General features: G+C 38.1%; 1 protein-coding gene across 1 annotated transcript; it reads right to left on the bottom strand.

Moving 5' to 3' along the window:
- Positions 1–7364: 7364 nt before the first annotated feature.
- On the bottom strand, positions 7365–109850 carry LOC134531891 (uncharacterized). The gene is made up of 10 exons (XM_063367907.1): positions 109694–109850; positions 45265–45445; positions 39054–39180; positions 27021–27164; positions 23558–23833; positions 20358–20503; positions 16346–16654; positions 14502–14898; positions 13105–13296; positions 7365–9563 (listed from the first exon to the last, which is right to left on the bottom strand). Exons 2-10 carry the CDS (start codon positions 45397–45399, stop codon positions 9403–9405), a joined length of 1887 nt encoding a protein of 628 aa, XP_063223977.1. The 5' UTR covers positions 45400–45445; positions 109694–109850; the 3' UTR covers positions 7365–9402.
- Between the last annotated feature and the right edge of the window lie 4238 nt (positions 109851–114088).

Below are 114088 nucleotides of genomic sequence, written 5' to 3'. Positions count from 1 at the left end.
AATTATCCTTGTAATCAACAAAAGGAAAGCACTTGAAAAGAAATAGCAGACAAAGAGGTTGTCTCATTCCCCAGAAGAAATTCTACGTACCCTCCTGGTAGAATAGGAGAAGTGTTGGGCACACAAAACATTCTAACTAGATTGAGTAGATTCAGCATGCAGATTTAAAAACCACTCATATTACCTACATCCCTCACCTTTAAAATAACCCCACATTCCTGTTCCATTATTTATGCTGTTTTTCCTTCCTCGTCATGCGTTGCAGTAAATTGACGTGAATTTTCAAATTTGCATTGATAAATTTATTAAGAGTTTAAGATATGTTTACTTTAAGAGTCTCTTTAAGAAAATGGCAGTTCTTACAGTAAAATCTTCTGACAATAATTATTTCAGAACTACAGAGAAAATTCTGTAGGAGCCAACTGTTATTAAGAAGAATAAAATTTCTGGCAGCTTCAATAGCTCAATAATGCATTTTAGGACAAAGTTTAACATGAACAATATGCGCCAGTTAGCGCATTACGTAACAAGTATGGACACTATGTGACTATCCGTTCGTCTGGCCGAAGCTAAACTTTCACACGTTCCCTACGTGTGTCGCGGGTTGCAAACCATCTGGGAAAACATTACAAAATATTGCTGGTACATACATCAGGCGGACGTCCCGTACTTGGTGAGGCGGAATGATAAGTGCGATGCTCGCTGTTGCTTCTAGCGCGGTATCGCCTCTAAGCGCAAGTCTCCGAACTGATGCGCAGTCTTTACGTCGTGCGTAGGACAACTTTGGAATTTGAACGGTAACCATAACATTTGTAGCGGGAAAAAATGGTGATAAATGTGTAATGTAAGTACCTTGAGTGCTTTGAAGAATCCGTACTGGATGTGTCATGCCTAATTTCTTTCTTAAAACACTCGTTTTTGGGCATTTTCAATCTTCTAAATATACACTTTCAAAATGAAATCCAGAAACGGAACTACTTATTTGCCCTTAGTGTATTCTAAAGTTAATTTCGTATGCAGAAACCACTCAGATATCTGAAACAGTTTTCAAAACGTGTGGTTTTATTCTGAAGCTCTGCTTACCGTATGTGTGGTCCAAGTAGATAAAGTCCTTAAGGGGCCCGCCTCGTCAGGGGTGTGTGTGTGTTAGTAAGGCGGGATGGTATTTATAGCGCGCTATAGCATCTAAGGGCAAGGCTCTGAACTGGCGTGCAGTCTTCTCGTAGTCACAGGATAACTGTGAAATTTGAGCTGTGACCGAAACGTTATATGGCGGAGAAATGAAGATAAAGGTGTAATGCAAGTCCCTTAAGTGCTTTCAAGAATCTGTACTGGTTATTTTACGCCAAAAAAATACTCTGAAAACATGCGTTTTAGCCATTTTAACTCTTCTAAAAATATGGTTTAAAAACTTAATCCGAAATGGAAAATAATTTTCGGCCATAGACGAACTTTTAAATGATTTTCGTAAACAGACCCCTCTAGGATATCTAGAGTAGTTTTTAAATCGCTTTGTTTTTCTGAAGCTCTGCGCACCGTGTGTGTGCCTGGGTAGGCGGAGCCCTTAAAGATTAGAGCTGATTTTATAGACAGCCGACCAAATAAAAGTTTGAGAAAAAATCGGAAGCTGAAAAAATTCAGCTTGTTGATGGAAAGAGAGTTCAAAAGCCATGTCACGCTGCAAACTTATCGTCTCCAGTTTTCTTTGACAGCAAAAGTTTAAAGAGCAAAAAAAAAAAAAAAAAAAAAAAAAAAAAAAAAAAAAAAAAAAAAAAACTTTCCTCCAATTTCTCCATTAAATAAATCTTGACAGATAAACTTAAAAATGGGTTAAATGCTGTTATACTAAAAAAAAAAAATAATTTTTTTGGATTAAAATGGTTTAAACGTTTCAATTATTGCTTTATTAAAAATGATAAATTATTCCTCAGAGAGCTTGATGGAAAGTATGTACATCTTTATGCATCTCTTAAAATATAAACATTTGTGATTTTTAATCTCATAAGCTATGTTTGTGAATTCAAAAAAAAATTTTATGCAATCTTTAAAAATGTTTACAAACAAACTACTTGCTTTTTTCTGCGATTTTTCTTTACAAAAATACATAAACACGTCATCATTTTACCTTCTTTAGCTGTTTGGATGCCCATTTGTATTTTGTTAATCTGAAGGAGTGGTTGAAAACATTTACCTTTTCGTTGGGCAATGTTATATTGGATGATTACTTAAAAAATTGCAACCTATTTCCAGAATATTTACCATATAAAACACATAAGAGTGGAACTTATCTGTGAACATGGCTGCCCTGGTGATATTTTCGGTGTGTTTCGTCATAAACCACCCCCTCCCCCCAATTATCGAACTCTGTAGGAAAGTGTTAAAAGCGACAGTTTGACATGACAGTGTTTACAGACAGAGAAGTCGAAAGAAACCTTTGTGGTTTGAATGAGGGGGGGGGGGGGGGGGGGGGTGTTTGGAAATAATTGTCGAGCACCCTCACAGTTACTTAAGAGGCCACTCCAGTGTTTCAGGGGCACTACGCAACCCGCGTTAACCTCATAAGATTAAATGCTATTTTCATTTTGCTTATAACTAATTAACTAATATAGATTTCGAAATGATGCTTGCTTGATATGTAAGACAACGATGCTCTTATCAGAGCCCCTTTCTTCAAAATCGTGCATAAATTATGGTTCAAACCTAGACAATACACTTATGCATATTAGTAAAGATTAGTAGAAAACCATAATTTACGCACGTTTTTGAAGAAAGGGGCTTTGATAAGAGCATCGTTGTCTTACATATAAAGCAAGCATCATTTCGAAATCTATATTAGTTAATTAGTCATAAGCAGAATGAAAATAGCATTGAATCTTATGAGGTTAACGCGGGTTGCGTAGTGCCCCTGAAACACTGGAGTGGCCTCTTAACGTACAACAATTCAAAACCCATTATAAAAAATGGAGTGTGGCTGTGTCATGGACACGGCCGTGTGTTGTACGTGAATACGTGTACGTAACAGGTAAGTGTTTTTCTTTTGTTGGCTTCAATGAGCGCAGAAACCATAGACGATCACACACATCATGTCCGAATGGATTGTTGACAAACGTCGTAGTGAAACGTACACTAGCTGTTGCTCAATGTGTCTTCATAATCGACGATCGTACACAATCGATGCCTACACAGTCCGGCATCGATATAGAAGCGATTTTATCATTCACTTGCATTATTTCAACCGTCCCAGCTGCAGATGTACTGGCACCGTCGTTGATCCGCTCGGCTGCATTCATTCTTTTACGTTCCCGGTTCTGCTTCACTCGGTCATACGGTGTTTTATTGGTATCATTAAATTGCTTTTGGGAAGCCCTTTCCAATCGTATACGGTCTCTATATTTGTATTTGGCTTTTTGACGCGTATAGGCTGACATTATCTATTTTTGTTTATATATATTTTTAACTGAAACTATTTTACACATAATTTTTATGTATGCAATCGATAGATTTTGACAAGAGCTGACGATTGAAACTCAAACGTACGTCATAGCTTCTTCGAGTCAAAAGTTGCACTAAATGGAAATCTCTAAACGCAGAAAAATGACCTCAAAATGGCGGCGCTTCCCCCTCCACCGCACGCGATGCGTCACAGTCCTCACTTAGCGTAACGAATTCGTTGATCCTTTAGCTATCCACTGGTATAATTAAATTTTTGATAGATATGATAGTTATTAGTGGCAACACCAAACTCTAGCCCCCGATTTTGTTATCATACGTTTTTTGAATTGCCTCCCACTATGGAAGCAATTTTAAAGACGTATTCACGTGAAAAAAATTTCTGAAGAATCTAAATGTGGATGTGGCCGTACGTGTAAATGTGATAATTCCGATTATTAAATAACTTTTATGGTTTCCAAAGAATCCTATAAGCAAATAGACTGTGTTTTTTTTATTATCAAGGTAAACTCAGGCAGCAAAAAATTTCGAAACTCAACCAGGCACACGCTTGTGCCCCGTTCCGAGGGATTCCCCCCACCCTTTTCCATCCCAAGCATCCTCGACGTTTCTTTAGAGTTTTGAGTTGCACTAAAATCTTCTGGGTGGCTGGATGCAAGGTATCAATATAAAAACACTCTTTCAAGTGACATGCTCTACCCACAGACCGAAATATAGATAGATATGTAGCGAGAGATAGAGAGGTAGAGGAGAAATCGTCTTCACAGGATGTTGCTAGCATATCTTCTCATATAGAAGTCACGCTGTTTGCGTACTTCCAGGGGGCGAAAACAACAGCTACTGATGAGAGACTTCAACCTGAACCAGATCGTGACAAACTTTGGTCTAGGTAAAAAGCTCTTTCAAATTGGGAAGTTTGGCAACCCTGCGACTTCACTGTTGCAGCATTAAATGAGACATTTCTGGCGGGTTTAGAGGTTTCTTTATTCGCTACTAGCTGATGTACCCATGCTTGGCTACATTAAGTCTTCAGGCAGAACATTTTTGCACTAATCATTATACATGAATGGTACGAAAAATCATTTCTTAATGTTGCTCTATGATTTAAGGTAAGTGTACTTAAAAAATTTCAGCTCTGTACAACTTTTGGATCCGGAAATAAAGGAAAAAAAGGTGTGTGTTTTTTTAGACTATTTCTCGTGAAGGAAAAAAAAGCGATTATCGAAAGAAAACCGAACTCAATCTTTTATTCAACAAACTTAAAGAAAAAATGTCTAATAAATACTTTTTGACCATTGTTTTTTTAAACGAAAGCCAGATGTAATTTCAATATTTTGAGAAAGTTTCAAGATCTCTTGATTGTAAGATTTCACGATGCTCTTTAATAAAGAAGAAAACAGCGAGGAGGTTTTCAACACAGTTTTAAAAATACACCAAAAATCGGCGAATTAACTTAGAAATACGAAACAAACAAATATATTTTTCTTTCGCCGCGCCTTTCAGGTCATTTCTAAGCGATAAGAAGCGGAGACGGTTAAAAATTTCGTTGAAATTGCTTAAACTTTAAATAAAATATAATTTATTAAATCAAATTACCATATTTTTTTTACTTTTTAGTCCATACAACAATGAAATAAAAGCGTGGGATGTTCTATTATTATATTTTAATAATGGCAGTGACCTAAAGAATTGTCATTAGTGGTAGAAAATTTAAGACAACTGATATCAAGCGTGCGTTGCTCTTTTCTTTTATTTTCGTAATGATTATATCCTAACCAGTATACATTAATGATAAAAAATTTATGACAGCAGATATCAAGCACACCACGCTTTTTTTTCTCTCATTAAATTGGATTGTTTTGTTTATTGCTTGATTCTAAGATTATTTTTACTTTTTGGTTCATATAACAATGAAAGATTTTTTTAGTTTTTAAAAATATTATCATAATATATAAAAATATTAAATGAATTATATTATATATTAATTAAATATGTAATAATATTAAAATCTTACTATAGTCTGCCGACAGACTTTTGATGGTGGAACAGGGGAAAAGAATTCTGCATATATTTTCACCATAAACATCTTACGGTGATCTCAATGATCATTTAAGATTTTTTAAGATCATTAAATGTTTGCTGAGTTATTTTAAAGGATAATATTTTAAAATAAAACAAAGTCATGATACTGAAGTTTCATATAATAATAAAAATGTGTGTCTTATAAACAAATTATTTTGTCTCTTATTTACAACTGCCAATAATAGGGCAAACATTTGGCAACTAAAGGAAAGGACTAAATTGCAGCATGTATAGGTACATCACAAAACATAGTAAAACTCATTTTATAATTTTTATAAAAATAATTAATATTCATTTTAAGACCTTATAAGATGTTATAACATAAGAATTTTATGAAAAATATACTTAATGCATATTACTGCACAATTTTTATTTTAATGCCTTTGTTTGTGTCATTTGGTGTCGATTGCAGTTTAATTACGCATTCATGCACAAAAGTTTTGTAAAAACAAAAAAAAAACAAATATTTTCACAACCATTCACGCTGGTGAGAAATGTCCAAACTTTGCTTGTGTTATGATTATTCATAGCAGATTATTATTTTTTATTTTATCGCCAACTTGCAGTTGACAATTTTTTACCTCAAATTTAAATAATATTAAATATTAATAACATAAGAATAAAACAAACTTGGGTCTACATTAGTTAGGTACTAGCTATCAAAGAAAAAAAATTACCCAAAGAATTTGTTTAGTTGAAGAACTTATGTAGAATGCATAAGAAAACCAAGGTATAACTGAAGCAAGCATCGAATTTTGTCAGTGACGAAAATAAGTAAACTTTACTTAGAAATCGTTAGAAAAAATTTAATAGTAAAAATATAACAGAGAAAAAAAACTTTCTTGATTTCAAATATGCCTATTCTATATTTGAGTAAAAATAAAGTTATTTATTTTTATTTTTTCAAGATATTTAGAAATTAAAAATAACTATATTCGCTAGCAACAATTAAAGAAAACAGTCATTTTGTTTAAAGGTAATATAGGCAGAGCTGGATATCCCATAGAACGCAAATTTTTTATTCCTATCTTAAGATAAAAATATTAAGAGTTTTTACTAAATATTTATTCTACAGAAATTATTCTTTTGTTATTTTTATTTGGGAACAAAATACCACTTGCACATGTTTTTTTTATGGATATAGGGGGCATCCATAAATTAAGTGAGGCGTTTATGGGGAGGGTTACGGGGGGGGGGGGGGTAGACCCGATTCTCAACCAATCTCACGTGAGGGAGAGGGGGGATCTTGGAAAATATCACGTAATTTTTTTTCTCCGCAAGAAATACTGTAAAAGTGCGAAAAACTGTGTTGAATTAAGTAAAAAATGTTAAAATGTTTCTCCACTAAAATATGGCTAAATGATAAACAATAATATTTATCGCGGCTATGTGAACGCCATAAAGTCACTTTTGAGACCACACATGAGTCCCCGTGGAATGAATTAGACTGCATATTCTTTAATGAATTTTAGTAGTTCCTATTTAAGTATTTTATAGTTAGATTTTCTCACTGTAATTCTGGACTATGTTCTGTCTTAAAAACTATACTTAACTAGTCTTAAATAAAAATAATGAAGCATATTTTTAAAAATAAATCCAAACAATCAAGCACAAATTAATGTATTTACACTAAAAATACGCATGTTAAAAAATCTCAAGTTTGTTGAGGGGGGGGGGGGGGAGAAGTGGGTTGAGTCAAATATCACGACATATATCACCTCACGTAATTAATGGACGCCCCCTTAAGAAAATACTTATCGCTTATCATTTTTTTCACTCACCCTATTAATTTTTTTTTGTGATGCAAGATGGGTGAGCTAAATTAACAAATATTTTAACGTGTCCTTCAAAAGATTTTATTTCAACCACACAGATTATAATACAATAATTTTTAACACATTTTTTGTTTAGCTATAAAAATATATTTACAATGAAATTTTCTTGTATACAATAATATTTGGAGAAACACGAACATAAAAGTGTTTCAAAAGGCCGGGTGTATTTTATTATTTGTTGTTCAAGGGAAGTATACAATAAGTGAGCCCATATTGAAAGAAAAAGTCATTAATTACCACTATATATGTATCTGCTCAGCATGGAGAATGCTAAACAAAATGGAGAAGTTGATATTAACATCGCTACAAAGCCGAAGTGACAAAAGTACTATCAAATTTATGGCTGAAATTGAATCGCCTTCAACTCAGTACGTTTAAGGGGGTAGTGTCCTTAATCATTATGATTATATAAATTCCTCTTTCTGATTTGAAATAAATTCATGTTATATCACTGGATAGTTATTTTTAAATGATACTATCAATTAAAACATTAGGGCTAATTTATATTTCAGTAGCAGCATTTACATGAAGCATGTAAGATTGTGGTAAACAGTTTTGAAACAAAGGTTTTTTACATGCACTTTGTAGTACAAATTATTATTTTAAAATAAAATTCGTAAATCAACAAAAGCCTGGGATTCTTGAAATCCCAGCAACCTGGCATTTCCAGGGTTTTAGGAAAATCATATTTTTAGTTATATGTAATATAATGCTATTTGCATGGCGATATTAGTCAATTCATGAATAGGAAAATAACTATAACTTAACTCTCATTCTGGAAAACGAATAACTATTAAAGACTTATGGCTTCCGTACTATCTTTCGATGTAGAGTCTACGTTCTTAAATTATTCTTGCAAATGTGAAGATTAATTTGACAACATATGACACTGCTTGTTATAGATGGTCAAAAAGGCTTACTGTGTTCTTTCATGCTGTCTTAGTTATATCGTCCAGTTTTTATATGTAATTTCATCGCTCGCTTCGTTTGCGCAATGGTGTGTCGTTTGAATGTGTCTTTTTTTGTATGTAAACTGTTGTCGCAATTGACTTGTCGGTATCAGACTATAGTGTAAGTTTGCGCGGTGAATATTTTTTCTAACAAAATTTATTCCACAGAATTATTTGTGTTGACTAAGAATGTCACATGTATTCATTTTTGCTGTCCATTCCTGAGGTTTTTTATATGACAACCAGCCTAAACAAAAATAGCATATATCCAAGGTATTATGTCAGTTTAATCTGTGTCAGTTATAATATGTTTACCAATTAAAATGTCCAAAGGAAATTTCCCAGTAGTTGCTTATTGTGTGTCTGTATGTATGAAGGCATGTTAAGAAATAATATTTAAATTGCAAAAATATATATTTATTTATTACACGTCGAGACACGAATACCATTCATTTTTAGTTAACTTAAAACTTGAATTGGAACACATTATATTTAGTATATGTGGACTTCAGAATAACTGAAGAGGACAGACACGTTTTTTTCGTATATTGTGCCGCATTGAAATTGTCACAACAAAAATATGACGTAAACAACTATGAGAGTACTTATTAAATTACGTATTTCATCACATCCAAGTTGTGGTTGCAATAATAAACTGTTAATTTTTATTTTTAACGCAGTGCATTTTTAATGTACTGTTTACAATAAGAACTATTAAACAAATTATGCACTGAAACTCGGCGTGTCGTGAGATTTTTAACGACAAAAATGCACTAAGTTCTGTAGGCAAAATAATCGTCATTGGGATCACTTCCGCAGCTTGTGTGCGCACTCTACCCGGACATTAAGCTCTAATGCCACGGCACAGTTTTTTTTCTTGCGACAGTCCTGTAGGAAAACTAGCAATTCATCGTTGGGACCACCGTGAAACTTGCTTGTCCACTCTTAACGGATGTTAAACACATGTTTTTTTTTGTGACAGCCCTGTAGGCAAACTAGCCATTCATCGTTGGGACCACCGCGCAGCTTGCGGTGCGCGCTCTGCCCGGACGTCCACTCCATGGTTGTCGCAGTGTTCGCGGGCTTCAGAACAGGCGGCTCTTGATGGCGTGCGCGAGGTTGTGGCTGTGGCGGCGGTACCACGTGACGAAGTACTCAAGCAGCCAGCCGAACACGCACAGCAGCATCAGCAGCGAGAGCGCGTGGATGCAGAGCGGGAAGCTGCCGCTGCGGTCCCGCACCACGCCTGCGGGAGTGAAAAAAAAAATAAAATAAAAACAAGGATAAGGTCTGGGAGAAAACCGGGCTCTTACAAGTCACTCGGATTACATGCAAGGTGCTACGTCACTCTGGGAAGCCTACGATTCACTCGTCCTTCTGGACATACCCGAATACTCACGTTTGCAAGCCTTCTTTTCACAGACGAGAGAGCCAAACCCGAAGTTCCCCGAAGTTCCCCGAAGTTCATTCTCGCTTTTTTTTTTCCGTACCACAACATGTGTATTTATTTGGGGAAAACAGTTTGCATGATTTCACAGTATCTTTAATGTAGCTATCCTAACCTAATCAACTGTCCACAATGTTTTAAAGTATTTATAATGTAGCTAACCTAACCTAATTGACCATTCATTATCATGAGTTGTATATTTATTTAAAATGAACAAAAAAAAAAAAACAACCGAAGATGCACGATCGGGAGTTTGACTCTCTCGTCTGTTGAAAGAAGGCTTGCCAACGTGAGTATTCTGGTATGTCCAGAAGGACGAGTGAATCGTAGGCTTCCCACGTAACTCTTGCTGTTGGAAGTGGCGGTAACGATTAGGTCATTTTGTAAGGTCTACGTCATGTAATTTGTCACAAATTTGATCTCTAAGGTAGTATCACAACTGTCTCTTGCAAACCTTGACAACTACTTGGAGTTGTTTACAAACACCTTTGACGGGGAAAAAAGGTGGCAAAATTATACGTATACCATTAGTAATACTTTTGAGCACAGTAAAATTTTTATACAAGTTACGAAACTGATACAGTAAAAGCTGAGCTTTGGCTACCTCATGTAGCGTCACAGTATTTGGTCCATTAAATCTTAATTTAAGTGCAGTTAAAAAAAAAAAAAAAAAACATAAAAAGTTACACTGCTCATGGAAAAAAAGTAATTAAAATTTAGCATAAATATTAAAAAAACTATTTCTTAATTAAAATTTTAAAAATATGTATAACAAATAATTGAACTTCATCTGTTGCACAAAATTTTATGAATGCGACAATTTGATTTTTTAAATAACAATATTTGGATGTTACTACCAATACATGAAATTTTTTTGTACATTTATATTGTTAAAAAAATTTTATTTTAGTCATAGTACACTTACAATCAGTAACAGTTCGCTCTACGAATGTTTAATAACTCAATTAAATAAAAATATATATTTTTTGGTTTTAAACATAAATATTTAAATTATGTGGTATGTGTAAGCTGATAAGTACGAACAAAAAATAATTATATATATAAATATAAATGAGGAAATACATATTTTAATTAAAAAAATATTGGGACCAATTTGTAACTAAAAATAACTTTGTTGAGATATTTTATGTATTTTTTTTTATTTCTCCAATGCCTTTCGATTAGAGACTTTCATTCGCAAGCTTGCAGAAAGCCCTACACAGGCCAGTCAAGAGTTAATTAGTCATTGAAAAAATATTTAATTATTGATGCATGATTGATTAAAGCTTGAGTCGGCTCGATTCAAGCTTGTCGTGGCAAGCTTGCAGCAAGATAGAAAGCGCGAAGACCAGAGTCTCTCCCAGTTTTTTTTTTTTTGCGAGGGGCGCACTAATTGCTGCTTCATATCACCTGGTAGTACTTTAACAAAATTAAAATAAGAGTTGGGCTTTGCTTATGTATATTTATAGTACGTAGGTACTAACAGTAAAGAATGTACATCAGGGCAAACACAGCTCCAAAAGAGAGAAAGGGAAGGGCGAGTTTAGGGGCGATAAACCTTCCCGAACAGCAATTATGTTGGAGGGTGCATTTATGTTTACTTAAAATACTTAAATTCAAATTTAATCTAATCGAAAGTTGCGTGAAAAGAGTAAAGTTCAGAATTTGCGAACATAAATAGTGTAAATATTTCAAGGCCAATCTCTGACATATTTACTATCGTGTTTTCTTTGCACGACCGTCAGTCCCCAAAAAGTCAACCTGGAGCCGCCCCTGTGTGAAAAAAAGGGGTTGGGGAGGGGGGGGGGAGAGTGTTTATAAGAGCCCGGTTGTGCGAAGCAATCTTGGAGGCGGCCTGGAAGAGACAGATCATAGGCTGTCAAGTTCATTCAACGGAAATTCTGTGCCATTTTGACCCGTGTATTTAACAATTGTTTCAGTGTTATCTATTGTCACTTTTCACACAGTACAAAATGCCCTCTTGTCAATTTAATGTATGCAAGTGTCAAATGTTTAATCACGCATTTAAATCTTTAAACCCGTCTGTGGGGTTTTCAAAACTAATTTCCCCCGAGTTTCTGAATTCCCGGTAATGAACTTACGGTGGTGTACACCCGTTGGACTCAAAAACAATATTTACAATCACAGGGAAAGAAATTTCGGTTTTGGCGCTCTGTATAGTGTACATGTCTTGTACCCGATGGTTACTAAGATGTAATATTTATTTTTAATTTTATTGAATAAACAGATTAATAAAACATAACCAAACTTATGGCGTATCTTGTCCTTAGTTGGCCACTTGAATTCAAATTGGCCTTTACTATATCTTTCCAATACACCGTTTCTGCAACTAGAGTTGGCCCTTTTTTGATGTGCTATGTTTCCAGATATATACGTACATTATAGAGCAAAAAAAGACATAACTTTGTAGTACAATGAATGTTTTTATTAATTGTATCTGAATCATCGTGTTTTGCTAAAGTTATAATTGGAATGTGAATTTTGGAACTAAATTTTTTATGTTGTATTCCATCAAGAGCAGGATACCAAGAATATTTATTTCTCATATCAAAAGAGAGGTAATTGAAAGATGCCATCATGATTTAAAATGTTTTTATCAAAAATCTTATATATAAAAATCAGTGTTTGTTTGTTCGTATTCTATGTGCTCACGAATCGTTCATCCGATTGAGTTGAAACGTTACACACTTGACTTTGAAACCCAGGGGAATATCACCGTTTACGTGAGATTTCAAAGAAATCAAACCTTAAAGCGGAATTTAATTAATTTGTTGAAATTTGTCATTTTATATGTGACGCTTTATTCCTCTGCACTGGAAACGGGGTTTTTCATTGTTGATGCCTTCTGCCAGGGGCGCAACAACAAGGGGGGGGGGGCAAGGGTATTTTGCCCCCTCTCTGAAACCTTGAAGTGGGGGCAACGGGGGCAAATAAAGTGCTGTGTAATCAATTTTTAGATAATAAAACTGCTTAAATAGCACCATTTTACACCTTGAAATACAATTTTTTCCCGGGGGAGGACCCCCGGATCCCCAGCTTCAATAGGGGGATCGATGATTCTTTATAAAAAAGTTTATTGCCCCCCCCCCTTTGGAAATGTAGTAGTTGCGCCCCTGACTTCTGCGTATCCATGGCAATTTAATATGACGCGTGAGTAGTATCGGATAGTTGCCAGAAAGTATTTTGACAGATAATCTTTTCTATGGTAGGAATACTAATGGTAGCACACGAGTCGAGAGAGAGAGAGGTAAAGACAGATACAGAAATAAGAGAGATATAGTGACATATAGTGAGACGGGGAGGCGGGGCAGCCACGCACCGACCAGCGGACCGAGGGTGACAGTGATGACGCCGTTGATGACCATGTACAGGCTGTAGGCGGCGGCGAAGCGGTCCAGGCTGCAGTGCTCGGCGATGGTGAGCGACTGGTTCACCACCATGGAGCCCTTCAGCAGCCCCACCACGCACGACATGGCCGCCACGCCGAAGAAGCCGTCCACGCACGCGAAAACTGCGGGCAGCGAGACACCCCGGTCAAAGACCTCTCCGGTCCCGAGGGTCCAGTCCGTCGGCAGTGACGTCACAGATAGCCAATGAGAAAAAAAAACTGTAGTTCAAGGTTGCTGTCAAGGTCACAGAAATACAAGACGGCCGTTGGTCAATGACCAGCACCACACACCACACACCCAGAAACTATTTTTCTTTGGCACAAACAGTTAACAGTTGAGCATTTAAGATAGGTATCCATTAAAAGTTGTACCAGATATAAATTATAAAAAAAGATTAATATATTCTTGTAAAACTTTAAAAACAAATTTTTTTTTTTTACTGAACAACAACTGCAGCACTTACTATAGAAGCAAGCAGCATATGTATTTGCCTCTAAACGTCCATTTGGAGATTTTACCTCGCTGTTAACCTGAAATGATTTGGAAGAGAACGCAGTGAATGTAAGTGGCTCCAAACACCAATTTAGAAATTCTGTCCTGCTGTGAAGCTGCAATGAATGGAAGGGAACGACGTCGCCAAGCCTAGATGAAATGGAAGGGAACGACGTCACCAAGCCTAGATGAAATGGAAGGGAACGACGTCGCCAGGCCTAGATGAAATGGAAGGGAACGACGTCACCAAGCCTAGATGAAATGGAAGGGAACGACGTCGCCAAGACTAAATTAAATGGAAGGGAACGACGTCGCCAAGCTTAGATGAAATGGAAGGAAACGACGTCACCAAGCCTAGATAAAATGGAAGGGAACGACGTCACCAAGCCTAGATGAAATGGAAGGGAACGACGTCGCCAGGCCTAGATAAAATGGAAGGGAACGACGTCGCCAGGCCTAGATGAAATAGAAGGGAACGACGTCGCCAAGACTAAATGAAATGGAAGGGAACGACGTCGCCAAGCTTAGATGAAATGGAAGGGAACGACGTCGCCAGGCCTAGATGAACTGGAAGGGAACGACGTCGCCAGGCCTAGATAAAATGGAAGGGAACGACGTCGCCAGGCCTAGATGAAATAGAAGGGAACGACGTCGCCAAGACTAAATGAAATGGAAGGGAACGACGTCGCCAAGCTTAGATGAAATGGAAGGGAACGACGTCGCCAGGCCTAGATGAAATGGAAGGGAACGACGTCGCCAGGCCTAGATGAACTGGAAGGGAACGACGTCTCCGGGCCTAGCTGGAATGGAAGGGCAGGGAAGGAGGCGGGCGCACCTGAGCGCGCGACGGCGGACGCGAAGCAGCCCAGCAGGTAGGTGTCTCGCGCGCGCAGCCCCAGCCAGCCGGCGAGCCAGGGCAGCGCGAGGCGCGACGCCACGTCGGCGCCCGCCGCGATGGACATGCAGACGGCGGTGTCGGCGGCCGAGAAGCCCAGCTCGGCCGACTGCAGGAAGAACGGGAACACCGTGAAGAAGTTGGCGTCGCTGAGGAACGACACGGAAAGCCCCAGCACGATGTTGACGTAGACGGGGTCGCCCAGCAGCCCCAGGTCGAGGAAGTCCGTGACGGCGCGCAGCCAGCGGCGGGAATGGGTCCCGCCATCCTGCCTCGCCGCCAGGTCGCCGCTCAGCAGGGACTGCCTCTGGAGGTCGTCGTCACACTGCTGCGAGAACTGCGGGCGACAACACGCTCCATCAAGGCCTGTTCGTGTCTCAACCGGCACCACTTCTACCAACCTCGCACTGCACGTGGCTGGGTTCACAAGAAAAAAAAAACATAAGCGACTGTGCACACGTCTTGCGCGAAATCGGTCCACAATTGAAATCTTATTGTTTATTTCAGCCAATGAAATTTCGGGATGTATTCGACATCTCTTGGCAGTGTAAGTAAGTAACTTAATTAACTACCAAATTATTATCCCGTGATATCTGACCAGTAATTTGTTAGCACAGTTTTTCAATATATAAATATTTACAATACAGACCAATGATAATTTCACATTGTAAAAAATCTAACAGTCCGTTATATTATCATTCTTTATCAGCACATGTTCTTGGTCTTCATCACTAGTCCATGGTCTGTATCGTCACTTTTATGTGGTTTATGTCGTCACTGGTCTGTGGTCTGTATCAGCACGTGTCCTTGGTCCTCATCACTAGTCCATGGTCTGTATCGTCACCTGTCTGTGGTCTGTGTCGTCACTGGTATGTGTTCTGTATCAGCACGTGTCCTTGGTCTTCATCACTAGTCCATGGTCTGTATCGTCACCTGTCAGTGGTCTGAGTCGTCACTGGTCTGTGGTCTGTATCAGCACGTGTCCTTGGTCTTCATCACTAGTTCATGTTCTGTATCGTCACTTATCTGTGGTCTGCGTCGTCACTGGTCTGTGGTCTGTTTCAGCACGTGTCCTTGGTCTTCATCACTAGTCCATAGTCTGTAGCGTAACCTGTCAGTGGTCTGAGTCGTCACTGGTCTGTGGTCTGTATCAGCACGTGTCCTTGGTCCTCATCACTAGTCCATGTTCTGTATCATCACTTATCTGTGGTCGGTGTCGTCACTGGTCTGTGGTCTATATCAGCACGTGTCCTTGGTATTCATCACTAGTCCATGGTCTGTATCGTCTTTTATCTGTGGTCTGTTTCATCACTGGTCTGTGTTCTGTATCACCACAGGTCCTTGGTCCTCATCACTAGTCCATAGTCTGTATCGTCATTTTTCTGTGGTCTGTTTCGTCACTGGTCTGTGTTCTGTATCACCACAGGTCCTTGGTCCTCATCACTAGTCCATAGTCTGTATCGTCACTTATCTGTGATCTGTGTCGTCACTGGTCTGTGGTCTGTATCAGCACTGGTCATTAGTCTTCATCACTGGTTCATAGTCTATATCGTCACCTGTCAGTGGTCTGTGTCGTCACTGCTATGTATTCTGTATCAGCACGTTTCCTTGGTCCTCATCACTAGTCCATGGTCTGTATCGTCATTTATCTGTGGTCTGTGTCGTCACTGATCTGTGGTCTGTATCAGCACGTGTCCTTGGTCTTCATCACTAGTTAATGGTTTGTATCGTCACCTGTCTGTGTCGTCACCGGTCTGTGTTCTGTATCACCACAGGTCACTCACCTGCCGCTTCCTGCGGATGACCACGACGCCTCCCTCCTCGGGCTCGGCGTCCGCCGACGCGATGGCGTTGTCGAACATGAGCACGTTGCTCGCGAAGTTGGCGACGAAGGCGGAGGGCGGTCGCGTGGCGGCTCCGGGCAGCTGCACGGCGGGGGGAGGAGCCGCGGGGGAGGACGCGGAGGGGTCGCAGTCCTCGTCGACGGGGCGCAGCAGGAGGTGCGCGCGGCAGTCCAGCATGGCGGACATGACGAGGCTGCCCCGCCGCGAGATGACCGTGTGGTCGTCGCACTCCGTGTCGCGCGAGCTGAGCTTCGGAGAACACAGGCCGAGCACATAGTACCACGGCGCCGACTACCGCACAGCACACACACACACACACACACACACACACATACACGGCGCGCGCAGAGCTTCAGGAAGAAAAAAAAATCGGTTTTCTGTGAAGTCGGTTTACGGACGATAGTTTAACGTGACAACGTCATAACAAAACATTGATGAAACGATTGCATACTTTTATGAATAAAATTGAATCTTTTTTATTGAATCATCACTATTTTGTATGGATACAAAGAAGGAGTGAAATGAAATCTACAGTTTAATTTGATAAATTTACTTTAAGTTGCACTCATTAATTCAAATATGTTTGTTACTTTAACGAAGATATTATTTTAACTATAACTTTTATACATGTTTGCTATTTAACTTCTTCCAATCTGTGTTATTCTGTTAAGGATAGGACGATGATAGGAAAAGTAGGAAACTAATGGGAGTGTTTCAAGTTTAATGTGCCTCGAAAAAGTCAAATCGATGGTTGTTCCAATCGAGCGGAAGAGAGATAGATGCGGCGCAAGCTACAATGAGCGTAACGGGACACAGCCTAACGGAACAATGTGCGTAACGGGACAATGAGTCATCCTTTTTCGTGCGTGCAGCCCCGGCGTTCATCGATTTATTAGACGTTGTCACGTCAAAAAAAAAAAACGCGATTTGAAAACGGCTCAAGATGTCCGAGAAGGGTCGCAATTAAAGTGAAATAAAAGCTTAAAAATATATCGTACTAACAACATTGGTACAGCGCAAGGTACAGCTCATGCCACCAGGATAGCGGAGCATCACTTGTCTCGCGGATTTCCCGACGTCTTCCCTGTATTAAACTGCTATGATATTTGCCAACACTACTCACTTCATACGTAACAACTAAAGCGATCGGCGCGTGTGCGTATGTATGCATGTGACTTTGTCCGAAGATAACTTTCAAACCGTTTATTGAATTGTCATAATATATAGTAGGTAGGCAGTATGGATAATGTTTGTGTATGAGAAACTGCTTTAGAGGGTTTTTACTATATATATTTACCAAATACACATGTAGCTATTAAAATCAAACTCATTGCTTTAATTTCTGGCTTAGAATATAAAGAGGATAGAGAGCATAGAAATCACAATACTGCATGCCCTAAGGCACACTTAGGAAAATAACAATCAATTAAATGTAAATGAATTAAATGTCAGGTTTGGAATCCAAACATGATAGTAGTGTCCATAGAGATCATTATACTACATGCCTTAAAGTAAACTAAAGTAAATAACAAACAATTACGAAGGGTTGTCTGAAAAGTTTCCGACCTCAACATGAAGATGGCAGCACTCGTCAATGAAAATTGGGGAATGTGTTTAGTCATGTTTTGGAATATACTGTCTGAGATTTCAGCCATTTTGGACGTGAATTGATTTTTTAACCATCGTTTTCGTGAGTCAATGCGCATATTTTTGTGAAAATGAAAAAAAGGATAATAAAGTGTCATTAAATATTTGTTTTTGAAAGGCAATACGCCTACGCTAATTGAAGACAAGTTGGACGGTGTGCACGGTGACTCTGCGCCATCATTTACCACAGGGATATTTTGGGCGGCTCAATTCAAACATGGCCACACCAGCTCGGGTGACGATGAACGTCTGCGACACCAAAAACCGCGAAGGGAGAATAAGCTCCAAAAAATGCAAAGACTGTTCCTTTGGCCGGAGAATAAACAGAGGTACTGTTTTCTAGGCTGTTATTTTGGAAAAAGAATAACATAACTACGCATCATATGGTGAAAATCTATGAACTGCGGTTTGAACTGCTTGACCACCCTCCTAACTCACAAGATCGACACCCAATGGACATTTTTTTTTGTTCCCTAGGCTAAAAGTTGCACTCAGAGGACAGACAGTTTTGTCGAATAAGGAGGCCATCACGTTCGTAAACAACTATTATGCAGAGAATCACGCAAACAATTGTTAAAAAAACAACAGCTGTCCAAAATGGCTAAAATTTCAGACAGTATATTCCAAAACATGACTAAACACAATCCCCAATTTTCGTTGACAAGTGTTGCCATCTTCATGTTGAGGTCGGAAACTTTTCAGACAACCTTCGTAAATGTAATTGAATTTTATCTACTCCTTCTGTAAGAATGTATTCTTGCGTTAACATTTAAAATTTTGTATAGTTATCTATGTTTTAGAATAAAAGTCATGGCTATATTTCTAAATAAATAATTTTTTTTTGGAAAAAAATTAAGTCAGAATAGACAAACCAATAGGGACACCTGTATTTCGCGAATACATTTCGTTTCAAGGTATTTCACAAAACACTGTAGCTTTTTTCCTGTGGTTATTGGCTGAGGTCTGTGAGAGGTGTCGTCCCGCTCTTGACGGGACCAATGAGAATATGGTCACCGTACTGCTGCACTCTCACAATTTGCCATTACTCTTAGAAAAAGCTACAGTGTTTTGTGAAATACCTTGACACGAAATGTATTCGCGAAATACAGGTGTCCCTACACACCAACCAAACCATAGAACTACAATTATTGTAGTTTAACTGGCGGTAGAATAATTTATTTAACTGTATTTAAATTATTATAGCTTTGAACCAAGCTCAAATAGCAAAAGTCTCACCAAGCCCCCCTGGCTGCAAAATCCAAAATGTGGAAATAAATAAAAGCGGACCAAGAGTCCAAGTTTCCAAACCCCTGCATGTTAGACTCTTTCTACTCTGTCCAACTCTTCATACAGACCAACCTCTGTCTCCTCTGTTCTCCTATACTCAATGCATGCAAATTTGCACCCCAAATGACTGTGCCCAGGGTTTTCCCTCTGTGTATGCAGGTTTTACTTGGGCCCAACCTATCTCTAGTTGTAGCCTAGATTTAAGAGTGAGCGGAGTTAGTCATGGCATCAAAGGCTGCCATGGCTGGCCAATCCCCTCCTAGCCCACGATGCATGCGACCCTCTCCTTGCATGGTTGATCCCACCATGACTAGGCGTATAGGCTTCGGCCTGAGACGCAGCTAGGTCCCTCCCCTAACCCGGACCCCTCCCAAATACACTAAGTTTTAAGTTAGTTTGGGGTAAAAAAAACCAAGCTCAGTCGCCACGGCTCCGCATGTGTGCACACGTGCGGATCCCACGCCTGTTCGCAAACGAACTGTTACGGACTGGTGGAAATAAGCCCTATGCTTTAGCACAGGAAAGGGCGGTGTGCGTCCAATTGTATTACAAAATACCAGCGCACTACACACATGTATGCTGGCAGTTCGTTAAACTTAAGTTAGCTTCTGATAATTTAAATTCAAGGTTCCTCCCACACCACCTTCCCTTTCCTTAAATTCAACGTATCCCACACCACAAACACTATCGTAGCCGATGAAGAGTAGAGGTTCAGGCTAGGGCCTCTCGACGAAGAACCATTATTGATTGAATAAATAAGGCCGGATTCTAAAAAAAATGTTGGAACATGAATTTTAAATTTAAATTGTTTCTTAATGATTCTAAAAAGAAAACTGGCTCTGTCAAAATCCTTTATCTTCATACTATTTCCAAACAATATTTTCAAGGATATTAATGTTTATTTTATTATAAAATATTAAATACATAAAAAATAAATCTGATTAAATATATATAAAAAGAATCTCCTCCTATGAATGGTGCGAGACGAACCAAAAGCCAAGCTGAATAGTGGACGTACCTGATGTATGTAACAGTTGGGATCTCCAGAACCGTTCTGTCTCTTGAGATGATCCTCTTCTTCTGGCACCACGTCCATCGAAATTACGTTGTTTTCCACCAAGCTGACGCCATTGTTGTTGTCCTTCAGCGGGATGTCAATCATTTCTGTGAAATAAGATCACCCGTAGAAAATATACTCAGGCCTAAAGAGAATCACAACTTCCGGGGAGGAGAAAAAGTGTTAGTAGCTGTATCAGTTTGTTGTGTAGCTTAGAAACTTCGCTTTTATTTTAGTAGGCTTAGAGCGGTAGGAACTGCTTACGAACTAGAATAAAGTTAAACTTTTAGATTCAAGGTAATATAAGACGCTACATCTATGCATTTTATGCAAGATTCGAACCTAGAACCCACTCGTAACGATTATATCTGGCAGTTTTACCGAGCTCAACTTTAAGGTCTGGTCATGTAAGACATTCAAACCTGAATTAAAATATTAAATGTCATCTCTGTTGGCAGAAATATAAATGGAAAAATCTATTCTGCGCTTGAGTTATGTTCATTGATATGCGAATTTCTCGTGATTTCATTTTACCATGCTTGACAGAAAACACTGGATAAATTGTTTAGGTGTCGATACCATTACTCACTGCTGTCATATTCAACCTTATGTTTTGGTTTCATCATGATTTGGTTATAGGTTTGAGGTAAGTTTGCTGTTTGCTTGTACAACTATGCCTTAGGTGGAACAAGAACTAAAAACTCCAGACACAATTTCCCTAGAAAATTGAGGCAGGAAAGTTAAAATCAGAACAAAGAAGAAAAAAATTATTTTCTGTACTTTTACTAAAGTTTCCTTAAAAATATTGTAACTTTGTATAACATATGGCTATGGTAATTTTTGCATATATGAAACACGTTTTCGAGATAATACTGAGTATTTCGTACGAAAATTGGCACACAATTTTAAATTTTGATTGATATTTCATTCAAGCATAATTTTTAAACCATGGAAAAAATAATCGAATATTCAATAATTTGAAATTATTCTGTTGTATAATGCTTATTAATTTGCGCAGTTCATACTGGAAATCTATCCGGAGAAAGGTTTACAAACAACTTTAACTACTGGAGGTACTGGGACAACACAAAGCATAAATTCCCGGGTAAGAATCCCACCCAGTATTACTGCGAACACGATTTTGTGGTATACAGTCGTTTCATTGTAAATGTACAAATGTACAAATATTTTAAATTTAACATGGATGCTTCTGTTCCATTTACAAAATTCTTAAAAAGTTATATGTAAAATTGATCCGGCATTATTTGGAGCGTTATATTATGTAATCCGAAAATAGCTAGAGATAGCCGCGTTCGTATATTTTTGGGTGTATTCGGGCGTTTATTCACGTTGACCCATAGGTAATACAGATGTAATGCCTGTGTTTGCGTTCACCAAATGTTTTTATTTTTTTTGTCTTAGAGAAGCTTCTTACAAATTATTTTAAACTACTTATTTTAACTTTTATCAGTATTTTGGTATTTACATTAAAATTTTAATTGACTTTCGCTAATCTGGAAGTATCTATTATCCAACTCAGGCGTTGTCACGAACGTACAATATTAAACACTGATTAGTTCCAAAAAGGTAAAAGCAACACGTTCTTTGAGTGATTCTTACAACGAGTACAATGAGTAGTTGATCTATTTAACATACACAATTGCTGTTCTACTATGGTTGCCATAAAAACACTCAAGTAAAGAACAAAAAAATAAATAAATACACACAGTGAACAAGAAAATAGTAAAGATGAAAATAGTTACAAGTTGAGATAACATTAAAATTTCATGGAAGGAAAAATAATTAAATCACACTCAAACATAGTGGGTGGAAAATGACAAGGCAGTGGAAAGAAGAACAGTTATTACAGAAAAACAACAGCATATCCGGAAGACCCAGTTATGCACAGACCAACGTAGTGATGGAACAGATAATCTGGCCTTCACAACAACAATAGCGAGGACGAACACAGTATGCTTTCTATGAAAATACAGTTGCGAGTTTTTGGGAACTGGCATATGCTCCCGTCATCAGGCAGAAATAAACTAAAAAAAAGACATACATAAGTAAAGGTAAAAAGGAAGAGATTCATCTCGAAACTTATCCACGAAAGTATCGTTGATTGTCAGCCTCTAGAGTGGCCATGGAATCTTACTTGTAGGATTAAAGAGCCTTTACTACTAAGAATATTGAAGCGGTACGTTAAGTGACCAAGATGGAGGAGAACAAATCCACCTCGACATTGATCTACAAATGCATCACTGATTGTCAGCTTCTAGCATGACCATGATACCGTATGTGGAGGATAAAAAAAAGCCTTTACTACTAAGTATAATGAAGCAGTGCGTAAGTGACCAAGATGATGGAGAAGAGATGCACCTCGACACTTATCCACGAACGTATCGTTGATTGTCACTCTCCAGTGTGGCCATAATACCGTATGTGAAGGATTAAAGAGCCTTTACTGCCAAGAATATTGATGCGTTACGTTAAGTGACCCAGATGGAGGGGAACAAATCCACCTCGACATTTATCTACAAATGCATCACTGACTGTCAGCTTCTAGCATGACCATGATACCGTATGTGGAGGATAAAAAAAGCCTTTACTACTAAGTATAATGAAGCAGTGCGTAAGTGACCAAGATGATTGAGAAGATATGCACCTCGACACTTATCCACGAACATATCGTTGATTGTCACTCTCCAGTGTGGCCATAATACCGTATGTGATGGATTAAAGAGCCTTTACTACTAGGAATGTTGAAGCGGTACGTTAAGTGACCAATATGGAGGAGGACAAATCCACCTCGACATTTATATACAAATGCATCACTGATTGTCAGCTTCTAGCGTGACCATGACACCGTATGTGAAGAATCAGAGAGTGTTTAGCACCAGGAATACTGAAGCAGCAAGTGAGTGACCAACACGGACACTTATCCACGAACGTATCGTTGATTGTCACTCTCTAGCGTGACCATGATACCGTATGTGAAGGATGAAAGAGCTTTTAGCACCAAGAATACTGAAGCAGTACGTAAGTGACCAAGATGGAGAAGAAGAGATGCACCACGACACTTATCCACGAGTGTACCGTGCCTATAGCGTGGTCATGGTACAGCATGTGAAGGATCAGAGAGCGAGAGTCCCTGGACGCACCGCTGATGACCGGCCTCCGGCGCGGCCGCACCAGGTGCCGCCTGACGGGCTGGTACAGCACGGCGCCCACCACGCCGTTGAGCGAGATGCCGCTGAGGACCAGCAGGGTGCCGCGGTAGCCGTAGCGGTCCAGCAGGCACTGCACCAGCGGCGGCGCCACGATGAAGCCCAGGCCGATGCCCGCCTGGCACACGCCCATGGCCAGCGCGCGGCGCTCCAGGAAGTACGTGTTGAACGCCAGGTAGGAGGAGGGCGCCACCATGCCCAGCCCGATGCCTGCGGACCAGAGCGCACGAGCTCAGCTCGACGAGTACGGCACCGCAGTACCGCAGTGCGCAGGGATGTCTGTTCTTTGTGCGGAGACGTGCCCGGCACGAGGCATGCACACCAGAAAGCAGACTGACGATTACTTTTAGGTCAGGGGTCGGCAGATTCCCTAATGAGATGAGACAAATATTAAATAAACAGATTATCCATTCAATTTTTACAGAGCCGCAACATTATTTTGTTTCTATCTACATGGAATTTTAAGAGGATAAAGGAAAGCCCAAAAGATTTTTTTTCACAAATTAAAAATAAAGTCTTAAAAATAAAGGCTACTTAAGAAAAAAAATCACGTAAATGCAAAAAAAAAAAATGTATGGTACAGTCATAAAGTAGAAAAGTAGAAAAGTCTACTGGTAATACAAGACAACCTAAATTTGTGTTGGCAAGGGTGCGTGCGCAGACTGAGGAGATGCGTTGTTGTTGTGCCGTTTGATTTTGTTCTGCCTTTTTGTTTGTGTTGTGGCAGCGCAGTGAGTTGTAGAGCCGTAAAATCCCATGAAAAGAGCCACATGGGGCCAGCGGGCCGCGGTCTGCCGACCCCTGTTCTAAGTAAATGAACACAGAAGGCATCGTGATGTCCACATACAACTCCTTTTTTTGTGTCCTTGCATTGGGATGGTGTCACTATGCCCAGTTCGACGTCTGCAGAGCAGAACAAACATATACCATTTCTTCTAGATGAATGAATAGTAATGGCACCACAATGTCCATAGTGTACCACCACACCGCACCAAAAACTTACGCAAAAACAAACATTAATCTTTTCAATACAGTGAAACTTAAACAACATAAAATTAATCTGACATAGAAGAGAGGCGGACTAAATCGGAAACGCGTATTGTAAGCCACTCGGGATTTGGAAGAAACCATTCACCACGTGGTCGTCTGTGATTTGGATCTTTTCTGAGAGGATAGTTTGAAAAATTTACGAAAATATTTTACTGTTGAAATTATTTAAGCCTATGTTCATTAAGATAAGGATGACTCGTTCTTTTTTAATTGTAGTAACTTCATAACGTTTACAGAAATGAATCTGTAGTTTGTGAAATGTGACTTGTCTCAAATTGGATAGTTCTCAAAAATAGTACCAACTGGTTTACATATCCTTCTGCCATTGTTGTTATGCCAACAATGTTCGCAGACAAACTTCATGATTTGTTTTGCAAATAACGTATGGGAAATGGATGCCTATTTGAATAGAATTTTAAAGAAAGGAGATGACTTCATGGTATATGCCTACAATGTTCGCCCCATTCACGAGTGAGCCCGCAGTCGTATGTACGTATGTGTTGTCATGAGTGTTTGATTATCGAATGCTGAATTCATATTGCTATAAGTTTAAACAAGAAGCTTATGTTTCACTGCCCCTGATCAGTCCCTAAAAACATTCGCAGTTATTTTGTTTACCTAATAGTGGTGGTGTTTTTATTAATAAACCCTGTTTTCGCAATGAGCCCTGAAAATAACATAAACCAGAAAATAAATAACTCGTAAACTTCGAAAATTTTAACGAACAGAAAAACCACTTGAAAAATAAAAATTCTCATCCTAAAGTGGAACATGATTGGATCAGCATCAAAACGTCAACCAGTTTGGTCACTGTGGTTTCGGCTACTCTTATTACTGCTACGTTTATTTATATTTTAACCTAACCTTTTGTGAATAGGTTTCTTTTTAAACTTAAGTTGAAGATTTCTTTACTTGGTGATCATTGTTTTATTACATATTATGTCTTGACATTTCGTTTTCTATCAAAGTATAACATTAAAACTTACTCAATATTTTTATAAAGAATTTAGTGAGATTTAAAAGAGTACAAGTACAAAGCTTAAGTTGAGCCATACAAACATAAGTCCAATCTTTATGTTATGCACTCGTGGCTGATGGAGAATGTACTCCATTTGGAAGAAATTGATCACGAGTTCATTCTTTACGGCCACACACATATGAAGGTTGATGGAAATCACAGTGTTATTGGAAGACTAGTACTTATTTTTAAACTCTCTTTTAAAGTTGCACACACTTGACATACACTGTAATATCTTTTTGTAAATGAAATAGAAATATTTATGTAATTTTACAGATATTTGTACATTTGTAAATTTAAACTAAACCAACTGTACAACTACCAAATAATTTTCGCAGTAATTTTGGGTTCGGATACGTACCCGAACATTTATGCTTTGTGTTGGGCCAGTACCTCCCATGATTAAAGTTATTTGTGAACTGTTCCCTGATAACTGATAAGCTTTTCAGAATTAACTGCGCGTATTAATAAATACAGTAAAACAAAATATATTCAAACTGTTGAATATTCTATTGCCATTTCCATGGTTTGAAAAAATAATATGATTGAATGAAACATTAATTATAATATAAAATTATTCTTCAATTTTCGTAAAAACATACTTGAAAAAAGTTTTTTTATATATACTGTACAAAGTTAAAATATTTTTTCTTTTCGTATTACAAACTATTTTTTTTGGCAACTGGTTGCCAAAGGGATCTTTTTGTAAAAGAGTACAGAACGTTTTTTTTTTCTGTGTGGACTCATTTGTTTCTGAGGTACAGATTTTTAACTGTGCACGAGAAAACTGCTTCCCCCCCCCCCAATCGCGAACCCTCTGCTTCGCCAACCATCAAGCGCTCAGGAAGTATCGCGGTCGCCTCCCCGCGGTGGACCACCTGAAAGTGGAAGCAGGGGCGCAACAACAGGGGGCGGGTCAAGGGTATTTTGCCCCCCCCCCCCCCTTATGAAACCTTGAAGTGGTGGCAAACGGGGGCAAAGAAAGTGCTGTGTTATCAATTTTTAGATAATAAAACTGCTTAAAAAGCACCATTTTCCACCTTGAAATACAAATTCTCCCGGGGGAGGAACCCCGGGCCCCCCGCTTCAATAGGGGGGGATCGATGATTCTTTATAAAAGGTTTATTGCCCCCCCCCCCCTTGGAAATTTAGTTGTTTTCACAATGAGCCCTGAAAATAACACAAACCAGAAAATAAATAACTCGTAAACTTCGAAAATTTTAACGAGAAAAACCACTTGAAAAATAAAAATTCTCATCCTAAAGTGGAACATGATTGGATCAGCATCAAAACATCAACCAGTTTGGTCACTGTGGTTTCAGGGCCCACCTGAAACGATGCTGTAGGTGAGGACTATGTGGCCGATGCTGTCCGCGAAGATGGTGAGCATCAGCCCGACCGTGGACACGAGGGCGCCGATCAACGACACCATCCGGTAGGACATCTTCCGCAGCAGGTGGTTCGTCACCAAGCCTGGAACGGACGACCAACGTTTAATACACCCCCCTACACCTACACTGTTAAATTTAGTTTGTACTTATACAAGGATAGCCCTTGGAAATTCAGTTACCAACGATGTCACTTGTGAAATTTCAAGGAAGAGCTTTGTACCACTAGCAGTTTGTTTTTTCAAAATGTCTGCCTTGGAGTTTAACAAGTGACTAGCTACAGTACCCGGCGTTGCCCGGGCTGAACACAGGGTGATACATTTTCCGCGAGTCAAAGCAAAATGGATAGCGCTATATCGCAGTGTGGTGGACATAGAGAAATGACACGCAATTGCTGTTTGTATGTCTCTCTGACATATAATTTTCTGTTTACCCGTGGCGATCGGTTGAACAGTTCAGAAGTTTATGCGCTGCAGCGCCATTTAGCGGAGGGTTACAAAAAAAAATGGATAGCATAAAAACCTTCTCCATGAAAAAAAAATCACTACGATGTGCCAACTTTTACGGCAATCGGTCAAACGGTGTTGGAGTTAACCAACGTCATACATACCAACTTCCTATTTTTTATATATATATATATATATATATATATATATATATATCGTTGGCAACTGGGTTTCCAAGGATTTCCTTGTAAAAAGTTCAAAACATTTTTACAGTGTACCTAGACACAAACGCTGTGTGCAAGCCTTCAGAAGAAGTCACGCAATTTGAAAACTGCTCAAGATATCCGAGTGGCGTCTTTTACGACAAGCATTTGAGAATGCGCTGAGGTCGAAAGGGTCGTACTGTTCCGGTATTCCTTTTTTCAAACATTATTTTCAGGAGAGTAGAAAGGGCTAAAAACGCTCTTTTTTTTTCCTTCAGAATAATTTCTTAGACATGAAAAGACCGGTCCTGATTTTTAAACCTTCTCCCTGGTTTCAGGACTAGGTGTTTGTGATGTCCCTTTCGCTTCCATCCCGCGGAAGGCAATGGTAAACCACCGCAGTATCATCCTGCCTCGGCAAGCATGGGTACGTCACGGATGTCACGTGGTGACGTTACCTCTGCTCGCGGTACCCAGTAATGAGTAATTTGACTTATCATCATCATCATCATCATCAATGGTTAGGCATGCCAAATACGAATGTGGACATGCTCACTAATGAAATGTACATAATCCCCGGTTACAACTGCGGTGAAATTTTTACTCTCTTGGATGAACTCTATGACATGTAGATATAATAATATAAGAAGATGGAGTATCGCAAGAATGTATAGTATCGATAATGAAACACAAAGTTTCAACTTTGCACATCACCTATTCCAACTATTCAGAGTTCAAGTTATCCTCTGTTTTGTTGCCTCCGACTCACTCAGACATTCAATTCTTTTGACGAGATAACGTCTTATAAATCGATGAACGCCGGCTGCTCGCCCGAAAAAGCATGACTCATTGTCACGTTCCGCCTGAGCCGAGCGTGCAAGAACCGGCCAACCACCGTGCGAGAAAATCTTCTATAAATATCAGAAATGTTAAGGCGGGTTTTTTAAAAGCAGCAATAAAAAAAATCGATTTATGTGTCCAGTTTCGTCATTTCAAATTAACAATTTATTGACATTGATTTGACTTCAGTTTATTTCTATAACTAATTGTTCGTGATTATATTTAAACAAATTATTTAAATTTAATTGGTAAAAACTGTAAAAATCTTTGAAAATTAAAAAAGTATGCAATTTTTCAATGTTTTCTTATGACCTTAATCACGTAAAATTTATCGTCCGTAAACCGACTTTAGAGACAACACTTTTTTTTTTAAAAAATAAATCTCATCGACAGCTAAATGAAGTTATTAGATATAATTCATTTTTTAGTGCGTGTTTCCATAAGTTAGTCTTTCTGGTAAGAAATCTCGTAACTTTCTGAAGTTTGTAAGTTAAATTATAATGACGATAATAATGATGTTAGGTTTAATACAATTTCTTGGACATACGCCATTGCACTGTTTGTCACGTGAAAAAATTCATAAATGCAAAATAATAATTACAAATGAAAACATTAACCCGCAGAAAAAAACCCAGAATCAGCTGATGTCAAACAGATAAACCCAACGATGAATCTAAACAGGTATTATAGAGAACACAACGACGACAACACCGAAGAAAACAGTAGGTTTTCTATGACAAAACAGTTTCATTGTTTCGGAAAATGGCATCTGTTCCCGTCATCATGACTGGCCGCGCACCTTGCCAATGGCATGCGAGGAGTCCCACTGATTGGCCGAGCACCTAAGACGTTTTATTATTGGTTGGTGTCTTGGTGTGAGGGTTGTTGGTTCGCAAGTGGTTTTTTGTTGTTAATGGTTTCTTTTTAAATTACAGGTATTACACATATTTTTTCAATTCAATATTTGTTGACCGATAACCTTGTAATTGTTGACAATAAATGTTGATTCTTTTATTTTCCTTTTTAATGGGACGTTCTTCCTGCATGAGTGGTGCAGCATTGTACCAAAGTAATTTATGGCTGTTGTCCCAGGCATGTTCGGGAAGTATAGATTTTTTCAGTTTATGTTTTTTTTTCCATGACAAAACAGTGCCAAACTGCAATGGCGTATGACCAAGAAATTGTATAAAATCAAAACTACTCATTGCATGAACCATTTAAATAAATCATGATGACGTGTTGTTCGAGCCGGAGGCTAGTTTGGATTCTCAGCCATCACCCTGCTGAGCTGATGACTGCTGCTGATATGGACCAGGCTAGAAGATACTGCGGTGGTTTACACTGCCTTCCACGGGATGAAGGCGAAAGGGACATTGGCCAGAAGATCTAAACCACCGACTTAATTTAGAATGGAGTTTTTAAAATACAGACAAGAACTAATGACGAAAACATCGAATTTTGGAAATAAACCAAGCTCCTATACAAATCAGTACATTCTTCTTTGTCACATCATTTCGCTGAAAAGAAACGAAGAACAAAATTATATTACGTTGAGTTAACGATAAAAATGGTTACAAAACGTGAAATTTGTTGGTTGCTGCACCAATGGACATAAATCCTGGCGACAGTCCTGCTTTAAATTTAATGTCACAAAAAATTTTTTTTTCAGCTTCTTGCCTTCTATATACTTTCCTATCCCATCTCCTTGCTCATATCATGTTAATGTCTATGCATGGTGATAAAGCTACTGACAAAATTACTCACTCTATGGCTGAAGAACGTGTAATATTGCCAAATTTGTGTTATTTTCTGACACAAGAGTGAGTCACACACACACACACACTTGTACACAAATAACTCGGTGTCTGTTGTATATTGGCTGTTGTTGACTTCTAGCCGTATATCATGTGACTGGGTCATTCGAGTTATACAGTGTTGTCATTGGTTTCTTGTCCTTCAGGGCTTGTCTGAACTATCTGCGATTCAATGAGAATCCAGTTCGAAGGTGTAATGGTATGCTATGCATTACCACCTTTCTCCAAACAACAACGGGAATTTTACAGTTATCTATTTAATTCAATTGGTTATTTATGACTAACACCATTTCTGGTTCAACTTTATGCCAAAAAAAAACCCCAATAAAGAAACAAAAAAAAATTACAATAAATGAATATGCAAACACAGAGAAAACAGATGAAATCAGCCGATGTAAAAAAAAGCACACAAGGGGCAATTATGAGACAGAAGCAACAATAAAAGCAAATAAAGACAAAAAAAAGACCTTGGACAACACAGCGGAAAACAGAAGAACCCAACATTGGTACTAAACAGATAATGTAGACAACACAATGACAACACAGAGACGCATAGACGATCCCAGCGATGGGTCAAAACAGATATTCTGGACACCACAATGACGACAGCACAGAATAAAACAGCAGGCTTCCTAAGACAACACTTGCGACGTCTGTACTTTAATAATTTTTTGACTGATTCCTTCTACGGAATTTTCTGTGCGGCTTATGTTTCTAATTTTTTTGACTTCGGCTGATTTTCGAAGTTTTCTGTATGTTTTCTATGATATTTTTTTTATAATAAGTAATTTTTTTTTGGTTCGTTAATGAGGTTTCGTATGACATACAGTGTAGCTAGCAATGAATTATGTCAAAAATAACATCTTGAATCAAAGAACGGATCTATCCTTACTAATATTATAAATGCGAAAGTAACTCTGTCTGTCTGTCTGTCTGTCTGTTTGTTACCTTTTCCCGGCTGAACGGCTGAACGGATCGTAATGAAATTTGGCAAGGAGATAGGTTATATCCTGGGGATGGACATAGGCTATCTTTTGTCTAAAAAATAAATTTTAAACGGGTTAAAAAAATATATCTTAATTTTATGTAATGTGTGTCATAGATAAACAAACTGTTAGTGTCATTCCTCTATGTCTGCCGAGCAATAGCTTTCAAGCCATTACGTTACGTTTTGCTATTGTAAGGAACTAAGTAGAGAGTAAGAAAAAAAATAAAGATCTTGACAGTTTGTAGTGTCGCCATATTTGTTTCAATTTTTAATACCGTTTTTGTATATTACAATTTAAATTGCAGTTTATTATTATGTATGTACGTAAATTCTTAAACATACAGTTATTTATTAATTTATTTAGATAACTATTAATAGGTAGGTAATAAGCTTTCAATAGTGTTATCGAGCCATTCAGGGTCCTCGAACCCCCCGCCCCCCTCTGGGAACAAAGCCCCAAAATTTCGACAATTTCAGGAATTTCAAATATCTATTCTTTCGAGATGGAGTGTTCCAAACCATTCGAGGTCCTGAACATCCACTTTCCGCAAAAGTGAAAGTCCCAAAATTTCGAAATATATGAATATATATAATTGGATGTTGGCATGTATGACGTCGATAAACTCTTACACCGTTTGACCGATCGCCATGAAAGTTGGCACATCGAAGTGTTTTTATCATGGAGAAGGTTTTTATGCTAACCATTTTTTTTTGTAACTCGCCGCTAGATGGCGCTGTAGCACATGAACTTCTAAACCTTTCAACCGATCGCCATGGGTAAACAGAAAACCATAGGTCACAGATACACAAACAGTAATTATGTGTCATTTCTTAATGTCCACCACACTGGACATATCGCTATCCATTTTGCTGTAACTCGCGGACAATATATCACCCGGTGTTCAGCCCGGGCAAAGCCGGGTACTGCAGCTAGTGTTTAATAATCCCAATGATTTAATTAAGTTTCTGAGGGTTTCATTGTATGAAACAAAACATTTACGCTCCTGCTAACTCTGATTTATGCTCCTGCTTAATCCTGAGGTAAGCTATTACCAAGAATTCTGTACTCAGGAGTAATGCAAGTTCCAATAAAATATAGTTGTATTCAAATAATGTGAATATTTCTAAATAAGTAAGCAAATCTCACAAAATTAGTGTCATCTAAATTACTAGTCTTCACAAACTGATCGATTAAGGTCAGTACTATCATGACCCGAAATTCCGGCAATGTCAGTATTTAATTTGACATCTCCAACACTATCATAGATTTAGTACTTAATTTAAGATTTTGAAAACGCCTATTTGCAAACAGTTGTTTGAATAGCTTTCCAATATTAGCTGCGCATATACAGCACGGTAAAGCAAAAGAAAGCCAAAAGTGATAAAAAAAAGTTTAACTTTTCCGTGGCTTTAAAATCAAATAAATTAAATGATTATACAATAACTTCATGCTTGTAAGCACACACATATTTTAACTAAACACACTCTTTTAATATCCAACATTTTTTTTTTCAAAATAACTATACCATCGGCAGTGCAAGATCTAACATATGTTTTTACTAGTCTATATTTCTATATAATTATTGTACAGCGGGATTGTAAGTTTGTTTGCAGGAAAGTAACTAAAAAATTGCCAGACTAGTTATACAAATTATATTTTACTGTTATGAAATTACATAATTCATGTTGAACGAACACCATAAGAACACATAAATTTGTTCGTTACCGAGGTTAGATGTTACTGCAAGTGTTTATGACACACGAAACTATAGTAAACTCGTGCAATAACATCATGTCAGTGTTAAGAAGACTGCAAGTATACGCTCTACCACTCTGGTTCTGGGGTAGAGCGCCTGCCTTGTGACTTGTAGGACCCGGGTTCGCGCCCCGGCTCCTCCAAGGCGGATTGCCCAGACAAAATGGTGGCATTTTCTCTGGTAGGAATGCAATCCCTTGTAACAAGTCAGGCTACCAAAGAAACGGTGGGTGGAACAGAAAAAAACCTTCCAGGTGGCTTCCAAATGGGGAGCCCGTTTCTTTTCTTGGGCTCCCCATGCGGTGGCCATTCCGGGGGTTTCTCCGGGGGAACGGAGTTTTGCAAAAATATTTTTTTTAGTTTTGTAGCATTTTATTTTTTAATAACTGTAGCATTTTCATTCCAACGTGTTATAAATTAAGCTCAAACAAACATTTAAAAAAAAATTTGCTTTTGACCAAAAAATATTTTAATTAAGTGTGCATCACTCAGTGAGTGTTTTTTGAAGTATTATTGACAGTTAAATTTCAGTCACAAACTATTTACCAATACCTTTTCGACGAAAAAAATATTTATAGGTACATGAATTCTATTCCTAAAAACAATATTTCTGAAAAACTACATCGTTTTCAATCAGGAAGATCGCCTTTAACACTCACACGTATTTAATATAAATAAATATATATACGTATTATATATATGGTCCAGTATAACATCCAGACATAAATAAAATATTCTATATATTTCAACATGAGCAAAGCCTTTGATACTTTTCAACACAATATTATGATTAAAAAATTTTAAATTTTAGTCCTCGTCAAGCAATGCCTTGTAAATATATGATTTAATTATATTACAAATTGACCCTTTTCAGTCAATTTTGCAAATGCAATTTCATGGTATTAGGTGTTCCGCATAGTAGTATTTATCTCAACTAATATTTAATAAATGATATTCCAACTATAATCAGAATAGATCAAGAATAGATGCTGAATAAAAAAAAAATATGTTTGTGAAACTGTTCAGCAAGATATGATTTTCAAGTTAACAAACGTCTCTGAATTAAGATAGCATTTATTGTATAACCTTTAGTAAAAAAACTAATTTAATTAATCAGAATTATGACATAGTAAGTAATGACACTAAACGTGGTGTCCACTTTTAAGACCTTCGAGTTATATTGAATGCCAAGGTTTTTTTTTTACCAACGTATAGATAATACTATTAGCAACATATGTAGATCTTTGGGTCTAATTGAATTTATAACTTTCTCTGCATCAACTAATGTTAATTAGAAAAGAATTGAAAGCGTGCAGAAAAATTTCTTAAATTATTATTTAAAATTTTTAGGAATTTAAATTATTTTGAATATGCTACATTCCTATATAAACATTTTGCATTTTTTATATTTTTAGACGTTCAATCATTGATTCAATTTTTATTATATACATTTTGTTACAATTTTTGTTGGTTCAGACATAATATCTCATTTTGGATTAAGAATTGACACATTTAAATTATTAGTAATTATAAAATGTGTAAAAAATTATAACTTTTTATTTTTGCATTGAGATAGTTTATGGGCCAGAGAGTGACATACACTAAATATGTTTATTAAATTCCATCCCTAAGGGAGTGAAAAGGGGTAAATTCTGTTGTATTATAGAAAAGAATAGGAGGTATGTAGGTCATAGACGCACAAACATTGAGTTTGTGTCATATCTCTATGTCCGCCACACTGTCATGTAGTAAGGTCTGGCAACTTCCTATCCTTTTCCTTGGCGAAGCCCATCCGCTTAGTGCAGCTCGCGGCTGTTAGCGAACTAAAGGCGCTAATAACAGTTCAGTTCAGAACTCGTCAATAGATGGCGTTGCCTTGAATTTGTAACGCCCTATCGTTTGGTGCGTCCGTCACGTCTTGCCTAGGGGCTACCTGCCTTCCCACAAAATAAAGATGAAGATTGGTGTCCTGTTTTTGCACCGAGATTGTGCAGACTCTGGGACTCTAAAAACAAAAATTTCTCGTTTTTTCACGTGTATGTCCTACAGACTTGAAATTCGGTAGTGATGTTCCTTGCATGATATGTTTAGCCCGTGCAACGCCGGGTACACCAGCTAGTTCAATATGAAACAGAAATTTAACACGTAAATGACGGCTACAAAATATTGTTATTTATAGTTGTTAAACTATCCTCTATACATAAAATAGTACCTGTGACGTAAGCATGATTAAAATATTACATAATTGATTGAGCAGAACTCCGTAACGCAATTGGATGCACGCCTGCTTTCGATGCGATGGGTTTTGGATTTGAGCCTCGGGTAAGACATTGTCCAAATAATGCTGGGTTTATAAACTACGGAAGAAAAGCAATAACTCAAGAAACGCAATACACAAAAATGGACAGCAAAACACATTTTAGAGTATCGGTTTATGAACAACGTAAGGTGAAATAAGCAAATGTAACTATTGTTCAACTTCCAACTTTCTTGCGTTTTGGCTTGCGTTTTTGACGGCCATATTGTAAGTGAAGTGTTCCGAAAACCTTTTAAAACGCAGAAGTTATTTCCATGTAAAAGTTCAAAAATAATTTTTGAGTGTTACTACATTCACAGAAAATGAACTGAGATTCTATAACCTCAATACAGTACCAGCTGCTACATGACACACTATTCTGACAATAAGGCATTCAAACATGAACCCAAAACATTTCTACTGTGAATCTTGCACCCACGGTCTATATAAGAATTTAGGCCGAATCCAGTTTCAAGTCTCACATCTCTGTTTGTGCCACCCTGAATATTTAACTTACTCTTGTGGTGCACTAGACAATTTTAAACAACAATAATTTTTTGGTCTTTACAAATGGTATTTTCCAGCTAAAAGCTTGTTAATATATATTTTTTTTAATGAATAAATGTAAAAATATCCATTTTTTTAGCTGAAAATAATACATTCTTTATAAAAATACGAATTTATGGCAATATACGTAAGTTTTCATCCCTGTTTCGTAAGTTACGATCGGTACATGTGCATGGAATTGGGGAAACATCTTTTTAAAAGAGTTTATGTATTCACTCTTTCATTGATTATGTTAATCCTATCAACACATAAGGTGAAAATTATACTACGAGTTTTTGGACTTGACGAATCTCGTAGGTACTCCCTCTGCTGTCACTAGCCGTTATGTTTCGCCATCGACTCACCAGGGCGCGTGCGGGGTCGCGCGTGTGACTAGAACGCAAGTAGTGCAACACAGTGCAACGCGACGAACGAACGTCACCACCGACGGATGGATCGTCACCCGAGCGACAATCGATTAGTATTTGCTTAAAATAAATGTCATGCAGCAATGATTGTAATACATCCATCCCTAATTTATGTAACTAATAATTTTACGTGGTGCGATTTCTTCTTAAAACATGGCCCAAACCGGATCATAGATCACTGAATCTTTCCGCGTGAAGAATGACTCTTGGGCCCGTTCTGCAATGACACGTAAACGTAGACAGATCATGTAGACGGAGACGTATCTCACGCAACAGAGTTTCTGCAATACACGCAGACGGAGACGGACCGTTAAGAATTAACTCGGAAATGCCGAGCTCTTCCGTTTAGGTTGCTCCGTGTTACCAATAGACACCGAGTATTTGGCTTCGGTGGTAGCCATGATTGTTTGTGTTCTAAATACGTTAAAAATTGTTTCAAGTAAATGAATATTACGATTTTTTCGTTTTTTATTATTAGATATAATTATATGTAAAGTCTGTCCATGCTATGATCTCGAAGCATAATATATTTAATTAAATTAATATTTAGTAACCTTGAAATTGAATATTATTGGTTGCCATTTGTTACTTTTTCGTGCGCTGTGAAAGCAGCAGACTCTGCCGTGGCATGTTCTGGGGGATCGTCTCCGTTGTAGAACAGTCCTTAAGGGACCTCCCTACTGGCATTAGAAGTTAGCGAACACTATGTTTATTGAATGACGATGCAACGAATACGAATTTTTTTTTTTCACCCACGAGAAGAAACTGCAACAATTTTGCGTATAAGTTCAAAAGTGCCAAAATATGAAATAAAAGGGGGTTGTCTGTAAAGTCGGTTTACGGACGATAATTTTACGTGATAACGTCATAAGAAAACATTGATGAAAAATTGCATACTTTTTAATTTCAAATATTATTTACAGTTTTTACAAATTTAATTTAAATAATTTGTTTAAATATAATCACGAACAATTGGTTAAAAAGCCCGCCTTAACCTGTTTGATATTATAGAAGGTTTTCTCGCACGGTGGCTGGCCGCTTCTTGCACGCTCGGCTCAGGCGGAACGTGACAACGAGTCATGCTTTTTCGTGCGTGCAGCCGGCGTTCATCGATTTATAAGACGTTATCACGTCAAAAAATCATCAGTTTCAATCAAGTAGGTAACTCTACCCTGAGGATGGCGACTGCAATGTCAACCGAAACGTCGGTAATATGTTCGCGTTGGAAAACCCATAAGCCAAGCTACTTCAGACAATGGCCGCGAAAGCCTGCGATCTTTATCATCAATTTCCAACTTTGGGTCAATGTTGTACTATTTTTGAAGATGATTGTAAGAAAGTAAGCTTACTGGCTAATATATATATTTTTTTCTGAAGAAATTGGTGTATTAAAAATTTTAGTCATTGCTAGGGACAAGCATTTTTCGCGAATAAATATGAATGCATATTAGACTGTAACGAGGTATACCCGCACCAGCGGTTTCATCCTTTTGATTGGCGGCCGTCTGCGAGAGAAGTCGTTGCCTTATTTGACTGGGCCACTAAGAACGCATTTGCTTCCGCACTCAACAACTATTATTGGTGTTGTAACAATCGACGTGAAACTGAAATGAACTCACCCAACCACGAAACTCAGATAATGCCACAGTGTTTTAACTTTCAGCTAGTCGCGGAATCTTTTCGCGAAATATGCATGTCCCTAGTCATTGCTAGAGACCTGTGAAATTCGCGGTTTCGATGGCCTTCAGGATAGACTGCACATACCCCTGTACACTCGGGCAAATAACGCAAGGTTCACTGGCTGCCGACTTGTAAGTCGTCTCAGCTGGTTTGTCTGTGATTAGATCCTTCTTTGGTTGAGGGTTTGTAACTGGTTGAGATTCGTCCAGATGAACAGTAAGCCAATAGCAAAATTATCTAAGAGGTATATGTGTTTGAATTCTAGCCTATCACCGAATGAATCCGCGAATTTTTCAGGTTTATAGTCATTGCTAGAGACCGGAAAAATTCGCGGATTCCTTTCGAGACAGGCTGGTATCCAAACTCGTTTAGCTTAATGCTGCGTCAATTATTGGACCGCAATTTACCTGAAGGACTCTGAGCCAATGGTAAACATTCAACAAAAGAAGTATCGAATCATAAGAATCGCAGTAAACAGGTGTCCCGAGTCGGTAGCCAATGACCAGGTGATAGTTGCCCGAGTACATAGAGAATAGTGGAGTCTATCCTAGTGGTCATTGAAACCGCGAATTTTTCCAGTCCCTAGTCATTGCTTTATATGCAAAGATTTCTTAACCGCCGTTTCCGAGAATGTCGGTAGCTTCCCACCACCCTCATGCGGCTCCATCTAGGCCTGAGGCGAGGAGGCCAGACGCGCTGTTCGCTCGGGGAGTACACAGGACCCTCGCGACGTCGCGTCGGGGCGACTGAATTGTTGCCCATAGGAAGGACAGCCCATCAGGATTTTTCTGACAGTGGTTAGATTGCAAAGTGACCTAACCTAACCTAACCTTACCTAATCTAACCTAACCTAAATTAACCACTGTCAGAAAAATCCTGAAGGGCTGCCCATCCAAGGGGCAACAATTCAGCTCCCCCGCGACTTCACCTCCGCGGACGAGCGCACGGGAAGCATAGTTCCCCGGACACGGCCTCACCTGTGAAGCTGACGGCCGACGCCAGGGCGTTCATGATGAAGGTGGCGCCCGTCGTCTGCTGGCCGAGCCGCGCCAGGATGCCGTCGAACAGCAGGCCGAACGAGCCGTAGTGCGCCGTCGTGGATATCTGCGGGGCGGACGTCACGTGGTCAGCTTCGGGGGAAATGCGTGGCACCAAGAGCACGGAACAAGGAGGGGGATAAAGAAGTGCGCGACTCTTACAGTGGAAACTGAAACCATGTTTCACGCGACACGTGTCGCTATCTGTTGGGCGGACCCATAACTACCAGCAAATAAAAAAAATCGGAATAGAGGTTCTCATACAAAGATTTTTTAATTTTTTTTTTTAAATGGTGGACCCGCCGCCAGGGGGGTACTCCCCGCCAAAAAAAAAAACGACTCTTTATTTTAAAAAGAGATTACAAATGGTTACATAAAAGGGAAAATTTGGTACATTTACATCAAAAAGAATTACAATAAATTATCGATACATACATAAATTGTCCCTTCCAACATTCAAGTCATTGGGGGAAGGTGATTTGTGTGAGGTGAAGTGTCTATTTACATTTGGTGGTGAGGGTGGTGATGATGTGTTTTGGTTATGTTAAGTTATCTCCTTGACGGCGCGAAACTAATTTAATCGATGCGAAAATACTTAATGCTGGTTTGTAATATAACCGTCATGTAATAAATAAAGGAATAGGAGGTGCAAAAAACTCATTGTATTACACACCACAAAATTAGTGGCTACCTAAATAGAGTGAATTTTCACTGGTTTGTTTGCCTGATAATAGCTTATCCTACATTACTTCTCCTAATAAATTAATGTAGTCGTGTCAGCAATACAGGTATATTATGAAAACTACTATCTAGCGGACGGGACCGTAACTACTTCAAAAAACTAGGTCTCAGTATCGGTAATTTGAGTTTCTCCTCCATGACCAAGAGTTACGTCGCAAACATGGAGGCGAGAAGTCCAGCCTTCCGATAGGCCCGAACTGGCCTGGCTTGCAAGGGAAAACTGACATATCTGAAAAAAAAAAACTGGATATCTACAAGCAGTGGCGGACGTAGCTTCGAATTTACGAGATGGGCGAATGACCCTAATGTTTTACGTGGTGTGGAATACCCAGGGGCGAGTCATTTAAAAACCAAACTATTTGTGTTCCTATAGCCTATTTAAAATTTAACTGAATTTTAGTACTTGTTAGATATTTTATTTTTAGATATAAGATGTTTCAGAAAAGACAAGAAATAAATTTCACGCAAAATTTCCACAAATAATTATAATTTTATCATATTTTTTTCCTCTCTCGAGAAAGAATAAAGTAGGCCTACTTTCAAAAAGGTGTGTTCAAATTATAGTTACTTCCACATTCCGTATATATGTATTATTTTACCAGACGAATTTTTTTTAATGTGAGTTCAGGGCCTATCGTCCCTCCCACAGGACTGTCACGTCACGTCGCCAGTTTCCCGAAGCGGCACGGGAAACTCACCCGTAAGAAGTTGGGGAGTGGGCGTGCAGACTTTGCCGTGTCGAAAATTGAAGCCAAAAAAATGGAGCACGCACCAACATTCCGTTCCCTTCTGAATATCAAAACATTATTGTGGTTATGATTAAATTAAATGCTGATTACTTGCTGACGTGTTGTTTAAAATCACTAAGGTACTTAAAGATGGTGTTTTCACGACTCTTCCTAGCGGGTTATTTTAAAACTGTTACGCAAACTACTAGCTAACCCTTATACAGTTACGGTTTATCTTGCAAACCAACTGCTCACCAAAGTGACTGCAACATAGCAAGTGAGATGCACAAGGACGTTATAAAATAGAAAATTAATTATAAACAACATAATTTCTGAAGGAAAAAAACAACGTTTCTTATCAGGACACTACATCTTCTGTGAGAAGCATTAAAGCCATTAGCTGAAAAGGGAAATGAAGCAATAACATGAAGGAGGTTAAATTCCAGGAAATCCACCCCTTCCTTCCTAACCCTTACGTTTCGAGCCGTTTACGTCCCTGGGAATACATGCAAGTTCAAGAAATATAAATGAAATGCCTGAGACCCGTGATGGGTGACGGCCCCAGAACGTTGGAAACACTATATATTGTTTAAATATATTTTTGTAATAGTAATTTTTATTTGGTTAGATTTCTTTGGTTTTTTAAATATATTTATTTTAGTGTTTTAAGTTTGTAACGTATGGTTAAGTTGGCAACTGGCACTGAGAGTAGGTAAGTTTTTATGCTTGGCTGTTGTTTTTAAATACTTTTATATTGACTTTTTTAAATTTTTAATAAAAATGGCCTCAATTTGTATTTCGTTATTAGATTTTTGAAGTGTTTTAAGAGACCTTAGTTTGCGTTCTGCTAGCGGACTTAGACGACGTTTTGAAAAAAGTTCCGCCGCCGGCCGCTAGGGAGTGTTGGCGCGCGAGGGCAGGTGGTGACGTAAGCACTCGCGGCTCGAGAGACGTGCGTCGCGCGGCGCTGCGCGGAACGAATGGTGAAGTTGTGTACCGGGCTTGGCTTGCCTGGCGTGCAGTCCGGGGCACGTAATATGCTTTTCAAAAATGAATCCACGCGGCGTGTCGTGGGAGCCTGGTGCAGGCTGGTGGAACTACCTTTGAAGAAACTGCGTTTGAAGAACGAGCCCACTGGCTCGTTTAAGTGTTAGTCCCCCTTATTTCGTCACGTCAACATGAAAGCAATTGAAACAGGTCCAGCATGTTCCCTCACCCGTGGGGAAGCCAATCTTCCAGTCACTTGGGTGGAAGCAGCCATTTTTTGACAATGACTCGTGTCGTAACTGTGAGCCACTTAAGTCGCGTTAATAAGCTCTAGACGTGAACCTTTGCAACCGCATGTTTTGGATCTTGAGTTATTGAGTTAAGGGAATTTTTAAGTAACTTTTAAGCACACCTGAACTTAGACTAAAACGTCACCACTCCCTTGAAAAAAAACAAAACAGAATCGGCGAATTAAAATGTTGAGCTTTTGGTCAGTGGAAACCAGTGAAGTAATACCCGGGTAAAAATCTTTGGTGCACTAGAAAAGTGTGTTAACTTTATAACGAGTTAATGATTGTTCCCTATGTATTTTGTATATTATTTTAATGGCCGTTAGTGGTAGGTATGCTTTATAGTGTGTCACACATAAGCTTTAGTCGGGGCTATCTAAGTTTGAAAGACGTTACTAATATGAGTAATTTATTGCGTGTATTTAAAGTTTCTATTCTCCTTATATTTTATTTTGTGATAATGACTCCAGTAAAATTATATTAGTAATATTTATAGTTTTGTTAGACTTAGTGCAGTGATTAGGCGGGTGCGTGACACCTGAAAATGTATGAGCCTATTCAAAAAATAAAAATCAGTTCAGTATTATAATTTTTCCAACTTTAAGTTTCCTGCGCTTAAATTTTAATTATCTCCAACATGCTTTACTCGTAAAATAAACTGGTAAATAAGTGCTGTTGACGTTTATTGCATCTGCTTTAGGCAAAGACTTTCTGTCTTTTCAAAAAAATAATATTTTTCCATTTTTGTATTTTTTTTTAATTTTTCGCTCCAGCGTGTCAAAATTGTAACGTCTTGGTCCTGAGTAGGCAAGGGGGTTCATGTACCTAAAAATTCTTATCCTGTATTTGCTAATCCATTAACTGTTCTTCTGGTGTATTGTATTTTGTTATGTTGCAGTGCTGGTGTGTCACGTATTTTTGAGAGAAGTTTAATATGTATCTATAAAAATAAATAAATAGAAAAAGAGGCTGAATATTATCTGTGATGTTATCTAGGAGTGCGATGTAAGGAACATAAATGTGTGCATAGTTTACAGGTTTTTAGTTAATGTTTAAACAGTTATGTCGCAACTCTGAAGAATCTGTATGTATATTGCGAATATGTAATGTTAAAAAAAAGTGCAAAATAATATTCAAATAAAACTTTTTTTTGGCCAGTGAAAATTTATAATATACTTGGAGAAGTTATGGAATTCTGTTTATTATTTTTGCAGGAAAACTTGTACAACGCGATTGTTTTTCATTGCGTCGTAATTTTTTATCACTGTGTTATTTAATACGGAAAGAAGCTTTAATTAACACGGCTAGGTCTATAGAATAACTACGTACGTATCTACAACGTATAAAGGTTAGCTGTTAGACATTCACAAATACAACTACGTACCAATTATTCACCTGTTATTAGGGTCGTATTACTTGTTTCACATGACGGGTTTCAAGCTCTGAAATTAATGACCGTGGAGGGCGAGAGAGATAGATAGATAGAGAGAGAGAGAGAGTGTGTGTGTGTGAGAGAGTTTATTTAGTGGAACTGGCTCCAGAAAAATAAATTAGCTTCACCAGTGGTTTTGGACCCAAACTACCTTGAGGTAGATTTACACAATCATCTTTTTATAAAGTCATTTTTGGAAGTATAGTTGTTATTTAGATCCGTAGCTGAATAACACCTGCCACTTAACTACAGTTAATTTTACGAGTGTTTAACTATTAACGGAAGTTATAGATTTATTGGCCGAAAAATCGACCATATACTCGAAGTGAAAAAAAGAGTTTAACTGTATATAGATTAAAAAGGACTGAGTTTGCAAGGGAGACCTGATTCGAAAAATTTTTTTTAAGTTATTTTGTGCAGTTAGTAGTTCTGAAACAACAGACTAAAATAACTAAGCCTTCGCCGAACAAATATGTGTATTGCATGAAAACTTACTCAAAAATTACATGAACGTTCCTTGAGATGATGATGCTCTTTTGAAACATAACGTTTTTTGTCGCAGATAAATATATTGTAATTTGGACCGACATTTCTAGAAAACAAATAAAAACATTGGCTGTAAGGTCACTAAAACGGATCTGTTAGTTATATATATATTTTTTTAGTTCAGGAACATTTCCCTAATTACGATTGTTCCAGAAACCAATACTGAACATTGCCGAAGCTACTCGAAGAATTCTTCGGCGCCGTGGCTAAAAATATACATTTCAAGTCGAGATATTTACGACCGAATCCTTGAAACTCAGGAAGGGGCGTTCTAATATTCGAACCCTTAAATACTATCGAATATTTGAGATTAGAAAATAAATATAAAAAATAAGATTTTAAAAAAATCCACCACTGACAACGTTGAAGTTTATTAGACATACCTGAGTTTTTCTTCGTACCTATTTTATTAGACCTACTGTTCCCCAAATTATTGATCGTTTTATATGTAACTATGAAATTAAAGTTACTATATGAATTTATTCTGGAAACTAAGATCATGAAACACAAATTTACATGGTTTAAATGTTACGACAGAATAGTTAATATTTTTAATTTATTGTATGGCATTTTACTTTTGACCCTTTAAGCCTAGATTCAGATACGGGAGAAAGATTCAAGGTACTCTTTGTGATTCGAATCAGAGGTTTGGATTCTAGAAGATTGCCATTCGACCCATAAATTTTTGAAGGAAAAAAAATGTGGGACAGTCTAATATGTCAAAAAAACTCTAATTTTTGATTTAATTTACAATCATTTGATCTAAATAAGGCATCATAGGGCAATGGAAAAACGTGGTATATAAACATAAGTTATATATATATATATAATATTACTCTGAGTGTACACAGAGTAGCCTAGTCACCTGAATTACAAAAATTTAGCTTTTTTTCTGATTTGCCTTAAGAGACGAAAAAAAGGCTGATTTCCTTTATGGGAAAGTCAGTGAAATCATTGGAATTTTCTGTAACTTTGAACAGTTTCAATTAAAAAAAAATAAATAAAAATAAAGCGAAAATACTTGGAGGATTAATTTTTCGCCAGTATTTCAGAGATGTATTTATTTCCCCAAACAGTGGTAGTGTTGCATGGGCGTCGAAACCGGGGGGGACGGGGGGGGGGGGACACGTACCCTCCAATAATAAGTCTTCAATTTCGTCCCCTCCAATAATACATTTAGTTTCGTAGTTATATTAAAAATATGATTTCTGTGATACAACCCATATGTTGCGCATGGTGCATTTAGTCCAATCGTGGTAATGTTAGCACTTTTTAATTCGATCTTCGTGTAAAAAAATAAAAGTCAGGTCCGATACCGAATACAGATATGTTAACTGTGTTTTTACAAATTTGTTATCTGAAAATATTTTTTAGAAAAAATAAATTATATATTGCAACCAGTTATAATTATGTGAAGCGGCACTCACGAACATGAGCGCCATGCCGACCACCACCATCCACCCCCAGCCGCCTTCAGGGGGCTGCAGCTGGTCCTCGTGCGAGCGGCAGAGCGGCGCCGCCGCCGGCTCCTCGCCGCCCCCGCCGTCCGCACGCCGCCCCATGCGCCCGCCGCCGCCCTCAGCTGGCGCCGCGCATCGCCCTGCAAGCCTGCAACATGCGGCGGAACACACCGTTTACTTCTACTAACGTTTTCGAGACTTATCATTAGGGAACGGAAAAATTCCCGCATTCATTTCAAGATAGGCTAGAATCCAAAAAGTTTGCATTATTGCTGCTTCGGTGATTGGGCCACAGTATATCTGAAGGACTTTGGGCCAATAAAAAAATTTTAACAAAAGAAGTAGCTAATAACGAGCATCCCAGTTAACAGGTGCTGCGAGTCAGTAACCATTGAGCAGATGCAATTCGCCCGAGTGCATAGAGGATCACGGAGTCCATCCTATAGGTCATTGAAATCGCGAATTTTTCTGGTCTCTACTTATGATAACTGATGTAATTTTTTCGCGAAAGGATTTTCGGACCAGGTATGTATGTATAGGGACAGGGGAAAAAAATTCGCGTTTTCAATTACCTCTAGGATAGACTGAACAGTCCCGTGTATACTCGGGAAAAACTGAAACCCTGGCACGCAGTTTACGGGGACTACTCCTGGCCAATCAGAGACCATCACCTAAAAAAAAAAACCTTAATGACAGTCTACCCAGCTGAGACGTCTCACCAGTCAGCAACCAATGACTATACAGATGACTGTTCAGTCCATCCCAGAGGTAACTGAAAACGCGACTTTTTCCGGTCCCTCGGCATGTTTTAGCTTTGTAGGAGGTTCTGTGTTTTTAGTAGTTGGCTTGGTAGGTACATGTCCAATGCCAGCACACCAATCTAACCCATTCAGCACGGAGGAAAACGCACGGTCATATAGGGCAATGGCTTCCTTTACATACGGCCACCAATTACAAAGGAACAATCGCTAGCGCAGGCATACCTGATTGCAGTCTAACGAGCGATCAGTTTATTTTCGAGAGAAATACACATCCCCTCGTGATAATTACTATACAGAAAATTTTTTTCTATACTTTTACAAAATATTCATTTGGAAACTAGTTACCAATAAATAGTTTGTTATACTTAAAATAAAGATATTATAACTTTGTACGACACATGGATATGGAAAGTTGGCTCATCGAAGTGTGTTTTTTTCATGGAGAAGAGTTTTATGCTATCCATGTTTTTTGTAACTCGCCGCTAGATGGCGCTGCAGCGGAACAACTTCTATACCGTTAAACTGATCACCAAGAAAATGGTTATATAAGATATAATTATTTGTACTTGGAGAATATTATCGCTGTATCCATTTAGCAATAACTCGCCACTAGATAGCGCTGCATCGCAACAACTTCTATTCCATTCAAACCATCGCCAAAACAATTTATTGGTATATTGTGATGTTTACTGCCCTTAATCCTCAATAACAACAAATGGTGATTGTGACTATGATTAGCAATTGGCGAGTGAGTTATAATGAAACATCATTACCGTCTGAAGTGCTGGACATCAATTTGAATAACCATTATTCATTTGTTTACAAACAAATTACATTTATGTCAACTATGTTTGGACTGCTGGACATTTATACGAATAACCATTATTCTTTTGTTTATAAATAAATGACATTTGTGTCAACTATCTTTGGACGTTACTTACTTACTTTACTGTGGACGTCTTAACTGTCGCTAAGCATTAAATATTGTAATTTATTTTAAATGCCATGCAAAATATCGAACTTTGGAAGACAAGCAGAAATGCGCGGCAACTGCCAGCCAGTAGAGCTGCTGAAACATCTGAAGCGCAAGAGGCACGCCGGGAAACCAACCGGATCAGAGCCTTTACTTTAATTATTGATAAAAAAAAACTGTATGAAATTTGTCATCAGTCTATAACAATATAAATAATACAATCTTATCAACATGAGTAATGTTTCATTTTTTAAATTTATTTTCTAAAAGGCTCTAAAAAACATCCATTTTAAGAAACACAGAGGTAAATAAATAAACACTGGCAGAAAAACTTCTGCCAGATTTCCCTATTATAATATAAATGATTATTTCGCAACGTATTTATAACGTTTTAGAAAAATCACATGAGAATTCTTAACGCGGTTTAAGACTAATGTTTAGCGGAACGAACGGTAAACAGCTCTCTTCTATCTCTTTCTCTTTCTCTCTCTCTCTCTCTTTTCGAACGCCATGGGAATGTTTGCGCTTGCAGACACGCTGCAGCGCCAATAGGCCGCACCGAAAAAAATTGACTGGGCGTGTTTTCCCCCTGCTTTGTGTTATGCATTTCCGTTGCATTCACGAAATTACCCCCCCACCGCACACCGATAACTAAGATGTCACACATCAATGAAACCAAACATTTTAGTCGAATATCCAATCCATGACTTACCAAGGATTCGAACCCACAACCCGTGTCTCCGAAGTAACCGCTCATAAATGTGACGGGCTCATGAGCATGCGAAGTGTCATGAGGTGAGTAGACTCGCCTACACTGTACTTTTCTTTTTTTTGCAAATGGAACGTGAAAAACATCCCAGTAATACTGGGTTCGGATTCTTACCCGGGAATTTATGCTTAAGTGTTGTCCAAGTACCTCCAAAAGTTAAAATTATTTGCAAAACGTTTCCTGAATAGCTTTCCGGTATCATCTGCGTGCACCTAATAAGCATAAGAAAACAAACTCTAGTTACTGAATATTCAATTATCTTTTACATTACAGAAAAAAAAGCTTGAATGAAACATCAACTAAAATGTAAAATTATGCAGCATTTTTTTTCGTAAGAAATATTATTATTTCGGAAAAACTTTATTTATATATATGCAAAAATAACTATAATTATGTGTTGTACAAAGTTACAAAATCTTTCTTGTAGAATTAAAAACTAATTTTTGGCAACTGGCTTCCAAAGGAATCTTTTTAAAGAATAGATAATTTTTTCTTTGTGGCGTAACGCCGGTGCTGTGTTCCTTGTGCTGGGACCAGTTGCACGATAGTTTGACTGCGCAGAAAATAATTAGTTTTGTGATGTCAGCACCGCCAGGGGAGTATAAATAGATAGAGACCGGAAAAATTCTCGGATAAATTTCGCGATAGTCTGAAATCCAAACACGTGTACAATTCTGCTGGTTTTGCTATTGGCTCGCAGTTTAACTTGAGCTCTTTGGGCCAATGAGAGATTATCGACCAAAGAATCATCGAATCACAAGCTACATATTGGAGACGCCTCACAAGTTAGCACCCAATGAAAACACTTGTTTGCTTAAGAAATGCAGAGGATAATGGAGGCTATCCTAGAGGTAATTGAATCCGCGAATTTTTCCGGTCTCTATAAATAGAGGGTGTGTGCGAGAACCAGAGAGAGAGAGAGAGAGAGAGAGAGAGAGAGAGAGAGAGAGAGATAGAAAAGGGGGGAGGTGGCTTGCAGGGCAGCACTGTGCGGCATGTTAGGATTAGTTAAAATTTCTTTCACACTTAAAATTAAAATTGGGCTGGCTGGCAACTCGGCGGAAAACAGCGAAAGTCGCCACCCGAAACAACCAGTGCCACCCAAAAATAATGCGGACAGCAATGTCCAAGTGCCCAACCCCCCCCCCCCCACCCCCCCCCCTCCCCGAGCATTGTAGACCTTTTTTTATACTCTGTCCAACTCTTCTTCCTGAACCATCCTTCAGATTACTGTAACCAACCTGCTTGCACAATACATGATTTTTTGCATCCCGCATGTGAGTGCCCAGGGTTTTCCCTGTGTCTATGCAGGTTTTACCTGGGGCCCAACTTAGCATAGTTTTAGTGTAGAATATTCAGTGAGGGGAGTTAGTCGTGGCGCCAATCGCAGTCACGACTGGCCGATCTTCCGACTAGCACATGATGCATGCTACCCCTCCTGCGTGGCTGACACCCTGCATGATTAGAGCGTGTTTAGGCTTCGGCCTGAGACGCACTTAGAGTCTCTCCGTAACCCAGACCCCTCCCAAATACACTTTGTTTTTTAGTTAAGTTAGGAAAAAAAAATTGGTTGTCTGTAAAGTCGGTTTACGGACGATAGTTTAACGTGACGACGTCATAACAAAACATTGATGAAATGATTGCATACTTTTATTAATAAAATTCAATCATTTTTATTGAATTATCACTATTTTGTATGGATACAAAGAAGGAGTGAAATGAAATCTACAATTCAATTGATAAATTTACTTTTATTTGCACTCATTAATTCAAATATGATTATTACTTTAACGGAGAGATTATTTTAACTATAACTTTTATACATGTTTGCTATTTAATTTCTTCCAATCTGTGTTATTCTGTTGAGGATAGGACGATGATAGGAAAAGTAGGAAACGAATGGGAGTGTTTCAAGTTTAATGTGCCTCGAAAAAGTCAAATCGATCGATGTTCCAATCGAGTGGAAGAGAGATAGATGCGGCGCAAGCGTTCAATGAGCGTAACGGGACACTGCGTAACGGGACAATGTGCATAACGGGACACTTTTTCGTGCGTGCAGCCGGCGTTCATCGATTTATTAGACGTTGTCACGTCAAAACCCAGAGAGCGTCAGCTTCCAGGAAGGAACGCAGCTTCAGAGCAGAGCTCTGGAAGACTCGCTCCCAGGAAGAATGATCGTGAACCGTGGGTCGTCGTCCCAAGGGCGCAAGGGCAACGGAGCGGCAGAAGCCAAATTTCAGATCCAATTCTGTTCCCAATCAGTGATGATAGTTACGTCGGGAACAGTCGAGGCACGAGCGCAGTCTCGTTCCTTTGCTGAAAGTACTTTTGTAATACTCGTTACGAAGGAAAATAAAAGTGACACGTGTTAAGCTGAAATATACAGGGATGTGTTCTATAGAAGAACGGTAAAACTGTTTCTTTGTAATTTTTTATTTGACTTGAAAACGTTGCGGTGAAAATTTTTAGCATTTATTTGAAGGGAAATATCAAATAAACTTTTATAAAAGTTTCTGGAATTAATCGTGTGGAATTACATTCTATCAATCACCCAGGTCCTCTTTAGTTGTATTAACGTCAGCTAACCACGCACTTAACAACAAATCTTAAATTAAATTAAGGGAAAAAGAATATTGCTTAAATTTGCTTCCAGCAGGGTTCACATAATTTTAAATTAATCACATTGGTGAATAAACAACACCTTTCTCTCCTGAGCACGTGGTCTGTGTGCTGAGTCAGGCGCATTTAGATCGTGGAGATAATTTCAGCGGGTCGCTGCTTCCAAGGTTAAGGCTGTATATATATATATATATATGTATTTTTAAAGTGTCAATTTTTTTGTTTGCTAATTTATCGTTGATAGTTTGTGTTCGTCGTGACACAAGTGTCTTCCGTCTCTTTGCTTGCAACGTGCAATTTATTTTCCCCGACCTTCGTCGGTACATCGCGCAACGTTTTAATGTCAGGAGGCAAGCATTCATCGCCCAAGGACAGCTTCCCGCTGACGTGCAAGCAAATAGTTGGTTCGTGTTGGGCATTAAAGAAAAAAAAAAGAAAAGAAGAAAAATCAAAAGCCCCGATAAAAATGTATGTACTTTCATTTCGTTTTGTTTACAAACAAATTACATTTTTGTCAACTATCTTCGGACTGACGGACATCGATATTAATAACCATTATTATTTTTTTTTTTTTATAAATAAATGACATTTGTGTCAACTATCTTTGGACGTTACTTACTTCCTTTACTGTGGACGTCTTATCTGTGTTCAGCGAGAAAAGAGCCTGCATACGTATTTTAATACTTTTATTCATTTACTAGCCGTGTGCCCGATGGGGAAGTATTTGATCCTCATTTTTAATGAATCAACAAAAACGCTGACATAACTGACTCTATTTACTAACAGAATCCTAAACACCGATTTCCGTATTTATAACTTTAAAAGTGACAAACTTCCACACAAACTTTCATCCCCTATTTAACCTCCTTAGGTGATGAATTTTTATATAATTCCTTTCTTAGAACTTACCTACGCTATACAAGGAACTCCTATCCACAATTTAATCCTTCTCAACCCACCAGTTGAAGCTACGCGTTAATTGCCAGTAAGTGTTAGAGTTTTATTAAAAAGATTTTTTTATACCAACAATTAAAAAACGGCATGATTAATTATCTTCGATTTAAAACTGCTGTACTCCAGCATTATGTCAAACTGAGTTGAAGTTTCTGATATCAGAGCTATAGGTTTGGCGTACAGAAAAAATTTAGCCACATCAGTAATTGAAACCAATAATCAAGGCTTTAACATGCTCCATAACATTACCAATGCTCATTTTATGATATATGAAAGGTTTCGTTACAAAGCCAGGCGCATTAAGGTATTCTAATACATAACTGATCTTACAACTAACATTGTGCTTCGTTTAGAAGTGATTATAAGGACGAATTATTGATTTACTAAAGTGTTAATATTTTAGTAGATTAACGACTTTTAAAAGAAGAATAAATTCCATGGGATCTTCGTAGTTCAGGCAATTGTACCTTAGTATGAACTATGCTGGACTCTTATCTTCTAAGTTAGCGGTTCTTTAGTAAACAATTTACACCGAGTAGAAGAAAAAAATAGTGTTACTTATGTACAATTAATGATCATTGAAAGGTTTTGTTAACACTCCAAGATTATTCTTGTGCGATAATACCAACTCATTTTTCTTCACCATTATTCTCTTCTTTTTTGCGTCTTTACTTCCTACTCGCCTTTAGAGTTAGAGAAACTATATCAGTTTCGCCTGCTGGGCATTTTAATGTTGTGACAGAGTTTCAGAGGTATTCTTTATTAAATACTCAACCAAAATATTGTTTATAACAAATTTTAAAATATTATCTGGGACGGATATAAACACTATTGAAGGTACAATATATATTAAAATAAATTATTTCTATGGAAACAATTTAATGAAAATGTGGCTCTTATTTTTTATTTGAATTTTGCGTTAAAAATTTGAAATTATTGATTTATAAAAAAAACATTGAAAGAAAATTGAATAAGAAGTACTAAAAGTAATTTAAAGAAAAAAAATACGAAGATGTTATCTTTTGGAAGCATATGTTATGTGGTATCAAGAAGAATAGTTAGAACTGAATGACGCCATGTTGTTTCAATAGTTTTTATGCCTTTACACTCTTTTATCCATTAATATTTAAAACTTAATAATGCCCGACATGCGTTGCAATGCCTCTTTGTAATATTTTTGTAATTGTTTAAGATGTTTTTACACACATACAAAGCATCTCTCTATCTCTCTTTATGTCTTTATAACTCTATATATCTTAATATCTCTTTATCTCTTTATATTCATCCCTCCATATCACTCCATATCTCTCAAATCTCCACATCTCTATCTATATCTCTATATCTCACTATATATCCACATCTGTATATACCTCAATATGTATCTTCATACATTTCTATATATCTATATATTAATAAAGCTGTACATCTCTAACTTTTTATTTTTATCTCTTTATGTATCTATCTCCTCAATATATACATTTATATTTATATTAATCTATACATTTAAGTATATCACTCTATATATCTTTAGATCTATACCTCTATGCAAATCTATATATCTATACCTCTCTCCATAATTCTGTATTTCTCTATAACTCTCTCTATCTCTATCTCTCTCTACTCGCACGCCACCATTTTTATTCGGACCATAGAAAAACGGAACTGACATAAAGTACTTACTGGTAATTATCCGATACTACCTACTCGCGCACCACCTTGATGTTTGCTTTAAGGTTTTATTTTATCGAAATCTCACCTAGACAGTGACTTTCCCCTTGTTTCGGAAGTTAGGTGTGCAAAGTTTAAACTTTGTGCATTTGTGTTCGCGCCATCGCTACAGATTGCAGAACCGTGATTGTTACACATTTACGTTCCATGCGACTTCCGTCGCATTCACGAAGTTACTCCTACCAAATTCCGAATACCGAGAGCTCAGATGTTACGCAGCAGAAATGACATAATTGTCATACTCAACCCCTTCCTGCACAAAATCTTGGCAACGACCCTGACAGAACCGAGGATATGAGTCTGACACCGAATGAATCAACGAAAATTTCTGGGCCTGATCACTGTTAGAAAATACAGTGAAATTTACGGACTGTTTAATGAAGAAATTACCTGACATATATGGAGAGTTCTTCGTCATTTCTGTTAGCTTATTCTTCGCAAACACTACGGCGTATTCCACATTAGAAGCCAACGTGCTACGTGGTAAGCAGGGTAAACAGGAAAGTGTATAAAGTATGAACAAATTTTAGAATTTTTTTTTTGTTGGTGTACCGAGATTATTCTTATGGATTCGTGCTTTCTTCACCTGTTAATTTACGAAGATAACCGTGAATTAAAGGTAGGTTTTGAAACCAGCGTTCTTAGTGAAGATCAAGGTAAAATGTTTTTTTTTTTTGACGTGACAACGTCTAATAAAACCATGAACGCCGGCTGCATGCACGAAAAAGTGTCCGTTACGCACATTGTCCCGTAACGCACATTGTCCCGTTACGCTCATTGTACGCTTGCGCCGCATCTATCTCTCTTCCACTCGATTGGAACAACCATCGATTTGACTTTTTAGAGGCACATTAAACTTGAAACACTCCCATTCGTTTCCTACTTTTCCTATCATCGTCCTATCCTTAACAGAATAACACAGATTTGAAGAAGTTAAATAACAAACATGTATAAAAGTTATAGTTAAAATAATATCTTCGTTAAAGTAATAAACATATTTGAATTAATGAGTGCAAATAAAAGTAAATGTATCAATTAAATTGTAGATTTCATTTCACTCCTTCTTTGTATCCATACAAAATAGAGATAATTCAATAAAAATGATTCAATTTTATTCATAAAAGAATGCAATCATTTCATCAATGTTTTGTTATTACGATGTCACGTTAAACTATCGTCCGTAAACAGTTTTTACAGACAATCTTTTTTTTTTAACAGTGTAGCGTTTTAGCAGCACGGCGACACGCGGCAGCTTCGCGTCACCGTTAGCCGCGGGGGGGGGGGGGGGGGGGACATTCCCGATTCGACCGCCACGCGCGCTGTTCGATCGTCGTCGCTCTGTTTCGGGGAATATGACAGGGTGGCGTTCGGGGTCGCCGCGACGCCTTCTGTTTGCAGTCCGGCACCCGGGTTGCTGACCTCCCCGGGTGGGGGGGGGGGGGGAGGAGGGGAGGCGGAGGCGCGCGCACACACACACACACACACCTGGGCGTGTCTTCGGCCTCAGAAGAGCTACACACACACATACACGCACACACGCTCAAGCCATTCCCCCTTCCAACCGCCTAGCCGCGCCCCGCGGGCAAACGAACTCGCGAAGGCGACAATAACTAGAGACCAGAAAAAATTGCGGATTCTTTTCGCGATACGCAACATCTGCTATTGATTAAATGTTAACCCGGATGACTGTGGGCCAATTATAGACCCTCAGTCAAAGCAATATCGAATCACAAGTCTCCCAATTGAGACGCATCACAAGTCAGTAGCCAATGAACAGGCGACGTTTGCCCGAGTATGCGCAGGATCGTGGAGTCTATCCTAGTCATTGAACCCGCGAATTTTTCCAGTCCCTAACAATAACCCTGCGAGCGCAATCTTTCGGCCTCCGGCGCGCGGCACTGGAACTGGTTCCAAGGACGCACGGATTCATCTAGGTACTACAGTCATGACATCCCAGTAGGTTTCCAAGGCGCGTTATTTAAATGATTCTTGCGAAAATGGTACATGGGCAGGTATTTTTTTTACGCGAAAAAGAAAAATTAAATCTGAACGGTCGGTTAGATTGCAACAAGGTGTACCTCGCACCAGCGGTTACATCCAAGAGATTGGTGGCCACTCACTGGAAATTCTTTTTTTGAATATTTTACAAGGTTAAATCCTTGGAAACCCTTTTGCCAACGATATAATTCGTAAAATTGTTCTATATGCAATTTTACAAAGCTCTGCCTTATAGTCTTACAAGTGATATCGTTGACTACATGGTTTCCTAGAACTGTCCTTGTGAAAAAAAGGAAGTCTCTGCGTTATTCGACCGAGCCATTGATTCAGCGATGAATCACTGAAATTGCTGTTCTAACAGTAGAAATTTGCCTGAAAGAAGCTCGCCCAATAACAAAACACAGAAGATGCTACAGCATGTTTAATTTTCAATAATTCTCGGAATATTTTCGCGAAATATGCACTCCCCTAGCAACGAGGAATTTTTAATTAATACAATTTTTTTTGGATAAGCGACATTGCAGTTTTGCTCTGTTTGTCACGAACAAAAAAACAACATTCAAGAATGCAAAATAAGAAATAAAAATGAAAACACAAACCCACAGAGAACAAGCCTAAATAGGCTGCTGTCAAACAGATGGACCGAAAGATGAAATTAAACAGGTATTATGGACAGCACAGCACATACGAACACCATCAAAATTTAAATATCAGACAGCACAAAAATTCCGTGGAAGGAAATTAGTCATAGATAGAGACCAGAAAAATTCGCAGATTCATTTGGCAATAGGCTAGAATTCAAACACATATACCCTTTAGATGATTTTACTATTGGCTTACTGTTCATCTTGACAAATCTCAACCAGTTATAAACCCTCAACCAAAGAAGGATCGAATCACAGACAAACCAGCTGAGACGACTACAAATCGGCAGCCAATGAACTTGCGTTACTTGCCCAAGTGTACAGGTGAATGTGCCGTCTATCTTGAAGGCCATCGAAACTGCAAATTTTTCCGGTCCCTAGTCATAGAACATTATGAACAGCGCAGACGAACACATTGGGCTAGCAACGACGAGACAGTTTCAACAATAACAGTAAATGCAGACTGACAATAAACCTGGACAACGCAGTTAACACACAAACACAATGATATAAAATAAACAGGCAATATTGATAATACAACGACGATAGTACCGACGAACACAGTAGTAGTCTTCCTATGAAAAAAAAAAAGTTGGTACGTTTCGGGAACTGGCATCTGTGCCCGTCATTAGGCACAAACAGACTGATAACTAGGGACCGGATAAATTCGCGGGTTCAATGACCTGTAGGATGAACTCCATAGTTCTACGTGCACTCGGTCAAATGTAACCCACTCATTGGCTGCTGTCTTGTGAGAAGTCCCAACGTAGCAGCCTCTGATTCGATAAAGCTTTGGTTGGTTGTTTCTCATTGGCCCAGAGTCATCCAGGTGAATTGTGAGCCAATAGCAGAGGCAGCAGTGAGGTATAACTATTTGTATTTTAGCCTATCGCGAAATGAATTCGCGAAATTTTCCGGTCTCTACGTGATAACTTTAAAACTTCAGATAAACATGGTTAAAATAGCTTCGTCTACTAGACATTTTAATATTGTGACTTAAACAATGATTGATGCAAAATATTTTTTTGAACAATGTTTAAAACGTTATCTAGCAAAAATAAACGAAGTTCAAGTTATGATGTTTCCTAATATAAATTATTTATATGAAAATAATTGCTGGAAAAAGTGTGACTTTCTTGGTTTAATACGAAATTTGCCTTTTACATGTTATAACTATGATTTTTAAAAAAATCCTTTGAAGAAAATTGAAATAGAAACCCTGACAGGGTTTTTACAGCAAAACGTTTTGATAACTTTTACACAGATATTATAATTTTGAAGCTATATTAGCACATGCTGTACCAATCTCCATATGCCCGTCAATGGCTGACAATATCCTAAGGGGAATTCACGTAAAATGAATGAAAGCATGAATTTTTATTTTAAGGTATCTTGTAGTTGCATTTCGCCATAGATCAAATTTTTATTCAGTATTCACAGATAGATTCTTTTGCATTAACACTCTTAAATGTTTGTCTTTAAAATGTTTTATTGTCACTAAGAAAAGTTTTCTTTGAATTGAAACACCTGAAAAATTGTTTTTCAATTATCATGTACATTTTTTATTGGTTTCCTGCGGCACAGCAATATGCAAATGTTCCATTTGATAAGGAAAAAAAAAGTATTTTTAAGTGTTACAAGATTCTTATGTTGTATTTGCGTGTACAATAACCGCCAGGAAACGAGTAAGAAATAACAAAACAGACTTGAAAATTACTAAACCCCGGCTTTGGACGTCATTTTCACCAAGAAATTGTATTAAAATTCATTTGAACATTTAAAAAGATAATGTTTCCCTTTGGCTTTGTGAACTTTGGTTCGCACCATCCATCACAGCCTTCCGTTCCATTCACGAAATTACTCCCATCAAATGTCGTATACCGAGAGCTAAGATGTTACACACATTAAAAAAAGGAACGCATACAAGACTTTTGAATAACAGCAATATAGGCTGTCAAAGTTCAAGGTATTTTTCCTTCAATTCTAGCTGAAGTATTGGAAAGGGGGGAGGGGAGAACAGAAGCGTTATTTAGTAAGCTACGCAGGTTTCACAGGCGTGTCGTTTCGACTCGCCGTCGAATAAAAACAAGACGTGGTGCCCACACGAAGAGACGCCACCAGAATATTTCACGTGCTCGTTTGTTTAGGTGTGGGGAGTGACGTCAACATTGACTTAACGCCCAGCGATAAAGTAGTTTAGACTTTACGATGCGTAAATAATGGTTTCGAGTATCGTTCGCTCCCGTGCGAAAGAGTATACGAAAAACCCAAGTTTGCCGAACGCTCGTTTCGCTATGTCCATGTGGCGAGGTAAATGGGGAAAGGTTCGTTCTCAAACAACGGGCATTATGAATTTTATGAGCACTGAGTTGGCAACTTTCTGGTACGAAGACACTTCCATGTCACAACTGCCATGTGTGAAAAGAAAAGCCTATTAACAAGAACCTCACGCATTTAAATAGCACCAATATGCAATATTTAACCATGGTTTTGCTTATTCTTGGTAAAGAATCATAACAGCCAGAACTATCAAATGCAATTTTTTTTTAAATCTTGACGAAGTATCTCGAATTTTTTTTTTTTCAATTTTGGGATTGAAAATCTGAAAACAATCAACGTAACACGTAAGTCCACAGGGTGAGTCCCAATTCGAGCGACAAACTTGGACTGCGGGTTCATAACGAAAAAAAAAAAAAAGTGAGCGAGAATTTCAGTACTCGCCAATGATGCGTAAACATCTGACCTCGGTTAAAGAGCAAATTCATTTGTTATCATGTTGCTCATTTTGCAAATAAACGTTTATTAAAATACTGTCCATTATGTTAAAAATTTATCAAACAGTTAATACTTTAAAGTTTCAGCATACTTCTATGACGTTAATAAATTATTAACTTGAAATATTTTAAAACACACATATAACACTAAGTGTAATATGTTTGTTTATTGGTTTTCGCCTAAACGACTAAAATCAGTACGTAGTAAATAATTACTACAGACAAATACCTTATTTAGCTAATTCAACATTATAAATTTATAATGTTATTAAAAAAATAAACAGTTTTCATTGACGAGTTTCGAACCACTTCCTTTGAGATCAACAATCCCGTGCTTTACCTCTGCTGTTCCGAGCCCGTTTACACATCGTAAGAACATGCATTATAAATTATAAACATTGTAATGCCAGATTCCTGAGGTATTTTAAAACTTCAGTTTAAATTTAACTATAACTATTTTAGTTTACCAAATATATTCTGGGGTAGTTTCACGATCATAAAGTTTCATTCGGCACACCAATACGTTTGGTATGTACCCTAAAGTTTACGCAAGTGACTACTATATAAAAGTTTATGTTGCTACACCTAGGTCCGCCATCTTTATGTCATTATTCCATTCATCGACTTACGTTCCATTTATAGAAATTACTCCAACCAAATACTGTATACAGAGAGCTAAGATATTTACAAATAAATGGGATTTATGGTCCAGTCTTTTTCAAGGTGGGTAGATAGATGCTTCCGAAGTTGGAGTGAAACAACTGGTGCATTAAAAATAATTGATAAAGTATTTAAGATGGAAAACTAAGCGTCGGGTTAGTGTTAAAACCAACAACGTTTAAAAAAAAACTACCACAAAACATTTGCTGCAGTAAAATAATTTTATTAAACTATTTGTGGCAACACCCGCTTATTTTTAGTAAAATTTTGTGACGGGTTCTTATAATCATTTCAATGAAATCATTTGAAAACAGTGACATTTTTTGCGGTAGTTTTAGAACTCTGTCTATGTAAACACTATCCAGTCGCTTAGTTTTCGGCCTTAAATACTTAATATTTTATTTGCAATAAATCAGCTCTTTTACACTAACTTAAAAGCGTTCAATCAATCGTGGGAAGGACATTAGCTGGGACTGGAAAAATTCGCGGTTTCGATGATATTTAGGATAGAATATTCAGTATTCTGTATAATCGTGCAAAAAAGGCCAGTTCATTGGCTGCTGACGTGTGACTCATCAACTGGTGTGCCTGTGTTCGATTCTTCTTTGTTTGAGGGTTTCACATTGGCCCAGACTTATCCAAATGAACAGTGAGCCAATATAAAAAGCAGCTTAAAGGTATTCCACGAATGGTTCCTGTCTCTAGACATTAGAAATAAGTTGAATACGTGTTTTCAAATAATATTTTTGTCCTCGATGAACCTACCAAAGCTTTTCGGATGAACTCAGACTCACGTTGTCTAAACTCAGTCAACAAGTATGCTAGTAAAGTGTGCCATGACACAAGTTTTTAACAGTGATTTTAGCAGTCAAGCAGTAAAATGTTCGTTTTATTTAACTACTAGCTGCAGTACCCGGCTTTGCCCGGGCTGAACATCGGGTGATATATTGTCCGCGAGTTACAGCAAAATGGATAGCGATATGTCCAGTGTGTTGGACATTAAGAAATGACACATAATTACTGTTTGTGTATCTGTGACCTATGATTTTCTGTTTACCCATGGCGATCGGTTGAAAGGTTTAGAAGTTGATGCGCTACAGCGCCATCTAGAGGCGAGTTACAAAAAAAATGGATGATAAAAACACTTCGATGTGCCAACTTTCATGGCGATCGGTCAAACGGTGTTATAGTTTATCGACGTCATACATACCAAAATCCAATTATATATATTCTTGTATTTCGAAATTTTGGGGCTTTCACTTTTGCGGAAAGTGGATGTTCAGGACCTCGAAAGGTTTGGAACACTCCATCTCGAAAGAAATGATATTTGAAATTCCTGAAATTGTCGAAATTTTGGGGCTTTTGGTGATTTTGAGGACCCTGAATGGCTGGGAAACAATAAAAATCGAAAGAATGATATTTGAAATTTTTTAAATTTTGGGGTTTTGACCCCTGGGGGGGGGGGGTGATGTTGAGGACCCCGAATGGCTCGTAAACACTCCAAATCGAAAAAAGAATAGGTTTTTGGAAATTTTGGGAATTTTTTTAATTATTGGGTCTTTGAATCCTTGTGGGGAGAGGGTAGTTTGAGGACCCCGAATGGCTCGGAAACACTCCAAATAATAAAAAAGTATACTTAAATTTAAGAAATTTTTGAAATTTTTCGTAATTTTGGAGTTTTTCACTCCCCCCCCCTCCCACAAAATTGGGTGCGAAGTCGACTTTGGGTAAAAGTTCCACCATGACCCGGACACTTTAGTTCGTAATGACTTAATTTTAATACAATTTTCTCCAATTTTTTCCAATTTTTTGAAATTTTGTGGCTTTCACTTTTGGGAAAAGGGAGTTGGGGGGGGGGGGGGTGGAGGTTCAGGACCTCGAATTTTTTTGGGAACACTCCATCTCGAAAGAATAGATATTTGAACTTCCTAAAATTATCGAAATTTTGGGGCTTTTTCCCAGAGGGGGGCGGGGGGTTCTAGGACCCTGAATGGCTAGAAAACGCTTAAAATTGAAAGAGAAAGATTTTTTAAAAATTTTAAACTTTCGAAATTTTGGGGCATTAACCACCTGGGGGAGGGGGGGGGGGGGGAGGGGGTGATGTTGAGAACCCCGAATGGCTCGGAAACACTCCAAATCGAAAGAGATATAAAGGAAAACTTATTACCTACCTATGAATAATTTTCTATATAAATTAATAAATAACTCTATGTTTAAGAATTTACGTACATACATGATATTAAACTTCAAACTATACACACCAAAAAAAACTAAGGATGTTATTTTTTATTTGTCATAATGTTTAAAACATTTGTAGGATTTGTTGATATGTAAAACTGTGGTGGACATATTCCGCTTATCCAAAGGAGTATAGAAATTAATAGAGATATCACTCCCTGTACACACCACAAATCTTTGAATTAAGTAAAAAAAAAAACATTGTCCAAAATGAAACAAAAAGTATAAATAACAACTAATTTGTCAAAAAAATTTATTCAACTGGAATGACAATGTTAACATCCACCTGAAATTTAATAGAAGTAGGTAGGTAAGAATATACACACACATATATATATATATATAAGAAAATAAATGAAATTAAAACATACATAAATAAAATTATCTCACACTCAACCAAACATAATGTTTAATATGAAATAAAGGAAGATGGCAAATACACGTAACTATTCTAATTAATAAAAAAAATCGACCTACCTGAAATAGTAAAATTCAAATTTTTCAACAATATATTACATAATTGATAAATATTTCTGGTCTTCTAATTTAAATTGTAATATACAAAAACGGTATTGAAAATTGAAACAAATATGGCGACACTACAAACTGTCAAGATATTTTTTTTTTCTTACTCTCTACTTAGTTCCTTAAAATAGCAAAACGTAACGTAATGGCTTGAAAGCTATTGCTCGGCAGACATAGAGGAATGACACTAACAGTTTGTATATCTATGACACACGTTACATAAAATTAAGATATATTTTTTTTAACCCGTTTAAAATTTTTTTTGGACAAAAGATAGCCTATGTCCATCCCCAGAATATAATCTATCTCCTTGCCAAATTTCATTACGATCCGTTCAGCCGTTCAGCCGGGAAAAGGTAACAAACAGACAGACAGACAGAGTTACTTTCGCATTTATAATATTAGTATTGATTAGTAAGGATGGCGTTAAGCGTAAACGATGACGAAATCATCAGAAACATGCACAGAAATAAAGGGAATTGTGGAAGGAATCAGCCATTGACTAATTGTTAGAGACAGGAAAATTTCACGTATTCATTCCATAAGTTTGATTCAATATACTTTTACTTGTTTCATGTCTCTGTGATTGGGTCATAGTTGATCAAGAACACTTTCAGAAAAAAAATTCCTAAAATAATAAAACAAGAATCATCGAACAACGAACAACTAGATAACAGATTCCACGATTCAGTAGTCAATGAGAAGGTGGCATTTGCTTGAGTGCGTTTATCATAGAGGTAAGTAAAAACTACGGAATTCTTCAGTCCCTTCTAATTGTATTTAGTTAGCCCAGCAATTGACGGGAGTTACTTTCGGGAGTTACTTTCAATACTGGTACCGCAATTCTTCAGTTTGGCGTTGTGTTTGACTACCAGATTAAGGTCCACAGTCCTATGCATAGAGACCCGGAAAATTCGCGGTTTCATTTCGTGTTATGATAAAATTCAAATAATTATACCTTAGTGCTGCTTCTGTCATTGGTTCACTGTTAATCTGGAGGACTGAGGGCCAATTAGAGACCTTCACTCATAGAAGTGTCAAATCACAGGCCACCCAGTCGAGACGACTCACAAGTCAGCAGCCAATGAACAGTTGGCATTTGCCCGAGTGTGTAGAGGATATTGTAGTCTATCCTGGAGGTCATTGAACCCGCGAATTTTCCGGGTCTCTACCTATGCATATTAAAGCGTGCTAGACTAATAAATAGGAACATGTATTTCACTTGCGAAAAGATTTCGAGACTAGCTGTATGGTAAAACATGGTTGCGAGATCTGTGTTTCACCATCCAGGCACACGAATCACAGTAATTCAATGCGAGAGCAAACACGTCTTGAATGGTGGATCGGCCAAATAAGGCAATGACTTCCCTCGCAGACGTCCGCCAATCACAAGGAAACAATCGCTAGCGCGGGCATACCTTATTGCAGTCTAATGAGTGATCAGTAGAGACTTGCAAAATTCGCGGATTCATTGACCTCTAGGATAGACTCCACAGTCCTTTAAATACTCGCGGAAATGACACCTGTTCATTGGCTACTGACGCGTGAGACGTCTCAACTAGGCTGTCCGTAATTCGGCACTTTCTTGGTTTAATGTTTCCCATTGGCTCACAGTTCCCCGGATAAAATGTGGGCCAATCGCAGAAGCGGTACGAAGGTATAGTTGTTTTGATGCTAGCCTATCGCGAAATGAATCCGTGAATTTTGCATGTCTCTAGTGATCAGATTATTTCGCGAAAAATACATGGCCCTAGGCTAGGGACCGGAAAAATTCGCGGATTCAATGACCTCTAGGATAGCCTCCATTATCCTCTTCACTTCTCAAGTAAACACGCGTGTTCATTGGTTACTAAATTGTGAGTCGTCTCCACTGGGTAGCTTGTGATTCGACGCTTCTTTGGTCGATAGTCTCTCATTGGCCCAGAGATCTCCAGTTAAACCGCGAGCCAATAGCAGAACCAGCAGAATTATACACATGTTTGAATTTCAGCCTATCACGAAATGAATCCGCGAATTTTTCCGGTCTCTACCCTAGGCTAATGTCACCTCATTGGTAGAAACCCGAAGATATCGCGGGTTCATTATGGACCAGACTTAAATTCACAGTCCTATGTATACTCCACCCTCACATGCTTTCATATCGGCTGATATCTAAGGTCCGGAAATATTTTTCGGATTCATTTAGTTGTATGCTAAAATTCAATCTGGAGGACTCTGAGCCAATCAGAGACCCTCAGACCAAAGAAGAAACGAATCACAAGTTACCCAGGTGTCATCCTGACTCACAAATGAGCAGTCAGTGAACAGGTGAAGTTTGCCTGAGTATGCATAGGATCGTGGAGTCCATCCTGCAGGTCAATAAAACACGAATTTTGCAGTCCCTACTGATTTCTCACTGCAGCTACTCACTCCCCTTCTCTTGAGTGGGTCTGTGTGATTTCGGCCACTCCACAGCTGGTTGGTAGTTGACTGGCCCTCAGTCGTAGAGAGTAGTGTCGAAATATTTGTGATCCTGACATGAAAGTAATTCAAAAGCATACATGTTTGCAGTCTACCTTGAGACCAAACGAATCCGCTAAATTTCAGAATCTCTACTCATCGGCTACTGACTTGTGAGACCTGCTGACTAGGATGCCATTACCTGGATATTGATTTTGTTGAGATTGTTTCACTATCCCAGAGTCTTTTTGGTTCATTGTGGTCATATCTGCAGAAGAGGCGCAGACGATTCGGTGTCTATTGTCCGTTGGATGCTGCCACAGTTTACCTTTCAGCCGCGAATTGCATGTGATTGGGTCTTCTGTATTTTGGAATGCTGTTGATGTTTTCTTGTCCTTCAGGGAATGTGAAAACTATTTATATTTGCAGCCAAGACTATTTCGTGGATTGACTTCACTCCAGGATATTTTTCTACTTGCCTATTTATTTAGAGTGCTCATTGGTCAATAGCAAGGTCGCAGCTTTTGGCGGGTTTCATGTAATCGGGTAATCATTTCTCCTCCTTGCTTGTAACTAACTCAGGGTGGTCAAGGGCGTATCAAGAGATCTGTAGTTGAATAACCAAATTATAGCACATATATATGTTTAAAGTCTATTATTATACCAAATGAATCAGGGAAATAATCGTGACTATACTTATGGTTAGAGACCTCGAAAAGTTCACGGATTAATTTCGTGATAGGCTAAACTTCAATACTTACACTTTCGTGCTGCTTCTACTATTGGATGACCGATTAGGTGGCGGACTCTGAGCTTCAACCAAAGAAGTATCGTATCAAAGGCAAACCAGTTCAAATGTATACAAAGTCAACAGCCAATTACCACGTGACCTTAAACCTGATTAAGAGAAAGACTGATGGGTCTATCCTGGAAATATCTGTGAAATTTTCCTGTCCCTAATTATTGCTCAATAATAAAATAGTTCATGCCTATTATGGTATGCATTCCAGCCTCTCTACAAATAGTAAGGCGAATTCTACAGATAACTGCTCAACACACAAAGAGAGGAAACTAAACGTTGTTTTAAGGTCATTCTGGTGATACACTTTACATAACTTATTTATTTATTAATATTTACTATACGGTAGAGAAACCGCGGGGGACATCATCGGAGATTGAACCGGATCGTCTTTGTACGTTGAGTTGTTTGGTAAAGGAGGGGAGAAAGGTGGGGGGGGGGGGGCAGAGGAGTGGGTGTTACGGTCCCTACACTACGCGGTGACACGTCCGCGGTTCGCCTCTTCGTGCGCGCCTGGTTCTTGCACCCTGGCCGCTGCCTACTGCCGCGCGCAAGGTGAACGAACCGCCCGGGTGTGCTAATCACAGTTTCCATAGCCCCCCACAAGTGCAAACACTCGACACTCTCGTTGTGCTCAGTACGTTCCGGGTTCTCGCTGGCGGTGTTGCCTGCGCATGCGCACTGGGGAAGAAGGAGGGGGGAAGGTGGGTGGCTTGGTCGCGGGGCTCGCGTGGTCGCGCCAGTACGCCAAAACGGGGCTCACAAAGGAAAATGACAGTCATTCTGCGCTCGTATCTACGATAATTATTGTGAACCTGCTTTACGTGGGGTTTTCCCTCCTCCACTATCGGGGTACCCCGAAAATGACGTGACACTAAATGGACTTTGCCAAAATGACCACTGGGAACTCTAGTTTGTCCACGGCAGGTAAAAAAAAAATTGTATAGACGATTATTTTTATGATTATGTTTAGAGGCGTAGGAAAATAAACCATCCTAGCTATCATTGTCTTCCTTTTAAAAATTAGTATACGGGATTATTTCTTCAAAAATAATTACACAACGAGAGTAAAATGCATTTCCTAACTGGTCACCAGTACTTAAAAGGTAAATAATTGAACTTATCTGAACTGTCACTGCTATGTTCTTTTTTTTCCTTTACAATTTCATCAATTCTATTACAATATTTGATAGGCAAAATTAATAACCCAATAATAATAACCAAAAAAATAAGATGTCTATGATACTGAACACTCAGATTTTTATGATAGATTTCTGAATACTTAGATTTTAATGACCGAATTTGTCTCATTTTAAAATAATATAAAAAGTTAGATTATTAGACGTAGATAATCGAATAGGTCTACAATAAACACATTCTTCAGAATAATCATAGCATTGATATGTAATTTATTAACGAACCTAACCATTATGATTTCTGCAGATGATGTAATATATACATTTGACCTTCATTATAGCTTTAAACTTGAATCAAAAGCTAGTGGTTTATTAAGCCATATATTTAATTAAAGCTTCTCAACTGAAAACAGTGGATAATATTTAAAAATATACTAAATAGTCACTACGGTGTTGCTTTATCTCTCTTATAGTAAAAGAAGATCCAAATGTGGTATTTCCTATATTGAAAAAAATATCTTCTTAACATAAAAGTTATGTCATGCTGTTTGAAAACTATTCTGTACAATGAATAAACATTTTTCATACTGCGCGCGTTTTGCTTATTATTTTAAAGTTTGAATCCTCGAGTGTATTTTCTCCTGTTTGGTGTTTCGAGGATCGAAAATAAAAATGTCAGGGTCAGCAACATGAGAGTTACGCAGCACATAAGAAATCCACTAACGGTGACAGACGTTAAATGATCACCCTGAATAAACAACCCACACTTAGTAACAGTGTGTCAATCCTTGACAACTTGTTAGTGTTGCATGAGCGGAGAATATTCCTGGCCAAGAGTTAAGTGTTGTACCGCCTGCTGCTGTTATATGCTATCAGTACCAGATTTAAATTATATTTTTGGGCGTGCGGTAAAAAATAACTTAACTAATTGTATTACGCAATGTTTATTGAGTAACCTCAGTTTCTTAAAGATTTTCCTTAATTTAAATAATTCTAAAAGATCAAAATCGTTAGGATACTTTCATGTTTATTAATTCGTGCCTATCTTACATCTAACTAGCAAACTAAACTAAAGTTCACATAATGTCATGTAACAACTAATTAAAAGAGAAATATTTGACGATTTTTTTCACCCAAAGAATCACTTCATTGTTTTACACACAATAAGGAACCAACTGACTGTCGATCGGCTGTCAGTTATATGTACTGAAAGACCTTGCCATGTTTTGACAACGTTTGGGTAAATGTGGGTCTGGGTTATAAGAAGGAAAGTTGAAACTGATTTTTGAATACCAGCACGGTAATTGATTTACAAAAAGTATTACATTGGCTAGCTCGTTGAGATTCGACGAAATACTTTGTAAAATCGTTCCTTCATAAATGCGTGTGTTTCAAAATCTCCTGTAAAGAATATATTTCACGCACATATTAATTATATATATATAAATATATGTATATGCATTCTTTATTAGCTATGTTCGTGACATTCTTCGCGTGGAATTTAGCAATCCCGACGAATCTCTTTAAAGTTTGCAGGGATTGGAAAATACAACATAGTTTGCCGAGAAAAGAAAGTAAAGCAATAAATGATTGAAGTAAGTTTTTGGACATACGCCATTGCTAAGAACTTTTTCTGTTGAAGAAAAACTAATAAATAAAATAAATAAATAAAAATACCCAAAATGGACAAAAAAAAACACACAAAATTAAGCAAACAATTTGCTGTTGTCAACAAGGATATGAACACCACAAAATATTCCGAAACAGGAATATGGTCAACAAACAAAGAAAATCAAAGAAAAATGTACTAAGAGAACGAAAAAAAAACCCACAAATGATGACAACACAAAAATATTGAACCCAAAATAATTCAGCACAACAGTTGAAACGAGACAAAAACACGACAAAACGAAAAGACAAACAAATACAATAGTTTTACCAAAACAGAAAGCAAGCGACGCACCTGTGTTTCCGTACCATGTGCGTCTCTGCCTGAGGACGGGATCAGATAGCAGTTACCGAAACGTCGCTTGCTTTCTGTTTTGGTAAAACTATTGTATTTGTTTGTCTTTTCGTTTTGTCGTGTTTTTGTCTCGTTTCAACTGTTGTGCTGAATTATTTTGGGTTCAATATTTTTGTGTTGTCATCATTTGTGGGTTTTTTTTTCGTTCTCTTAGTACATTTTTCTTTGTTTTTCTTTGTTTGTTGACCATATTCCTGTTTCGGAATATTTTGTGGTGTTCATATCCTTGTTGACAACAGCAAATTGTTTGCTTAATTTTGTGTGTTTTTTTTGTCCATTTTGGGTATTTTTATTTATTTATTTTATTTATTAGTTTTTCTTCAACAGAAAAAGTTCTTAGCAATGGCGTATGTCCAAAAACTTACATCAAGTCATGCACTCCCATTGCACAAATCTTTTAAAGATAACAAAAGCAATAAATACACATATTTATTTCAAAAACTACACAAAGGTTTGGCAGGAAAATACCAAAGGGATTTAAATATTTTCCGCAAGTAAATCAAAAAAAGTACCGAGGCTAAGTGAAATGTTTACTTTCCAAGTATTAATCATTATGAGCAGGGAATATTGCGAAAAAAAATCTGAAAGCCTATCAGACTGCAACGAGGTATACCCGTAGCAGTTGTTTCTTCTATGAGATTGGCGGCCGTCTGCGAGAGAAGTCGTCGCCTGGTCTGACCGAGTCACTTCAGGACACGTTTGCTTCCGCGCTGAATTACTGTGATTGGTGTTGTAACACTCGACACGTACCTCGAAGAAACTCACCCAATCACGTAACACAGACGATGCTACAGTGTTTTAACTCTCAGCTAGTCTCGGAATCTTTTCGCGAAATATGCATGCCCCTATTAATCATGCAGTAAATACACAACAGAAACGTAACATACAAAGGCATGCACATTTGAGTTGTGCCACGCACTTCCCAACGGTGAAATGTTTTTGTTAACAGGTTTTTGGAAGTAATCTTTTAAAAAAGTAGATAATTTTTTCTTTCTGTGGCTCATTCGTTGTGGCAGCAAATGCGTTCTTATTGGCGCGGTAAATTAAGACAATGGTTTATATTGCAGAGGCTCACCAATCACAAAAAAGTAATTGGTGAAGAGGCCACACCTTATTGCAGTCTAATGAACGATAATATATTTTTTTACTCGTCCAATAATACAGCACAGAGACGGCAGCACCAATCGGTCAAGATCTCCTACGGTTTCAGAGGTGGCCGTCAGTGCGACATCAGTAGAGAACTGCAATATTCGCGTTGATTTTCTGATGACGGGCCAGGCTGCATTAAGCGCATGGTAAAGTCGATGTGATAAGTGCATTGGCTGATGCCACATTCCACTTTCTTCCCGCGTTGCACATGTTTCGGTCTTATGTTTTTTGAAGTATTTGTCGTTGATGCACAGAAAAAAAAATTCTGTACTTTTACAAAAAATTCATTTGGAAACCAGTCACCAAGAAATAGTTTTTAATACTATAAGTAAGTAAGATGTAACTATATACAACACATGACTATGGTTATATTTGCATATATGAAATACGTTCTTAAGAAAATTGGTGCATAATTTTGTGTTTCACTTAAGCATAAATATTTTTGACAGTGGAAAAGATAATCGAATATTTATCAATTTTACTTTATTTGTTTTTATAATGCTTATTATTTGCGCAATTATTACTGGAAAGCTATTCAGGGAATTGTTTACAAATAACTCAAACTATTGGAAGTATTGGGACCACACAAAGCATAAATGCCCGGGTAAGAATCGGAACCCAGTATTTACTGCCGACACTATTTTTTAATGAGAGTAGTTTTAATGCCAAGTATCATCATTTTAATAAGTTTTTATTTAATAGTTTTGAGAAACTCAAAAGACAATTATATTTTCATACTAGAAAAAATAAGGAATACGTAATTGCATGGTATACAACTTTGATTTTAACGTTGGTAAGTCGCCTTTTCAGTAATAAACGTTATTTTCTAGATATTTTATGTAAATTAATAACAATTTGGTTTTCCAGAAAGCCTAGGAAGCTGTTGTTCTCAGGATTTTCATATTTTCATTCTATTATGAATGGTGGCCTTAAAATATAGAATATTAAGTAAAACATTACATAGAAAAAATTTAATTCAAAAATGTACACCACACCACACAATATCGTACTTTTAGTTAAGGCTAGGACTGATCTATAAATTGTCCTTTATTATTCCCAAAACTATTTAATAACATTTATGGACTATACGTAGTTATAATGTTGATTAAATTTAAATAACAGGTAAAAGTACAAAATTATACATGCTAAACGATTCGAGACTCTACCTTTTAAAAGATTTCTTTTACGAAGAGTCTGTTATTCCCCTGACGCGCATCAGACGACCTTGAGTCGGCTATAAACACGGCTTGCTGGTTTTTTATAGCTTGTCACGTAGTCGACAGGATGGTCATTAGATACGAAAAAAAAAAAAAAAAACAACACTAATCAGGGAACAGTCTTGACCGATTCCAAGGAGGCATCTCACATTTTCCTTGAGTGATTTCGGTTAAAACCACGGAAAACAAAAACATCAGGATACCGGACAAAAATACGTAAAATAAAGCAATCGAAATACTCTTGTGCTTTCAATAAAATACTACAATATAAGGGAACGAACAAACGAACATAAGGGAAAGTGATGCTGAAATGCTACTATCGAGTCAATGAAGACAGAGCAGACGAACACAGCTACGGACGAGCACAGAAAGTATTCTTCAATGAGAAATTGCGACGTTTCGGGAAAAGGTATATGTTCTCGTCTACAGGAACACAAATGCTGATACGCTAGGCCAGGCAATATTCGCGAAAAAAAAAAAAACTGAACGCTTATTAGAACGCAATGTGGTACAACTGCACCAGCGGTTTATTCCTTGTGATTGGTGGCCGTCTGCGAGAGAAGCCGTTGCCTTGTTTTCCGAGCCATTCAGGACGCGTTTGCTTCCGCACTGTAGTTGGTGTTCTGACAGTAAACATTGCACCTGAAAGGAACTCCCTCAGTCACGAAACACAGATGATGCTACAAAGTTTTAACTTTCAGCTAGTCTCGGAATCTTTTCGCGAAATGTGTATATGTGAATACGTGATAACTAGAGACCTGCAAAATTCGCGGATTCATTCGGTGATATGCTAGAATTCAAACACACATACCTCTTAGATAATTTTGCTATTGGCTTACTGTTCATCTGGACGAATCTCAACCAGTTATAAACACTCAACCAAAGAAGGATCGAATTACAGACAAACCAGCTGAGACGACTTACAAGTCGGCAGCCAATGAACTTGCGTTATTTGCCCGAGTGTACAGGGGTATGTGCAGTCTATCCTGAAAGCCATCGAAACCGCGAATTTCGCAGGTCTCTATAATAGAAGTGCCGGGACGGAGCCACGGACGATTGCAAAATTTCGGTTAAAAGATTTCGCAGTAAGGAAATTTATTTATTTATTTATTTTGTTGAAAAACGAAATAATGTCAGCAACCTGTTCAGTTGGCCAACGCCACTTGTAGATGCGAAACATCGTATGACGGTTCGCGAGTGCAGAGCTGTGTACTTGAATTCGGACAAGGTCCGAGACGGGTCGTTACCACAACGCCGATCGTACAATAACGCCGAATACCATAACGCCGAATGCCAAATTGACCGCAACGCCGACAGCTAGAAAAACTGCTGTGTGCCACAACGCCGAAATACAGTAACGCCGAAAAATGTTGCTGCGGGGCACAGGAGAAAAATGAAAAACTACTGAATGAATTTGTGTGCTAACCTTACCAAACCTAACCTTTGTGGCAGTCCTGCAATGACATTTTTCGGGGTTAATGTATTTCGGCGTTGTGGTAATTCGGCGTTTTGGTACACAGCAGTTTTCTAGCTGTCGGCGTTGTAGTCAGTTTGGCATTCGGCGTTATGGTTTTAGGCGTTATTGTACGTTCGGTGTTGTGGTATTTCGGCGTTGTGGTGCGTCCCCCTCCGGGACGAGTTAAGCCGGAATCACAACGGCGCCATGGCTCGACGCACGAGGACGCGATACGGCAGCAGAATATCGCGTTCTTGTGAACACGTAGTTTGCGTGCGGCAAAGATGAACAATTAAATTGAATTTCTTTTTGTTTTTTGACGTGACAACGTCTAATAAATCGATGAACGCCGGCTTGACGCTTGAAAATGTGTCCCATTACGCACATTGACCCGTTACGCTGTGTCCCGTTACGCTCATTGTTCGCTTGCGCCGCATCTATCTCTCTTCCACTCGATTGGAACAACAATCGATTTTACTTTTTCGAGGCACATTAAACTTGAAACACTCCCATTCGTTTCCTACTTTTCCTATCATCGTCCTATCCTTAACAGAATAACACAGATTGGAAGAAGTTAAATAGTAAACATGTATAAAAGTTATAGTTAAAATAATCTGTTCGTTAAAGTAATAAACATATTTAAATTAATGAGTGCAAATAAAAGTAAATTTATCAATTAAATTGTAAATTTTATTTCACTCCTTCTTTGTATCCATACAAAATAGTGAATATTCAATAAAAATGATTCAATTTTATTCATAAAAGTATGCAATCATTTTTATAAATGTTTTGTTATGACGTTGTTACGTTAAACGATCGTCCGTAAACCGACTTTACAGACAACCAATTTTTTTTGTTTTTTTAATTTACTTGCCGTCACGTACGCATCGGAAACGCGACAGACAACAGTGCTTGCAGTTAACGTGCTTGCAGGTAACGTGTTTGTGCTTGCCGTGCCCACCAGTCATCAACTGCGTGCATGCTTTCCCATCCCGCGGTCGCTGTGCTTGTGCTTGTTTGCAATCGAAAAGTTCGAGAGAAATAAATATGTTCAGTTCAAACTGAATGTCCATTTGGAAACATAACTTCACCTGAACACGTTTCTAGAGGTTTCACAAATAAATTACGCCATAAAACCTTCGAAAATACACAAATGACAACAGTTTTACGAATCCATCACACTAACTGTTCTTCGGAAACAAACAAAAATAAATAAATTGAAGGGTATTTTAAGTAACGTCGCAATGAAAATATAATATATATTTTTTTCTAATAGAAAAGTCAGTCGCGTCCACCATTTATGTCGAGCTGACGTCATAGTTGCGTTGATTGTGACTGGTTAGAAAAAAAATATTTGCGTCCGACGCATCTCGGCCTTCGCATTATTCGACACGGACTGTACAGCGTGAGTCTGAATTCGACCGACCGATTTCGGCTACGTGTTCTTCGCGACGAAATAAGTTGAAAACATGCATACGACTTATGATATAAAAGTTTTTCTTAAGGCTGGTTTACGTCTTTGAAGTTGCAAATAATAAAGTATTTAAGACAAAACACCGAGCTTCTGTACTACATTTAACTGAATGATGATCTACAAGCACCGAAAGTTTTGTCACTGTAGCAAAATTCATTATCTGGAATAATTAAGTGTTGTAACATACCACAAAAATATATAAAAATAAAGGGTATTTCAATGAAATAATTTTGTTACAGCGACAAAATTCGTGGTGGTTGTATCACTTAGTTTACTTAAACATATTTCTGACTCTAATTGTTCAATAGTTAATATTTTTTTCCTATTATCTTCCTTTTAATAAAACTGTAACACTGACTGACAGTACCCTTGAGTATACTAAGGGTGCACTAAAAAAGGCTTTTACGAAAATCTGCTCAAATGGGAGTTGCGGGGGCTTTAAAGATATAAATTTACATATTTTACAAAGCTATTTTACATTATTGGTGCTTTATTCAACTCCCTGCTAACGGACATTGCATTGTTGTACCTTTTACGTCTCCTGGCGACGGTTATTACATTTCAATATATAAATTACTTTCAGATCTTAATCAGCTACGAAGAGGGATTTCGGGGTCGTTAAATATCAAAATTTCCCGTAATTCGAGTGTATGTCCCACAGACTTGAAACTTAGCAGGGATGTTCCTTATAACACGGAGAAAATCAGCTCCTAATTATTATTTTTGTTCTTTAGCCCGGACAACGCCGGGTCCTTCAGCTAGTTCACTTTTTTTATTTGTTATTATTTAGAGACCTGCAAAATTCGCGGATTCATTGACCTCTAGGATAGACCTGTTCATTGGCTAATGACGCGTGAGACGTCTCAACTAGGCTGTCCGTAATTTATTCGGCACTTTCTTGGTTTGGTGTTTCCCATTGGCTCACAGTTCCCCGGATAAAACGTGGGCTAATCGCAGAAGCGGTAGGAAGGATATAGTTGTTTTGATGCTAGCCTATAGCGATATAAATCCGCGAATTTTGCATGTCTCTAGTTATTATTATTATTTTTTTGAGCTCGAACTTCGAAGACGTGAACCAGCCTTGGGGAAGCAGTTTCAGACCGGGGGAACCCGTAAAGACGTTTCCAACTCATTTCGCCGCGGTATACTCGTCGGTGTAATTCAGACCCACGCTGTACAGCCGGTCAGGGTCGGCGAGGCGACCCCAGGGAACAAGTGTCGGCCGGCGCGGGCGCGGCTGTGGTGTGTATGTTTATGCCGGGGGCCATAATTCCCGCCGAAGGCCGGACGCTCTTGACGCGTCATCAGGCCCCGAACCGGCCGTGGCGCACGCGCGCCGTCCGTCGGCGAAGGTTGCCGCGGACGTACGTACGCCTGGGAGCTCGGGAAGCAACTGTAACAGCCCAGCGGGGCTGATTGGCTGATTGCGACCACCCGCGGGGACTTGCGGTATCCTCCACGGCGCTCCGCCGGAACGCGATCACGAACAAACAAGTGAGCCACGGCATGCATCAGTGGCGTCAGAGGCAGGCAACCACTGAGTAATTGTTAGAGACCTGTAAAATTCGCGATTTCAAATCCCTAAAGGATAGACTCCATTATCCTCTATGCACTAGTGCAAATGACATCTGCTGATTGGTTACCGACTCGTTGACCTGTTGACTGGAATGATCGTGATTCGCTAATTATTCTGTTGAAGATTTTTCATTGGCCCAGAATCCTTCAGATAAACTGTGGCACAATCACTGAAGCAAAATAATGTCAAAAGTATTTGGACTCTATCCTATTGCGAAATGAATCCGCGAATTTCACAGGTCTCTAGTAATTGTGTGCGTTAAATTAACTATTGTTAGGCCGTTCCTGTGACCTCTAGGATAGACTCCACATACCTCTATGTACTCGAGTAGACTCCACCTTTTCATTGGCTACCGACATGTAAGACGTGTTGACTACGATACTTGCGATTCAAACCTTCTTTTGTTGAGTGGTTTTCCATTGGCTCAGAGTCCTTCAGATAAATCTGTGCGCCTATCACTGAATCAGTACGAAGATAAACATGTTTGAATTTTAGACTATCGTGAAATGTATCTGCGAATTATTCCAGTCTCTAACTATTGTGCGTTAAATATGCGTTCTTTCATTTTTTATTTTTATTTTGGTCATATAAACCATAGGTGATTAGTTTGACTATTATAAAGTATGTTATTCAATAGAGTCACCTTTAGTTCAAAAATAAAATATTGCAGAAAAAAATCCAAAAATTAATAAATGTCAATATATATAAATAAAAATTTAAACGTTAGTTCGTTCCAAATCTTAAATCTCAGAAAGTTCTTCACCGATTGCTTTGAAAATTTGATACAAACGTTGCATTAGAATACGCGCGTGTTTATGTCACAACTGTGACAGGTAAAACGATAGATAAAACCTTAGTCAGGTAATATATATGTGTGTGTGTTTGCGTGTTCGTCTTCAGTTAGGTAAAAATAAAGATATAGATAGGAAATTATAGACATAGAGAGATAGATGTATATAGATATAGAGATGTTATATATATAAAAGAGGCTAGAGCGATGGATATATAGGCCCTATCGATTTAGAGAGGTATAGATAGGGAGGTAGATTGAGATATATTACATAGAAACACAGAGAGATAAAGAGAGATAGAGTTTTATGGAGCGATAAGGATACATATAGAGATATAGAGAGATTTATATATAATGAGAATTATTGTTGTATTTATAGAGGGAAATATATAGAAATAGAGAGATGCTTTGTATTTATAACTTCAAACTTTTAAGAAACGTGAGAGGCGTAGCAACGCATGCCGGGCATTAGCTGGTAAAATAATAACTAGCTGGTTTAAGTCTCTTCTGCGCTTTCGTTTCTGCACAGCGTGTGTGGGATGACTTGACGGGATTCGCATCAGATGCAGACAGAACAGGCTTAACGACAATGTAAATTATTTGCGTGTGTGGTGTGTGTGTTTGTGTGTGTTTACATGAGTGGGCAAATAATAAAAAAAAAAGTACTTTCTCCGCTTGAAAAAAAAACAATGCTGCGAAACCTTAGTGATGCAGATGTTTTCTCTTTGCTTGAGATATACTCGGTCGCACAACTGTTTCTTTATTAATATAATTAATTATATAATTCAGTTATTTTCTAATAAATTCTTTACTATGTGTAATCTTTAGAATTTTCCTTTAAATGTTTTTTTTATCTTATTTATATCATAACTACCTAACTCCTACTAAGCTTTCATAAAAATTTTTAATTTTGTTTTAAAGTTCTTAAAAAAAATTCAACGCTGGTAATAATCTTGTTCATAAGGATTATTTATGGGAGACATGAAGATAATCGAGATTCGCATAAAATAAAGCCCAAATCTGATAATGGAAAACGGAATTTTATTTCGCTAAGCATTTATTTACCGTTTACTAAGTTTGATGATTTTATTTTATTTTAACAAAAATAAAATCGGAAACCAATTTTAATACTGTACAGAAATTTTTTTAGAGTTTTGGAGGATTTATACGCAAAAAAAAAAAAACGAAAATAAATTAATTTAAGTGGCAGTTAAAGAAACAGTAAGCTGGCTTCTGTGCACAATTCTTGAACTACCTCGATATCTTATAGAAACGCAGCAACTTGTATTTTTTTATCATGATACCTTAACATTCACATTAAACTTATTGAACATCTATCTGCGACATGCTAGAATCTCAAGATTTGTATCTTACTGTTAACAATTAAAAATTTAGTTTTCGTACGTTTTTGTATATTTAGTAAACTCAAAACGATTATTTTGATTTAGAAAAGTGCATATTTAAATAACTTAGTGTAACCAAAAAAGTAATCATGAAAACGCGGTGAAACATGGAAATACATTTTTTTCAGTTCACCTCCAAATCAACATCTAATTTATTACCTACAACTCCCTGTCATTTATTCTTCATTAATTAAAGAATATTTCATAAGAACTGTGATCACCGCCCAACACTATAACAGGATTGAGGCGTATCCTCACAGACTCCACGTGAACATGCTGTTATTAGTAGGCACGTGTTAAGAAGAATCTTTACAGCACGGGTATTTCAATAAATATAATCAACTTAATTAACATGTTTAATTTTGTCTTAAATAAACTACATAGGAAATGACAAGTGTTCATTCAAACCCAAGGAACAAACCAACTTTGACTTTCGTCAAAAAAGAATAAGAGAGCGAAAGAGAGAGATGGTGACGAATTCTCAAACAGGTGGAATTCAAGGATGATGCAAGCGGAGTCGTTCCATTTACTGACCGAGTCCATCATTGGAAAATAGATAAATAACCGTATCAGTACGAATTAAAACTTTCATGTATTATCATAATTAGGGGAAGGCTGTTTTGGGAAAATATCTGAACGCCTATTAGACTGAGCAAAGGTGTACCCGCACTACCGGTTTCTTCCTTGTGATTTGCCGCCGTCTGCGAGAGAAGTCTTTGCCTTACTTGACCGGGCCAGTCAGGAGGCGCTGGCTTCAGCACTGGATTACTGTGATTGGTGTTGTAACGATCGAAGTAACACCTGAGAGAAACTCACCCAATCACGAAAACACAGACGATGCTACAGTGCTTTAACATTCAACTAGTCACGGGATCTATTCACGATTTATTCATAATATTTAGTAACCTATTATTTGGGGACATTGGTTGATGAAGGAAGAAAATGTTGGGGGGTGGGGGTTTACATAACTCCTAGATAGAGGCTGGAAAAATTCGTGAGTTCAATGACCTCCAGAATAGATTACACGATCCTTTGCCTACTTGGGCAAACGGCGCCCGTTCATTGGGTACTGAATTTTGAGGCTTCTCAAGTGGGTAACTTGTGAATGGATACTTCTTTAATTGTTAGTCTCTAATTGGCCAAGAGTCCTACATATTAACAGCGAACCAATAGCAGAAGCAGCACAGCGGTATAATTATTTGAATTTTAGCATATCACGAAATGAACCCGCGAATTTTTCCGGTCTCTACTCATAGCTAGGGACACCTGTATTTCGCGAATACATTTCGTGTCAAGGTATTTCACTAAACACTGTAGATTTTTCTAATAGTCATGGAAAATTGTGAGGGTGCAGCAGTACGGTGACCACATTCTAATTGGCCCCGTCAAGAGCGGGACGACACCTCTCACCGACCTCAGCCAATAACCACAGGATCAAAGCTACAGTATTTTGTGAAATACCTTGACACGGAATGTATTCGCGAAATACAGGTGTCCCTACTCATAGCTATATTCTCAGCCAGTAACAGTTTGTTAAAAACTTCAAGACGACGGAATCTACCGGATAGATCAGTTTTTGTCCTCTCACAGGAATTTTTCTCCGACATTTCTGAGAGTCAACGTTCCGTTAGTGGCGACTTAACCCCACGCGCGCGGCGCACTGCCGTTTTAAGCAAGAGTTCCAACACCTTCGACCTTGGCGAGTCCTTCTCCACGGGAAGCAAAGCGACGTGAGACAAAAAAAAGACGCTAAAACATTCTGTCCCCCTTCCCCTCCCCGCCGACCTACGGGCTTCTTCTTTTTCCCAAAGAGGCTCCCTCCCGGGTTGCCTGCACGCGCGAGGTTGTTACGTGAACGGCGCCGGTGACACTGCGACCTCTCCCCTGCGAAGTCACCGGTGTGCGTCGCACGTCTCCGCGAGATGGTAATCCTCCGCGGGCGGTCCTCCGAAGGACGTTTATTTGCGAGGTCCCGCCGGGGGGAAAATATCACAGAAGATCCCTTCCGAGACCAGTAGCCAACAGATAGCTTGTAACACTGCAAGAAACACACTGCAACAATGTACAGCACGTTGTCTATGGGTAGAGACCGGAAAAATTCACGAATTCATTCGGTGATAGCCTAGAATTCAAACACATATACCTCTTAGATAATTTTGCTATTGGCTTACTGTTCATCTGGACTAATCTCAAACAGTTATAAATAGAGACCGGAAAAATTCGCGGGTTCATTTCGTGATATTCTAAAATTCAAATAATTATACCGCTGTGCTGCTTCTGCTATTGGTTCACTGTTAATATGTAGGACTCTTGGCCAATTAGAGACAATCATTCAAAGAGGTATCCAACAACAAGTTACCCACTTGAGACGCCTCATAATTCAGTACCCAATTAACGGGCGCCGTTTACCCAAGTAGGCAGAGGATCGTGGAATCTATCCTGGAGGTCATTGAACTCGCGAATTTTTCCAGTCTCTAGTTATAAACCCTCAACCAAAGAAGGATCGAATCACAGACGAACCAGCTGAGACGACTTACAAGTCGGCAGTCAATGAGCTTGCGTTATTTTCCCGAGTGTACAGGGGTATGTGCAGTCTATCCTGAAGCCTATCAAAACCGCGAATTTTGCAGGTCTCTACCGATAGAGGCAGGCATTTTTCGCGAATAAATCTGAACGCATATTAGACTGCAACAAGGTATACCCGCACCAGCGAGCGGTTTCTTCCTTTTGATTAGCGGCCGTCTGCGAGAGAAGTCGTTGCCTATTTTGACTGGGCCACTAAGAACGCATTTGCTTCCGCACTCAACTACTGTTTTGGAAAACTATTGTGTTTGTTTCGTCTTTTAGTTTTGTCGTGTTTTTGTCTCGTTTCAACTATTGTGCTGATATTTTTTTTGGGTTCAATATTTTTGTGCTGTCATCATTTGTGTTTTTTTTTTCGTTCTCTTAGTCCATTTTCCTTTGTTTTTCTTTGTTTGTTGACCATATTCCTGTAATGGAATATTATGTGGTGTTTATATCCTGTTGAAAACAGCAATTTTTTGCTTAATTTGTGTTTTTTGTCTTTTGGGTTTTCTGTAGTTTTCTTCTACAGAAATACATGTGCTTAGCAATGGCGTATGTCCAAAAGCTTACATCAAGTCATGCACTCCCATTGCACAAATCTTTCAAAGATAATACTGTAACAATCGACGTGGAACTGAAATAAACTCACCCAACCACGAAACTCAGACGATGCTACAGTGTTCTAACTTTCAGCTAGTCGGGGAATCTTTTCGCGAAATATGTATGTCCCTACAAATTAAGCAAAAAATATATAATAATTTTAATTTTAGAGTGTCACGAAAAGAATCCCCGAATTTTTCCGATTCGCTACATGTGAAGCCTCAAATGTAAGAAGTTGTAGACGAAAATTCGACAGTGTGACAAGGCCTTAAACAAGCTGTGCGAACGGGGTTTTATTCTTTGGTCGGTGGTAGAGACCGGAAAACTTCGCGGTTTAATTTCTGGATAGTCTAGAATCCAAATGCGTTTAACTTTCTGCTGCTTCGTTATTGGACCACAGTTTGCCTGCAGGGCTCTGAGCCAATGAATAACCCTTGACGAAAGAAGTTTCAAATCACAAGCCTTCCAGTTGACAGTTCTCACGTGTCAGTAGCCAATGAGCAGGTGTGATTTTTCCGAGTACATACAGGGTCGTGGAGTCTAACATAGAGGTCATTGGAAGCGTGAATTTTTCCAGTCCCTGGTCGGTGGCATGGAGTGGGGGAGTATAGACTGTTGTTTCCTGTCTCTTACGTGTGATCGCCGCGACGTGTCGACGGAAAGAAGTGGCGCCAGGACTTCCGGTGTCTGTCCGACGGGTGGACGTGTCCTTGTCTGCCGGCTGCTGTTCCTCGCCACAGGGGAGCGGGGGACAAGTACTTCTCAGCCAGTGAACATAGTGCTGTGTAGCTCCTAGCAGACAGACACCCACCCTGTCTTCATTATTAGGGGCATGCATAGGGGCAGGCAGTTTTCGCGAATAAATATGAACGCCTATCAGACTGCAACAAGGTATACCTGCACCAGAGGTTTCTTCCTTGTGATTGACGGCCATCTGCGAGAGAGCTGTTGCCATTTTTTGACCGAGTCACTTCAGGACCACCAATCACAGAAGAAACAACTGCTACGGGTATACCTCGTTGTAGTCTAATAGGCGTTCAGATTTTTTTTCGCAAAAAAATACTGCTCCTATCCATTATGCACGTTCCGCCAGAAACACCATAGCAATCGTCCGTGCTTCGTGACTAGGCGAGTCTCTCTCGAGCGCGTGTCGACTGTTTTGCAAAACACCAATCGCAGTATGGAAATGATTCAGCGCGGAAGCAAACGCGTCCCGAGTGACTGGGTCAGACAAGGTGACGACTTCTCTCACAGACGGTTGCCAATCGCAAGGAATAAAAAGCTGGTGCGGGTATACCTCGCTGCAGTCTAATAGGCTATCAGAATTTTCTTTTTCTCGCGAAGAGTGCTTGCCACTAGTCATGGGTAGAGACATGCAAAATTCGCGAATTCAATTACCTCCAGGATAGACTCTACTACACTCTACACACTCTGGCAAATGCCACCTGTACATTGGCTGCTGACTTGTGAGTCGTCTCGACCGAGTGTCTGTGATTCGACACTTCTTTGAGCGAGGGTCTCTAACTGGCCCTCATTACTCCAGATTAACAGTGAACCAATTGCAGAAGCAGCGCTAAGGTATAATTATTTGAATTGTAGCATATCACGAAAAGAATCCGCGAATTTTGCAGGTCGCGGATTAATTTGGTGATAGGCTAGAATTAAAAAAAAAAACCTCTTAGATAATTTTGCTATTGGCTTACTGTTCATCTGGACGAATCTCAACCAGTTATTAACCCTCAACCAAAGAAGGATCGAATCACAGACAAACCAGCTGAGACGACTTACAAGTTGGCAGCCAATGAACTTGCGTTATTTGCCCGAGTGTACAGGGGTATGTGCAGTCTATCCTGAAGGCCATCGAAACCACGAATTTTGCAGGTCTCTAGTAATGATCCAGAGCGGAAGCGCGTCCTGAGTGACTGTGTCAGAGAAGGAGACGACTTCTCTCACAGACGGCCGCCAAACGCAAGGAAGAAACCGCTGGTGCGGATATACCTTGCTGTAGTCTAATAGGATATCAGTTTTTCTTTCTCTCGCGAAGAATGCTTGCCACTAGTCATGGGCTTCTAGTTCTTCAGGGCGTGTCGAAAAAATCGCAATCGAGTGGCAAGGGTGATTTAAGTGTAAATATTTTTTTTTAAATTTATACTGTTGCAAAATAATATCGAGATTTTTGTAAGTATATACTCAATTTATAGGCAGAGACTAGAAAAATTAAATGGTTAAGTTACCTCCAAAATAAAATTTACAATTCTGTGCATTATCGCGACAAATATCACTTTTTCATTGGCTGACTCGACTCACTTGTGAGACGTTTCTATATTGGTAGTCAGTTATCTACTATTTTGTCGTTGACAGTTTCTCATTGGCCATTAGCGAAAGTGGTCTAAAGATATTTGAATTCCAGCCGATCGGAAAATGAACCCGTAGTTATTTCCTGTTTCTAATTGTAAACAAAAAATTTAAAACATGCATAACTTGTAAGAATTAGTAAATAAATTGTTAGAACTGTTAGATAACTGATATTTAAGATCCGTTTAAGAGAACTTGTACACTCGCGCTTGCGTTTAACTCGCGAAATTGCAGGATTGTTGAATACATAACAATATTTAGGAGTATCTTATTACATTACGCGTAAATAAACCTAAAAAACGTAAAATTATTGCATTTAAAAAAAGTCTGATATCAAGTAGCTGGTTAATAAATACAACTATTTTGACTGAACTTATTTCATTAAAAAATATTTTGCTGCATACTGTAACATTTAAGGTGAGGTAGATGCAGGTACCGAATGTAAACGGTAAAATAAAGAGTAATTGATCTTCAGTTATGTTTATTTGAATTCTAGAAGGAAAATTCAAAGACTTATGTAATTCTCCATTTTCAATAAAAAATATTTCAATACAGAAAAGATTAAAATTTTTAAACAAAAACTTGAATCTTCACTACAAAATTATGACGTTTATATTTATATAGCTATAACGTCATAATTATTGTGAAAGGTAACCAAGATATCTGTTAACAAAATATTATATAGGTTGATAGTTTGAATTTAATACTATGCTCTGTACTTAAAATAATCCCTAAATATATTTGAAGACAAGAAACCATTGTTTTAGTGTTTTTTGTATAGTTTTGATTTTGTGAAGTTATTCGATCATAATTTTAATAAAAAAATAGCGGGTGCATAACATGGATCTATGCCAAAAAATGTACTAGAACCTTTTTTCTATAAAACAATTCTTTTAATTATCTATATTGTCTCTTTTAACTGCCATAGAAAAGTATTTTTATTTGCTTATTAAATTGTTCGAATATTAATATATATATATATATATATATATATATATATATATATACACACACACACACACACATATGTTCGGGTGCCTGCTTGAAAATGAACATTTCGTGTCATTGATAATTGTTTACATAGTAAATATTATTGCCCGCTTTTTTAACAACTTAATGCTAGATGTATTTCCATTTTTATTTACTCAGGATGATCACTTTTTTTTGTCAAACAAAATTTAAAATAAAAAAATAATTAATGAATAAATTTCGTAACAGGAATCAGATAACATTTTCAAGTTAGTTGAATTAATAAACGAGCATACTTTGGAAACAGATAATGGTGTAGTTAGTTAGTTGATATAGACACAAAGTGGGGAGTGTGTTTAGAACTTTATCATGAAAGTCAATCGTGAAAGGTTCTGCTGATGTTGGTTATGTTCAACATCATTTTAATAATCCATAATTATATTGTGTTTTAAGTCTACTGCTTTTATAAAAGCGCACGCTCATTAGCAACGTTTAGGTACTGGAAAATATTCACGTAATTCAATGACTTTCAATGTTGTCTAAACAATACTCTGTATACGCCAATTCATTGGTTGCTGAATTGTGAGCAGTCTCAACTAGGTTGGATTTTTCTTTTATAGAGGGTTTCTCATTGGACCAGAGCCCTCCAGATAAAAAGTGAGCTAATAGCAAAAAGAGCTCCAAGGTGCATGTATTCGAATTTTAGCCCATGGCGAAATGAATTCGCGAATTTTTTCCGTCTCAAGAAATTTTCAATATTTTTTTATAAACGATTTTTTTAGAAAGGTCATTCCTTAATGGAAAAAAAGCAAAAAAAAAGTAATGAAGCTCTTTAAAATTTCACATATATTTCACCAGTGTTTAAATTAACATATTTTTTCCCCTTTTGCGCTCGAGGAGTGTTAGGAATATGCAAAGTTGCCTTTGTTTGCGCGGCGACAGAAACTCGTGAAGGTTAGCGGAAGGATACATCAGCTGTGACTGGTATCCGCCACTGTGGTTTCGACCTGGACTCAAACACACGCACACGCACATGCGTTCAGGCAAGAGGGTTTTGCGGATTCATTCGGTAGCCAATTAGTAGAGACCTGCAAAATTCGCGGATTCATTGACCTCTAGGATAGACTCCACAGTCATTTAAATACTCGCGGAAATGACACCTGTTCATGGGCTACTGACGTGTGAGACGTCTCAACTAGGCTGTCCGTAATTCGGCACTTTCTTGGCTTAGTGTTTCCCATTGGCTCACAACTCCCCGGTTAAAATGTGGGCCAATCGCAGAAGCGTTACGAAGGTATAGTTGTTTTGATGCTAGCCTATCGCGAAATGAATCCGCGAATTTTGCATGTCTCTACCAATTAGACGTAAACGACACGCACATCGGCTGTTATTTCATGGTTTGCCTGTAGTTCTTTTATTGAACGATATTTTCAAAATGATAAAAAAATGGGGCGTGGCTGTGTCATAGACACGGCCGTGTGTTGTACGTGAATACGTGTACGTAACAGGTAATATTTTATATAGAAAATATAAAATACGCTATTTTATGTATGTTATAATTAGGGACATGCATATTTCGCGAAAAGATTCCGCGACTAGCTGAAAGTAAGAACAATGTAGCATCATTTGTGTTTCGTGGTTGGGTGAGTTTATTTCAGTTCCACGTCGATTGTTACAACACCAATAACAGTAGTTGAGTGCGGAAGCAAATGCGTTCTTAGTGGCCCAGTCAAATAAGGCAACGACTTATCTCGCAGACGGCCGCCAATCAAAAGGAAGAAACCGCTGGTGCGGGTATACCTTGTTGCAGTCTAATATGCGTTCAGATTCATTCGCGAAAAATGCCTGCCCCTAGTTATAATCATGTTTGAACACTAATAAATCGCGTATAAGCCGACATTATAGATTTTTTATAATATTTTTATATTTTAACACCGTATATATTCACTGTAACTATTTTACACGTTTATATATATGTAATTGATAGATGTTGACGAGAGCTGACGATTGAAACTTAAAAGAACGTAGCTTCTCCGAGTCAAAAGTTATACTAAACGGAAAACTCGAAACACAGCCAAATGACCTCATATTGACGGCGCTTCCCCCTCCACCGCACGCGATGCGTCACAGTCCTCACTTAGCGTAACGAATTCTTTGATCCTTTAGCTATCCAGTGGCGTAATTAAATTTTGGATGGAGATGATAGATATGTAGCTGCAACACCAAATTCTATCCTCCGATTTTGTTATCATTCGTTTTTTGAATTGCCTCCCTCTATGGAAGCTGTTTCAAAGACGTATTCACGTCAAAGCTACTCACTATAATGTGTGGTCCTGAATATGGGCGTAGTAAAGCAGTGACCTGCTAATTTCACTTTAATATTTGGTGGCAGTCAAAATAGCAAAGTTCTTTAAACAATTCTCAAAGCGAAACATTAAATAAATGAAAATCTACACGTAGTTTCCCGCCTGAAGCTCCACCCCAGGTTCAGACCTGATGCAAGTCTGCAAGGACATAAAAAATTCATTGTCTCACATTGCAAAATTCAAAATATCGGATCATATAGAATCCGTCCAGAAGGTAAAATGTGTCAGCAGCCAACGGACGATAGAAACCGACTTGTTTGTGTACAAGTGTGTGGGATTTACCACGGTTATAGAAAAAAAGACGAATATTCTCAGGTCTCTGGTAATGTTAAGTGATTTTCACAAGTGGTTCTTAATTATAAGTAGAGACCTGCAAAATTCGCGGATTCAGTGACCTCTAGGATAGACTCCACAGTCCTTTAAAAACTCGCGGAAATGACACCTGTTCATTGGCTACTGACCCGTGAGACGTCTCAACTAGGCTGTCCGTAATTCGGCACTTTCTTGGTTTAGTGTTTCCCATTGGCTCACAGTTCCCCGGATAAAATGTGGGCCAATCGCAGAAACGGTACGAAGGTATAGTTGTTTTGATGCTAGCCTATCGCGAAATGAATCCGCGAATTTTGCATGTCTCTAATTATAAGTAGGTGTAGGAATTTTTCGCGAATAAATCTGAACGCCTATTAGACTGCAAAAAGGTTTCTTCCTTGTGATTGGCGGCCATCTGCGAGATGAGTCGTTGCCTTTTTTGACCGAGCCACTCAGGACGCGTTTGCTTCCCCACTGAATTACTGTGATTGGCAGAGACCTGCAAAATTCGCGGTTTCGATGCCCTTCAGGATAGACTGCACATACCCCTGTACACTCGGGAAAATAGCGCAAGTTCATTGGCTGCCGACTTGTAAGTCGTCTCAGCTGGTTTGTCTGTGATTCGATCCTTCTTTGGTTGAGGGTTTATAACTGGTTGAGATTCGTCCAGATGAACAGTAAGCCAATAGAAAAATTATCTAAGAGGTATATGTGTTTGAATTTTAGCTTATCACCGAATGAATCCGCGAATTTTGCAGGTCTCTACGTATTGCTTTCTAGTGAGCTAACAGATTGTTTCGTGAAAAATCACTGCTTAAATTTAATATAAAGGAAAATAATAATTTAATGCGTGCCGACAACGACCTATAAATTTGAAGAGATGGTGAGATGGTTTTCCGTTGTAGTCCTGGCTCCATCCCTTCTTTCCCTGACATCCCTGACATATGTCGTCTTGAGTGACCTTTTTGTTACCTTGTTGACGAGTCGAAAATAAAACATAAACTATAAAGCACATCTTAAGTGGTGTTACACCCATCTGTGTTAATTAAAAATTATGGATGTGTAACATATTAGTTCTTGGTGTATTGAGAATTTCAATGAAAAAAACCGAAGTTGCATGGAACGGAAATGTGTAACTACGGTGCTGCATTATGACGCTAGATATTGCGAATAAAAGTTCACAAATACAATGGGAAATTAACTGTTTAATAAACTGTTAGCCAGACAAGCAGTATTTTAATAGAATTCCTTGTTGAAAAACAGGTGCAAACCTCGAGTTTTATTATTATTTTTTGAAGTCCTTTAGTATTTATCAGAGCCGTTTCATTATATAGTTTATAATTTTGCTCTGCAAATCTAACGATTCGGTAGTTGTCATTGCTGCTCCAGCCAAGGGCGCCCATACCCGGGGGCAGGGGGGGGCCGTGGCCCCCCCCTAGCTTTCAGGGAAGGAAAAAATATATAGTGTAGTCAGGTGTTTTACTTTAAAGAAAATTATTTAAATTCGGTATTATGTAGAAGTGGTTCAACACGAATCTATTATTTTATATCGTTTTTTACATGTCTACTTCATTTTTTGTTAGTTCAAGCATTAGTTTCTGCTGCTGCGATATAATGTGTTGTGTACAGGGAGAAAACGCTGTTCAAGCGCAACGCCCGTGGCGAGTCATTCCCCTTCGTAATCCTGCCCAAGCTCACTCGATAACACAACACAACAGATTTAGACCAGTCAGAGTTAGACGACGCGACAATTGACATGTGCTTGCAGACGGCGAAATGTTTTGCTACTTTTTCGTCATAATAATGTGTATGTTCACAAATAACATCTCAAAACAGAGATTTTTCAATAGTCTTTAGATCTACAGTTTTATGCATCTGGTCTAGATTTAGTTTAGTGTATTCAGTCAGTATAAATAACTTAATTGTAAATAAATAAGTGAAAAGTGTAAAGATAAAAACCATTGTTATTATGTAGTGCTTCTTAGTTTTCCTCATTCATCACATCCGCTCAGAAAATACACAATAATTTTTAAGGTAAGCTTACACCATTAAAGTTACTCAAATAAGAATTATTGTTCAGAAAAGTTTACAACGTAAAATTTATGTTGGAATTTTGAACTTAGAGGAAAACTTTATTTTTTCCTTCAAAAGTGTTTAAAAGGATAAGGATTCCGCTACCTTCAGTAGACTCGGAAGCAATTCACACTGGAATCCCGATTTTACGTACGCTCACGGTCGCTTGGATTGCATTCGTAAAAACGTTATCTTCATAAAATTTTAAACACCCCACCCGCTGAAGATACATGTTATAATTTATTGAACGGAATATATATAATATTAAATAGTAAAAACAATGACTGCCGTCCGCCCTCTGCCCTCCCCTGCGTTCCCCTTATTTATTATTTTTTTAACATTCCATAACTTGCCTCATTGCACGAGTGATATAAAGTGACCTCACAGCCACTAACCACAGCTGCACCACGCACTGCATCATGTTAACTTTTGTGTGGTGACAGATACATCAATACTGACCTGCTAGAAAAATTTCAAAAGCAGAGAGAAAGCAATGACGAATTCAAAACCATTTTCGAGGCAGTAAAAGAAGACTGTAATGAGCTTGACATAGATATAAAAATCCCAATATTGGCTGGAAGACAGACCCACAGATGTAACGTGAATGTCCAGTGCTCATCACCTGAAGACTATTTCAAAGTTGCAATTTACAATCCGTACATGGATTCTATAATTATGTCTCTTACTACAAGATTTGAAAGAGATAAAGGCATACCTCTCAAAGGTGGAATTCTTCAACTACATTTGATGAAAAAGGAGACGAAAGATTTCATGAGAAACATAAAAAGTTTGCAAAAGTTTTATCAAATCGACAACTTGGAAGCAGAAGCCAGAGTATGGTATGACGTCTGGACGAATACGGAATGTTTGGAAAAAACAAAGCTCCATGATATACTTTCAGAAACAATGTTTTACCCATCAGTACCTAAGGAGACTGCTTATATTCTACCAAACCATACCCCCACAACTTGCACAATAGAGCGTTCTTTCAGCACACTGCGTAAAGTGAAGACGTGGCTGAGAAGTACTACTGGCGAGGACCGTCTGTCCAGCTTGTGCCTTCTAAGTGTCCACAGGAAAAGAGTGAAAAACCCTGGTTTCGAGGACAAAGTGCTTGACTTGTTCGGCAAAAAGAAAATAAATTTACAGTTTGCTTTTTCAGATAAATATTATAGTCAAATCCGTAATCAAACTTATGCATATTAATTTATCTTAAAATTTGCTTTTTATGTCAATACTAGTGAAAAATTGTGTGATGTGTGCATTTTTAATTTGTTTTCTGTATTAAATTATGAAGGTAGAGAAGCATAAGATACTGAAATTTAAATTCTTATACTTTATTCATACTTAACAATTCTGTTAACTTAAATTAGGTTAATCCTCTATGATTGTGTTTAGACACTGATATGAAATTCCTCTTTTTTATCTTTGCTTGTTTCATAAAATGTTCATATTTTATAAATAACCCATTGACATTCATGTGTTGAACAATAAATTTAATTATTATAAGAAGATGAACTTGTAAGAAAGTTAATGATTGGCTAGCATATCCAGCGAATAGCGATAGCTAGGACATTCAGCTTATGTTTTGTGTTTTGACATCTGAAAGTCGTTTAAATAGCAAAGGAAAAGTACATTCTTTAGAAAAAAGGAGTATTCGTTCTACCACGGTTTTGAAGAGACATCGTTATTACCTACTTTTGATTATCCACGACATAACAATTTTGCACGATTTTATTATAGTTTCGACTGACATTCAAGTTTTTACTAATAAAGCTATGTGGCAGAAGTAGTATTAATGAATTAAATTATTGTGACATCAAATTTTAATCATCGTAGGCGATAAACTGCAACCACGATAGGGTTACTTCACGATCTATTGCTTGCTTTGAAACGAACTATCAAATTTTCACGACGGAAACGAATGAAACCAGTCAACTAAGTTTACAGCCTGCAAGACTGATTCCTGACGCTGTTCAACGTGCTGTAATGCCAGCGATCAACATTTTTGGCTAAAGAGAATCGAGCTGAGGAGAATAATTTCTGCAAGTTCATATCAAAACCGCTCCAGCCGGAAGGAAGGAAGGCCAACGATTGACCGACAGTGGCGATATAGAAGCAGTTGAGGGCGCTGTGTTTCACACAGAACTTCGAAATCGACCATTGGTGCGTACCGAACAAGACCTTTCCCACTGCGAGGAAGGAAGCAGCGGCAGTGAGCAGCCATATTTCCCGGACCACGCACAGCTCTGTTTCAGAGCCAGGGGTCATCTGTGTCGTCATACTTTCGCATGTACTGACGGAGGTTGGTTGCCGTCGTATTGAATAGCATTTGAACAATTTTCGGGAGTCCCTTGAACTATCGATTATCAAGTACCTAAATCAATTTATTTTCATATAATCTGAGATCACACTAATTTTCCAGAAGTTCATCTTCAATTTAATTTTATTGTGAATAATTTTTGGTATGAACTAAATTTTAATTTGTTCTAACTATAATGTTGATTTTGTGTCTGATCAGATGGAATTAGAAGTTGCTGTTTGATTAATAACTTAACTTTGCAATTTACTTTTGAGAATTTACCTTGTCCCTTAAGTGTAGTTCATATCCAGTGGTCCAATTTGCTGACACCATTGAGCAAAAATAGCCGTAAGCACTGTTTAAAGGCACTCATTGATAACATGATCTGAGCTGATAATATTAAATTGAGTTTGAAGTTACATGATTTGAAACAATTCCTTTTTTAGTAACTTATATCTTATTTGAATATTGTAAACAGATTTCACATTTGTAATTTGAAGCTTTACTATCACTAAATAAACTTATAGTCCTCGACTACTGAATCCATCTGTGCTAATTCTAAATGATAAGCAATTATGATTTATATCAAAACATACTAATATTCATTTAACTGTGAACGAGGGAATATTTTGTGTGATACAATATCGCCGTGGTAAAGGTAAACAACAGTTGAAAAAAAATTGACTATAATTATAAGCATAGTTCAGGCGTTACATTTAAAAACAACTATTTTCCTACTGTGATAACATATTTAAATCGTTTCTCTCCCAAAGTTAAATCTTTTGACCAACACGTTTAATCTTTATAATTATTTTAATTTAATTTGTACGCGACATTTATTTAGGGGTAAAGAGAGCAATGAGTTGAAGGACTGTATTCTTGATATTCGTGTTCCCGAGACGCTGCAAAAATATAAGGACTGTATTCCTGCATTTGTGTTGCTAAAAATTCACTTGTTACAATAAAATAGTTATTATTTAATTAATAAAGTAGCCAATAAAGCTTTTTTATGGCGAATGAGTACTGTGGTCTATTATTTTAGTAACAGGACAAAAAATTTTAACAGGGTCAGAACTGGAACTATTTTATGGCTAGTAACAGGCCGCAGTTAGTCTTCCAAAATATTAAAAATACTTCATACCCCTAAGTCTGGCCCCCCCCTACAAATTATCATATGGGCGCCCTTGGCTCCAGCAACGAATTCTAGTGGCGGTTGTGGAAACTACCACTTGATTCGCGTCAGTAAATGTTGTTTAAAACACAATTTGAGTATACATTTATCACATTCGGTGTTATTACAAAAAATCTCTACGTTAAATTTTGTGCCCGATTTTCGTATTATAAATGTACTTTCAACATAAAAACACGTGAATTTGCTGCTCGTTACCGAGGTTATAAATTACACATCTCTGGCGAGTAATGAAAGTCTCGCTCACGTGTTTTATTTATTTTTTTTGTGGTTTCTGACTGTTTACTAAAGATTGTGATTTCACAACGAACTGTTCACGTATCAGGATACACGTGATCTCTGGGCTGTTGACTATATATGAATTTGGAGCCGATTAGTATATATATATATATATATATATGTCTGTGTATTTGCAACAGGTTATTTTGTTAAACGACTTTAACTTCTTCTAGCTCTCAAGTTTGGGAATAAATATTTTAACACAGTTTCATTGCCTTCACGGAGGTTTCCATTACGAAACACAGCATCATTTTCATTCAAGAACAACCGGTTTCCGAGTTGGTGAATACACACGTAAAGAATTGGGCACTAAAGGATAACTGAGGCTCACGCGCTGCGGTGGTGAAAGTCATAACTGCCATTAGTAGAGACCGGAAAAAAATTGGCTGTTTTATCCTACAATAGACTAGAGTATAAATAAATACGTTTAACGTTTAGCTGCTTTCAGTGATTGGGTCACAGTTTATCTGAACGATTATGAGCTAGTAAAAAACCCTCAACAAATGAGGTATCGAAAGAAAAGCATCACAGTTGACAGGTGTCACGAGTCAGAAACCAATGAGCAGGTGTAATTTTCCCAAGTCTGTAGAGGATCGTGGAGTCTATCCTAGATGCCATTGAAACAGCGATTTTTTCCAGTATGTAGTCATTAGCAACTGAAAGAAAAAAATACTTTATTTCAGTTACTTTCAGGATAGATGCCACAGTTCCCTGCACACTCCAGCAACTAGACCTTTCCACTGGCTGCCGAAGAATGAGATTTCTCAACTGGATTGCCGTGGATTCGCCACTTCTAGAGTGACGATTATTTCTCAGTGTCTCACAGTCCTTCAGATAGACTGCGGCCAATAGCGAAAATAGCAAAAAAACTCTTAATCTATCGTGGAATGAATCCGTGAATTGAGCAAAATGCCACGCTATTAGGAGATAAATTTTACTCTTCACCCAGATTGCTCACTAACTAATACATCTTTGTTTCCTACTCCCACGGTCAGGAACTTACTCAGAAATTCATTTCGTTGAGAAGGGGGGGGGGGGGGAAGGAGAATAGATTTAATTTTTCCGATGTTTTCCTCTCAAGTACTTTCCTTTTGTTGGTGGGAATGGTTGATTGTTTTCTGTTGGCCAGACACCGGAAGTCCTAACATAACTTTTTTCTGCCATCGAATTATGATGATCATCAAACAATTATAAAATAAGCGATAGTATATTACTGCCCAGTCCTGCCACCACAAGAAGAATAAAATCCCACGTGAGCAGATTGGTAGCATAGCTTCTGATTTTATTCTTCTTTGATTGAGGGTGTCTCTTTGGCCAAGAATCTTTCTAATAAACTTCGGGATGATATCGGAAGCAGCTTAGAAGTATGTATTTACTTATTCCATGTGATAGAGAAATGATTTATCGAGTATTTCTTTCGGTCTCAAATGACAAATGTCTGGAGACAGGAAAAATTGGTGGATTCATTTCGCGATGGGCTAAAATTCAAATACACATACCTTTGAGCGACTTTAGCTATTGGGTAACTACTTATCTGGAGGGCTCTGGGCCAATGAGAAATCCTTAAGCAATGAAAAATTTTACCACACACAACCCGGTCGAGACTGCTCACAAGTCAGTAACCAAAGAGGTGATGTTATTTTCCCAAATTTTACAGAGGAATTCGTAGTCTACCCTGAAGGTCATTGAATCCACGAATTTTTCTAGTCCCTGCAAATGCCATTATCACTGTATTGCGACACGTGTCAGTTAGTGGTAGGTGCTCGGAGGAATAGGTTAGGAGAGTTTCTTCTGCTCTTCGCGCGCGCACTCAAGTGCGCTCTGAGCTGAAAGGCAGAAAGAAAGTGCAGCTGACGAAAGAGGGTGAGACTCTTGCGAGAGCGTTGACTTCCAGCCAACTTCTTGGCCAATCGAGGCCAAACAAACCAGCCAGCTGGTCCTCCACACCCGGCACACTCCTCAAATGTTTCACTCGCACACTGGCTGTGTGTAGCACTTGTCGGTGGAGAAAATCATTGTAAAAGGGACTTGAAAAATTCGCGGTTTCAATGACTTCCCTGTTGGACTTCAAAGATTCATCTGCACCCTCGTGTAAAGGTCACCTGCTGGGTAACTAGTGATTAGGTACTTCGTTATTTGTGGGTTTCTCATTGGCGCAGAGTCCTTCACGTTAATGTGAGCCAGAAGTAGAAACAACAAAAAAAAGGTGTAAGTATTTTGAGTTTAGCATATTGCGAAACGAATCCGCGAATTTTTTTCCCGGTCTCTAGACATTTGTCATTTGAGACAGAAAGAAATACTCGGGAAAAAGATTTCTCCATCAGATGGAATAATTGAATACATACATTTCTAAGCATTTTCCGCAGTCGTCCCGAAGTTTAGTTAGGAAGATTCTCGGCCAGTGAGACTCCCTCAATCAAAGAAGAGAGAAAAAAAAAAAAAAAAAAACAGGCTGCGCTACCAATCTGCTCACTTGGGATATTATTCTTCCGGTGGTGACAGTATTGGGCAATAACATACCATTGCTTATCTTATCATTGTTTGAACGTCGTGACGCTTCGGCAGAAAAAAAAATGGTGTTAGGTCTTCCAGTGTCTGGCCGACAGATAACACACCCTCGTATGCTGACTGTTGCTCGTGGCGGGCCTGAATACCTCACCCTGAACAAAGGGCTTACAAAGAAGGGGGGGGGGGGGGGGGGTTGGGGGTAGGTTGAGATTGTGGCAGTAGCCAAAGGGAAATTAACGTAGATTAATTTACTTAAAATTATGTGGAGATATTCCTGGCACCAGAGAATAATGCGAAAAATTGGAGGTCCATAATGATTGAATCTTCGTTAGTTAGACACACCCTAGATTTCGAGTCAAAAGTGAACATTCGACTCTATTCCATGTGTTACGAATCCGATAAGACGATAGTGTTAAGCTGATATTTTAATTTTTGTAATATGTAAAAATCACGAAAAAAAATTGTAAACCGGCCTAGTGTGGATTTTTGTTTGTGTATAAATAAATAAAAATAAATAATAGCATCTCAGTCAAGTGAAGGCCAATGGGAAGTACACTATTTTCTGTAGTACATGTAGGACTGTGGATTATAGCCTAGTCATCTAATATACTGTGAATTATTAGTGTCTCTATAATGGCATATTCTCTATTCCTAGATTCGAGATTGTATCGTTTCATATTTTGAGTTATTTTGTATTAAATAAATGAAAAATATCTCTGTACTTGCCTTTATATTTAGGGATGTTGTACACTTTAGACTAGTATTGTTCATAAATATATGAAACTAGCTGCAATGCCCGGCGTTGCCAGGGCTGAACTGAACTCAGGTTGTAGTAAGTAATTGTCTTCTTAATTTGAATGTCAAATGTGAAAATTAATTTATATCACTTTCAGATCCCGACAGACGTTGTTCTGCCAGTTTATAGTTATTTACCTGGTCTGTATGTAATTTAGACTTTATAAAGCAATATAGAAAAAAGCTGAAAAAAAAGAGATTAATAATATTGAAAAGATTCCATTATCTAGCTAATGCTCGGCCTGCATTGCAATGCCTCATTCAGTTTTGTTTTGTAATATGTTTGAAGTAGTTCCACATATACAAATCATCTATCCACCTCTCTATATATATTTATCTATATCTACATCTATATACATCTATGTATCTCTCTATCTCTATTTATCTCTTTATATCAACATATATACTTCCCACTATCACTATATATTCTATATATAAGTCTCTATATAGCTCTATACATCTATAGGTATATATCTTTATCTAACCCATTTCATTATATATACCTCGCTCTATCTCAACTTATCTCTCCGTACCTATTTCACTCTATATATAAATATATCACTGTATCTCTGACTCTCTTTTATATTTAAATAAATTGTGTCATGCGTGCGCACTTATACAACAAAAACAGACGAAGTGCCGCTATATAATGTGAAATAAACAAATTTTTTGAAACTATTCGTGCTCCAACTATTGAAAAATAGTTATACCGTCTCAGAAACCTTCACGGGCATGCGCATAACAACTCACCAAAATTTCATCGCAATCGGATGAATGGTATAGGAACGCATACGACACAAACAAACGAAAATTAAAGACATGACAAACACATCAAACGATGGTGCGTTTAAAATTCAAGGCAACTCTATCTATTGACGAAGATAAGAACAAAACTGTTATTAGCGCCTTTATTTTGCTAGCCGCTGCGAGCTCCACTAAGCGGACTGGTCTCACCAAGGAGAAAAATATTAATTTGCCAGACCTTACTAATTGTGTATGATCGTGTGTCAGACACAAAGAAATGACACTCACTCACTATTTGTATTTCTATGACCTATGATTTTTTCTGTTATAAAATGAAATTATCACTTTTTCACTCCCTTAGGGATGGAATTTCATATTAATATGGGGACTATGTGTTAATCCAGGTTATAAGCTAGCTGTAGGCCAAATTTCATTCAAATCCATTCAGTAGTTTTTACGTGAAAGAGTAACAAACATCCATCCATCCATACTTACAAACTTTCGCGTTTATAATATTAGTAGGATTTCCCGTTCACCGACGTCTGTTTCAATTTTTTTTAAAAGTTGCTCCCACCGAATGCAGTGTACCGAGAGGTGAGATGTTTACGCATCAAAAATATATAATAATAAAAAAAGTATGTAAGCCAATTTTTTTGCTGTTAGTGAGGCAATCGATGCCTGGCTAGTGCCAGCCGTGGGGCGCAGACAAGGGAGTGTTTGCACGTCCGTATGTTCGTCTGAGTTGGTTCCAAGGATCACCGTAAAGGAAAGGAAGGGGAAGGGGGGCGGGGTGCTTACAGGTTGAATTGGTATTCGTCGGCGGAGCCGGTACCCGAGCGACACGACACACACGACTGCCGGGAGGCGAAGAAGGGGCGTAGCGAGGCGGAGAGCACAGGAAAGTGTGTGAACAACCTGTCCATCTCTCTTTCTCTCTCCCTCTCTCACCCTCTCATCCTCTTAAAACAACAGGACGCGAGTGTTCACTCCTCTCGTCCGGCTCCCCTCCCCCGGGCGTGACTAAACACTGTTGAAAATGCTCACTTCGAATTCGCGACAAACTCTGGTTACAAACACACAGTCCTGAGTCTGAATTCGACCTACAAAACTTCGGCTCTGGGTTCTACACGACCAAAATAAGTTGTAAAAATCTGCACGGGTTGTAGGGCTGAAGCGTTTCCCCTAGGCTGGTGTACTTCTTTGAAGTTGGGGCTGAAAAAGGTACTTAATTGTAAGTAAAAGAGTATTTATGGGGCCCCGTCTAGTCGGGGTGTACGTGTGTTGGTGAGACGGGATGATAAGCGCGACGCTCGCTGGTGCTTCTAGCGCTGTGTCGCCTCTAAGCGCAAGGCTCTGGACTGGCACGCAGTCTTCTCGTCGTGCACAGGAAAACTGTGATATTTGAGCGGTGACCGTAACATTACATGGCGGAAAAATGAAGATAAAGGTGTAATGCAGGTCCCTTAAGTGCTTTCAATAATCTGTTCCGGCTTTTTACACCCTAAAATTACTTTGATTCACGCCTTTTTAGCCATTTTTAACTCTTTTAAAAATACAGTTTAAAAACTTAATGCGAAATCAAAAGTGCTTTTCGGTCCCTCAGTTAATTCTTAAATGCTTTTCGTAAACACACCCCACTCGGATATCTTGAGCAGTTTTCAAATCGCGTAGCTGTTCCTAAAACTCTGCACATCGCATATGTGCCCGGGCAGACGGCGCCCTTAAGATAATATAAAAACGGAAAAAAATGGATAATTGAATCAATTCGATTATGTTTACAACCATTTCTTTTTTTCCCTGTAGCAAACTTATTTTATTGAAATAATGGAAAATAACACCTTCATTTACTGTATCTTTTTGTGACTTAATAATACTCCAAATTATTTCAATATGAAAAAATTTCGTGACAGCAACGAAATTTGCGGTGATTGTAAAACTCATTTCAATCAAACCTAATTCATGCGTTCAGTGTTCCATCTTAAAATTTTTTTTTAATTAACGATAAAAAAAGTTGTTCAGCCCCAGTTTCAAATACGTATACCAGCCTTGGTAAGCACTTTAGACGAACGTTTATGTGTGACGCACATGCTTCAGTATATTACATATTCATAAAAAAAGGGAAAGAATAAAGGGAACAAAAAGTAGAAAGTGAAAAATGAATATTGAAGTGTGAAAAGTAAATATATATAAAAACAATACCAAAGCGTAAGAAAGAATTTTCCATAATATTCTAGAACAGTCGAGGACTATCTATGTGTGAGTAGTAGGGATGGCTTCTGAGAAATTTGACGCACATACGATAACGATAAAGAGAACGAATAAATTATATTTGTGATTGCACCAGACAACAAAAGATCTAATGTAGTGTATAATAATTAGAGACCTGTAAAATTCGCGGGTTCTTTTCGCGATAGGATAGAGTCCAAATACTTTTGACATTATTTTGCTTCAGTGATTGGGCCACAGTTTATTTTAAGGACTCTGGGCCAATGAAAAATCTTTAAAAGAAGAATTAGCGAATCACGATCATTCCAGTAAACAGGTGTTACGAGTCGGTAACCAATCATCAGATGTAATTTGCACGAGTGCATAGAGGATCATGGAGTCTATCCTTTAGGGATTTGAAATCGCGAATTTTACAGGTCTCTAATAATAATATACTTAAATAAAATTATTTAGTATATATAAGATAATATGTGTATGTAAGTATTTAAGATTTTTAAGTACAAAAAAGAAAAATGAATAAACAAAAAAAATGAAAAGTCTTTTAACACATGCTTTTATACGTAAAAACAGTACATAGTAGATATAAATAATAAAATGTACAACAAAAAAAATCCCCACAGTGAAGCTGGTACTTGCAGCTAGTAGGATATAAAAAAATAAACGATAACGTAGTTATAGAACATTAGATATGCTTGCACTTGAAACAATTTTTAAAACGTATTTAGAACATAATAATCATGGCTACCACCGCAGCCAAGTACTCGGTTTCTATTGGTCGCATCGATCAACGTAAACGGAAGAGCTCAGCATCGCCGAGAGATACGTCTCCGTTTATGTGTCATTGTATAACGGGCCTAAAAGCGAATGTATTTTTTTAAAAATAGGTTTATTATTTTTCAAGTCTAATTGTTACAAAAAAAAGAATCTCACTGTGCCTATAATATAAGTATTCAATATTTTAATTTTTATAAGTATTTTTCATGTTAAAAAAAATACAGCAGTTCGTTTAAACCAGATAAAACACAACACTTACGGTACGTCTTCTAAGCTTACCAGGAACAAATTGAACTTAGCGTTGAACTCGGCGCAGTGAAATGTGGGTCCCATCACAAGGAAGGAGCACAGTAGAGCAACCTACTGTTTACTGCTGGTAATTAAACTTTCACTTCCTAGATCCTGACCTTGGCAGCGCCCCCGGCCTTAAACAGCGCGAGAACAGCGAAATAAAAGCGAAAGCGCATCTTCACACGCTCTCGAGGACCTGATGAGAACCTAACGAACTAAAATAGCGCTTGGCAGAAACTAAACACATCTTTTAACGAACTCACCGAGACTACAAATGAAACAAAAAAAAGTAACATTAGCACTGCAAGCAACAGAACTCTGACATTCCATTACAAATGAAACCAAGTTATTTTGTATTAAGCCCAGTATTTTGCTAGTAACTGAATATGTGTCATAACATTATTAATCTGATAACTGTATTTCACACTGTAAAAAATTCTCTGATTATAAATAACAACGGTTACGCAGTCTGTTCAATATGTTGAAGTTACCTAACATTATTATTAGCTAGCCTACATAGTGATCCTTATGGTTTTAATTTTAAGCCAGTTATTTATAACAATTTCATGAAGTGCAGAAACAAACAAACATCCTACACGGTAACTTTTTACCCAGTTTATTTTCGTCTCTGTACTAGCAACCTGAGAGGGTGGAGTTAAATAATTCTTGCTGCAACCATCATTTATGTTTCTCAGTGCAGGAGTTAAATTTAAAAAAAATATATATATTTTAATTTTAATCCCGAGTAACGGAATTGTATAGTAGTATTTAATCACAAAAATTTATTTCTTGTAAAATTGTAACATTTTACTTCTTATTTTCTTAGTTCGCATAAATTATTGAATATTGAAAACTGTTCTAAACCAATTTAAAATTACTTTATTTGATAATGCACGTAGTACTATACAGATATACTATTTATTGGATATCTGACGGCCCGACAACTGAAAACTTGTGAGTTTTTTCGGTTCACATCACTACGCAGTTATTATTTATTATTATTAAGGGTTAGTGATTATTTAAATGTTTTTAAATAAATTTACAATATAACCATATTTATTTAATATTACTAACTTAAAGGCATATTTTTTATGTAAGCCCTAGCATGTATTGAAAGCATGAAATAATGTGTTAAACAGTTTTAAATCAACCATTCGTATGTAGCCTTCGTCTTAAAACTATTTATTTTAAGCATACAGTTCATTAAATCAATAAAAATTAGGGTTTTCCTAAACAATTGTAAAACTTACGTTTCTCTGGTTTCGGGAAAATCAAAACTTGAACAAATACAGTGTTTTAAGATGAAAACTACATACGAAGAATTAATCGAAAAATTTATACCACATGATTTCATGCTTTCAGTACATGCTAGGACTGACACAAAAAATTTCCTTTTAAGAAAAATATTAAATAACTACTTTGCTAGTAGAAAAAATCAATTTCAAAAGCAATTAATTGTGATAGGCCCTAATGTAAAAATATTTAAAATCATGTGCAAAAAATGTAATATTAGAAGCAAAATTAATTTATGGATTCACTCTCTTAAAGGTTGGTCAAAAGCTGACGGAATGCCCCACACCCAATGAATATATAATGTAAAGAAATAGCTATAAAACGAGTTAAAAATAGCAACTTTGTTCGTGTCATCCAGCTGTGGAACTGAACTGTGAACGGGACTGAACTTGCAGTGAGTGATAACAACGGAAATAGTCAGGCGAAAATAATAATTACACATATCTATCATACGTTTCAAATATAGCGGTTAGCAAAATTCACCACAGAACACAAGTTTCAATGTTTGCATAGAGAAACATTGGAAGAAATGGTCGTAAAAAAGTAATGGCCTTAAAATGTAATTACCCAACATTATAGGTAAATCTTAGACCTTGAACAATATCATGTTGTGTTGGTTAAGTAGGAGTCAAAAAAGTTGTTTGGAGGGAGGGAGAGAGAAATGCTGAGAAACGGGAGAATATTTCTTGTAAATACATCCTAGTCATTGGCGACATTCATATCGGACATGTGCGTAGACCCCCCCTCCCTCCTTAATTTCCGTGAAATAAAAAGCCCCTTACTATGGAGGCAATCATAAAAATGTAAATCGAGGATAATAGACGTAATAATAAAAATAAAAACTATATTTTTAAAGAAAACTTTTTTAATATTGAACAGTTAAAAAAATGTTTTAATTAAATGAACGAAGAAATTTGGTATCAAGTTATTCAAGGATCTTCGCAAATTTACGAGTATCTTGTACGTGATTTCACAAGAATAAATTTGGTATACAAGCAAAATATAATTTTTTTCTAAAACTCATTCAAAAAAAAAAAACACTCTAATTTCTTCCATGTGTGTATTTGCACTAAAAGCTTAAATCGAAAATAGAAATACGGCGTAGTCTCTACGAAGATCCAGCCATCTGAAATTACGAAGAATTATTCTTTTATTTGAGGGAAATTATTCGTTGAAAAGTCCGTAAATCTAAAGAAATTTCTAACAGTGTATAAATATTTGGGTTTATTGCACCTAGAGCACCTATGGTGGTATTTCAAGATTTACGGGAACGGTAGTGAATGAGCACTGCCTTGTTGGGATATCACAGTAACCTAACTCGCGGACCGTATTCCAGAACGTGAAGTTAAACAGAATCCCAGCAAGGAACCAAAACGGCAGCCGTTTTAATAAACGGTGCCCTGCGCGAGGCTAGAAACCTGTTTCGTTTTTCATTCTAGCGAACGTTTTGCAACCATAGATGCAATTGTTACGGCAAAAATGAGAGATAACACCAAAATGAACGGCCTTTCTAATTTCTCAAGTACTTTTTATGTCGCGATTATTTCTCGATATGAACATTAAAGTGTACAAAATGAACATCAAATTTCATTCGGCACGCCAACACTCTTGGTACGTCCACAGTTGATCACGAAAGTGACTATAAACGAGTTGATGGCACCAGACGCGGGTCCGCCGTCTGGACGAAATCAACGGAAAAAAATGAGCTCTGCGCATGAGCGGAATTCGGGCAACAGATAGGAAAAGGATAGGACACTAAAATCTGTTCCCTGGCCGTGTCCTATCGTGCGCAAGGAATACAGTAAGGCTACAGGTGTAGCATATTCAACACCTTAAACCCTTATTTTTGTGTCTTATAATACCGGCGTTAGTGAGATGACGTGTGTAGGTTGTTTACCACCGCGCGCAAAAATCCTTGGGCCGCAGATTCCGTGGCCCACCATAAATCGCGGTAACCCTAAAGGGTTTCTGCCTTCGATACCGGTGCTACTCGCTCAGGGCCGGCGCGTTAATATAGGCGAACTAGGCAACCGCCTAGAGCGCCAAGTAGCTAGGGGGCGGCGTAGCACGACACACAACAGCTAATATAATATGTTTAACGATTATTGAAACTAGATGAAAATGGATTTTTGTAACAGTTTGAAATGTTTATATTGATATAAGTAATTATTTAAAGTCCACGGTGACCTGTTTATGATTTGTAATAAGTAAAAAAAGTAAAAAAAAACACAAGCCTGCTTACATTTGGTTGTTGACAAAATCTTAGGCTTACGTGATGTATTTTGAGGCAAGGAATTTTTTTTTCTGGTGTCCGGCCGGGGGGGGGGGGGGGGAGGACTTTTAGGTTTTTCGCCTAGGGTGCCAATTTACCTTGCACCGGCCCTGTACTCGCTTCATGCGCATCACGCGCAGACAACGAGGTTCCGCAACCCAAAAGCAGAGGCACCGACGCACACGCCTACGTCATTCCTCTTCCCGGCTAATGCACGGCACATCTACCCCACGCGCGCTGCGGCGATCAAGCGAACCGCGCGGCCCACGTCATCACCTGGCGCGAACCATCGGCGGGAAACGAAGCTCATGATCTGCTCAGTTAAAATTTTTTTCCCCCACCGTGATTTTACGAAGAGACCACCATCAGCTGCGAATCACTCTCGGGGATTTTCGGTAATTCACGGGTGCAGACCGTAATAATTCGCGGATTCATTTCGTTCTACGCCCAAAAGTAAAGTAATTATTAGGGACCTGAAAAATTCGCGGATTCATTTCATGTTATGCTAAAATTCAAATAATTATACCTTAGTGATGCTTCTGCCATTGGTTCACTGTTAATCTGGAGGACTGAGGGCCAATTAGAGACCCTCACTCATAGAAGTGTCTAATCACAGGCCACCCAGTCGAGACGACTCACAAGTCAGCAGCCAATGAACAGTTGGCATTTGCCCGAGTGTGTAGAGGATATTGGAGTCTATCCTGAAGGTCATTGAACCCGCGAATTTTTCCGGTCTCTAGCAATTATCAATTTTTGCTGCTTCAGCTATCGGTTCAATATTAGGTAATACAGTGGACGCGTGATCAATAAGAAACCCTCAACAAAATAAGTATCGAGTCACAAGTTACCCAGTCGAGACGCTCCAGCCAACGAACAGGTGATCAGGAATGGTGTAAGCAAAAAATTATCTGTTGAAACCAGAGATTAGGAAAGTATACAGATGGAGCATTAGCCGTCAGACGTGCAACCTTTTTTTACCCCCATTTTATTTTTCTGATTTTCACTTACCAATATGGCAGACTTTGTTTACATTTGTATCAGATGGTTTTATTTTAGCCTGTTTTTACTAACGACTGTAGTTGTTATGAAGAAAATTAGAATACATATTACTGATTAATATGTTCATGTATATTAAAAGTCCAAAATAAATCTTCATAATACAAATGTAATGAAATTTTTCTCCATATAACCTCCAATAGAGGTACAGCTGATACATTAGTAAACAAACAGCCGCCATATTGGTGGTTGAAGTACACTGAAGTCTCCCTTCCCTTTTGGCTTCATCCTCCCCCCTCGACGAGAATCAGATTCTTTTTTTTTTCCATCTGTATGTTTCCCTAATCTTTTGTTGAAAACCAACAGGCAGACGCCTTTCGTTTCCCACCTCTTCCCCTCGACCAATGACTAGAGACCTGCAAAATTCGCGGTTTCGATGGCCTTCAGGATAGACTGCACATATCCCTGTACACCCGGGCAAATAACGCAAGTTCATTGGCTGCGGACTTGTAAGTCGTCTCAGCTGGGTTTGTCTGTGATTCGATCCTTCTTTGGTTGAGGGTTTATAACTGGTTGAGATTCGTCCAGATGAACAGTAAAAGCCAATAGCAAAATCATCTAAGAGGTATATGTGTTTGAATTCTAGCCTATCGCCGAACGAATCCGCGAATTTTGCACGTCTCTACGCAATGACACGTACCCGATGACTAGGGACAGGACAAATTCGCGGGTTCATAGACCTGTAAGATGAACTCCATAGTTCTACGTACACTCGGTCAAATGCCACCCACTGATTGGCTGCTGTCTTGTGAGACGTTCCAGCGTAGCAGCCTGTGATTCGATAAAGCTTTGGTCGGGTGTTTCTCATTGGCCCAGAGTCATCCAGGTGAATTGTGAGCCAATAGCAGAGGCAGCACTGAGGTATAACGATTTGTATTTTAGCCTATCGCGAAATGAATTCGCGAATTTTTCCGGTCTCTACCGATGACGACTCGTTAGCGTGGTTGGGCTGTCCGCTGACACACCTGCGCTGCTTCGGAGGACACTCTCTGTGGGCGTCGTCTTTCCAGCGGAGAGAGTTCAGCCGGCGAACGCACACACTCCGCGTTCACGATAAGTTCCCGCGGGCGCGGAGGTGAAAAAATTCCAGACACGAGTCGCCCATTTATTCTTCAAGGTACCGCCTCGCTGAAGTCACACTTCTTTAGGCGCTTCGTGGGGGAAAAAGTAAAAAGAAACGAATGAACGAAAAGGCATTCATGTGGACTGTCGACAGAAGTGTGAAAACTTAAAAATTTGCTTTTAAATGTGTAGTGTCGTAGAGACCTGCAAAATTCGCGATTTCAAATCCCTAAAGGATAGACTCCATGATCCTCTACGCACTCGTGCAAATTACATCTGCTGATTGGTTACCGACTCGTAACACCTGTTGACTGGAATGATCGTGTTTCGCTAATTCTTCTGTTAAAGACTTTTCATTGGCCCGGAGTCCTTCAGATAAACTGTGGCCCAATCACTGAAGCAAAATAATGTCAAAAGTATTTGGACTCTATCCTATCGCTAAATGAATCCGCGAATTTTACAGGTCTCTAGAATGTGACATAATTTCTAAGTCAAATGTACGTAAGAAAAGAATTTTTTTGGCATTATATCACTAGCATGTCGGTGACCCGAAACTATTAGTTTTGCCCCTATCAAAAATCGCTCAATGTGGCTAAAGAAGTTTTCACTTCAAAAATCATGAGAGTGAATTTTAACAATGCGCTCGCACCGTGCAAGAAATTTTCACAGGATAAAATAAAGGCTATATACAAATAAAATTATCTATATATACATAGAAATCTTATACTTTAGTGATTGATACTAAGTACTGGTCCATATCATCAAAAACTTTTTTTTTTGTGAATATCAGGTAAATACATTGTGTTTATAGATTTTGTTAAGTTAATTTTCTTATATAAGTGAGGTTATGTTCCCGTATGTATTATTTATTTGCATTATAAATAATTTGGCACATTGTTACTTAATAAATAATTTAAATAAATAACTTTAAATAAAAATTTTGTATACTTACTGATTTTCATTATTAATAAATATTTATTGCGATTATTTTACTAAATCAAATTATTAATGTTACACATATTTGTATTATTTTTAAATACTGACTATAAATTTAAATTTTATTTAAAATTATTTGCATACATACGTTACAAACCGTATATATAATATCACTCCAGTCCTTTTATTATTTTATTTCTATTATTTATATGCATGCAAAATTAAAGTTAGTTTTTTACTATGCCAAGTAAGTACAACTTCTAACGCACGAACATAAGTACACGCAATCATTTTTTTCTACATTTAAAATTACATTACCACGTATGCTCAGCTACTCAAGAATCAACTTGGAGTTCAAACAAAACCTCCAAACAGTTGTTAAGTATACAGAAAAAAAAAACTCTTTTTCCTCCCACCTTCTTCTTTTTGCTCTGTTTGCAATACAACACATAACACGAAGTCGGAATATGACGTACTTTCAACGGATGTATAGTTATCGCTGGAATCACAAAATAACTCTTTGTGTATTCGGCGTAAATTCTTCGTTAAAAATTGGTAAATTATCTGTTATTTAAAACGGCGTGTCATGCTCATAATTCAATAATGGAATTATGGCTCGTGATTCGAACTCGTCCCAGAGAAATGAGTGGGGCGTAAAAAGGAGGGGCCCCTACTTGAAAGTGTCTAAGGGCTAGATTGTATTAAAGCTCTGGGGGAGGGGGGGGCAGCAACACGAACATTGGTCTTAAGAACATTTTCGTAGACGTTATGTATTGTGGATTGTGGCACATGGTGAACTGCGGGCCCGACGCCTTTTAATGCTAATACTCGTAAATTATACAATAAAAATTATGATTATTAAAAATATATCCAAATACTTCTTGGCTTCTAGGATGAGGACACATACGCGTAAATGATGATGTGCACAACGTTTCGGTGTGTCTAGTTGCAGCCATCTTCAAGGTTGATCAAAAGCTGAACACATCAGGAGTCGGTTGTTTACAAACACACCTTTAATCAAACACGCAGACTTCCCTACTGTCATAAGGGTGAGGATTCACGTAGCCTACTATTCATCCGGGAAAAAAATTAATATGTTCACGCGAAAGCATAGTGCCGTTACAGTCACGATATTTTTCTCTTTTTTCTGTTAAAAATGGTTTAGTTTCCCGTGTGTAGTCATACAGTTTTATTTATTCTTTTGAACAACCAGGAACATAATTATGTCACCAACAATTAAGGTATCGATAAATAAATTGGCGGGAGGGAGGAGCATGGCCTTTCTGGATTTTACAGCCATGGAACTGACGCAAATGAAGGAAAAATTGGGAGAAACTGGACTGGATAAAAACACTGAGGCGTGGCTACAAACTCTCATTTCAGTTTATTTTTCCGATCAGGGTGCAGGTAAACTGATGTATGAGCCCGATATTTTTTACCTAACCTAAAAAAACAAACAAACTAAGTGTATTCTGTAGGAGGGGTCCGATTCAGGTTGGGACCTAAATGCGTCTCAGGCTTTACACCGGAATGACTAGGCGGGATACTTATCAGTGTTTACGTGTACATTTATTTTATGTACTGTATCTGAATAAATAATATTGTATTCGAGGTTCAATGACAACAAAAATATAAAAAAAACATATTTTAATTGTGATGCATTTTTAAAATTACTATAACTTGACGAAGTAGGCTACATAAGCTAAACTAACTTTTACTGTTGGGTTACCTAAATTATATAGTTTTAAACTATATATATATTAGCTGAAGTTTTTACATGGGCTAAACACATCATAATATAAGGAACATCACTATCGAGTTTCACGTTCGTAAAACATAAACTTGAAGAAAAAAAAAGGAATTTTGATTTTAAAGTCCTACTGATTGCACAATGTAGGTACGTCAAAGCTACGCATCAGCGAAACCAGGACGCAAAACTTCAGCTTCGTCTTGTGGGAAGGCAGGTAACCCCTGGACAAGGCATGACGGACGCACCAAACGATAGCGAGTTGCAAATTCGAGGCAACGTCATCTACGACCGAAGTTCTAAACCGAACTGCCATTAGCGTCCTTTAATTCGCTAGAAGCCGCGAGCTGCACCAAGCGGATGGGGTTTCGCCAAGGAGAAGGATGGTTAAGTGGCACCGAACTTACTATACGACCGTGTGGTGGCGGACATAGAAAAAAATGTCACAAGTGTCACAAATGCCAAATGACAGAAAATGCCACGACCTACCTCCTATGATTTTCTATTTCTATCCCTGAGGATAAGGATTTTCATAATTATATTTAGAGACCGGAAAAATTCGCGATTTCAATGACCTATAGGATGGACTCCATGATCCTCTATGCACTCGGGCGAATTGCATCTGCTCATTGGTTACTGACTCGCAGCACCTGTTAACTGGGATAATCGTGATTCGCTACTTCTTTTGTTTACATTTTTTCATTGGCCCAAAGTCCTTCAGATATAATGTGGCCCAATCACCGAAGCAGGAAAAATGAAAACCTTTTTTGGATTCTAGCCTATCTTGAAATGAATGCGCGAATTTTTCACGTCTCTAATTATATGTTAGTATATATCACTCTCAGCTATATGCAAATATATATACACGTTGCTCCAATTTTGTGTGAAAGCAGGACAAATATACATTAGCATTTGTAATATTATATGTACAAAGCAGGACGCGCACAGTCATTGTGGAGCTCGGATACTCACCATAGGCGTGCCCAGACATTTCCATTAGGGGGGGCCCTGCTAAATTTTTAAATCAGAAGCTGAATTTAGAATGTTACCTAAATAGCCTAAATACATTCACTCATTGCCGTGTTTATATTTTTGTGCAGTATCAACGAGATATGTTTACTGGGTAGTTAATATTTATATCCGTATATTTTTAACAATCTTGAAAATATGTTTTTTTCCATAGACAATGTTTAAAGGGTACTTACACATTTTCCCCCCTCGAATTTTCCAATAGCTTGGTCCAGATCTACCTTGAAATGAACTTCTTTTTAGTGAATGCAAACACAGCAATTCAAAGAACAGAACTTTAACAAACCTCTATTTTTTTTTTTTTGCTTTGCCATGACCTCGTGTTTTAAATAAACTAAGGCGGCTGTATTTCCAGAACGATAAAATGTTTAAAAATATTGATAATTAGCACGCTGCAACACTGAAAAACAGTTTGAGTGTCACAGTTCCAGGAATATACGAATATTAACGAACGAATTTGAGAAAATGCCGATCTGAGTGTTTACATTTAGGGGGGGGGGGGCATGGCCCACCTGCCCCCCCCCCCCTGTAGGCATGCCTATGAGACTCACCGCGACAGCCGGGCTTCCCCGCACGACGAGTGTGGCCTCTACGCAACCGGCCGGCCTCTCTTCGCTTTCACCGCCGGCCGCGGAGGGGGGTAGAAGGGAGGGAGGGCCCCCGACGTCTCGTGACGTCACACCGACGCTGCTGCTGCTGCTGCGCGGAGGGACCCGCTGCTACTACTGACGCCGCGCCGGCCTCGCGATGGTCTAGACCTCAGCGGGGAGGGAGGGAGGAGAGCTGATTGAAGGGAGGGGAGGGGAGGCGTGTGTGTTTGGCGGCCCCGTCTTAGAAGAAACACCTACTACTGTCCACCGACCCTGAGTCAGACACCACGTTCTTGCCGTCTTTCGTGTTTCGGCCCGGGTGTTGTAGGGAAGCCCTCATTTCACAGACGGGAGAACCACACCCGAAGTTCACCCGAAGTTCATGCTCGCTCTTTTTCCTTCCTTTCTATCTCATTGCATAAACCGGCGTGGCGTTAAATTTTGCGGTCGATTAGGATAGGTTAGCTACATTATAAATACTTTAAAATATTCTGGATGGTTGGTTATATTAGGTAAGTATAGCTACATTAAAAATACTGTAAAATCATGTTATGGTTTCTTAGCAAATAACTTTTTAATATGTAGCTATCCAGGGCTAGGAAACCGTTTACATGATTTCACAGTATCTTTAATGTAGCTATCCTAACCAAATCAACCGTCCACAATGTTTTAAAGAATTTGTAATGTAGCTAACCTAACCTTTTACAATGAACAAAAAAAAACGAAGATGGACGATCGGGAGTTTGACTCTCTCGTCTGTGAAAAGAAGGCTTTCCGGGTGTTGTAAGAGTAAAACAAGGGTCAGAGTTGACAAGCGCGGCAGAAATGGGACTTCTTGCTTATTAGACATGGAAAGAGATAAATTATTAACATATTTTTTTTAACTGAGCAAGATATAATAATTGAGAACAGTAAGAACGCGGGTATGATTTCAAATAATAAATAAATGCCTTTTTTTTCCGTGCCATGTCTTACCTACTCTCGCATCCGTTCACTGACACTTTGAGACGCCTCTTTTGGTGGTTTATTCCCACGTAGCCTTTTTAAATTTTATTTTAGACATGATGTTATATCCGGATGTCCGGCTGAATAAATTTGAAAGAACAAAAAAAAAAAAAAAAAAAAAACATTCCAGTCGAACATAAATTACACATATAAAGTCTGTCTCACAAGTCTATAATTCCTTTCGACATTTCAAATCTCAGTGTTCACGTCCCAAAAACAAATTACGCTAATAAAGATAAATTCTTAAGTCAATACGTTTTTCCTACATATTCAATAACACTATTAATTTAAAAATGAATTATTTCAATAAGGTTAATAGCTCAAATAAATAAATCTTTTCCACACGAATTAATGAATTGTAGATAATTTAAATAAAATATAAAAGTATTATGGCCGCGTCAATCTTCAGCCGTTAGTAAAACTGAGGAGTAGGTAGACACAAGCAGTGTTAGTACGAGAATTTCGTAACATCACTGTTGCGTCATTTTTTCCTCTCCTCTGCCGTTACCCCTTAAGCCGTTACAACTAGCATATTAAATGCTCCACTACGTACCCATCCCCCCTCCTTTACCGTCTTCCCATTCGACTGCTAGCGCATGCGTTGGAGTGGCGTCGCCGCTGACGCACTATCCTCCTCTACCGGTTCGCCCACCACATACCTAACTACTCCCCTCACGCGATAAGAATTTTCATAACACTTGAAAATTGTAGCCCCCTTCTGGAAAGAAGTTTCATTTTAATAATCTCCTGCAAAATTTAAATCTTTATTTATTTTTGAAGTGAAACTTCTTTACGGATGTTAGCGTAACGAAACGTGCGACACCCAGGTGTGAAGTTCCATATGGGCTGGAAGAGGGTGAAGGGAGAACTGGGAAAAAAACGAATAAAATAGAGAGTCAGCCAACTTTTAAGACTCTTTGCAGGTTCTTCGTCGACATGTTTGTTAAAATTGTGAACCTGGCGTGTGAACCTCAACTGTGTACATTATAGTTTAGTTTAATCGTTTAACTTATTCAATTAATTTTTTTTTTTACCATTCAAGTGTATCATTTAAGCGTGAGGTTTCACTTCTAACATGTATTGTGGCCACGCATTAATATTTATTTTTATGCTGTAGATGTTAAATATAGGTTAGGTCTGATAAATAAATTTATTGCGAAAATTCATTCTTCATTTTTTCCTCTTCCGGAAGGGTATGTTTTCGCACGTCTAGGTGATCGTATAAAAATCATAAATAAATAATATAATCTCGCAAAATAATATTCTCGTCGGTGAACTTCGGATGGGAAGCCTATGATGTACATTCTGTATTGCACAGACCCGAACAAGCCCGAATATCTACCTTCGGGCCAACGTCGCCATTAAAATGATTTGACAGTATTTTTAATGTAGCTATACTAACCTAACATAACCAACCATCCACAATTTTGTAAAGTAATAAACAAAACAAAAAAAAAAAACTGACGAAGTTGGCCGAAGGTAGATATTCGGGCTTGTTCGGGTCTGTGCAATACAGAATGTACATCATAGGCTCTTCACTTCGGATACGTTCGGGTCTGATCGGGGGTATGTGAATCGTGGGTCTCCCCGCGACGTCATCGGCCGCCCGAGTGGCACGTGGTTTCGATTAGCGCGCCGGCGCCAAGGAGGTTGGAAACAGCTCCACTGCAGCAGTGGTGCCAATCTGCGGGTAGTTCCCTGAATTTCGTGTATTTAAACTACTGCAAGGAAAACTGCGAGTATTCGCTGGCTCCCGATGAAATGAGGGTTTTTTTGTACCACAAGAAATAACACTGTTAAAATTTGAAGAAAAAAAAACCGTTTCTGCTGTAACCATTGGAAATAAGTGTTCCAGATCTAGCGTTTATCAATATGTGTAGCTTGAAAATTTATCAGCGTATTTAAGCACAGGTGGTAATCAAATATATATCAGTATATCAATGATTGAACTACTTAAGTTCAAGCTATTTGGACCATACATTTTGAAGTTCACAGCTTTAAGATCTTATGAAAAAATTCTACATAGTTGGCTAGGTTAATACTACATGTAGAATTGTTTGTTTTAAAATATATATAGAGCAGGATTAAGTTTTTATTAAAAAAAAAATGTTTATTGTTAACTATATTCATCTGTCAAAGAAGAAATGCCAGTTCAAGAACTATCAAAATCAGTACATCTTATCCTCAATAGAGTGTACAGTTAATTGTCTACCCTTTTATATGCATAAAGCGATGATAATAAAAATAAAGTTATAAATCCAGAAAAATTTTCTTTCACAATCCTCATTTCCATTTATTTCTGGCGTAAAACTATACTGCTTTTTTTTTTTTAAGAAGTGCGGGTGAAAGCGGGTATTGTGGCATCCCATAAGGGTAAAAATGAACACCAACATTGGCAACACTGGCGCACAAGCTCAGCGGCCGGTGCCCAGGCTCGACGAGTTTCAGAGCTGTTAGGTTGGCCGCCTTGTCCGGGCGCTTGACCAGAAGACTAAGCGTGGATAGGGACTGTTAGGGTATGAACCGACATCTCACGAAACTGCGGTATTTGTGGCTTGCTCCTTTATAGCTTGCCTTTCGTGATACTTGGCGTAATATCAGACGCGTCCGTCGCTCGATGCCAATCATCGGAATCTCTCCGGCCCAACTTAGCATAGTTTTAAGCTAGTTTTGTAATAGGGGAGTTGGTCATGCCGCTAATCGCTGTCGTGGCTGGCCAACCCCCGAGAAAAAAGCACACGACGATTGCGACCCTTTTCTGCATGGCTAATCCCCAGCATGACTAGCCGTATAGGCTCTGGCCTGTTTCGTATTTCAATATTAATTGCATTCAAACATGTACATAATGTGTTCATGTACAGAGAGGGACAATAGGTGTCCAGGGAATAACTCACACCAAAACGAGGCAATATCCATATTTGAAGAATTACAGTAAGATGTATACTTCTCGAAATGAGTCGTCGAGCTGTTGCAAAAGAGCTTAATAAGCCAGCAAGAAATAATTTTCCTACCCTAATTGTTATGGCATTAGGGATTTTAGACTTATTTCAAGCGGATTTAGTTGAAATAATTCCTTATTATAAAGTGAATATATTATAATATAATATATAATATATTATAATATAATATTCCTTATTATAACAATGAATTATAAAGTATCTGCTTCCTGATATAGATGTTTATTCTAAATGTGCTTGGGCAGAGCCTGTTAAAAGTAAATCTCGAATGATGAATCTGTAGCTATGGAGTGTATTTTACGTTCAACACCTAAGAACTTGCAGACCATACTTTTAAAGAAGCCACGTGGAGGGAGTTCACAGCAAAAGGGAGTTATATGTGGATTGATATGAT

The sequence above is a fragment of the Bacillus rossius genome, chromosome 5 (genome assembly GCF_032445375.1).
Source record: "Bacillus rossius redtenbacheri isolate Brsri chromosome 5, Brsri_v3, whole genome shotgun sequence".
In the NCBI taxonomy this organism is placed as follows: Eukaryota; Metazoa; Arthropoda; class Insecta; order Phasmatodea; family Bacillidae; genus Bacillus; species Bacillus rossius.
Note: the sequence above shows the minus strand (reverse complement) of the source record. Positions and strands in the feature narration are given on the sequence as shown.

What these genes read in the sequence shown, in the direction of transcription:
- LOC134531891 (XM_063367907.1), bottom strand. Translation starts at nt 45,399, where the DNA reads ATGGGGCGGCGTGCGGACGGCGGGGGCGGCGAGGAGCCGGCGGCGGCG. An exon ending in GTCGGCCGTCAGCTTCACAG is followed by an intron (nt 27,165 to 39,053) that starts GTGAGGCCGTGT and finishes CGTCCGTTCCAG; the next exon opens with GCTTGGTGACGAACCACCTG. An exon ending in CCAACTGTTACATACATCAG is followed by an intron (nt 16,655 to 20,357) that starts GTACGTCCACTA and finishes TGTTCTCCGAAG; the next exon opens with CTCAGCTCGCGCGACACGGA.